Raw genomic sequence first — 144,179 nt, forward strand, 5'->3', positions numbered from 1 at the left:
TCTTTCGGTAAAGTCACGTAGGACTGTTGGGGCAAGTGCTGTTAGCGAGTAGCGCCAATGAAGGCCGGCACGGCACACGAGGGGGTGGGTGGCCATCCTTGATAGGTGCTCGCCAAAACAGAACTTTGGGCCCTCCAAACAAACTCTGTGAAGGTTTCTCGGTGGCGGTGAGTGGCGTTAGGGGGTTGAGGGGGGGGCAGTGAGGAACTCATCCAGTGGTGGATTGAGCAAGGCCGCCGAAAGGGGAGAATTAATCGACGATAAACCGTGGGCGATTGGGAACGAAACGGAGCCGATGGATGGGCGAGGCCCACTGGGTAGATCGCGTTTAGGGTGGCGGTGCGGAACGTCGGCTGGCCCCCACGTGGAGTTCTGCAGAGCTGCTGCCGGCAATTACAGCACAGTGCGTTTGTTGAACACCTTGAAACACTTTGGCAACCGGTCTAGCCCACAACAAAAGGGTTGTGTTTCATTGGGGTTAGATGGTTAATTGTAAACGTCGTGAGTTTACTCTCTCAACACACGTGTGCTGAAGTAGCCAATTTGCACGTTTTGTTTATGTGGCACATTAGGAATGGATCGCATTTACGTAGCAAACCTTTACTTATTGGCTGTGTCGGGTGGTGGCGGGTTTAACGACACATTTATATTTGCTCGATCGAACCCCCTCCCCCACCCCCAAAACAACCCTTTTTATGTACGTATGTGGAACTTTTTTCGCACCGTACGTAGCCAACCGTGCTAATCGAAGGTGTGGAGAGGGACATCGAACTCAACACACAAAAAGCAATTCCAAAGAAATCAAGTTTGTCAATCTCGGTGATGATTTTTTTTAAGTGCACGGCTCTCCGGTGGCTTCCTACGATCGGAAGGAAGAGCGTTCCAGACGGCCGCAGAAGCGCATCTGGATGGCGAAGCCCCCCCCCCCCCAAAGTCAGCGTGCAACGCAGCGGCTGACAAAGCCTCCACAGTCAGTAGTCAATTGGCACGCCTTGCCTTGCAGGGCTGTTGACCATACTTCAGCACGCTGGTCAGCAGTGATGATTGGGCGAGTGTGTGTGGGGGGATGGGTGGGTTTGGGGGGTGAGTGCAGAAGAACGTGGGATTTTCCTGCAACCTCTTACTGTACTCTTTGGTTCTTTCGGTAAAGTCACGTAGGTAGAAAAATAAAATAAAACAAAAACAATAGATCACGACGTTTTCGATCGCAACACAAGCGGTCGTCCTCAATGCTGGATTATTTTTTCCGCCTGCGGACGACCACTTGTGTTGCGATCGAAACGTCGTGATATGTTATTTTTTATTTTATTTTTCTACCTACGTGACTTTACCGAAATAACCAAAGAGTATGGATGCCTACAGTCACGTAAGCTTCAAATCGAGATTGAACCTCTTCCTGCCCACAGCGCCCAAGTCGAGCACCTCTGTCTTGTGTCCGCACGGTTGGTGATCATTCCATCCGAGCCTTATCCAGTCTCCCCCCAGAAAAATCCTGCTTAGCTTCCTTAGGTCTGATGAGTTCGGTCACATTCCGGTTGATTTGGTCATCGGCTGAGTGAGCTTCCATGCCCCTCTCTCCCGCACCTCCGACTAGCACGGTTGGCTACGTACGGTGCGAAAGAAGTTCAGCATGCGCTTGTACATAAGTCTCAAAAGCTGTTATGTTGCAGGTGAGGGTATCGAGATTTTGCCCGTCATATGTAGTGCAGAACAATTATATGTTGTAGCGCAGTGTTCTTCACTAATTTTGAGAGGGGGGGCGGGGGGCATTTTCGCCAATAAGACCTTATGAGTGTGAGGGCCGCCACACATTTGAAACCATTGGGGGTTGACAGGACGATGACATACCTGTCAACTCAAACGTTGTACCCGTGTTTCTTGTAAAGGGAAAATGAGCAAAACAATGTTTTTTTGTATGTTTGTTTGTGTTTCTCCCTTATGATGGGACTTTGTCGGATGAGCGTTGAGATTTCTAAGAGTACGTGGGTGACCAATAAGGTCCTGAATTGGTCTGTAATAAGGTAGGGCACTGAAAAGGGGTTGACAGGTATGTGGTGGTGGTGGGGGCAGGTATTTTCACATTTATGAACTAGGCAGGGCTGTCATGTATCGCATGTGTGATGCGCCCCTTCCAGCTAAATCAAACGTATCACGCTGGCTTAGACATCTGTGAAGAAGTGAGAGTACCCACACTTCACCCCACCACACACGACCCAATAAAGCTGCCCGTTTGCTTCAACAGCTGCTCTGTGGAAATTGAACCGGCAACCTCTGGATTTGCAAGTCCAGTGCATTAAATCTCAGAGCCAGCGTATATAGCCCAACAAAATACTGTTGTGCCGGGCATCGCCTTCACAAACGCGTGGATGGAATGTGAGATGCAGCACTTGGAGGTTGCGTGGGTAGCTGGGGCGGTCTCCTTTGTTGGGGTTTGTCCTGGCAGCTGAAAAGACGGGAGGTGGGGCAATGACTGATCACGTGGTGGCCGCGTGCGTCATCCAGCAGTTGATTAAAAATGGGTGTTGGGACGATTGATGGTGGTGCTTTGTTATACCCTGCCAGAGTGTACTGGTACGGTACTTAATTTTACGAGCAGTGCCCTTGAGTGGCTGGCATGGACCCACAGGTACAATGCATGGTCTCCACCCAATGCCTGGACCCCGTTGGGTCATGGTCCCCGATCGAGTTGCATCAACGGCACATTCGATAGAGAATATTCCTGTCATAAAATCCTTCTGTCATGACCTTAGACGTTTGCTTTTGTGGCCACCAGGTAGAATTCTAAATAAAGATTATGAGTATTGAACCAGAGATGGTATGAACTCGATCTAATAACTAGCCCTTCCACCAGTAATGCATCTGGTCCTATTCCAGTGCTCACTAAATACAGATTTTCATTGTGATGTTACCTCCAATGAGTGTTAATTCGCAGTAGCTTTTTTTTTTATCAGTATAAGTATTAAATTATTACCAGAGTGCAATCTTTTAACAGTGCATTAATCAACATGCAATCAAAATGGACCAATGCATTTTTTGTGTTTGTAGGGAAGGGAAACTGCAATTGGTTTAATTGTTTGAAAGAAACATGTTTAAAAGCATGGTTTTGTATTAAATGTTTTATTTTCATACTTCATTCTTTTTCATGATTTGTCCCAGGGAAAGATTTCTTATTTTTTTTTTTCACAAAGGTACATTGTACAGCAAGAAACTTTAAAGGAGCGGTCTCTTTTTGATAGAAAATATTCTACTTTATTTTTTTGTATTTGGAAGAGGAAAAGAGAAACAAGGTACAGCGTTAAGGGTTTAAGAAAGCTTATAGATTAATTTAGAGATAGCATAAAAAGGCCACTTCTTCACTGTACCTTGTCAAATTCAGGAACATAGAAGCTTGTTATAAGCAATGGTTCTATTTATACATTTACAAAACGGTCATATTTTCCTTTCTTCCACCCCCTGTGACAATTTACCTTGACTAACTTTTTTTTGGACAATGATCCCCTTTAGCTTAATTACAAGAAGCAATGTCGTACTGCGTAGGATGGGCCAGTTCTTTGTTAAGGGGAAGAAAAAAAAACAATACAATAAACATATCACAGAAGAAATGTATAATCCACATGCCTATTTTTTGGAAAGCATAGAAGGTATCGCAAACACGCGCTCTTTAGCCATATGTTGAAGTACCTGGCTCGCTTAATGCAGCATCCCATGGGGAATCATAAATAACACCGCCTGGTGATCATAGTTAGGCGTTAACCGAGTGTTAAGCAGTTCAAAAAGAGCACAGAAGAAATAACTTCATATAAAATAAAAACGAAATAACGACATTAAGCGCACAAAGCAAGAATTTTTGTTTGTTCAACAGCACCAGGAAATTTTAATAGTTTTTTTCTCGTTCAAGTTTGATTCGTAGTCGGCAAAATAGGATGGTTGTATACATCTCATAAACATAAAGCACCATTTGTTGTTGAAAAAAGGAACACATTTTGCAAGTGTGTGTGATTTTTTTTGGGGGGGGGGGGTGGTGGAAGGAATGCTGCAAATGCCCTGCTTGCACTTGGCCTCCAACGGCTTTGATTTTTGTTTTGCTGTCTGCTTGAGGTAGCTACAAAGGAAAGCATTAACCTCTCACTGTGTTCTAATTGCTTAAGCAGGTTCCATTCGTTTGTACCTTCATTCTTAATTCATGCAATATTTTTTTTAAACAAGCGTTAAAAAAAAAATCATCCCCCAAAAAGTTGAAATTCTAATCCCGTGTACTTTTTTTTTCTTTTATCGTGTGTTGTTGTACAGTTTACTCTTTGCTTTTTGAATGTCAGGCTCTTGTGCATTTCTTTCAGCAGGCTGTCCCCAGCCTCTGCTGCGGTAATTTTGCGTTTAAAAAAAAACAGCACCAATGTTGAAACGCGTTCTCCGCCTGCAAAATAATTCGCGTCGAGAACCAAACGGAATTACCCGGGTACCCACATCCAGGCAACGCAAACACCAAGCAAGTAGAAATAATACAAAACACTCTGCCATGAAATCCAAAAGATAAGCGTGTGGAAAGACCAGGGCCGGTGTTGGTGCCCAGTGAGTGCAAGGGGTCCTCGCAAAAAAAGACGTTGTCAGGACGCCACGGCGGTTTCTTGGCAGGTTTGTTTAAAAACATTTCTTCTTTCTCCGCGTTTACAGGAAACAGACGGGCCCGATGTCCAGGCCAAACTCCTGGTCAGGGCCGCCGACGTCCATTGGAGCAACGTCGACAAACGGCAGCCGCGAGGTCTTCTGCGTACGGTACTCGACGACCGTCCTGCCCCACTCCCCTGTGTGTTTCTGTAGGCATGACAAGGGGGCGGCAGCAGCAGCAGCGGTAGTTTGTTACGCGTGCTATGCAAATGCATCCTGGGAATTAAGGGCCAGAGCCAGCGTTCGGCAATCAGAGCTGTATCGGAGGCGGCAGAAGGTCAGCAGTCAGTGGCTCTGGATGAAGAGGAAAGACCCCAGCTGGGCCTGCAAAGTGAGAGGGCCAGGAGGTATGCAGTCAACAATGCTTGACTCAGGGAGGAGGACGCCCCTGCCATGCATAGTCCCATGGGATGTTGGCTATCAACAACAAGGCAACTCCTATGACTAATTGGGAATGGGACGCAAGCGTAGGATTGATCACCCTGTCGCTGGCCGCCTTTGGGGAGGGATGTATAGTATGAAAGGCCGAAACACCCTAGGACCCAAAGGTTCACTACTGACGATGCACTCCCCAAATTTCACCAGGCTCACTGTTCATGAACTCTTGGAAGTGCTTGCACAAAGGATAGTAACAGTCTCATCCTGTGTTCTTTGGAAAAAAAAAAAGCGGCAGAAGTGGAAGTAAAGGTGCAGGCCTTGCAATTGCATGCTCACAAACCCTGCTGATGGAAGGGGGCTCCCATCAACTTCCCGTCCAGCAGCACACGTGGCAAGAGGTGAAATCGCTTTTTGACCCAACTATTGTGTTACCTGATTAGTCGGGTGATAGAATTGATCATCTGTAGAGTATTTCATGAGCTAAATCATCTAATAGCCCAGCTCTGGTTGAGTCACTATTATAACATTACACACTTAGTACAGGAATACATTTTTTGTAAAAATATTTATAAAATTGTATTTTACCAGGTAAGGCCCACTGAGCTATAAATATCTTTTGTCAGAAATGACCTGGCCACAAATGATAGCTCAACAAAGTGGATTATCTCGTGAAAATTTATAACAGCCAAATACTCTTAAACGCATGTTTCTAAATGTGGAGGGAAAAAGCCGGAGGACCTGGAGAAAAGTCCAGTTGACTGGTCCCTCCAGCCTGGTCCCTCCGGTGTACCAGGCGAACTGATAATTGTTCGAGTATATAATCGATTGCATGCACAATCGGATAGCCCAGCTCTGGTTGCGTCGCATTACGCAGCTAGAGTTGGGTCTGTGTGCGGGGGGCGACACAACGAATGAGGCAAATAGACAAGAGAGAGCCCTACCGTGCAGCTGTCCTCCAGCACGTTGTAGGTGAAGCGTGAGTTGCCCTCCGCGCGGATCTCCATGTCGTTGGAGCCCTGCAACAGCAGCGCCTTCTTGAGGTTGCCCGTCTCCTCGTCCATGTAGGCGATGCTGTTCTTGCAGTGGTACGTGATGTTCTGCGATGCCTCCATGGACAGCAGCCGCAGGAAGGTCATCTGGATGGCGGCCGTGTTGGCTGGCAGGTTGTCATCGCCGTAGTTGAACTGCCACGGAATGAGAACGTACATTTTCTCCTGCACTTCAGCACGTGCACAACTCATCAATTTCCGTGTTATGTCCCAATCTGAGTAAATCGTGATATGCCATTCTTTGTTGCAGTGCTTCTCCCCTCTGGACAAACATTGCATGTCTTGTACATTTTTACATTTTTTTCACAGTGTGCTTATCGGTGGCATGTCATGAGGCGAACAATCTATTCGGTTATATCCATGTGCAAATTCCATGTGTCTATGAATGCCTGCACAAGGGGGCTATGATTTTATTGTAATTTATTCCGAAAAATTCCACAAGTTACCATATCACTCTTAAATTGAAAAGTCTTCCTTCCCAGTGATTTCCTATACAGCTAAAATACAGCTCATTGGACTGTAATTGTTTTAGAAACTATATCCTTTACAGCTAAAAATTCATCTTATCGGATTATTAAATATGGTTCAGAAATGTCCACTGTCGTTCAATGTTGGATGTTATGCCTCGTGGTGTCTTTTTCTCTGTCTTGTTTTGGCTCTTAATTTACTTGTGCGCTGGGCTGCTTTGACCTAGGTCTCCCTTGCAAGAGAGACTCTTGGTCCCAGCAAGCTCTGTCACCTGTTTTAAATGTAGTTGACAACTGAATGTGTGAGACATCTCTGTTATATTGACTACCCGTTTGCTCTGCAACTGTGACACGGCACATCCAGGGAGGGCCCTGTCAAAAGCCCCACAGAGATTCAATCACTTACGTGTAAGCCTCCGCTCATGGCCTCGCCAAACCAGACATGCTTGCGGTCGGCGCTCTTGCTCTGCCACCAGTTCTTGCGGGAGATGGTCTGTGGGTTGGCGTACACGCACGTCTCGCCGGTCTCCATGTTGCAGAACACCTTCAGGGCATCCAGAGTGCAGCCCTGGTTGGGGTCGATCCAGTAGTTTCCTAACAGAGGTTACAGAATGATGGATGACGTGTTAAAATGTGCTGTGTTGAAAATGGAAAAAAAAATGAAACCGTTCAAACACACCGTCAAGAGAACTCAAAATATTTGCAAATGTTCAACGCTTGTGCAAAAAACTCAATTCAAGTTATCTCTCTTCTGTTGTTTATCAAATGATGGCTGACAATTAGGCTGGAAAAAAATCTTCCACTCCTTTTCTTTTAGTCATGGCAATCGCTTCATGTAAACCTACATAATGCACAGTGTGTGCATGCAGCCTAGCCTGGCACAAGAGCTGTGATGACACCACACCACTACTCAGTGTTGAACGGCTGCTGCTGCTGCTTTTGTTACTGTTGTTGCCACCGTGAATGCGGCCACTCCTCACCGCTCTCCCATTCGGGGTGGCAGAGTTTTAGGTCACGGCAGGTGCGCGCCGGGTTCTTGCGGGTGCCCTCGGGACTCCGCAGCCCCTCGATCTGCCCGCTCAGAGACTTGATGGAGGCGTCCACCTCGGCGTCGTGCTGCCTCAGCTCGGGCAAGGCCTGGTCGCTGCGGTAGTAGCGCAGGGGATCTGGGGCCTTATCGGTCTGGCCGATGCCAGCAATGGCGGAGAGGTCGATGCCTGGGCCGGGTGGGCCGGGGGGACCTGGGAGACCGGCTGGACCAGAAGGACCCTGGAGCAAGAAGAGAGGAGTCATCGACGATTAGAAACCTTCGCGAGAGGTGTGGGGAAGCCGTTGCTTACTGAGGGGCCAAATAGGGCCTTCAGATACAGATTACGATTCCCAAGTGTGTTTTTCTGGGACTGGCCACGTGTCGAGCGTTTCTTCTCCCGTTTATCGCTGAGTGTCCAAAGATGAAGTGACATTCCTGAAGATGCCTGCAGTTGTGCGTGGTGAAATATTGAGAGTATAAATGATCAACTCGCTGTCCAACCCGGAAAGCCACATTTGGATTACGAGTGTCTGCGATAATGTAGGTGCTAAATTAACAGATTATGATTGTTAGTAGTGAGTCAGTGATATTACATGTTTATTTTTCTGTTGCCCAATACAGGGCCAAAACACCCAAAATGCAAAGTGACCAGCGACTAAGAGTACTAATTATAGTAGTACAGCAAAATAACAGCCAACGCATTTGTTGAATTGACTTAGGTTATATGAACTTAGGAAAAGAGATGCTGGGAGGGAGGTTCCAAAGCTGAGCAGTGTGAGGAAATAAACAGAAGAGAAATGTTTTGCCTTGTAGTATGTTTGTGCAGGTGAGCCAATTTTGGTCGAATAATTCCTTGACATCTGTAGGGTCATTAATGGGCGACGTTCATCGTAACAACGTGGTCACAGCAACAAATGAGTGAAAAGGAACTTAACTGAATGACTGAGAAACGTGCTTTGTGACTGCGTTGAGCGGCAGCATACAGAAAATGTAAAATGTGTGAATTTTTTGTATTTTTTTTATTACATATCAACGCGAGCTCGATATAATGCGCCGATTACAGAATGGGGAGGGTGGGGGGTGGAACAAAAGTTCTGTGAATAGCAGCCCGAGTTGGGCGCGACAGGACCAAATGAAGAGGGGGGAAACTGGGCTCACTGCCCCACCAAGTAAGAACCCACTATCTGGGACATGAAAGTTTATATGGGGAAAAACGCGTGAGCGTTAATTTCGCTTCTACTACTCACCGCAGGGCCAGTTTCGCCAGTGCGACCGCGAGGACCTGGAGGACCGATGGGGCCTGACTGGCCGTTGTTTCCATCCTTTCCTGGAGGGCCGGTTGGGCCAGAAAGACCCTGGACGTAAGGGAACACGACATCGCATCCCGTTAGTTAACACATCAAAGCTAAGTTAATTGCTGGTGCTGTTGCATGAACGAAACAAACATATCAGCATTGATGCGTTTTAGTTTTTTTGTTCGTTTGAGGTGAGTTGTATGGAACGTACTCTGGGACCAGATGGACCAACGCTGCCTGCGAGACCCTGGTCACCTGAAGAACCCTGAAAAACAAAGCAAGACAGTGGCTTGTAAGTTACACGCTAAGCATATACAAGCTAAGACACGAATGCCTACACTGTTAAACATTAATGCCTAGTTTTTTTAGTTCCCATCGTTTATTTACACGGGGATTAATCTCTTACTTCAGGGAACACATACACACATGATCACAAAGTGTAATGGTGCATCGATTTATCGACTAATATACATTTTTAAGCTCACAATGCATGCGTCGGAAAGCACGTGTGTAAGAAAATAAACATTTATTAATGGTGCATGTAATGGGCTCATGTGACAATGCCAGCCTCTAGAGGCTGCTAAAGTCTAGAATCGAATCACGACCCCAAGTCATGAAAATTCATTAAATTGCAATGTGGTGTGAATCGCTACACCTAATTTAGGGGGTAAGCTGCAATGGGTGGTTAAGGTAAAGGTGCAGCCGTGCAACTGCTCACGCCACTGCTGGCGGAAGGGCCTCCACTCGAGTGAGCTCTGGAGGATATCTTTTGCCCTACTTTTCCACTCTTGCCAGAACATACGTGGTGCACTGGCATTAATGTTAAGCGCGCAACATCTCTGTTCTCGTCTGCCACTTAAAAACTACAAAACTAAACTATTTCTTATTTTGCCAGGTAAAGTGCACTGAGCTATATAGCTCTATTTCAGACGCGACCTGGCCACAAGTGATAGCCCAACGAAGTGGCTTATCACGTGGAAATGTATAACAGCAAAATACTTTAAAACACATGTTGATTCTAAATGTGGAAGAAAAAACCGAGGAACCCGGAGAAAAATCCACGTGACCATGTGGAGACCATGCAAGCCCTAAATATACAGCGGGCGTCAGGGTCGGGATTGAACCCACGACCTCTTGTATACCAGGCGAGGTAGTTAACATCTCGCCACTGCAGCACCTTGGGTCGGCAGATGGCACCACAGCCTCTTCTCTGTGTTATTATACTCTGCCTGATACCGATGTGCAGGAACACTGAAAGTTGTGCATTGATGTTGGCTTTGCTCACCGGTGGGCCGGGGAGTCCCTGAAGGCCGGTGAATCCTCGGTGTCCCTTGAGGCCCCTCTCTCCAGCCTCTCCTGTCTCACCCTTGTCTCCCCGGGGACCTTGTGGGCCCTTAAGAGCAGAGCACGGCCAAAGTGAAATGTTGTCTGTTATTCAAACGCATTGTAGTACATACACACTGATGGGTTGATTCAGCCTAAGTTGTCAATGTACTCTGTAGTTGAACCTCTTTCGCGCCGTACGTAGCTAACCGTGCGCAGGTGCGGGGTGAAGGACAACAAACTAGACACATAAAGAAGTTCTAACTGAATGAGTTTTCAAACGAGATTTAAAAGTGCAATGCTCCAGTGGATTCCTAATATTGGAAGGAAGAGCATCCGAGACGGATGCAGAAGCCCATCTGAAAGTGCGCGATGCAGTAACCGCCTTTGTTCGATGGCTAGCCAAAAGCTACTGCGAGGATGACCAGAGTTGGTGTAATGGTTTATGCTCCTTGAAAAGATCAGAAAGGTATTTTGGCTCATTTCTGGCAATCACTTTGTGTGTAATGAGTGCGACGTTATAATGTATTCGCTCGGAAACCGGAAGCCAGTGGCAGCTCAGTTTGCAAGCGTGTATCCAGCTTATCAAGTAGCGCTGTTTGCGGGAAAAGTATTGATCACACTAATGTCCTCTATTTACCCCAGGAAAGCTTCACGCATGCCATTCGAGACCATTTCCATAAATACACATTGATGGATTGCATATCTCTGTATTCGGTATCCGAGTAAATTACATCTTCGTTTACATGTGTGCAGCCAGCCTATAATACACTGAGTGCTGTTATGGGGTCATAGTATTGACAACACTGGTGCCCTTTATATACTCAGAATAGCCTCGTGTGAGTAGACATGAGGTTGGATTCATATACACGTCAGTGTGTTTGGCATCCTTGTGAATGACGGCGTTACATGCGTGCGGTTAGGTTATTGGCAGCTGTTCGCTTGCTTAAGCAAACGCCGCTGGATGATGATGTTGGTCTGAAATGCCAGTGGGCCTATGGGCGAAATAATATGTTTATTTACACAGTATGTGTAAGCACTTAATGGAGTTCTGCTTATGTGTGCTGTTATACGTGCCACTGCTTTGCGGTAATAGTATTGGTAATACAGTTGTCCTTGATTTAACCAACAAAGGCCTCACTAACTGTTAGGACCTTTTTTTGGATGATTCAGCATTGGGATGTTTGGACAATTCCAATAACAAGGATTCATATTCTTAGGTTTTTTCGGTAAAGTCACATAGGTAAAAAATGTAAATTAATAAAAGTAAAATAAAAAATAAAATAAGTCACTTGATGCAGCAGTCGTGCTGTGACGATTCCACCTGAAGACGGAAGCTTGTGTTGCCTCCGAAACGTCGAGATTTTTATTTTATTTTACTTTTATTAATTTTAAATTTTTACCTACGTGACTTACCGAAAAAACCTAAGAATATGAATCCTTGCAGTCATGAAAGCTTCAAATCTAGAACCAATAACAAGGGTTTGTTCACATGGGAGGAAACTGAAGTCCCCAGAAGAAAAAAAACCCAAAGCTCCACAACGGATAGGACTGAATATGTTTATTTTTGCCATCTACTGGGCGCCTTGCAGGCCAACCTCATGAAACGTTGAACTCCCAGATAGTCTACCAACAAGTGCTAACCAGGCTCACAACCTGCTTAGCTTGGAGATCCCTTAAAATCGGAAGCATTCATGGTGATTTGGTCGCAGGAAATTGTGGTTGATGGCATTAACGTTGCGCTTCAAATTAGGACAACATTGCTACCCACCACTTTAAACCCAAATCCCCTTCTAACATTCTATTGCAAGCTCATCTTTATACGCTCTGGAAAGCTGCTAATTAAAAATGAACAAGGGGAAAAAAATCATGCAAATGCATGCATGCATTCTGTAAAGCTTTCCAACATGCATTTATCCTTGTAATATGTATTAACAGTACGGAAACTGGCAGATAGCTGTTCGGGCAAAGCCGGATTTTTTTTTTACATTTTCAAATAATATTTCTAGCGCTGGTTTGGTGCTGCAAGTCTTGGGTAACCCCTTGGATCAAGGTGGCTGATTTTATTTCTCGGTTGAGTCCAGAATAGGAACGCCGCATCAAATAAAAAAAATAAACTTCAATTGGATCATCTTTATGAGAGTTATCGTGACCCCCATGTTACAGACAGACAGGGATAATGCATTCACGGCCTTTGACGTTCGTGGACAACCGTTGAAAACTTACCGGCAGTCCGCGGGCACCAGAAGGACCAGGTGGACCCATGGGACCTTGAGGGCCCTGGAAATTGAAACGCAATTGGTCAATCTCACATGCATTCACAACAGATAATATAGTGGCACTCAAAGTTTATGATGCGGCAGAAGCCACCTAGCATTTAAAAATAGATCGTGAGCATGAGTGCAGTGGACATTTATTAAGTTATATCAACGTGATAACACGTGCAGATAATAGCGGACACATTTCCCGTTTAATAACAGCGCATTCTACAGTTTGCCAAATGGATTTTCTGATTAAATTTTGGCCATATGGTGCACTCACGCTTGATGCCTTGTTTTCATAATCACAGTCATTGTTTATTTTTTTGTAAAGCTTTCAAATAGGATAAATACAAGTCTCTGAGTGCTGCCTGACATTAATGCTGGGTGATTAACGTACCATTAAACATTGTGAGAAAACAAGTTAAACAAAAATCATACCATGTTATTTTGATAAACAAAAACAGCATGCATTGTTGACTATACGAAAAAACAAATGAGGTAAATTAAATTATCTTCCAATGTTCCACCCTGAGTTTTTGCATTAATCGTCAAGTAAAATTAAATACATAAAATCAGTCCTTTATGAATACATTTGTAGGAATAAAGGCCTCCCCCACGACAACACAGTAATGGGGGATGTTTGCCCGGTATCAATAACACCCAGATGATTAACCCGCTTAAATAAATTAATCCTTGTTTTTAAAGATGTCGAACGTTGCCGCATCAACCGTACGTTGAGGCAAGGGGCGGGAAACTCGTTGACAAATGATCATCACGGCGGTGGTGCCGCGAACACCCCTGTATGGGACAACGAGCAGGCGAGCCCGACCTGGAGAGCTTTGACGAAAAAGGTGCTCACCTGATCTCCTCGGCCGCCATTTTTGCCGGTGGGACCAACGGGGCCAGGTGATCCGGTTGACCCGGGTGCTCCAGGGCTGGCCGGCCGCTCCTGCCTCCCCTCGCTCGCCCTGGAGGGTGCACACACGGCCGCGGCGTAACACGCTTCACCACGGGGGGTCCACCGAGCGTTTGTCTGCGACCCCACTCCGCCCGTTGGCTGAATCGGTCGGGAGTGTAACCATCTGATTTGGTGCAATCTGGGGTCGACGCGTATTGCGGTCGACGCGTATTACCACGTGAAATGGTTTTACTGCTTTTTATACCGGCGCAGAGCACAGGCCCAAAACGCCAAGCAGCCAGTAACAAACAGCACTCTGGAAAGGTGTGATAGATAAGACTTTATATTTTTCTTGGTTTAAAAACTTGGGTTATGGGTGGGAATTCCGTCGTCAATCGGTGCGTGGAACGAAGCATCGGTATTATTTGACCTGTGGTATGCATGGTGATTTTACACAGTAGGAATTGTTTGGTTGGTTGGTTCAATCTGGAGTACTTATTTAATGGCATCACAGCAATGATTGGCCCTCATTTGCCTGCAATGAATTAGCTCGCGACTGCAAGCAAGTGGGGTCGACTAAACAACATACTAAACAATAACAACTGTACCATCACAATCGTATTCAGATAAACCAAGAAAGGGAGTGCGCAAACTAAATGTGAGACATCGACTGAAGCCCAAGTAAGAGCTGTAGCTGACCCACCCGTCTCATATTGAAGTGTCCTTTGCGTTAGTGTAAATGCACGGACAACGGTAAGGCTTTGTTAAGGGGAGGATCGTTACAAGGCCACCACCAGTGGCCTCTCTGCTCCGAGCGGCACTGCTCACCTTGGCTCCAGCGGCACCATCGCGACCTGGGGCTCCATCAGAACCAGCGTTTCCCTGTCGGGAGACAAAGAGGGACATGTCTTGATAAGCCGCCCATCTCTACATTGTGGTGCTCTCAAGCCCAGTGTGTACTGAATGAGAGGTGCAGTGATATTTATCCGATTGGACCTTGTTATCTCTGGAATTACAGGGAACCTCAATGTTCTATTCACTAACGAAGAAAATTATTAACTAAGATTTCCAAAAGGGGTGATGATAAGGCCTCAAGTTGTACTAAAATGAACAGGAAATGTAAAGACAAAACACAGCAGGAAAAGGTAGAGGGCTCGCCAGATACATATTCAGCATTGCCGTGTATTATTACAGGACAACCTCACTAGTCACCGAGACTCAGAATGGTGGCCCTACATTGAAACGTTTAGCCAAGTACATTCGAAGGCACTAATGGGTGCCTAAGCCCACTGGCCGTACTTCCATCTCCTGTCCACCTCACAGCCCAGCAGGTTTGAGAGTTTCACAAATCTCTTTGGGCCACCGAACCCATAAATGTGGATCACAGGAATGTCCCACCACACCCGGTGCAGTCCAGGCCTTTGAAAGGGTCACAGCAAGTTTTGTAAAGCACGGTGTTGGTGAGCGGGTGGCTCGTTCACCGGTTGATGTGGCACTCACTTCACGTCCTTGCTCTCCAGGTGGACCGCTCAGACCAGGTGGGCCGACTGGGCCAGGTGGGCCCCTCTCTCCAGATGCTCCCGTCGAACCCTGCTTGCCAGGCTCTCCCTGCAGTGAGGAGACATACAAACACACAACTCGTGTCTCATTGCAGCAGCCAACAAGATGCCCATGTGCAAGACGATGATACAATCAGGAGCGACTGTAATCATCGTCGTCACGACGGAAGGCTTTCCAGCACCATTGCCATCTCTCACGGTCCTGAGATGCCAGTCTCAACTCCTGAGCACGAACTAATTTCATCGCTCCATCTCCATGATGGGTCATTCCCTCGGGAGCTGTAATCTCTCCTTTCTGATGGCATAGTCCATCGATCAGCATGGTTGACTTCATGCGGTGCGAAAGAAATTCAACATACATCATCCCTTGCAGCGATGTGTCCTGTCCAAGCCCGCATGCTTGCTTTAACAATCAATACGATGTCTCTGATTTGTGTTGGTTCCCTGAAATATATGCTGCCCTTTCTGTCTCTCAGTATTATTCCATGCACGTATATCTCTCCATGCTTGTTCGCACGACTTTCAGCTTTTAATTCCAATTTTGATTTCACGTCCACGCCAATGATTTATAAGTCAGAGCCCAATATGGCGTAAATTAAAACATAATTACGATATACACTGACTTTCCATGGTGTCCTAATGCACGCTACTGGTGTTGAGGTGCTTCACGAATCCACTCTGCTTTGTTATCGTTGCATTAAAACTGTCAAACCGGGCACATTCGTCTTCCACTAGGTGGCGCTGAAGCTACGTAGATTTAATTTCTTTCTCCCAGTGTAAGTGATGCTCATGCATCACAAGTCACGCCATCACGATGAACGCATAAAAGCATCTCGATTACCACGACCATAAAAAAATATATATATAGCTACGACGGGAAAACTTACCGCAGGTCCGGGAAGACCAGGGAATCCCCTCTCACCGCGCTGACCGGGCAGACCCACAATACCTCGCTGGCCCGAAAGACCCTGGGCACCAGGGGGGCCGTCTGGACCCTGTGGAGAGAGGGGGACGCACGGGAACACGGCAGCAGTTGTATTAAGCTTTGCTTACTCGATGCTTACTGCTTCATCCTGCACTCGAACACCAGATGTCTCAGAAGTGGCCGGGTGACGTATTGGTCAGACCACTGGTCCGGCATCGCCGGGACCCTGGTTTTGAATCTGCGTTTTAACTGCCCATGGTTAAACCGGGTTCTTAAGTGAAGTGAGTTTGTTAGTCTCAGCCTAGTTACTGATGTCTGCACAAACAAATGCATGTCTTAAACAAATATTGTGACGAAATTACGTGTTTGGCAAGGGCCCAAGCTTTGCTTACCATAATAGCAATCAATGAGAAGGCTTTCTCTCTCATCCATCCACGAACCCACACACGCACTGACTTTAATCGGCCATTTCTCAAACGAACAGAGCGTGATATCATCCAGTCATTTGACCGTGAGTTATCCGACCTTGGAGGTCACCGTCCCAGTTGCCCACTCACGAGGGCTGCGATCAGATTCGTTCAGATCTCGGGCAACTACGTTTTTTCACGACGGGAAAATGGTCCGGCGGCTGTTTTCCCTAATTCTTCCTCCAGTTTATCATGGCCGTCCGTGCGTCGCAGCGGTACTTACAGATGGGCCGTCCTCTCCGGCATCTCCCTTCTCTCCAGGCGCGCCGATCGGCCCTTGAAGCCCTGGTTCGCCGGCGCGGCCCACGGGGCCTGAGTCACCACGAATGCCCTTGGGCCCGTCCTTTCCGTTGGGGCCAGCTGGGCCAGGGGATCCTGGGTTACCCTGAAAGGGAACGGGTGTGTCGCGACGTCAACAACCGGGCTGCACAACGCTCTCACACTTGCTCTCGCGAGGCCTCGTCACGTTTTGGCCACGCCCAGAACCGGCCCTCGACCTTTGGGGGCCCTAAGCAAAATTTGGTTGGAGGCCCCTTTGATGTATGATTTTTTTCACCCACTAGCTAGCAGTGACTCTAGGGGGCCCTCTGCTGGCCACGGGGCCCTTTGCAATTGCAAGGGTCGCTTAGTGGCTGGGCCGGCTCTGGCCACGCCAAATGTGACGAACGGTTGGTCAGAAGGTGGCGGCACTCGAGCAAACGGTTCGTGAATCTATCTTTGTGGAGCGTACAGAAGCAGGCACATACACACAACCGGGTTCGATGTCGCAGGTTGCGGATCCTCGCCTGAATGAAGGCTGGATCACTCTACACCTTTTGGCTATCCATCGAACATCGCGAGCTTTCAGATTCGCTTCTGCTGCCGTCTGGAACGCTGTTCCTTGCGATGTTAGGAAACCACTGAGAGCTAGACATTTTGAAATCTAGATTGACAACTCATTTCTTTAGAATTGCTTTTTGTGTTTAGTTTGTTGTCCTTCCCCCGCACCTCCGATTAGCACGGTTGGCTACGTACGGTGCGAAAGAAGTTCAACGTACATACATACATACATCCCCTACCTCTTAAGTTTTAACCTACGATCATTTTCAGTTCCATACGTTACATTTTGACTTTCATTTCAGGACAGTGATGTTATTTACTTATGTATCTATCTGTGTGTAGGTTTAATTGTTATCCCCTCGTATGCGCGGGTTTCCTCCAGGTTCTTCGGCATTCTCAAACGTGCGAAGAAGCACTAATTCGTGTAATCGGCCGAACATCCCAATGTAGGATCCGCCTGAAAAAAAGAGTCTTGAGGCTTAGTGAGGCTTTTTAAGCCAAATATAGGGCATCATCTGTGGTCTATGCACTGCTCGATTGGCCATAATCAGTTTTAGTAACATGTTCTATCTAAGCCAACTTATTTTCATAGAAGTCAAGATGATAACTTTAATTAGCATTTTTTCTCTGATCCATGTGTTCTTCTTCCCCTGTCAGTTAAATGTCCCAGCATGCACCTCTTCACGCTTTTCTTTGCACTATTTCGTTTTTTTTGTGTCAGTCTACATAGAAAGTAAGTACATTAAGAAATTCCCAACTTTTTAACTGTGATAGCAGCTAATATGCACTGACTGTAGACTTTCTTCTGGAGGCACATGGTTATCATTTTAATGAACAAAACCGTTGTTGGTGAAGGTGAACATGTTAAGTGGAATGCAACAACAACAACAACTACAGGGTGCGGCTCACATTGGGACCTGGGGGTCCGACTCTGCCAGCTGCTCCAGGGAAGCCAGTCGCTCCCTACGGAAACACAGAACAAAACATCAGTGCCATGACATGGGATAATCACGTTACATATTTAGCAACGACGGAGACCAGAAAAGCCCTTTCACGTAAAGTATATATATCGTAATTTTTAAGTGCAAATACGGGAATTGTACAGGTGCCCAACCATCAAGAACAATGCCGGAGCTTATAAGCAACGGTTTACATTGGACACCAAGCCCACAGTCAGTCAATCGACAAGTCGTGCTTACAAGGCCCACATCAATACATCTCAGAGGCTTTGTCATGTATTTCATTAAAATTATTTCAGTCGGTGCGTGGTGCAACAGCCAGACACTGAGAAACAACGTTTGGCTTTAGACTGCAAGTTTTTTTTTTTCCTGCCAAAGCTGCTGCTAGGATTAGGATGCCAGTGAAGATTGGGAAACACGACGAACAAATGCATTTGTAAATAGCTGTCGCGAAAAATGTGGAGCCTTTTTCTTGTTACGGGTTACGACGAAACAAAATGCGCCCATAGTTAAATCGTACGAAATAAAATCAAGTGAGATTGTTTGCAATTGCGTTTAAAAAGATCACTTACAGGGGGACCTTGAGCACCTCGGGCACCTTTTGGACCAGAAACGCCATTAGGACCCTGAAAAAAAGAACGTTTAAACATGTGAGCCAAGTCCATTAGTTCTGTGCGAGTCTTAAGAATGTGTCCATATTATCCGTGATAAGTGTTTTTTAACTCATGTCAACAGAATGGCTAACACATTTATATAACACATGTTCCTCGTCTAATCTTGTATTTCGTATTCATATACATAGGTAGATTCCGACGCATAGTAGTTGGTGATCCATTGCTCACTGATTCACTCCGTTTTACTATCTCAATGTCTTTCAGTCGCTTCCCTGCTACTCTCTTATCGCTACTACCTTGGCCATTGATCTCATCAACGTCACGCCTGGATACCTCCACCAATGTCAATAACTCATTCTACCTGACTGACTGTTTCATCACATTCTGATTCACTCCGTTTTACTCTCTCAATGTCTTTCAGTCACTTCCCTGCTACTCTCTTATCGCTACTACCTTGGCCATTGATCTCATCAACGTCACGCCTGGATACCTGCACCAATGTCATTAACTCATTCTACCTGACTGACTGTTTCATCACATTCTGATTCACTCCGTTGTACTCTCTCAATGTCTTTCAGTCGCTTCCCTGCTACTCTCTTATCGCTACTACCTTGGCCATTGATCTCATCAACGTCACGCCTGGATACCTCCACCAATGTCAATAACTCATTCTACCTGACTGACTGTTTCATCACATTCTGATTCACTCCGTTTTACTCTCTCAATGTCTTTCAGTCACTTCCCTGCTACTCTCTTATCGCTACTACCTTGGCCATTGATCTCATAAACGTCACGCCTGGATACCTCCACCAATGTCAATAACTCATTCTACCTGACTGACTGTTTCATCACATTCTGATTCACTCCGTTTTACTCTCTCAATGTCTTTCAGTCACTTCCCTGCTACTCTCTTATCGCTACTACTTTGGCCATTGATCTCATCAACGTCACGCCTGGATACCTCCACCAATGTCAATAACTCATTCTACCTGACTGACTGTTTCATCACATTCTGATTCACTCCGTTTTACTCTCTCAATGTCTTTCAGTCACTTCCCTGCTACTCTCTTATCGCTACTAGCTTGGCCATTGATCTCATCAACGTCACGCCTGGATACCTGCACCAATGTCATTAACTCATTCTACCTGACTGACTGTTTCATCACATTCATAATGTGTGCAATGTTGTAAGTTGCAGCACTGCTCGACTTTGGAACGCCATCCGCTATCATCTTTCCAAGCTTCTATGCTCTTGTTTGATTTATGAAATAGTTCATCATTATTATTATCTGCTGTCCTATCCTTATTCTTGCAAGTTGCTGGCTTTGAAACTCTCTTCCGTTTGTTTAACAAGTAGGCTTTCCTTCCCGTTTCATCTCCGTCCTTTCCTAAATCCTCGCTCGCTTCAAGAAATGTATTCATTATTAGCCCCTGTACTATCATGAGTGCTCTTTGTTACCGGCCACTCTGTATAATAGTATTTTTTTCAGCAGCAGCGATAAAAAAATATTTTCCATATCAAACGATGAAAGCACTTTTTTTTATCTGGTTTATTAACCCAAAAAAATTTAGCAATTTAAGATGTGCCTCAAAGCTGCTATGTTATGTCCACAGAGTAAACACTCGAATGCTTTCTACCATTAAGTCATTTACATGCATCTCTATGGGTCTCTGGATGTCTGTGTGAGTCAGTGAATATCCACGTGATTCAATATCTCACACCACGGATCACATGGTAACACCGCTGCCCGCTTCCATCATCGGTCGGCAGCCCTTCCGACATTCACCGGGCTACTCGTGCATGCTGGGAGGGCTATACGTCCCCTCTCTCACTCGCCAACCTCGACACGAACACGTACACTTTGCACATTAACTTCCCAAAAAGTTGTTGGTGGCTTGGGGCGCGGGGAGGGGAGTCACTGACCTGGGGGCCGGGAGCACCTGATGGCCCCTGGGGACCTGGGGCGCCAGCATCTCCCTTCTGTCCGGTCTCGCCCTGCTCTCCCTTGGCACCGGGCTGCCCGTCTGAGCCCTGATAACGGGCGGGTTTGTGTGTGCGAGCGAGCGTGCCGGTGGCGGAGGGAGGGACACAAAAGACGCGGTCACCCACTGCCCTCGAGGCAGCGCACACGGTGGCAGAGAGGGGTGAAGTTGTTAACCCGACACCCGATTACACGGCCAGAACTGGCGGGCGCTCTGTGCGCGTTAGCGCGCAAGAACACAAAGCCGTCGACTGTATTTGAGTGAAGGTCAAGCAAGTAAATGAATGGAACGTTTAATGCGGCTGTAATTTTTTTTACACCGAGCTTGGACAGAGTGGACACAAGGTTTACTGCAGTTGGTGGCAATGCAGCCAAAGCATGTTAACCTACGATTCGCATGGTTGGCTACATGCGGTATGAAAGAAGTGCAACATAGAAACCTGCATACTAAAACATGTTGGACTTCTTACGTAACAGGCCATGCGGGTTAAGTTCATAGACTAGGTGGTGCATATGCATGTACAGCCCTTTTCTGTCAATCCACTACTGGATGAGGGCCTTCACAAGACTTGTTGGGCCTTGAGAAATATTTTTAACCATACATCACCACGCTGGTGATGGTGTAGAGGGGGAGAAGAAAATCATTGGATTTCTTTGCACTGCCCTTTACTGCCCACAATGCCTATTGCACCCTTCTTTTACACAGAGTGGACACTCACCTGATGCACTATCCAAGCTCAGCTTTATTCGGTCAAATGAAATTTGCCGTATCGCGGGTGATTTGGTCACATGTCCAAATAACAATTCTCTGGCTTTGTCGTGGAATTAAATGTGTCATGCAAGGATGCAAACACACACGGCACGATTCGTATGTTTACGTATTGGTAAAAAAATATTTTAATTAAATTATAAATAATGAACCAAATTAACGCCGTGTCGTACGGCTTGCAGTAAGTGGGGTCGGAGTTGAAGGTGTGAGACGTGGGGGGGGGGGGGGGCTATACTCACAGGAGGCCCAGCAAAGCCGGCAGGTCCAGGTGGCCCAGTCTCTCCACGCTCTCCCTGCAGCAGAGGGGTTAGCATCGATCAATGGCATTGGTAAAGTGCCCTGCAGTGCCCAGGATACAATAGACTCCCCTGTTGCGCGACTGCGACAACGAACACCGAACCATGGGGCGCGGGACTTTGCACTGCCACCAAATATGCACATCTAAAAGCGCCGTGTATTCTAAATTCACCGACGCTCGGGCAAAGTAATTGAATGGCTAAATCACTTAGAACTGAATCTCCTAATCGTTGCTCTTCATTGGACATTGATCTTCGGCGCTGGTATGATAGCTACTGTAGCTGTTTCCTTGCGGCTATGCCTGAATCAAAACTGTGGGCCTTGGGCATGAACAATGAGGGAGTTCCGTCGTCTGGCTATCTGAGCCACGGGGCATTGAAAGTGAATCTTGAGAATCAAAAAGGTGCCTTAGTTTGGCTCTATTTAACCCTAAGAATTCTTAAGGGTGCATTGGTCTGTGAGGCTAAGGCTTTATCATTGAACCCTAACAAACCTAAAGGAGCGTTATTCATAACAAAAAGGAAATGTTCAAACATTACCAATGCAGAAGCATGTTGAAAAAGCGTCTTGAGACTCAGTGAGGCATTCCCACATTAACGTCATTGTTATTACGTCTGACTGTTACTATTGTGTCACTTTTAAATGTATTCACGTAGCTGCTGTGCATTCTGCTCACCATATATATACACAGAGCACAGTTAATACATATGGAGCTAAGCTAAAAAGAAAGTGTGGTAACTATAGCGATGGTATCTGCTGTGCGTTGTGATACCACATGCTGCTGAAATCTCCTATTGTGGCAGACGCAGCTTGTTGTTGTTATTATTGACGCTGCCATGTTTACGCAGTTATTGATGTTAAGCTTATGTCAACGCACTGTTTACACTTTCTCTGAGGACACTGGGAGGTTTGTTTTGTGCAGATTTGCATAAGCCGCAGCTGTCTGCATGTTGCTGCATGACAACTGCCAACGGAGAACACTAAAATGGAAAGCTGGAACAGCGTCCAGTGTGAACACCGATTCACTACCATACTCGTCCCGTGATGATAAAAGCAGTCTTTTTTTGCCCAGAGACTGAACATATTGCACGCTAAATCTCGGAGACATTACAAACGCTCGCCACTTGCCTGGAGATCTGTGTTTGGAAAGTCTTTTACATTTTAAGAGTTTCAGCCTGGTTTTGATATTCCTCAAAGCAGCTAACCCCCGAGGATCTATGATGAATTCAATACACCGTGAAGAATTGATTATCATTTCAGATTACCTGCATTATTAACCTAATCCCCAATAAACTGCCAAATGGGCACACAGAACAGCCCCTGAATTCTGATCATTGCAAAGGCTTGGACAATAAATTGGCACGATAGCACAATAATAATGCTCTTTATAGGGAGTATCCTTGATTGGACTGCTTAAGCAATTCCAGGAGGAGATAACACTCAAATTCTGCACAGATGGCTTCAAGAATCACTTGCCCGTACTGCCATCTTCCGGCCCACCTCACAGACCAAGTCTCCGAACTGATATTAACCAGGCTCCCAAGAGTCTGCTTGGCTTGCGAGATCTGACTTAATCGGGCACATTTGTAGGCTTGTCGTAGGCGTAATTCAATCTCTGCTTGCTTGTACGTTCGTCGTGAGCTCGTGTAGGTGATGACATCACTGGTATTTTATTTGAATGTGGGTATTGTTGTACTTTACGGGGGCAAGCCTATTGATACAGCTATCGTGCTGTGACAGCTCCACCTGAAGACGGAAGCTTGTGTTGCCTCCGAAACGTCGTGATTTTTATTTTATTTTTATTTTACTTTAATTAATTTTAATTTAATTTTTTACCTACGTGACTTTCCCGAAAACCTTAGAATATGGCAAGCCTATTGTTGGGACAAAGTCAAGGAAAAGTCGACCGCACTGGTTCGGGCACGTTAGGAACAGGGGTCGGTCGGCCACTCCAAATAACAAGAGAAATTTTTGTTCTAATTCGGTAAAATACTCGACATTTCAAGAGCCGCAGTGCATCTGAATACGAGACGGTCCCGAATAAATCACATCACGAAAACAGTCCTTAATGAGCCGCAAGTTCCCGGCCTCTGCCCGTGGACTTCCATGGTAAAGTGGACTCCCGTGGTCAGGGGTCGACAACCAATATAACAAGTGTCAGGAGTAGGGGAGGAGAGAAAACCAGGTGAGTAGGTTGCAGATGTAAAGGCCCTAGAGGAATAAGTATTGAGACCACAACAATGCGGTAATACTGATTAACGAAAGAGAACCGTGGCAGACATGTGTCAGTCCCCATCATCGCTAATGAGCTGTCTGAAGTGACAGATGATGACGATGATGATGACGATGATGATGACGCGATTTACTTACGGGTGCCCCACGGGCTCCAGATGGTCCAGTTGGTCCAGCAGGACCAGCATCACCCTAAAGACAGGACACAGCACCGCCGCACAGTGAACAGACTGCTCCGAAAAACAGGGACCGCTTGATCTGTGTTTAAGTTTGGAGTCTCCAATGTAGAGTTGTCTGAGTGGGCCGAGAGGTCAGAGAACTGCACTGGCATCACTCAGAACCCGGGTTCTAAACATGAATTTCAGTCACCCATGATTAACACTTAACTGAGCTCTCAAATCATTAGACCTCGTTTGCCAGTACAAAAATATAATAATAGGGGTTTTCCCCTTTTTTCGTCTTTGAGCTGTACGCCTTTTGGCGTCCTCTGGTCGAGCACCAATTGGGTCGAGGCTCAAAAGAAAGCCGTCCCTTGGTGTGGACCAATCAGTTTCAAGGACAATGCATATATTATCAAAGTGTGTTTTTTGTTTGCATTTTGACTGCAAGTATTGTGGTTAATGCAGACATGAATCCTTGTAAAAAGGTTTCAGTTTTGTTACCAGAAAAAAGGGGAAAAACCCTACTATTATGAGCTCTCAAAGCGTAGTGCGTTTATGGATTTATATTGGTCACCAATATCAGCAGAGTAAACCTGGTATATAATTTCATTTAACTTGTTCCAGAATTTTGCTTTTTAATGACAGGTCATGAGCTATCTCTGCTACTGAAGGGAAGTAGCTTGAGAAGTAATTCCGTGATGTCATCTTCTGGGGCCATTCTCTCACACAGGGTGATGCCCTTCTAGCTGCAGAGTTCCAAATGTTTTTGTCTCAAGATATGATGACATCAATAGGTATCCAAACGGCACTTTAAAAAAATAACATTTCTTTGATGAGATGTTTAACTATGGTTGCTGAGTACAGGCCCAGAGGGTCAATATGCCAAGCGTCCAGCAACAAACAGTACTATTTTCAATATCATCCACCCATTAACTTATTCAGCAACGCTTTTTCAAAAAATTACAATGTAACGCCATGCGAAGTACAGATGTGATTCCACTCATCACCAAAACCGTTGCGGTGTCACGTGCTCTCACCTTGTCACCGTGAGCACCGGCTGGCCCAGGTGGTCCAATAGGCCCGGTCACACCCTGCACAGCGACGGCACAAACAACAACAACAACACGTCAACACAGCTCGCCTGACGCTTGATTGTTCGCACGAGCTAAGTTCAAAAGATACGGAAAAGTCCATGTCCACGTAAGGCTCGTTTGTGAATGCACCGCTTGATGAGGGACGGCCTTCCCCACGCCGTACAGGCAGTGCGGGTTATTTGAACATACTTCACAACGCTGGTCAATGCGGGTTGAAGACAGAGTACAGAAAAATTATGGATTTTGCTGCACTCCCCTCTACTGCTCACAATTGCTACTCTACCTGTTTAGTGCACGGCATTCGTCCATCCAAGCACTGTCCAGGTTCAACCCGACTTAGCTTCCATGGTCTGATGGGGATCGGGCGCTTTACCACGTGATTTGGGCGTCGGTAAATCAACGTGTACTAGTTGTCATACAAGCGGTAGGCGAAATACTACATATTGCATGTAATGTTCAATAATGGAGTAATCGCTTATGGAATGCCCCATGTACAGTTTTTGCGACAAGACCAATTAAAAAAAGAAACCCCTCAACATTGACATTTGAGATTCATTGCCATGTAATGATAGAAGCTGGCAATAAGCATGCACAGTTCTCATGTGAGCGACACATCCTGACGACACACTGATTGGGGGGAAAGGCAAAGGGCAACTTGCGATACAAACACGCTGCTGTCCTTCGGATAGTATCACACGTGGCCTTGCTTCCAAAAGATCAATTGGCTCAAAACGTCTGAATATACATCGGTAGTATATAGACCTCCACGTTTTGCGAATTGTGCGACCTGTTGCGTAAATTCCGCCACGCAAAACTCATGATTATATACCCGGTGACTGTGCTTATAAAAGCAAAATACGGAGTAGGGGGAGAAAAAAAATGGACCGCGACACTCGAATAACGCGGCAATAATATAAAGCTCCGTTTTGAAACCGAAGCCGTTCGGATGTGGAGTGACAATTGGTGACAATCGCAAAGGAGCGAAGACTCGTGCGCGCGCTGCGCTGCGTGAACAACCCACCCTGCCTCCGTCCTTGCCGGGAGCGCCCTCCGGCCCCTTCTCGCCAGAATCTCCCTGTGGGAGGCAAGGCAGGTAAAGAAAACAGAGTGAGATCGAGTTTTATTGAGCGAAAAAACCCGGCTTCCACTTACCCGAAGCCGCGCCATCAAAGGGCCCCTTTGTGCTGCCTCAGCACCCGGCAGGGCAATTCACGAGTCGGCGACGAAGAAGATGAACTCTCGTTCATTCATCCTCACTCGGCGTGATTTTCTTTCGCCGGTGATGGTGTTAATTGTTTTGTTTGAGAGTAAGGGGCGGTGAGCGTCTTCTTCTAGGGTCTTCCTTAATGGCACATTTGTCATGCTCGCCACAGCAGGCACCCCGCGTGCCCTGTACGGACACGGACGGGCAGGCTCGCAATGAACTCTTATTCGCCTCTTTGTAAAGGCGTGTGCTTTCCTCTCAAAAGGTCAAACGTGACTGTCCTGCAATTGCTTGCGCACGCCTCTGCTAGAGGAGGCTCTGGAGAAGCACCTCGAGAGAGTATTTGGCCCACTCTGCCACAACTGGACAGGCATCTTGGAAGAGTTGGGAGTACCCACGCTTTTGACCCGCCACACTTTGGTGTGCCCTCTTTTTACCGCTGGGTGCACAGAGTTGAGGGAAGGAGGGGGATTTCATAAACATGCCCAATGATGACAACTGCCTTCCTGGGAACATCAACTGGTGGCCTCTGGGTTGCAAGTGCGGTGTATTAACAATTACATTGCAGCAACCCTCTCTATGACCATTCAAACTGAGTATATACACATTCCTGCGGAGGGATCTGGTAGGAACGTTGGGTTGCTGGGTCAATGGCCAGGGTCAACGGCGGCGTGGTGTATTCCGCAAATATGCCCGACTGTGAGGGCGGGCACAAGCCGGCGTGAGTAGGTTAAACGTTGAGTTTTATAAGGGCACCACGGAGTGAGCAGCCCCTCCCCACCCAGCCCCTCCCCCCCTGCCCCTCTCCACCCAGCCCCACCCCTCCCATTTTTGGATGCACGACGGACGGACGGACGGACACAATAATCCCCTGTGGGCTGGTGTAACCAGGAGGTTCCTACCAGTAATATGGAATACATATGGGGTGCAAGTTAGTGAGAGTGAGGACGTAAATGTGAGAGTACTGGTGAGGCGAGTGGTCGGCATCCAAGGTTATCCTCACCCTGTCTCCCTTGGCGCCGGAAATGCCCGTCGCTCCCCGCTCGCCCGGCATGCCCTGAAGGCCTGGTGGGCCCTGTGCTCCTGGGGGGCCGCCGGGACCTGTCGCACCCTGGTACAGACAAAGGGGGGCAGACAGTTGGCCACGGTCGGTTATTATCGTACGCGGCCACACCTGAAAAAACGCAACAGAAAAGTGAAACGTGAATGGGGGATGGGCTAATATAAACGAACGTTTTGGTCGTTGGCTCTCTTGCAGAGTTGACAAAGGACCATCGCCCGGAATTGTTATTCTTTCCTACCTGTAAGTTGGCAGCTTATCCTCAAGCTGACATTAGCCATATGCTAATGAGCTGTACGCACCATTCCCTGGCAGTGCAGAAATCATCATCACCATCAGCAGCAGCCACGATCTACCCACTACTGCTGCATGAAGGCCCCCCAAACATTGTCACCATCTCTCACAGTTTTTTTGCGGCGCCGCAATCAATCTTGCTCGTGCGCACGAGCTGATCTTATCGCTCCATCTCCCCGGTGATCGTGCCCTCGAGTGCGTTCGCTCCTTGGGCTGCCATTCTTTCACCAGTCTCCTCCTTTGGCCATCATCTCACCTATCGATGATGCGTCCTGCCCAAGCCCGCTCGCTTTCCTTAACTGTAAGTGTTTTGGGTGTCTCCAATTTCATCAGTTCTTTAATCCACGTGCAGAATGGTCATTATTATATTAGTAACGTGTGCTCTCATCGGTGATATCCACTGTCTGCTTTCACGGTGAACGTGAAGGATCCCTTCACGTTATTGGAAAAAAGGCAAGCCGTGTGTGCCGGCATCATGGACCAAATATCCTATATCGCACCCTACTGATAGACTAATGATGCGTACACCTGCTAACGTACAGGGGCAGCTGCCACCAGTAACGAGGTCCCCTGTTGCAGCGTGCATCGAGATTACTGCATGGGAAGTGTGGTGTGAATATTAAGCGACCAAGCTAATGATGACAGCAAAGATGTTGTTGGTGCTGCCACAGGTACGATGGGGCCTACCTTGGGACCGTCGGTGCCGGGAGTTCCGGGAAGGCCTCGTGCGCCCTGCAGACCCTGAGGTCCTGGAGCTCCTCGCTCACCGGGGAAGCCGCGCTCACCCTGTACGCGGCACGGTCACGAAGGTGCGGTGTGTTAAACGAGGTCAGGTGTGGAGAAGTGCGGTAAAGTGCTGTAAAAACATGATTGGTGTCATCTTCTTGGTTCTTTCGGTAAAGTCACGTAGAAGGGAAGTAATAAAATATTATGTTTTATTTTTATTATTTTATTACTTCCCTTCTACGTGACTTTACCGAAAGAACCAAGAAGATGAATCCCTGCAGTCACGAAACCTTTAAATCGAAAAATTATTGGGTGTGGTGGTGTGGGGCGAGGTGCCTGGTTGGGTATGGGGTGTCTTGAGGTGCAATGAAGTATGACGAAGATGGGAAGCGGTGCATTGTGGTGAGGTGCGGGCTTGAATGAAATATCAGACACGCGCACTCGGCTAGAGTGAATCTCAAACAATGAGGCCTGCGCTATGAGGAGATAATGCGACATCAGCAAAACTTGTTATTATGATTAATTTTAATTTACATTCACGCTGAACCGATTTTGCCGACTTATACTTCCAAACCATTATTGTGCGGTGTTTGCCACTTGTATTTTCTTTCTCTGTATAGTTTTCAGATTTTCTGTGTTATATGTATATGAAAATATACTCCATCATGGGACCTCCTTTGCCAGTACCAAAATATGAGAATAGGTTTTCCCCTTTTTTCTGGCAACAAAACCTATTCTCATAGTTTGGTAGTGGTAAAGGAGGTCCCATGATGTAGTTGCTCACCCCGAGCCCTCATTACTCTGATAGTGGCATTGTCTTTGTGCTATGTACGCCTTTTGGCGTCCTCTGGTCTAACACCGTTTTGAGACGAGGCTCAAAAGAAAGCTGTCTCTGGTGTGGACCAATCAGTTTCAAGGACAATGCATACATTATCAGAGTACTTTTTTGTTTGCATTCTGACCACAAGTATTGTGGTTAATGCAGACATGATTCCTTGTCAAAAGGTTTCAATTTGGCGTTTTAGCATCTTAACACCTGTTTTGTTGCCAGAAAAAAAGGGGAAAACCTATTCTTAAAAATATACCCGTTATCACAAAAGTATTACCCTGCAACGCCTTTACACACACATGGCGCAGGCTGTGAAAACGCTTGACCATACCACGGACGTGCCAGTCCCGATGGGCACATGATGAGCTTCAGTGCGTAACATTTCTAATGGAATCTTTTCCAGGGCACCCCCCCCCCCCCAAACCCTGCTCCACCCCTTCCCCCCATGTACGGAACTGAGCCCCGGACAGCTCCGGCTGAACTGGAGAAGCTCCGATTAAGGTGCAATGAAAAGGCTGTTTTTCGCTCGTTGAGGATGGTACTTGGGAAATGTGCCGCGACTTACCCTTGCACCTGAAACTCCAACCTTGCCCGCTTCACCTGGGACACCCTGTGAAGACAAAAACACTTAAATCCCCGCGTAAAACGCACCGCAAGGTGCACACTTAACGATGCCTTGGCAACGATCTGCTGCCAGAGCCGTTTGCTGGCTGAGTGTGCAACAAATGAGAAAAAAACATGGCACGGTGCATTTTGCCAAACATTTTTTTGCAAATGGTCACGCAGTAAAAGCCAACGCAGCTCGCATGTGAACGATAAAGAGATGGAATTGATTGCCCAGGGCAAAGCGATGTAGGATAATTATACCCATCGCCATAACTTATGCACATCAAGATATTTGCATCGTTTTTTTTTCTTTTGACCAGTTTGGCAGAGAATGCTCATTTTCAGCACGGCACAGTACAGTACAGAATGCCTTTGAGCTAGCAACTCTGGTGAAACAGATGCCACAGCAAGTTGAGATTTGCAGGCAAACATCTAACTTATAGCTGTAACAATTTTTCGTAATATAGTTTTCATCACAATTGCTGAGCACGGGTCAAAGACGCAGAACTCTTAGCAGTTAGCGGCTAAACAACACTCTTGAACGTGTACTCGATAAGAGCTAATGCGCTTTTGAATTGAGCAAGTTATGAGAACTTGGCAAAAGAGACGATGGCAGGGCACGCACGAGCATTATTTTCTGAACAATTAGGCATCTTTTGTATCGCCTCAAACTGCCAGATGGTGCGCGTGTTAGATAATGTTCCGACAGATGATGATCTTGGGACTGAGGTAAGATTAATTCAAACCCATGATGCGTATGCGTCTGTGCTCGCTCGTCACAATGCAATCAAGCATTTTGATTGCGTGCAATTAGCGGTAGCATCCTATTTGCATGCATTATTAATACCTTGATACTAAACAGTGACTCACCTGAGCACCTGGTTTGCCAGCCTCTCCTGGGGGACCGCTAGGTCCGGGAAGACCCTGGAATCATTCAGATACAAAGAGTCAACATCTTCGCAATGCACGGAGCAAATCACGAATGTTAAAATAACTCTTCATGGCATTTAAGTGCTATGTCACACTTTTGATGGTGTTTGCAGTTTCCTCTGAGAATAATCGTCTCTTGACGGTTTGATCATTTTTCCATTATAATTCTGGTATTTGTTTTGTTGTTGGAACATTGGCCTTTGATACAACATTTTGGATGATCCGAAAATATGAAGCCACAGGAAGTGATGGCACCGAAAGAAATGTCACGTGACTTCAGGCGAAGTTGCCTTCGTGAGCACCAAGAAACGTTCAATTATCACATGCAGTAGTGCAAATGATCCAAAATTGTCGTTGAAAAAAATGCAACTTTTTTCAAATGTGAAACTCATTCCTAATCCGTCGTGGCATCGAGTCTGGTGCTTGGGAGACTGAGGCCTTCTCACCTGGAAGCCAGGAGGTCCAGGTGGGCCACCTTCACCTCGCTCACCGGCTGGGCCCTGGACAGACAATCGATCAGGCACGGTTAACATAAATGCGGCACAGATATATTATGTTGCTGCGTGTCCTTTCATCATCATCATCGGCATCGTAAATGTATTATGTATATAACAAAAATTACGCAGTAAATAGAAATAATAAAGTCGACATTCTTGCGCAAATGTATTTATGTGTGTTCACAAGAGTTGAGTGAGTGACCGTTTTCTAAAATGCTCTTTTGTGATTTATGATTTTTTTTACAGTATATCCATGATTACTGCTGTTACTGACTGGATAAAATCCATTACATGTAGCTTGGGACAAGTATTTTGGAAATACTTTTTTTCTGTACCCATCCCATCAATTTTTTCCAAGCAACTTTAAAAATAAAATAAATGGCAATCATTCGAACAAAGAACAATTACTTGGGACACCCAGTAAAACGGGGTGCACTTCAGTGCAGGCGCTTTTCATTAAATATTCTTTACGTTCCGCTCATGATGTTCGAGTGTGTGCGCGCGATCGTGCGACGTCATTGGCGGGGGTGAGAACGTACAGCGGGGCCAGGAGGACCCTGAGCGCCAGTCTCGCCATCCTTTCCTGGCAGGCCCTGCAAAGGCAACATCGCAGCGACATCAGAGACAAGTAGCATCGTTTAAGCAAACTGAATATGTAATTGGCGTTCTGTTACTACCGCATTATTCAGATTATCAGAAGTATTGCCCCCTCCCCCCCTCCCATGTGGGGGATGCTCATTATCCTGAGAATACTTTGTCTTCTGAAAATCAACGTGTTAATCGAGTTGTTCAAAATCGTCTTGCCGAAGACAGTTCTCCGGGGCAATACGTGACCACCCAGGGGACAGAAGATTGCCACCAGCCGTTCAGAATCTTCCAGAAGACCTCTTTCCCAATGTTAAAGTGGCACGCTCGTGAACCTCTTCTCTCCATAGATATTACCCCAAAGAATACAACAGTGTCTCGTCTGTCCCATGACCCATTGCTTACACTTGTCACAGGATTTGTGTGATCATTCCGAGCACTTCCACGTAACACCAATGGATGTTCTGTCTTTCCGCACTGTTTGGTTTCAGCTTATTGGCGGTTGCCTTCGTTCGCGGCAACGGCATTTGTTCAAAAGGAACATTTTGGACTGTGTTTTGACATTTTGTCCCTCACCAGTAGAGTGAGGCTTGCTGAACAAATATAATTACATTGACAGACGTGCGCCAAAAGCCCTCCCTATAAATGGCAAGGCCCTGTCTCAATGCAAAAAAAGGCAACATTGTATTAGAAACTCACCTAGCGCTCATGTGGAGGAGCATCATGGGCAGCAATATAAATGTACTTCCGTTCACCTGCTATATTAAACGGTCGTCGATCCCATCGCTTGTTTCACGAAAAGCGAATTTGGTTGAGCGCGAGAGAGAGAGACCGCAGATGGTGATGAGGGTGAGAGTCGGGGACGCTTACCCTGAGCCCAGGGGCACCGGGGATTCCCTTCTCTCCAGGCTTGCCAGGCTCTCCCTGCACAGGAAAAAAAAACACAGCAGCGTGGTCAAAACAACCCTGTAGCGTCTCCACCTTGCTCAGAGAATAAGACAATTCAAACATCCGGGGGGGGGGGGGGGGGCGGTCACAACACGGTCGTTCACTTGGCTATAAGAAATTACAATGGGGGTTGAACCTTCAGCAGAGGTCGCGGTGGGGGTTTGGGTGGGGCGCTTCTTCAGGAAGCATTGATGTCGACAGAAGTATGGAGGGTGAGGTTTGAGAGAGGAATTATTGATTCATGTCCTGCTGATGTAGATGCCACCACCGCCATCATCTATTTCGCGGCAGTTGAACTTACGACTCTCGGTCCGAACAGGCAACCGGACATGCGGACCAGGTTTGTTCTTATCACTGAAAGTTCGTAAGTAGAATGTCCGTAAGTAGATGAGTCCCTGTATGCATGCAATTACAGCAAAGACTCAGTAAGCGGTTTGACGAAAATGTGCCAAGGCTGTAAGGGGGCACTCTAATGATGCACAGTCGGTCATGTTTCTGTGCCTCAGGGTGGCAACAAAGCTAAAAATGTAATAAAGTGTCTGAGGTTGATTTCCTGAGGAAACTAATACAGGCAGTAAACCCTGCAGGCAGAAAGTACATACGGTGGATGGGAGTTCCCGACAGAGAGAAGCACTTGACTGCCCTAGCCCAGAATATTAAATATATCGTATTTGCATAACAGGTAAGAATAACATGTCGCATAATAAACAGTGCTGTATTTCATTATGCAGCGTGATACATCTGTGGATACACCACTGGTTTCTAATGACACCAGCTTATGTATCGTTGAATGCTGTAGGTATGTATCGCACTGGTCACGTTGGACAAAATGTATCAGAAGAGTGTTGTAATAAGTGTATATTGATCTTGGTGGGAGACATGTAAAGCCTTTGAATTGACATGTAGTTGTCTCTTCAGATTTGTCCAATTATTTTAGCGGTGTGTATATATACACGTATTGCCCCGTGCATTGAGGCAACTGTGAGCAAGATGTTGTTCTACGCATTATACATATTCATTTTCCATACGAAAGTGAAGCATATCATCTTTCATATGTTAGAAATGTCTGTTTTTGCTCGACACATGCTCACGTCAATCAGAATCGCTGTCGTTCTCATTACGACCGGCTGACCCTCATGACAGAGCTGCATCAAGTGACTATCGGCGCGATACCGTGCTTTTCAAGTTCATCTGGAATTAATTTTAATTAAGAAAAAATGTTTGCTTTTAGCGGGCTCGCTAATTACCGGCATTGCTTCAGGAGCGTACTCGGATTTATATCCTTACCTGCGTTTCACGCGCCGTTCATGGATGAAATCTGCTTTCATCTGAATGCCTTCAGATCCAGTAATGTGTAATGTATGTTGTATGTATGTTGAACCTTCATTCGCACCGAACGAAGCCAACCGTGCTCATCGGAGGCACAGGGGAAGGACAACAAACTAAACAGAAGTTATAAAAAAAAATAGTTTTCAATCTAGATGATTTACAAGTGCAATGCACCAGTGGCTTCCTCATATCGGAAGGAAGAGCGTTCCAGACGGCCGCAGAAGCGCATCTTAACGCGCACGATGCGGTGACCGTCTTTGCTAAATGGCCAGCCAAAAGCCACTGCGAGGATGACCGCATTTCGTGTGATGGTTTATGCTCTTTGACGAGATCAGCAAAGGTATTAGTTGTGGCAAGAACTTTGTGTGAAACGTATTCGGTCGGCAAACGGAAGCCAAGGCAGCACAGCGAGCACTGGATGGACACGGTCGGATCTTGCAGTACCCGGCACAACGACACATGCCAGAGAATTTTGTAGATGCTGCAGTTTGGTAATGTCCTTTGCCAGATGTCCCTGGAGTAGTGAGTTGCAGTAAGAGCCGTGTCGATACTATGATATCGATTATAGCTCATCGGATTCCTCCGGCATAAATACATGTTTTGAAAAATTAAATAGGCAGTAAGCGGGACTGCAAACACCCATATCACTATTATTCACGGTGGCAACTGTTTGCATTTGTTCTGCAGGCATTCCATTCGTGCTCAATTATGAGGAGCGAGGTACTAAAGAATCCCATTCGAAATCTTTACCATCGGGAAAATAAAAGCCTGATTAACTCCAGGTATAATGCGAGAAAGCGATCAGTGTGTACGGCACTAGACCGTGAGCTAGATTTGGTACGGTGCTGGCATGTGGGTCGAATTGTTTGGCTGGTTTTCACGTAGGACCATAACCAATCAGCTACAAAGAACACTGCAAGACCATGACAGATGGTGATGGCTTGGGGAGGCCTTCATCCAGCAGTGGATTGATTATGGCTCATGATGGAATGATATAACCCTTTCAAAGACTGGCTTTGTTAGGAATTAAATTACTGGCCGATAAACTTGGTTTGATGATCGAAAATCCTGTGTTCTTACATCGGAGTGATACGACAGCAAAGAGTGGATATTGAATGTGAAATAGACCGCTTTTAAGAATGATTTACAAAATGTCATAAAGATGAACCCTCTGCCTATTATTTTGGGTGTTTTTAGATCACTTGTGTGATAACTGAAAAAAATTCCAGAATATTCCAGTACAATCTGCAGAAATCATTAAGCATTATTGGAAATCTAGAGAAAACCCATACTCCTCAGACCTGGATTCCAGCGCCTTCAACGTGAATCCACTCTTAAAGAGCGGCATTCGGAGAAGCGATTTTCCAGTAACGTTGAAATGGAATGTGCAATGATCGATTCTGTAATCAACTAATGAGCCTTCACGCCTTCAATCTTCTCAGCCTCACAATTCTGATGATTCTGTCGATTTCTACTCTTGGAGCCTCTGAGTCCCCGAAGAGCTCGACTAATAGCTCTTACAGGTGGTGGGATTACAACTGTTGCTCATCACTAAACTAAGTGCACTGCCCTTCTGAGGGTCTATCGAAAGACAAAGACAAAGAAAGGCAATGCTTTGCTAAGTTCATCCGACTGCTTTACGCGAGCGGGTACCCCGGGCGTTTCCATCACCCCACGTCAGAGGTCGCAAACGGGTTTTGATTCCTTACCCGTACCCGTACCCGGCCGCACCAGGGTCGCAAACGGCTATCCGTACCCGTACCCGGCCGGGTACAGGTACCCGTTCCCTACCCGTACCCATACCCTGCCCGAAAAAAGTGACAAACGGTTACTCACCAGTGACTCACGGCCTACCCGTACCCGGCCGCACCAGGGTCGCAAACGGCTACCCGTACCCGGCCGGGTACGGGTAGCCGGGTATCGGGTAGGGTACGAGTATCGGGTACCCGGTTGCGACCTATACCCCATGTGAATGCAACATAAGGAACCGGTGCGGGCGCTGCGGTGGTGTGTGTGTTGGCGCTTGAGTACGTACGCCAGCGCCCTTCGGTCCGGGGAAGCCCATGACTCCGGGCTGGCCGCGAGCACCCTGGGGGCCAGGTGGGCCAGGTCGTCCATCCTCACCTGGAGCACCCTGTCAGAGGAACACAAGATCACACTTGTGGATCCGCCGCAAAGACACGAGCATAACAATTATAATTTCATACGCAGAGGTGGCGAGATGTTAACTACCTCGCCCGGTATACAGGAGTTTGTGAGTTTAATTTCGACCCTGACAATGCCTGTATATGTGGAGTTTGCATTTCCTCCCCGTGTTCGCGTGGATTTTTCTCCGGATCCTCCGTTTTTTCCCCTCCACATTTACAAACATGCGTTTAGTATTTGGCTGCTGTACATTTCCACGTGATCAGCCATTTCATTGGGCTATCATTTGCGGCCAGGTTCGCTTCTGAAAAAGAGCTATATAGCTCAGTGGACCCTTTTCCCCGTAAGATAAAAATACAATATTTTCGTTTTATACAGCTAAAGGTGCAGCCCTGCAATTGCTTCGTCGTGCCACTGCTGGCAGAAGGGCCTTCACTGGATTGCCCTCTCTAGAGAAAGCCCCCGAGTGCTCCCTATCGTTCAGAGGGTATATATATATATATATTTTTTCGACTACTCTTCTACGATAAACAGGTGGGAGGTTCCCACGTTTTACCCCACCGCACGTGTGCTCTGCACATCAAACAAATGCGGTGCGCCTATTTATGCTGCTGGGTAGACAAGAGGCAGGAAATAAATGAATAAACATCTCCCATTTCAACTGCTGCACCGGGGAAATTGAACGTCAAATTGTGCTATACAGTGGACTGTAATTGTCTAATTACTATGCAGACATAGGCAGTCTAACTTACACGGTATTGACACGTATAACTTCATCACGTGCGTTACGTGGTATCTAAATTACACACCTCAAAGTAATCGATAATTATCTAAATTACACGAGGCAGGGTCGTCAAGTGGTCGTTTGTGTCTGTATTTCATTACTTGAGTAATTTGAATCTATTTCGCCCATCTCTCTGGACCCCCACTACTCTGCCGTGGGATTGGCCGTGTGTCACGTGACCACCACCAGAGGGTGCGTTTGGCATGACTTAAGATGTGGTTTGTTGTGGTTTATTTTGTCAGATGTTGGGGGGGGTGGGAGGGGGCAAGTGCCGTTAGCCAATACACGGGCCGGAACTTTGTCTTTGGATTTGTTTGTAAATGTGGACGGCAGAGGGCAGTGCAGCAAAATCTATTGTGTCGATGCTCCCCACCTATGCTCCCCACCTTCATCAACGCGCACTGACGAGCAGCGGTGGTGAAATATGATTAAATAACCCTCACAAGCCACACGGCAATGGCGGAGAGGCCCTCATTCAGCAGTGGGACTGGCGAAAGGGCTGTACGTGGACAATACGATGCGATGGAAAATAAATAAATGAAAATCTCAACTCATTAAAAACTGCCCAAAGAGTAACATAATGCTCTCGTGGACACGGTCACCGCTGTTCACGCTCGAGATGAGTCGGCGACAGAGATGTCGTGGCTCTATTGACCACCGGCATTGATTGGCACGTCATGGCCTAAATCTGTCAATGTGGTGGTGAGCGGCGGTGCAGCGGTTAGCGCGCTGCGCTACGAACCCTGGCGACCCGGGTTCGATTCCCGCTCACGGCGAACACCCAGTGACGATTATCTCAGCCTCAAATGAGTACCTGGTGCGGTGTGTAAACATCGTCACCGGGGAGACAAAGGCGGCCGGGCGTGGTGTTGGCCACCCACCCCCTTGCGTTCTGCGCTGCCCTTCATAGGTGCTCGCTAACAGCACTTGCCCCAACAGCCTGTTGAGGTTATACGGGGGATCTTTGTCTTTGTTGTGATCAGTAGCCCAGTGCATGTTGTTGTGTGCCGTGATAGTGAACAGGGATTCATTTCGCACCTGAGGGCCCAGCTTTCCTTCAGCCCCTGGGCTACCTGGACTGCCAGTCAGACCCTGCACACGCACACACACAAGACACATGTAAAATACACGTTTAAAAACTCGTGCAAAAATTGTGCACCTTTAAAAAAGAAAAGTGTGATTGCTAATATTTAATCGTGCATGAGAGAAGTTTGTCAAATAATTAAATCTCAGATGTATTCATTTTAAATTCAAATAAATGTATTATTGTTTTTAGCCTGTTGGCTTTCCAGGCTAATAATATCCAGCGACCAAGTAAAAAATGCTGCTCAATAACATTGCAACAAATGCTGGGTTATCAGATATTACTGGCAAGAATACTCCGTCATGAAGCTTATTCATACGTGGAGATAGAACGGAGTTCTGCTTACGTTTGCCTTTACCCACGACACAACATTGCGTAAATGATCTCGTGTTAAAATTAAATGAACGTCTGTGCTACTCACACGGGCACCGGGTAGGCCAGCCTCTCCAGGTCGGCCGGGGTCTCCGTTGGCCCCCTTTGGCCCAGCAGGACCCGATGGTCCTCTCTCGCCAGGTGCACCCTGGGAAGGACAACACCGTACTTTGCCAGGCCAACGTATCGGCAAGTGCAGCATTGCAATGGGGGACTCCGGCCTGATGTAGCCACTCGTTAAACCTGAGCCAACGGCTTCAGTGACAACTCAAATCGGCATCCTTGTGATGGAACGACAGCGGAGGATAATCATTCGCAGGGTGGCCCTGGCTGATTGCGTGGGGAACGGGGATGGAGGGTCCCTGCCCCGTTAGGTTTTCCTAAATTTTTGATCGCCCTGCTGTTTGTGTAGCTTGGGAATGGGGGTGTAGGAGGTGGGGGCTTCGCTTTGTGCCACCACGCCTAACGCTTCACATCTGGTGAGAGGGGCACACACAGAGATCCGAGAGCGGCGAAATCCACGCACAAACGCCCACATCTCCCAGTGACCAGCGTCGCTCTCTCGCGATGTGCGCGGCCGTTGGCCACGGCGTGACGTTGGTCAGAGGGGGTCACGCGGTGCCCGAGCGGACAATTTGTCTCCGCTCGTGGTTTATCGAATCTCGCTTGCTGGGAAAGAATATGGCAAGTAAGTGGGAGACTTCAATTATGGCCACAGTGGCCACATAATGGCCACAGTGGTGTAATACCACATGCTGGGTGGCTGGTGAGTAGAAACTAGAGAGGATGTGATGGATATTGTCATGCAAATCAGCTGGGTGGCTGGTTGTAGCGGATCACAATTATAAGGTTGCGAAGTGCAAATCCTGGTAGGGGGTTCACATTGGCCAATCATCATTCCAGGGCCGATAAAATTAGTACCACTTTGTGGGGAAGTCAACAGTGGTTGTCGTATCGAGATACTCACCCCCTGCCATTGGAATGTGGAATTTCCACCACTGGTTCAGGGTTCATTTGAGCAGGAAATCATGTTAACTTCTTTAGTATCAGCAGTACGGTACTAAAATTGGAAAGCAAATCAAGTGGCACAAATATGTTCGCACCTGATGGTATTAAACCGTAGAAGCTACATAAGATGTCATGGAAATTGTCATGGCCACATGTTTGTGTAAACACATGGGTATGTCACGATGGGGCGATTCATGGATTAACATAAGTTAATTCGCTCACAATACAGGGATGGAAACATGCCCATGAGAATCGATGATTTATACCGATTGTATGCAGAAGTACCAATTTCACATTGGTTAATGGAATGAACAAAATTGAGGTAAATGAGATGGAGGAAACAAGAAACAAAGCGAACAAGATCCCAAGATACTCGACAAGACAGCCGATTGTGACAATTCTGGTTATCGTTGGGTGCCGGGGACGTAATTCGTTCACGTCTCAAATTGTGAGATGCTCATCCGTAGATAAATATTAAAACAATCGTACCTTTGGTCCAGCAAGTCCATCTTGGCCTGGGAATCCACGGTTGCCAGGAGCTCCCTAGAAAACGACACATCAAAAGAAAATCGCGTTTATTTTGCGTACAAGCCAATGTCGATGTAGAAAAGAAAAAAACAAGAACCCACAACTCTTGGACGCCAGCCTGCAAGAAATGTAGCCTCAAATGTCAAAAGGACGCGCGGGGAGCCGAACCCGACGCCAACACAACGCTTGGAAAAGGTACAAAAGAGCGCGCCGATCGGCACGACAACATTTAGTTTGGCCGGTTCGGTCGTTACGCAACGAAAGCACTTCGAGTCAAAGCGGAGAGAGACGGGCTGCTTTGCTTGGCTCCATTAAAACAGCGCGAGAGAATTTCTGGCTGAGCACTGCAGGGAGACGAAGTATGTGCGAGGGGCACACGCGTGCCGCCGCCACCGGCGGAAGAGGAGTTGCAGGAGGTGCAGGAGGTGCAGGAGGTGTCACTCACTCTCTCGCCGGGAGGACCGTTAGGACCAGCTGCTCCGGGTTCTCCACGTGCTCCCCTCTTGCCTTCCTCTCCCGCCTGGCCAGGAGGTCCTTGGAGACCGGCTGGTCCCTGCACAAGTCATCGGAGGGAGACGGCGAGGAATCAATCCCATTGTTGACTCTCATAAAAAAAAATTTTATTCCAAACAGTGGCGATGAATTCGTTTCGTCCGCAATATCCATCTTGAAGGAACGTACGTGCAAAATGTTCCTAAGTGCTCATAGCAGTGAATTGTCAGGGTTACAGTTAAAATATTCAAGTAACTTCAGGAGATTGAAAGGAATCAAGCCGTTGTTCATCCCAATTATTACATTTTAAAAAAGGACAGGCGATGCATCAGCTCATCCACAATATCCCATACAAAACTTAAGATCAAAAGGTTCTAAATTGTCAAGTACTCGCACAAGTTGATTATCAATGGTGGTTGCGATTGCTTGTGCGTGGTGTATCACGCTACTGCTTGATTTGCCGAACACGCATCCTTGGCTTTGCGTATGGATTATTATAATTTCTTAATGTTCCCTGGATACGCTGTTCATGTTTATATGCTTGCCCCATAGAGCAGCATCCTGTGGTGGTTGGTGTAATGTTGATACTGTATATAAAACCAAGATGATAACTTATTATTATAATATTATTCAATGGTAATGTGGAGTTTAGCAGGACGTAGACACTTACAATCTCTCCCTTGGGTCCAGCCTCACCCTTGAAACCATGAGCACCTGGTTCACCCTACGAAATGAAGAATGAGACATAAAATGTTAGTATCACTTAAAAAAAACATCACATGCACTGAATGCAATGCACCATACAGTGGCACTCTATGCCTATCTTGGCACAATAAGCCAGACCGGATATATCATGTTCATAGAAACAAGATAAATGCATGGGATGAAGAACAAAAACCATGGAAATATATCCATGTAGATATTAAATTTGATATTTTAATTTCAGTCACCCGGAAACTATCTCAGCATTCAGCACATCACACCCGGTATACCCCTCGCTGTGGCTATCGCTATTTTCACATGCCTACTCTATACCCTTTGGTTCTTTCGGTAAAGTCACGTAGGTATAAAATAAAATAGATAAAATCACGACGTTTCGATTGCAACACAAGCAATCATCATCAGGTGGGAAAACCACAGTAATATTTTGTTTTGCTGAAGTGGGAGAGAGAGTTGCCATGGTAAGAGGTTATATAGGTAAGTGTGGACATATTTGACCAGCAAATATGTCCACACTTGGTGGCACACCACATCCAGTATACGTCTCATTGCTGGCTGTGGTTACTAATCACGTGCCGACTGTAGCCTATCTGCGAGCTGCAAAACGTTCGGTGAGAAATTCTAAGTCCTGGGAGCTACCCACCTGTTGACCTTTAGGCCCAGATGGTCCAGTCGCCCCCTGTGGGCCTGGAGCGCCACGTGGTCCTGGGAAACCTGGTGCACCAGCAATACCAGGAGCACCCTGCACACACGCACCAATGCACAAACACACACGCACGAAAGAGGTCAGGTCAGGTGCATGTGGGCGCTGTGCACGCATACCGAGATGTCGGCTCCAGCGCTCGGAGTGATGGTGAGCTTTTGGCTCGCACACAGTCCATGAATCAACCTCGTGCACATCTCTCCTGACGCACAGTTAGTATGATCACGTGGCTACACCGTCAGTGTTGGCACTGCGACCAAGTGATGCTGTAGGTGTCCTCGTGAATGCAATGTCATTAGAATTATATGAATGTTATCTTTGGGCATGTAGCAAATCCCCTCCCCAAGTGGACTGATCAGTTGCCATGAGTCCGGGGTCATGATTTGATTTCTAGAATGGATGATTGTTATTTTTTTTGTCGTCTCATTTCACGCCATATTGTGTTGCGTTGTATTGTTCTGCCTCGACCTTTAGAGTTTCGTCGAGATCACATTTGTCTGAATGAAACATTTTTCACTTATAATTTGCTTAAAATCGCCATAGATGGTAAATGATTGATTCTGACCTGTGCGATTTGATGCGTGATTCGTTAGTGAAAATATTTATTTTAATCAATCAACCGATGCGTTGTCAAATATGCCTAAATGTCATTACCGTTGCTACCGGTGCACTGATCTAATTTTTTGCCACCGTCATGATAACTGTCATCAGCTGTCTTTCACCCGGGTTGGTTGGCATCGCAGTGAGGAGGTAGCTTTCAGTAGCTCAAGGCCAAAAGTATACCTAACAGTAAAGTTCGCTGTGTCATGTTATGTTTGAATGCGCGCAATAAAGGTTAGGAATCTTCACGTAGATCAACGAAGCAGGATACTTACAGATGATCCTTTGGAGCCTGGGAGACCATCAGTACCAGGGTTTCCCTGTTCAAGACAAAGACACAAAGGGCATGTTAACAGTGCCGATTTGACCAATTCACCTGGAAATTCACCTGATCCCATCAGATCTGGGAAGCTAAGAAGGTTCGTGCCTGGATATCGCTTGGATGGCGTGCACATTATAGGCTGCTGCAGGGCTCTGTGGAAGGTAACGGAGGGCGGTGCAGCAAAACATGCCGTTGTACTGTACTTCTAAGCTCCCGCATCTATGTCGCCTGCTTTCACCAACCCGCACTGACCAGTGTGGTGAAGTATGGTCAAATAACCCCACAACGGGCATGAGAAGGCCATCATCTTCCAGCAGTGGATTGACATTGCTGGCAGAAGTGCGAACACAGTGGTTCATTGCACTGTGATATACGAATCCACGAACCTGAGTTAAATTCCCTGCCACGGCTAACATCATTGGATGGGCTGGATTCTACATTTGTTATGTCCCGAACCAAACAATGAGCACAGCACTGGGTCTAATAATATCGCTCCAATATGACAAGAACATTACACGTTAATCCCTTTTAACTTCCTTAAAAAGAGATCGTTTGTTTTATTCCATCTTTTTTGTTGCAGTTTTATCTAAATCCAACGCACATTTGGGAACTTTAAAAGGATTTTCATTAAGCCAGTGGGTGCTTTTGGTCTTTCCCCCACCCCCCTCTCCTAAGAAAGATGGACATTCCATCTCTTATGAAACGCACTCTCTTCTGATATTAGGAAATCTAGATTGAAAACTCATTCCTTCAGAACCTTTCTGTTTAATCCCCCCACCCCCACCGCACACTCCGATTAGCGCGGTCGGCTGCGTGCGGTGCGAAAGAAGCTCAACGTACATGCACGCACGGGCACATCCATACGTTCTGTGGGAGACTGTGATCACGGGCAGATGGATCGACTCACGGGAGCTCCGCTGGGTCCGGAAGAGCCGGGGGCGCCTCCTTCTCCTCGGGCACCTTGTGCTCCTTCGGGTCCTCTTGCTCCAGTGGGGCCTGCCTCTCCCTGTGCGACACGAACACACACGAGAGCGGTATTCCCCTCGTTGTTCGCCGCGAGAGATACGTTCCCGAGATGCTCGTGAATCGAGCATTTTCGCGGGGGTAATGGTGTTGGCCTACGAGTGTCGTACGCACAACGTCTGCAGATGCTTCTAGAAAGCTTGGAGAAGTTCTCTCTCTCTCTCGTCTCTCTTTATCTCATCACTTTGTCTCTCATCACTTTATCTCGTCGCTTTCTTTCTCTCTCTCTCTCTCTCTTTCGACGCAGTCATGTCGGGTTCCAGATGCCAAAATCGCGGATAGCAAGTTCGTGTACAACGAGGGAATACTGAACACACACACACAAACACACACACACGGAAGGGTGACCAGCATAAACAGGTTGCCAGATGTCCGGAGAGCCAAGAGGACCGAGTTGGCAACCGAGATCCTCGATTTTTTAAATCCACTTTTCAGAAATTATTCTTTTCAAGGTGGCTGGTCAGCTCAGACGTCAGAGTGCGGAGCCAACAGCACTGAAATTCTGAGATCGAATTGTGGGTTCTGAAGTTATCGAATTTCTGATCACTGATGACTACCAAAACAAAAAAGAATATCTAAGAAGTAAATTCCAATTTTTGCAAGTTATTTTGGATTCATTTTAGCCCGACTAAAATATAGGTTGACTTTCATGCGACAACCTTGTATCAGAATGTGTGGAGGGAGCATCTTTTTGGCAGCCACTATTTGACACACAGGGATCACTGCTCTGCCAGATTCCCAAGCAGATTGTTTCTCTCGTAGCATGCAGCCAGTAGCATAGTTTGAATAAATTAAGAATAATTAAAACATCATAAAAAAGGGATTAGCCAGAGGGCCCACAACAACAACACTGCCACCACCACCATCACCCCCCCCCTCCCCACTTAAACACAAAGTGAAGTAGGGTCACACACACTCATTCACATGCCTCATTCCACCCAAAAATCCTTCTTATCTGCTTGGCTGCATGCCTGTGTGACCAGCTGCAGGTTCCTGCATGTGCCCATCTGCTTTCTCTCCACAAGGCTTCCGCTCTGCTCACACGAGGTCTTTGCTCCACACTCTGCCCCCTAACGGTGGAATATTGGCAGACGTGGCCCGCGCTAACCATCCCACGTGAACCAAAAATTCAATTAACGTAGTCCCAAAAGCAGAGTGAGCTGCCAGTCTTCACTTCACACGATGGAAACGCAGCGATTTCTGAAACTACAATAAGTATTATTTAGCCATTAACACGCTAATGTGTCCAGGCAAAAGACCTCGAGACAGCAGTGCATGCCCGCAGATCTGAAGCATTGCACACTGCTTCTGTAACAACGTCTTGCTGCCATCCAAATTGCCTAAGGCCAGGGTGTCAGGGTTGCCATCTATCCTAGGTGTCCAGGAAGAGGTGGCAAATTTTTTATGAATTAAAAATATTTTACTTATTTTGGTCTTTTGCGGAACACAGACATTTCTGCGTCGACATGCTGAGTCACACTTCACGTATAAAAGGGTACTGATGCCACATTTTAATTCAACGTTTGGTGAAATCTCTATCGGTTACACGTATGTCTCCCTCCTGCCCATGACATGCCCTGGTTATTCTGGAGTGGCATCCCCAGAAGAGGGTGATATTCCAAAGTAGTTCCGAGCTGCTACGACCAGCACCCATGCTGCGCTCGAGAAATAAGGTAGGGCGCTTGGAGGTTTATTTAAGTAATGTCTTTCCCCCATCAAATGTCCCGTGAAAAGAGATATTTATTTTGCTAATAGTTTTTTTCGTTTTGAGGCTGAGTGGGACTGAACAAGCAAACCCTGTAAGGGGAATCTCTGCCTTCCAAGCACTCCCTTCTCTCTGTCTCTCTCTCTTTTCACACACACACACACAATCCAGTTCTTCTCATTAGCAGGGATTAACATTCCTGGCCAATCCAGGAAATATCAACCTCGTCCTCCTGAATGAACAGCTTGTGTGTACACGAGACAACAAGGATGGAGTGAAATTGGCAAGCAATGTTGTTTTTTTACTTTGTAACCAGTCTATTGGCTTTGCTTTTCACGTGAGGCAAGTAACTTGGCCCACCGATGGAACAGGCCTTGTATATTTGTAAGTGTTTTATTTATTTATTGTGAGTAAAACCAATTAACCTCTGGGATGTAATATTTAGTCTTGGACATATTTAAGCGATATTCCAGCAATGCAGCTCTCAAAGACCATCATAATTTACATTAGTCACTCAACCACGGTCACATAGATGTATTAGATGATGACGAACAAAACTATGGATTGCTATATATTGCGGTGAGTTCAAACTGCCATTAAATAAATGTTTATGGGCAAATAATGTGTTATGTGCCGAGCACAAAGAAACCAGATGATATTCGATCAATTGTGGGTTATCAGGCAATTACATGTCGAGTGAAAACTATCGGGAGAAAAAAAAGTTTCGTTTATAATTGTAACACACTGCCTGTTAATGGGTCTTTAAAAGAACGCTATGGCCGTAATGGCCAATACTAATTTAAACAAACGACAGATACATGCCACCTACACGCATTACATTGGAGAGTGGTCAATTCGTACCTCCGACTAGCACAGTTGGCTACGTACTGTGCGAAAGAAGTTCAACACACATGCACATTGGCCTGAAAGTGACACTATAACCCGGCAAAACCCAGCGAGAGCATATCGGGGAGGAACAGGTCGAATTCCTTTTCAACTACAGAAACTCTACAGCTGTGGTTCATCTCCCATGGCACCTGATATGAATACTTTACAGAAGGGGCTTTAATGTTGACAAATAGGTAGACGGACTACCGTCAACTGGAATATAGTCGGTTCCACTTGAAGTTCAAATATAAATCTTCCAGAACCTGAGCCCGATCTCATCAACTTCGAGAGCTAAGCAGGGTTGAGTCTGGTTAGTACTGGAATGGAAGACTGCTTGAGGTAACCTGGTGTTGTAGTCTTGTGCTGAGAGGGGGCAGCGCAGCCATGGGTTATTTAATCAATCTGTGTGTAACGTGTAGTGTCATCTCCTCGTATATAATGGTATTCTCTGAGAACTTTGGTTTCCAATCACATTCCAAGCACCCATTAATGGAATTGGCCAAACATCCCAATGCAGAACTCTCCTGACTAAAGAGTCTTGAGACTCTGAGACTTGAGTGGATAAATTAAATACATTATTATTTATTCTAGATTTGAAGCTTTCGTGACTGCAAGGATTCATATTCTTAGGTTTTTTCGGTAAAGTCACGTAGGTAAAAAAATTAAATTTATAAAAGTAAAATAAAAATAAAAATCACGACGTTTCGGAGGCAACACAAGCTTCCGTCTCCAGGTGGAACCGTCACAGCACGATATCTGTATCAAGTGATAATAAAAATAAAACATAATAAAATAATTATCACGACGTTTCGGCCACAACGCAAGCAGTTCTTCAACTGAGGACGGCTGCTTGCGTTGTGGCCGAAACGTCGTGAGAATTGTATTTTATTATGTTTTATTTTTATTATTGTATTATTTCCCTTCTACGTGACTTTACCGAAAGAACCAAGAAGAAGGTTCAATTGAGGTTTTTTTTTTTTATCGGCGTGCGATGCCTAAGTGTGGTTCACGGCGTGCTACTTGATTTGCTCCGAACCAGCTTGACTTTGGTGCCCTACTTAAGAGCCTTAGCATGCACTTCCTGTCGGCATAGGCATTCATTTCCCATAGATTAATTCAGCGGATGAAATCTCAGCATCTGAATAAGATGATTGATGGCTTGGTGAGGCCTTCATCTAGCGGTCGATTTCCCTTGGCTCCCGATAATTTTGAATTTAATATATTACATTCTATTACAATAGTATATATACGTGTGTTAATTGGTCATTCGCTTTGCAAAAATCTAAAGTTTATACTGAAATTGCAGTCCAGTAATAATGACCATCGCTGTACTCTGAATTCTTCTCAAATTAGTACAAATTTACGTAACATATTAATACATATACCATAACAGAGTATCAACTCGTTATATTTTGCTCATACTGTATACATTACTGCATCGCGTGATTGCTAACTGCTAGAACAGATATTAATCTACCATTGGATTGGCCATGGCTAATGATAACTGTATAGATGGTAATAATAATAATTATGTTTAGTCATATACTGCGAAAATGTCATTACTACCACGCTGCAAATCTTTGTTAAACATGAGCTTTATATTACCATCATTTACTCAACTGCCAATCAAACAAATGTGCGTTGGAATGCTCATGCATAGCTTGTCACATCACGAACTGCCAGGCTATGATTTGCATAATGAGATAACTGACTCCTGGGTTATGGTGCTTTAAGGGGTCAGGTTATTATCAAGCACAATGAATCATTTTTAATATATTAATAAATCACTTTAACACACACACACACGTACATATTATAAATACCCTAATTTTATCTGGCAGTCGAGATAACGACGCTGTAGTTCATCACCGTAATGCTGATTAGAGGAATGTGGCTTCCTCTGGATATGCCAAAGCATCAGAGGGGAATGTGCCTCCTGGACGAGGCTCTCGGAGAAAATATATTGGGGAAAAGGCCAAGAATTAAAAAGGTGCCATTCGTTGACCTAAAGAAACGGCGACCTTGTGAAGAAACAAAGAGGCTAGCACAAGATCGTACAGACTGGACAGAACCTTGAATCAAGAACCTGCACATAGGCAGAACATTCTAGAAGACGATGCGATGCTAGTCATTGTAGATTGTTTCCCAGTTTGTAAATGCAGACAATTCCACTATTAGGAGGCATCACAATTTCCCTGAAAGCCAATTGACTTGAAATTAGACAGGTCACATTGGCACGATAATCCGTCAGAGTCGGGTCACCCGCACTCAGGTGACAGCCTAAACGCTGCTCCAATACTGAAAATTCCACTCCAGTAAACCCTCGTTACTCAAGGCAATGGGAGGTAGGGCTATCCCAGATTATATAAAAATTCAGATAATGCAAAACATGTAGGTCTGTACAATGGTGGGGGGAACGTAGAAATGTTTAATCACTTTTTTATGTCTTCCGAAAGTAACGTGTACACTAAGTCACTGACCCGCGACGAGCTAAGAGCAGCCAGTAATTAAAAGAGGACACCGGTAATGATAATGGGGTCCCCCCCCCCACACCCACAAGCGTGAGTGATATCCGCAATCAGGAAAAATCCACCCACAGATAATCAAGAGTCAGCTGCATTAATGTGACAAGTGCAGGGTGCCCATCTGGTCCCACAAGGAGTGGGTCTTCGGGGGCTCGGATGACTCACCTTCGTTCCGGGAGCACCTGGGAAGCCAGGAGATCCAGCGGGTCCAGTTGGGCCCTGCAGACAGCAAGCAGAAATGTAGAATCGATGTGGCGAGATGCGCAGCAAACGACACACGTAACTTTCCATCGATACAAAGCTTACTGCGACATCGGCGCATGGTGTACGTGTCTCGATCTGTGAAGCTGACGAAATGTCAACTCGTTCATAAATTAATTATGCCCTATAAGAGGAAACAAAATCGGCTGGGTGACGTTTCAGGAAATAGACCTTCTCTCTGGAATACTAGGGAAGTGTTGTTATTTACCGACGTGTGCTGAGTTTTGGTTATTTTCACTGATGCACCACTTCCCAATGCACCACAACGCATATTTATTGTTTCAGGCTGAAGGTGACGATACATTTCCATGGTCACGGCGTGTGTGATAAACGCGTCGCCGCGAACCGGCCGTGAGCAGAAATTGTTTCGCGCGATTGTGCGCGACGTTTCGATTTGTTTGAGAATGTCATACTCACAGGGGGGCCAGCAGCTCCGGCTTGACCATCAGATCCACGAGCGCCCTGCAACAAGTCGTCACAAGGAAATGATCAACCACAAAGCCAGCGCGCCGAGCTCACTGCGGCCCCATCAATGCCGGTCGCATTTGTCGTAGGACCACGAGCGACGAGGACGGCATTGGGGAGGCCTGCATTTGTCGAGCAGTGGAGAGAAAACTGCCTTTTGGTGTCATCTGGTCTAACCCATGTGAGACTAGGCTCTAAGGAAAGCTGTCTCGGGTGTGGACCAATCAACTTCAAGGACAGTGCATACATTATCAGAGTTATGTCTTTTGTTTGTATTATGACTGCAGGTATTGTGGTCTATGCAAACATGACTCCTTGTAAAAAGGTGTCAGTTTTGTTGCCAGATAGAAGGGTAAAACACCAATTATCATATTTTTACTGGTAAATGAGGTTCCCATAGTGTAGATGCTTGCCCCGAGCTCTCATACTCTGATGGTGCATTGTCTTTGAGTTGTGCGCCTTTTGGCGTCATCTGGTCCAACCCATGTGAGACTAGGCTCTAAGGAAAGCTGTCTCGGGTGTGGACCAATCAACTTCAAGGACAGTGCATACATTATCAGAGTTATGTCTTTTGTTTGTATTATGACTGCAGGTATTGCGGTCTATGCAAACATGACTCCTTGTTAAAAGGTGTCAGTTTTGTTGCCAGATAGAAGTGTAAAAAAACAATTATGCTGACGATTTGTTAAGAGAACTAAACGCACGCGCGCCGATGGTGCTGCTGTAGTGGCTAGGGTGCTAACGGAGGTGACGTTGAACGCGAATTGACTGCATTGGCAACTGTGCCCATTCGTCTTGCAGGCCGGTGCCACACCGTACAGCTTGTGCCGCGTAGGGACAGTTGCCACTCGGGGTCCCCTTGTCTGGACTGCAGCAGGGCATTGGACTGGCTTGAGCTGAGTTTGACAAGGTATTTAAGTGCAACGTGTTCGTGTGACTGCGGTTCTGTACACGCGGTCTAAAGACTGTCGTGAAACGGATATGATTGTAATTCGCGTCTCCAAGGACTCTTTACTGATGCGGTTCTCTGGAAGACTTCTCAGGTTTTGATCGCCGCTTTCATCTGGCTCCGGTCGTGCCAGCGAGCCGGAAAATATTTCCGTACCACCTCCAGTATAGTCATTTCGCAATGACTGTGGCTGAGATGGCATCTCAGCTGCTTTAAGTCGCGAAGGCACTTGAGCTCCCTACGCATGCGAATCCCTATTCGTGTGGCTGTGCGCAGAGGTTATCCGAACAAGGTGACAGGAGTCCTGCAATGAGGACAACCGCTGCTGCTCGTGAGATGACGGTGGGTGGCGCGTGCGGGCGGTTGGGCTCAACTCACGGCAGGTCCAGCGGGTCCTGGGCGGCCCCTCTCGCCGGGCAGACCACGGGGACCCTGCAAGAGGAGACACGCAAAGCAGCACGTGGGTGAGTGTCCGTGAGCTTTACAGGTGAAGCTGTAACAACAACGCTGCGACTAGTGGCGGCCTGTTTCTAGGGGCTTGTGGGGCCGGACCCTACTCATGATACCCCCACTAACTATACTTACCTGCACATGAAATAAATATATTTCACCTAGAATTAGCACGGTTGGCTGCATACGGTGCGAAAAAAGTTCAGCGTACATATTATAAGCCTCACACACTCACCCCCTCCCCTTCTGTTGGACATCCGTGCTCCACGAATATATTGAGCCATTGGCTCCAACACGTGGGAAATCGGTGCCACTGTCATCTATTGTTGTCTTGAATGTATTCTGAATAGATTCAACATTCTAACGATTTGTTATGAAACAGTTTTTACAATACAATGTGAGTTTGCAAAGCATTTCAGTTCAACATGGAGCATCTTGTGTCTCCCCCCCCCCCTCATCATAAATTCGACGATTCTGCTCGATTGTGTCTCGTGATTTTATTCGACAACGTATTCTCTGCTGTTTCTCGATATACTGCGTATCGTTTACGCAATTTAGTTCATCCCGTTCGCCGAAATGTAACCTTGGCACAACACGTGCATGTAATTTGTATAAAGTGCAAATGACCGATAGAAACGAAAGTGTATTGACACAGCTGACTGTGATGGGAGCAACCTGGACAAAACGTATGATGTTTGGTGAAGTGGAAGGAAAATGGAACAGATGTGGTCTCGAGACTATATCGGACGTAGGTTTGTTTGTTTAAACGTGACCTGGGGGACCCTATGAAGCCATCGCTATAGCAGCGACGGCGAACATTGCAAGGAGTGCAGCGGTGTCCAGCACAGAGGTCGGGAACACTCGTTAACGAGTGAGAATGACGAGGAGAGAGAGAGAGAGGCAGAGACAGAGGGTGACATTGAATACCCACCATGGGCCCAGGTGCTCCATTCTCTCCCGCAGCTCCATTCTCGCCCTGCAACAGACGCGCTCAGATCAGCCCGGCGCTCAAACTGCTTTAGACAATCGAGCGATTGTTAAACACGCGCGAGCGGCATCGATCTTTTTAAAAAATATATACATAAAATCGCCATTGTTATTGTAAGCATCGTCCTGAAATGCGACTCGTTTGCACACCTTGGCTCCAGCAGCTCCATCCTCACCCCTGGCTCCGTTCAACCCAGGGTAACCCTGCAACGATAAGCAGGAGAATCGTCAGCGTTGCCGTCGTTAGTCAGTGCCAATCAAGGCAACTTGAACGGCGGCACCAAAGCGACGAATCGACTCGCAAAACCAAACGCTGCTGAATGGCTAGAGGATAACCTAGGCGTAGATTTTCGCACGTTTGTTGCTGTTCCAAAACGACCGGTTGCTTGTCTCTGCATGATGCCGCACGGCAGTAGAGGAAGATTTGTACGTGTGGTATTCGCAGCATTTATTACACCACAAAGGCTATACCAGGAGCGCGCTAAAACACGCGAAGAAATGCACACGATTTACTGCAAGGCATCGCACCGTTTAGGTAATGAAGCCACTTACTAACGAATTAGTTAATGAGTGCAATTTTGCGGAATGTATCGGATATTATTACGATGTGACTTATTTAGGTAAAATAAGATTAATTTCACATGTTATTCGCCTAAACTGAAATCACAGTTTAATGTCGAATTAAAGAGCAAGCCGATATCAGTTTTCACAGATATACATTACTTGGCGTTCATTGACTGTCAGTGGATTGCACAAATTTTCTTTTAATAGTGCAAACCATTAAACTGTAAGCTGCATACACATATGTGTGGGTATTATTGACGTTCACGTAGAACATTTCACTTGACACAATTATTAGATCTGTACGCAACAGGTTTGAATGCATTTCTAAATTTGCTGAGATTATCGCACGAACTGGGACAATGTGGACTGTCAGCCTTATCAGCTTTCTAAACACCTCCACAGACTTCATGGCTAGACCTGAACGTGCCATTTATTGGAACCCTTTCATATTTTGCAGGCTATGCACGTGCACATTGCGTGTGATATGTCAATTCACGTTGGTGTCCTAACTTACTCGGTGACCCTTGACACCTGGAAGACCGGGCGTCCCGGGGAAACCTCTTGCACCCTGGGTAAGCAAGAGAGACAGAGAGTGAGAACAAGAGACAGGGATGATGACACGGTCAGTTAACTAAACAATGGAGCAGGGAAGAACGTGATTCAGAACGAGTGCAGCCAAATGAAAAACACGAAGCTCTTTGCGACGCGGTGATGATGATGATGATAATGGGCGATGAGGTGTGGCCGCTGGGATTGCCACCTCCGCAGTGGAATAATAAAATCGGATCATATCCCGAAGTTTTAGCAAACCACTGGAGCTATGCACTTTTAAATCTAGATTGAAAACGAATTTCTTTAGAACTGCTTTTTGTGTTTAGTTTGTTATCCTTCCCCCACACCTGTGATTATCACGGTTTCCTACGTCCGGTGCGAAAGAAGTTCAACATACATACAGACGTCACGGAGAGAAAAATATCTTCTAGATTTGAAGCTTTCGTGACTGCAAGGATTCATACTCTTAGTTCTTTCGGTGAAGTCACGTTTTATTTTTATTAATTTTTATTTCATTTTTTACCTACGTGACTTTACCAAAAGAACTAGAAAAATATCTCGCAATACCGAAACGGGGGGAGAACTCCGCGCAAATGTCCTAAATGTACTTGTTTTTACGCATCTGACGAAAAACGAGGACATTAAACGTAGCTGCCTCACAACGAGGAGGCTCCCGGGAAATCCAGGATTGGTGGCGACCTGAGTGGCCGTGTTTAGCTGCAGAGGTCATCTTACTCACCTGTGGACCTGCGGGACCACGCTCGCCAGACTTTCCAGGTTTCCCAGCATCGCCCTGTAAGGGAGCAGCAGAAAGGCACGTGACATTAGCAGGTTTACATCACCCCCCACCACGACAACATGTCATTGTAAAAAAGAAATGTACACAAATTGTCAAAATATTCGCAAATGTATATACGGGATATATGTCTTTTTAAATACTGTATAAATACTCACATCGTCACCAGGTTTCCCAGCTGGGCCAGGTGGACCCCTTGGTCCCAGAGGGCCCTAAAAACAAGACAAAAAAAACAACTCATGTAAAGCTCACCTCTTCTCCATTCACCATCCCCTTCCTCTTCCATCCCCTCGCCCCTCCACTCTGTCCGTCCCTCCCCTGTAGCCCTTTCTTGATCTCCATGTGCCCTCTGTTGCTCTCCTTCATTCCTCAGCCCTTGCACTGTCCCTGCCATCTAGATCAGTATTTTGTTACTGCTTTTGAAACTACGTAAAACGCCTTAAGCTAAGGTGCTCTATGAATATAAAATTAGACGATATTTTCTGTAAACTAGGTATGATGCATTGTTGTTGTCAGCCTATGGCTGCCTACTGCTATACAAAGGCATCTCTTATTGTGTTCCATCCCTTTCCTGAGTTGTACAGCCATAGAGGGACTCTATGGTATGACAAAAAGAAAACCAGTCTTGTGAAATAATTAAGATAAATCCAACATTGTGGAGCATTAATTTCACTGAAAATAATTAGTGCGCAACGGTGAACTTCCTTGAGCTAATGACTGCAGCAATACGGATGCAGCTTGCTGATCGCCAGGTCTCGTGGTGGCGTAAAGCGTGGGTTTCTCCCACCTCTTCCAAGGCATCTAGCCAGCGTGGAGGAGTAGGCCAAATCACCCTCGAGAAGAGACCGTCTATAGCTTTCTCCGATCGAGGCCCTTCTCTGCTAGCAGTGGCATGAGCAAGCAATTGCAGGGTTCAACCTTTACCCGGCCAGCATCAGATACTAAATCTTCAAGGTCATATTTGTCAGGAGAACAAAAAGGCAGAGCAGAGGGTAGACCACAGTTTAAATAGAAATGAAAAATTGCATTGGTCTTTTAGTGACCTTTACAGCATTGAATACAAATTAATAGCCAATGATTAAATATTGACACTGGCTTTACTCAATTTAAGTGTTATAACGAACCTCCACCGATGTTGCTTGAAGTAACTGTGTCTTTGATTAAGGTAAGTGGTTTGTTACACCGAAGCTTTGCTCCAAAAATATCGACTCGCTGTGTTTGGCTATTTTTGAAGAAGTGTAATGTACAGATTATGTGGTGGCCTTGGTGCACAAGCACAGCAAAAAAAACTCAGCACATTTTCAACGACACTCAATATATAATGTATACAACAGATATAATCGGTGGCATTTTGACCATTTTCTTTGAAGAAGAGCCATTGCCCAGAATGTTGCCTATGTTATATATATATGTTCTTGTAAGGCAACAATGTTATTGGTGAATGTGTTGCGGTGTTTTTTTGTTTTATTTACAGACTGGGTGAAGCAATGTTGGGCAGTTATTATCGTGCTACTTAACCCAGTGACTCGAGTTCGATTCCTGGCCTTGTCTAACACCAGTGGCAAATGAAATCTGAACCGGTCCTGGGCTCGACCCTGACCAGTGAACTGAAGTAAAGGTCAAACACCCTGCCCCACACCCCCACCGCAATGACGGACATGGCTAGAGGAGGCCTAATTCAGAAGTGGATATTAATTTTTTTGTAATTTAAAATAGGTGCAGGAGAATGTCCAATAGGTTATGAATAATAGTACGGTAATAATAATTATGACATTTATATTGCGCCAGATTTTGCAGACAGGTCAACAACTCAGACGCATGGCGCTAAGCTCAGGGCTGCTCGAAAGCCTGACCAAACAGATAGGCCTTTAGATGTTTCTTATAAGTCGCAATGCATTTGATGTTGTGGACGTGCAAAGGGATAGAGTTCCACACCGAGGGGGTGACAGCAGGGAACCGAAGTGAAGCTGTAACAGTTCGAGACTTTGGTGTGATTGCCAAGACATCTCCACGTGGGGGCCTTCTCAATTTGGCCCAAGATGAACCCGCTTTGACAGCAGCACAAATGACGTCTGCCTTCCTTTTTTGTTTTTCTTTAAAAGTCACCGCTTTCTGTCTTTGGACCACTCGAGGCCAACAAGAGAGGGTCGACCTCGCGAGGCCATTTGTTGGAGATACTCACAGCGGCGCCAGTCTCTCCGGGTTCGCCAGGAGATCCTTGGAATCCTTGAGGGCCCTACAGAGCGACGATGAAAAACGTGTCATCCCGCTGGGCAGGTAACGTCCCGATCCGTTACATTGGCAACAAAACAAAGAGTGCACATTCTGTGATCGTTGGCTCGAGATCAAAACGTGAAAAGAGTAAAATATGCAAGGTTTGACTTACAGGGGATCCGGATGGTCCGGGAGGTCCTCTTGGTCCCATAGGTCCCTGTTAGAAAAATATAAAGAAATTGCAAAGGTGATTTATGTGTCTCTGTGTGTATGCGCGTGCATGTGATGGGGGAAGACATAAATTCAGGTGGACAGATGCAGTAGTCAAAGGTCAAAGGTGTAGAAGAGAAAGAGTTGAGAATCAACGAAGCAGTAAACCCGGCTATAGTAAGAAAACCACGGTAGAAATTAGTTCAGCCACCATTATCATCATCGCTAATGAGTTGACAGAAGCTATAGATGTTGACGAATATCAAATCAAGTAATTCTTGTGTGAGCAGAGCAATTTCATGAAACGTGCGAACGGCGCCCTATCAAGCCGATTCCGTTGCGTGCGATCGCCCAAGCGGGCCCTCTTTGGCCATCACAAAAGCGGCAATCGCGAGAACGTTCTTTACACTCGCAGCGCTCGCGAGAGCCCAGCGGGACCTCGCCCCGCGAGCCATCGCTCGAGGCGCCGCCGACGGTCGGAAGCGTCGCGCCAATTGCGAGATCCCGCTGCTACTTCTCTCCGCTTCGCTCGTCGGCGTCAACGTGGCGAACACCTCGCTCGCCGCGTTCGCAGGGCGTGAGCCGCACAGGTGATGGTGCACGAGACGGGGGTGCGGGAGAAAAAGGTGTGCGCATGAAGAGGTCTACGGGCTCACGGGTACTGCACTGGGCAAAATATACAGTGGCCGGGGGCCCCAATCATGCTGAGGCCGTTATGCGGGTGGCAAATGTAAAGGTCAAATAAAGTCCAGCTGAATTTGACTAGTCTGGAGGAAAAGTCGTTTGTACACTCCAGTAAAATATTCATAATTATCGCCAATTGTGAACAAATGATTCGCACGCGCGCGATTTGACGCTTGAATTGTGTAGCGTGAATTTGCTTTGAGTACATTTAACGAGGAGAATACAATGCCGGCACAAAAACATTTCCGGGATATAATAACTTCAAACTAGTTTCGCCCCTTCCCTCCTCTCACCAAGCCGCACCGAACAGCGTGGTAAAGTATGGTCAAACAACCCCCTACAAACGAGACGGCATGGAGGGCCCTTCCTCCGGTCGTGGATTTGCACGAAGGCCTGCTGAGTGATCGTTTAAGCGTGACCGGCTGTGCTGAAGCAGCATCTACACTGGTCAGGTGAACAGGCGTCTCACCATGGGGCCTTGCAGAGCTCCGAGCTGAGCGCCACCAGACTTCTCATCAAAGCCACCTGCCATCTGAGCGGCAAAGTTCTGGAGGGGAACAAGGCAGAAGAGAGACAGAGAATGAATACCCATGGCGCATCGCAGAGCGTGACTTGTCCAGCAGTTCCTTCAGTTTACAGATGAGATCAAGTACGCAAACTTACTTTTGTTATCACAGTTTGGTGAGCAGAGGCCAAAAGGCCCAACATTACCAAGCGACCAGCAACAAACGGCCCTCTTGAAGGTGTAATCGATAAGCATAGTGAGTTTTAATGAGATATCGCCTGGGTCATGGTGTGCCGCTAATTACAACACACGACACCGCGAAATTCGTGAAACTACTGGTCCACGAAGAAAAGAGGACCCTTGTACAGTGGCGGTAAATCTGTTGGCCATTGTTTTACTATGGGTGGCTGGATATGAGCTCTTGACCCGACTACCTGCCGTTACTTTTCAGCACTTGCTATATACTAAGGGGATAATCCGAGCTGACATAAACCTGAAGAGGCCCTCGGCCATTCACGAGGAGCGGTCGTAGAACGCATGTGACTTTGAAAGGGAAAAAAGCGAAGTTCAGAGCATTGGCATCCAAACACCTGCAGAGGGCCACATTGAACACATCCCACAACTTGTTTTGCAAGGCCGCGGACTCCTCATTGAACCCTGATTTCACACAGCGTCCCCCAACTAACATTGCACCCACCCATTTCTGGCTTCTCCAAACTGTCCTGCACATCTCAAAGGTCAATCAGGCACGATTTGGCAATACAATTGGCTCAGAAATCCCTTTGAAATTAAATCTTACAAAGGGATTTTGTTGTTGGTTATTGTTGTTGTTGTATTCAATAGATTTGATCTCAGAAACTGAGCAGATTTAAACCCGGTTCGTACTTAGGGTGGCAGCACTGCCTGAGGATGCGAGGTGTTTTGGGCTTGGACTGCCAGATGGCAGTGGTTGAATGGCGAGATGTTATCCGCCTCCCCCTGGCACACGGGAGGTGCGTGGGTTCGATCCCGGTCCTGACGCCTGTACACTTGGAGTTTCCATGTCTCTCTCCGTCTGGTCGCGCGGATTTTTCCCCAGCACCTACCAGTTGTTCCCCTCTACAATTCGAATCAACACGCGTTTATAGTATTTGGCCGCTATAAATTTCCACGTGGTGAGCCACTTTGTTGAGCTATCATTAGCGGCCCGGTCGCTTCTGAAACAGAGCCATATAGCTCAGTGGGCCTTACCTGGTAAAATAATAAAACATTGTTTTGTTTCGTGTCACCCCCTCGTGTGCACACGTGTTGGGGTGTACTCCAGGTGCTCCGGTTTCCACCGCCACATGAAGCCAAACACTCGCTAATGGTATTGGCCAAACATCACAATGTGACGGTATCCACATGAAAAGAGTTGTTGACTCCGTGAGGCTTTTCAGGATGAACAAAATGAAATATTGCAATAATATGATCATCACTAAATGTTCATCCATATACTCTTAATTTTAGAACTCGACGACAGAGAAAGACTCAGGGACTCACTGAGGCTTTCCTCGGTTAAAGGGCATTGCTGGTGTCATCGTGAAGTCGAGCAGCCTCTCCAAGTGTTGAAGAAATTAATATTAAGAAACTTACCCCTCCAAGTCCGGGTGGTCCTGGGGGACCGGGCGGGCCTGCTGCTCCTGGGTTTCCGGGTGTTCCGGGTTCGCCATCCCTGCCGCGAGGCCCCAGAGTTCCCTACAGGGCCAAGCGAAAGGCACACGTTAGCCGACAACACAGGGGCAGCTGCCACTGGGGGATCCCCTTGGCTAGACTGCAGCAGTTGCATCAGAGAGATTGAGACGAGATGTGATCTAAGGGGATTTAAGATGCTGAGGTCTTGATTGCAATCTCCGAGATAAACGCAAATTATTCCTCTTGAATGTGTTTGTGCAACTGCGGTTCTATACTTGTCGTCATGAGAATGTCACATGTTAATATGTCTGAGGTGTTTGGTCACACGGTTTTCAAGAGAGAATTGCCATGATGTACTCGGGGCTTAATTTAACCTGGGTCTGCACACGTCAGTGACCCGGGAAAAAATATTTGTCCACAGCCAACAAGCCACACATCCAGTGTACCTCGGCTACTACGTGCCACCCACTCAAGTCCACCAGCAGCCGGAAAAATATTTGGTGAGAAAATTCATCGCTAGGTTGCGATGGAAATTGCCTCAGGCTCCAACAAGGCACAAAAAAAAACTCAGGCACACCCGCTTCCAGAAAAAAAATAAACCACTTTCACAAGTTTTGTCTCGTGACATGGGCCACTGGATCCCCATCACTTTTGCCACCACGCTCTCTCCCAACCGCTTAGTTTTGCCTTGCCGCGTGTGGCACCGTCCGTGGCACCGGCGCTGTGCACCGAGGGGTAGGGGGGGCGGGTGGGGGTTGAGGATGAACACAGGAGTTTTCTTGCTCACCTTTTCTCCCTTGTCTCCTCGGTTTCCTCTCGGTCCCTGCTCACCAGGTGGTCCCTGTTTGAAGTGACAGGCAGCGGCATCCCAGAAGCCATTGAGGATATAAACATTTAAGGCGTTTCGTTTTTTACGTATTTATTCTTGTATTGTATGGGTTGTGATAATCTAGCACAAATGTACGGTCGCGTGTATTGGATTCCAACAATTAACCGTTAAAAATATTAACTGTATTTCCCTGCACTGTACTTGAATTGACAATGATTGAAAGTTCCATTACAATTCAGTTTGCCATTTTCATGTATTTATAATACAATTTTGCTGGCAGTATATATATATCCATACAGAGAGGTTCATTTTCATATCTCTAATTCTATATCACGGAGCCATGATACTTCATTGTGGGTCATTCCCCAACATCATATTTCATGATGAAGTATGAGGTATGACCCGGACGTGAAGTTATCCCACTACCTTTAAAATACACACTTCCTACCAAATAATCATTCTGAGGTTAAAATGACCAAAATGCAAGATCAAATACATTTATTTTATGGCATTAATCGTGTGAATTCTGAAACTGTTAGCTTGCTGTATTTTTAAAACTTGGTTTAGTCTCTGGTCGCTGTCCAGATTCAAGCCCAGGATATTAATCGTGCTGGAGCAGTGAAAACACACCACGTGTGCTTTGTGAGCTCTATTTACTGATCAGACATCTAAGATTACCTATAATTACAATTTAATTCTCAAAATGTCGCGAACAAAAAATCTCACCTGTGGTCCCGAGGGTCCTCTGAGACCTTGTATCTAAAAAAATATCAAAAGGAAATCACACGAGAATATTATTGTTGTTATTGCCTTTAAACCATATTCAACAAATAACAGACGTGATAAATTATACTGCAATTAATGTCAGAGCTGGCTGTGAATGAGATAGACGGTTATTGTGGGACAAATATTTTCACTCAAGAATGATGAATGTGTGTTATTGAAACATGCACACAGCGTAGAATAAAAATCACGTGGACCTACTTCAGGCACTTCTCCTGGCTCACCCTTTTGTCCCTATGATACAAGAAAAATAAGAAAAATCGGGTTAACAATTAAAAGTTTAGTACTAGGGTTTTACCCTTTAAACTGGTACAAAACTGACACCTTTATACAAGGCATCATGTTTGCAATAACCACAACACAAGTAGTCAAAATGCAAACAAAAAGAAACAACTCTGATAATGATAATAATATGCACTGTCATTGAAGTTGATTGGTCCACACCCGAGACAGCTTTCCTTAGAGCCTAGTCTCCATTGGTGTTGGACCAGATGACACCAAAAGGCGTACAGAAGTTTACCACATCATCAACAAAGGCAAGCCTCCGGACAAAAAACAATCGAATGCACGTCACCCATAATTGTAATAGATTTTGCATGCTACAATTTTACATTTTGTGTGCAAATGGAATTGAATTGTGCACAAATTGACTTACCCTTACTCTTGACGGCCCTGCGTATATAGGGGAGGGGGGCAGGGGAGAGTTTCGGAAAAGAAAAACATGAAAGGTAAAAATAAATCTTCTGTTTATATAAAATAATTGAACTCTTAAACGGCGGCTGACAGCTATGAGTAATTGTGCTGCATATGAGGGACGATTTTTTTTCCGTAACTTTGTTTGTGATTAGTTGGACCTGTGATCTGAACCCCTTTACAAATGCAAATCAGTTCACGGCGCTCAACCTTTGTTGCGGAAATTCTACGGCAGAGACATTGAGTCGCCTGCAGCGTTGACCCGACCCAATGTCAACGTTTCTCCGCTTCTCTACCGTACGACGAGCGGGTCTGAGAGAACGCGTGCGAGTGGAGAGGAATAGCATGCATGCAGGCCGGTGGCTTCTCTCTCTCCTGGAGTTCGGGCACGGTGTTTGCCCGGCTTGCAGAGCTTTTAGAACGGAGACTTCTGGTGTGACGCCCAACGGCCTCCCAGCGAGGATTCGTTTCCACCGGATATACTTCGGCCGTGTCGTTCTCTGTCTCTTAGCCTCTCTCGCGACGGCTCTGACGGGGTGCTTTTTGTGCTGAGGAAAGCATCGGACCGTGCAATTTGACGCATTGTGATGTTTTCCAGGAGGTGGTCGATGGTATCAATAGCAGAGGGGCAACGGTGCATCGATCCGTCGATTGATAGTGACCCACTAATCATGTCGCGTCTTTAGCAAACGAGTAGTTGACGTTTTTTTTCCAATTTGTAGATGTTGGGTGCAGTGTTAGAAATGATTCTTGAGTTGAATCGCCACGACCTCGAATCACAATTTCATTAAGTTTCTAGCGGGCGGGCGGGACTCCTTTGAACCTCTTTATTACATTTAACAGAATGTTACTTTTGGGAATGTTTCACTATACGGGTGTTTGCTCTGTTCGAGTCTGTGCATTTTGTGTGACCCACGTGACACACACCTGATCGGCGTGATATACCCTAACACAACCTTTTAGCACCGTACAATGTGTGAATGGAATTCACGTTTGGTGGAAAGATAACGTAATGTTAATGATTTTAATGGCACTCCCAACTTATCCGTTTTGTGTGCACGGTCTATTTCTATTGAGAGCAATGGTTCGTTGGTCAATTGTGAACTGCTTGATATTGCACTTCGTATAAATTATGTTAAAAGTGTCGCCGAGTTGTTTTTTTCTGTTGGGTTCGATTGAAAGGGTCAGAAAGCATCGATTCCTGTGAACTCAATTGAGTTCGGTGAGCCAGCTGTCAATTTTGCCACTCGTGGCCTTGGCTAGTCGAGGCGGAGATTTATAAAAATATATTTTTTTGGTATCCGCGGTGCGGATCTGAATTGCGAAGGTCAGAAAGCATCGATTGCTGAGAACCCCAGTCAGGTTTTGGGGAGTGAATGGGCACTGTCGCAATGACGTCTGAGCGTCCTGGCCTGTTCACGCGGACGGAGCTTTACGATTTTGTGGCGGCCCCTTCTGCTCCATCCGGACTCGACGAACGCGCAAAAAAGCCCCACACTGTGGCGCCGTCATCGACTAAAATATTCGGGTGTCCTTTTGTTTTCCCCCGTGAACCTGAAGTGGTATCGCATCGTTTTGCACGTACGGGCCATTGACGCCACACGTACATTCTCTAAAGCCAAAAAAAGGATTTGGAAGGTTTTTTTTTATACGTCAGCAAATGTCATATAACTGTGGTTCAATTGGGCTGCAGTTGAAATTTGCTGCGAGTTGGGCTGGAGATGGCATTTGGCAGGAGAGTAAAACCTCTTCTTGTTAGTGGGAGATTTTTTTTCCCAAGCTGTCCTGTTTCCTCCCTCATGAAGCCAAACGCTCACGAAATTAATTTCCCACCTCTCCAAATGCAAAATATTCCTGAGAAGAATCTTGAGACTCAACGAGGCTTTTTGTTGATGTTTAAAACGCATTTCCATTATCATTATTACAACTAAACGTGTATCTCTGAACATACACTATATATATTGGTTATATCTATCGTCGATTTCTAACGATGTCGGCCAAATAGTGAAGATATGAAAGTTCGTTGAGTTGTTCCAACAAGCTTACAAAGTCAAACGTTTCGTAATCAGACTTGCACGATGGTTGCGCTTTGATTTGACCATTTTCTTTCCAAACAAATGCAGCGGCTTCATCACAGCGGTGTCGTAATGGGAGGCTGCCGTCATTCTGCGGTGGATAACGGTTGAGGGTTGTCATTGGTTATGGTTATGAACGAATCTGAGGGAAAATAGAGCCCCCCCCCCCCTCCTGCCCCCCCCCCCCGCTCCTTTTGACTTGACTTAAAAATTCTTGTGACATCAGGGTGGCACAATGATCACCACACCGACGAAAGCAACACCGCGTTATTGAAAACGCTGTTGGACCGATTTGGAGGCAAACACTGCACTCCTAAATTCAGCCACTCTTTGGAAAGTCAATTTTGTTTAAGATGCAGCCACTGCTGCAGCCTGCCCCGTCATTTGCGACCTCTTTGATTTGTTTTGCAGCTCGCTGGCGGTTCTTCAAGGAGAGACAATTTACGTGATTTTTTGAAACTCGATAGCCAGCCAAGATTAGGAAAAGCGTCGACTCTATTCGCATTCAGGCACTGGCTGATTTGAAACACGTAAATAGGGGTTTTGTTCCTTCTTCTTCTCGTTTCCGAGTCCTATTTAACATCCTGACTGCTGCCTTGCTCGATGCAGGAATAAAAACAAACTTCAGGATTCACTTGCAACAACCACGCTGGGAGAGATTGCGACGGCTTGGGAAGGCCTTCATCCGACAGTGAATTGATCATGGCTGATGCTGATGATGTTGGCAAACCCTCGAGATTGGCTGCTTGTGGGAACATCAGAATCCTCACAATCCCTGACTCCCAATCCAATGTCAACTCTGCTGTGGCTGTGTCTTCTGCTTTTTGCTGCCTTTGTTGCTGCTGCTGCGGGACTAAAGGATAGCCATGGTACATCTTATAATTCTGGGAAACCTGAGAGGCATTGCATTTCGTGACAAATGCAGGAGCCACTGAACCACGGGACAAAACAGGTTGCTTCCGCACGGTACAGCGATTCTACGGCGCTGTTGGGCACCAGTTTGGCTCGCGCCATCGGTAACCTGCACACATTGACCGGATCGCTCGCGACGCTCCCGGCACGTGACGCGTTAGCTCGTGGCAAGCGGCGGGCTTGAGGAAAAGTCGTGTTGCGTGTGTGTGGAAGCGTGTGTGAATTCGGACCGCTGTTTCGCACAGAAGCCGCGCATGTTCATTTCCCAAAAAATTCGTGCGTAAGGAAACGGTCTTTTTCTTACCGCAAACCAAATATTTTGTCAAACGAAGGACAAACGCTTCTGCTCAGGGCTTAATTTTTTCGCTGAATATTATCCGGGTCGCTAGGTCGACACTACGGCAGTAGCCACAGCACTGGCAAGAGGTGCGCTCGATGTGGCTGTGCCAGTTGCGGAAATATATTCCGGGCCACAGACCCGGACAAACCCAGCTGAAATTAATCCCTGCTTCTGCTCAGTAAGTGGACGTGTGCGTAAAAAGAAGGCGAGCGGACTGATTAGAAGGCGGGGGACAGGGAGGGTTCACAACTGCGTAGGTTTTCGCAGTTGTGCCGCGTAGCCCGCTGATGCGTTTTCGAGTTGTACCGCGGCGCTGTTCCGCACGATGTCCGACGTTTCGCCTGCACGCGCTGGGAGCTCGTTCAAGAACTGACAACCGACTTGAGGTTCCTTAATAAGCCGATTTCCATTAAACGAAGCTGCGTTACAGCTCCCCAGCACGCGAGCGAAGCGGCGGACGCCGGGCCAAACGACAGCACGGCACGACCCGTAAACGCGCGGGGGGAGGGGGGAGGATCAGATCGGGAGGGTACACACTGCACAACATTGGACGCTGGTGATGGGTAAAGAGTGTGAGGGTGGGAAAGGAGAAGCATCGGACCGGATGAGGGCTGATTGGACGCGCAGACAGGACAGCACTCCCCAAAGGGAATCTCCGTTTTGGGGCAGTCATAGAGCGGCTCGCAGACTATGTCATCGCACAGGATGCTGCCACTGTCGCAGACACAGATGCTGCAGGGCTGCGGCTTCCACACGTCCTTGTCGCTGTAGCGTTGCCCGTCCTGCACACAGCTGCCATCCTCGCCTGCTCATACCGCGATGGGTCAGGAGGGGAAGGAGGGCATGGGTTCGGCGCGTTAGTTCCGAGGGGGGGGGGGAGGCAAAGCCCAGGATTGTTAAAGCTGTCGAGACGGTAGGTGTCGCTGGGCATTGGTGAGCCAAGCAAGAGCCTTGCACTCCGAGCAGCTAAAGTGAGCCATCGGATTCTTGGGGGGCGAGGGAAAGAAATGGAATATTGGCTGAAATTAAATCGTGATGAACGTCACGAAATAATTCACACGAACGAGTCGATTCATATCTCTCTCGTTCTAGATTTGAAGCTTTCGTGACTGCAAGGATTCATATTCTTAGGTTTTTTCGGTAAAGTCACGTAGGTAAAAAATTAAAATTTGTTTTATTTTTATTTTACTTTTATTAATTTAATTTTTTTACCTACGTGACTTTACCGAAAAAAACCTAAGAATATAATCTATCTCGTCTTTACCTTATAATTTTTTTTTATCTTGTCTCGCTCTTCTCATCTCACCGCATCGCAATTTTTGGCTGCTATGTTTCTCTTATCTCACTGTATGGGTATTTCTTTTCTGCCGTCTCACTATGATTTTATGAATTCAGGGATTTTATGAAAGGAAAGTTGCGGGGCGGGTGGGGGTGGTGGGCTCAATGTAAAATTCATGCTCAGGGCTCTCAATGCGTGAGCCGTCACCACCGTCTCCAGAGCTCAGACGGTAACCGTTGTCACTTTATGAGCACCCAACCAAGGTGCTTTGGATGCATTTTGCTGAGTAACATTGAGCGTACGATGCAACGTCAACACCGAACGGGCGCTGATTTACAGAGCTATCAGGGGGGAGGGGATACAATATTGAAATACATCTGTGCTACTGGGCACCATAAAAGTTTAATTGGCCCTGCTAGCTTATTTTGTTGTCCTTCCCCCGCACCTCCGATTATCACGGTTGGCTACGTACGGTGCGAAAGAAGTTCAACATAGATACAAACGTTGGCCCGCTCTTCACTAATTGCCCTGTTGTGTTTACGCGATGGTAAAGTGGTGAATCTTTAAGGGCAGTACATTATTACCAAGCTAAAAAAACGTGAAGTTTGAGCCTCCTCCGATTTTTTTAGATGGCCGTTAGATTAAAAAAAATAACTTAGTGCAGTCGATGGGATTGATACCACCTGTGCGTCGTGGTTAGTGCACTGCACGTGCCTGCCAGCGGCAGTTGAAACAATTGAATCGTTCTTTTAAGATTCCGACCGCGGTTTCAATGTGGACGCCGCAGATCAGCCGGTAAAGCGCGCGGTAGGGTAAAGTGTGGAAACTCCCACCTATTCCACACATTTCTGGGCAGTGTGGAAGAGTAGGCCAAAAATACCCTTCCAGTGAAGGCTCTTCCACCAGCAGTGGAGTGGTGAAGGCACGGCAAATGTAGGCGGCACTTTACCATCAATCAAACGCTTGGGAGGAAATTATGTTTTATTTTTTTACCTAGGAAATGTTTTTCTCGGTGTATCACTGGCACCTGCGTCTATTTATTGGTCTCTAATATATAATGAATTACAGCCATACACAACAACAAAAACTGTTTAAAGGGCCTTTAACTTGTATAGAAATGCAACGCCATCATTTATTAGTCCGGTAGAGGGCGTTGAGGGCGCATGAGTTTGTGGAATATCTTCAAGTGGTTCGACAAATAAATAAACGGTTGCAGGCATCACGCTGCGATGTTTACCATTGGGCAAAATGCATCCAAATATAAGTGAAGCTTCAATTGCAAAGCATTTTTAATTAAAGAATTGCACAGCTTATGTTTGAAAAGGCATTAGAAAAGCATTGTATGGACAGTTGTTTTCATACGACACAGATTTTCATTTGTTCTGAACAATTTTCCACCTGCAAGAAGAATGTATAACAACATTAAGGTACGTTTTTTTGTACTTGATTTACATTTCAGTTCTCTATATTCGTACACATTTAAATCGTACAGCATACCATCACCACCCTTTCTTGATATTTCACAGCTGAATGTGCAAGTGCTCGATTGCTCTGGTTATATTTCGCAAACGTTGAACTTGACATGAAATAACAGTTCGTTAGCATTTGTCTATTATCATAACAATTCATTTACCATTAATAACACGTGTCCGGTTTTCCAACCGTAGTCTGCAGACATTTCCCACACTCAGATGAACAATTTTTGCGATTTTGTTTGCAATGTTTCGCTCGAAAACTACACGCAATCACACATCAGGGTCACACAGAAAGTTTTCTGACGTTTCGCTGGAGCCCGAATGTCCGATTTGTTTTAAAGTGAACGAATACTCCCCCGTACTATCGCTTCGATTGCTCGACGAATTGGGACGTCGCGAAAATAGTTGGGGGGTAAAAAAAAAGAAGTCTCACCTCCGTTCCTCCGCGTTGCCACTAAACGGGAGGAGTTGGGCGGGGTTTAGTGCCCGCGATCGACGTTCAAAGCCACGTCTCGCTGGGCGTGGCTTTGTTGGGGGGGTTTCCCGCCTTCAGGAGGAAGGATGTGGGGGCGGCTACCATTTTTGGAAGTGTCCCGAGTATTCACCCGCGTAAAAAAAAAATTGGCGATGATTTTTTTTGTTATATATCTCCAAATTCAGGAGCTTAATCGACTAGTCATTCTAGGTCCACATTTTATTTATTAATTATTTCACCTCCACTCATCGGGCAATCACGCTAACATCACCACCTGCAGTTTGAGACAGTAGCAAAGTGAAATTAAAACATTCACTTATAGTGGAAAAAAAAATCTGTAAGTAACAGCATGAGCGGTGCTAAATTAGATTCCAACTTGTAATTTTGCCGTGGTAAAGCCCTGTGTATGCATGTTACCATCCAAAATTGTAACATTTTTATGCTGAATTGCTACCACGAGCCTGGCTATTTGTGGACAGTTTCATTTTGACACGGTGCTAAACTCACTGATGAGACACATTAGCACTCATCCCTCCAGGCAATGGTGTGTTCTTGTCAAGACCAGCCACCACAGAGTTTCGTTTAAAATACTTTTGGACCACGAGTCATTCGCATCCTCATCAGTTCCCACTGTTGTTTGCTGGCCAGGCCGCCCCTTGAAAGAAGAGTTTTTTAATGCAGTGAGTTTGCCTCGGTAGAAAAAAATATTAATTCAGAACCGAACTGCAGAGTATTTGCCCACCAGTGATGTAGCAATCAGGAATACCATTTTACGTTCATTTACCAATTTCAAATTTCACCTCTGTCAAGCCAGTGTCGGATGAAGCCTTTCCGCTCTCGTGTTTTTTTTTACCGTACTTGGCCTCGCTGGGTCAGCATGCGCTGGCGCAGAAGGGAAAGGGGGCCGGTGGCATCACGGGGTTCTGATATCACTCACCGCTGACGTCAGCCGTGGCCGGGGATCAAACTCAATCAACGGGGCTCGCAGCGGCAAGGCGCCACGCAAGCTGCTCATCGTCCACCCCTCCTATTTGGATATTGCACTTGAAGTCGTGCAGATTGAGTGTGCGCTTTAACGTGCTCTCTTTACCAAACGATGTTTTTTTTTTTGAAGCTCTTATTTACAGTTCAGATTGCTTTTTACCGACGATGTCCCCGAGCGTCACCGTTGACTACAATTAAAGATTTTACACTGCGATGCCTTCTTGCGATGAAGGTGGCTGCGTGTGTGTGTGTGTGTGGTTTCGGTAGATAAGACGACATAACATTGGTATATTTCTCGTCTGTGCACCGGCAGACCGTACAAATACCGTGTGGGCTGTCAAAGGTTAGCGATAAGGTGGGAAATAGAAACCCGCCCGAGGTCTCCGTCGATCTTCCCAGAGATCTTTAGACGTATTACTGTACATGCTTTACATCACGTGTCATTCACGCGGAGGGCAGCACCACACCTGCGAACACCGTCACATTCCACCCGGGAGGTGCAGCCGGGAAGGGGCTTTACACTGAAAGCATCGTGGATGAATGCAGACGTAGGCAGAATTCCACGGGACCCCACTGAAATGTGGGTGCCAATTTGTTTTTTACATGGAGCATTCTTGCCAATAAAATATAATGATGAATAAGCCAGACTCTGCTGATGAGACCCAAGAAGGTCGAAACCGGTCCAGAGTTTGCTCGCTGGAAAGCCAAACGGCTGACAGAATATGAACATTTGTGTTTATACGTGGAGACATATGCTTTAACACTGAGCTAATGTTTCCTCTTGCAGTTATTTCACATCTGTAAGAATCATTTGTATGTTTGAGTAACAAACCCTTTTGTTCCCATTCATAACTGTTCTCATTATAGGAGCGCCACGGTGGTGAGATGTTAACTGCCTCGCCTGGTATGCAGGAGGTCGTGGGTTTGATCCCGACTCTGACGTCTGTATGTTTGTCTATTTCCCCATGATCAAGTGGATTTTTCTCCGGGTCCTCCGATATTTCCCTGCACATTTAGAATCAACGTGCGTTTAGAGCATTTGGCTGCTATAAATTCCAAAGTCGCTTCTGAAAAAAGAGCTATGTAGCTCAGTGGGTCTTATCTGGTAAAATAAAAAAGTATATTTAAACAGTCTAATTGATTTTTAGATAGTATCGCTCGAGTCAAACTGTGTGTTGTAAAAAAAAACTTCTCCAACCGACACCGTCAATTAGCAAAGTTGTCACGTGAACAAATATTTTCCGCGGAATGGTATTTACAGGTTCCATTCTGCATTCAAATGGTTTCTATCACGGCTCGCAAGGAAATTCTATGATGCGGATTGTACATATGTTGATTAGTCGATGCTCATTGTTGGATTGCTGAACGGCCCCAAAGCCCCAGAGGTTGGAGTTTGGTAACGGCTGGAATGGTTAACTTTCAATTCGTGACTTGAGTGTACATTTTAATATTCATGAAGACAAGTTGGTCGGTCGCCCCATGTCTTTATAAATGAAGACTTAGATGAAATAATCTACTTGTGCTCTATATAGAAATGGAAAATCGAAATTACTATGGTATCCCTGTTGGGGTTGTATCTCCATGCAGATAAAAGATTCATCTTTATTGATTTGAACTCTTAAATATAACTTTACTTTATATAAAAAAAAACAATTTCTTATGATCCTTCAAAATTAATAAATTACCTTGGAAACTTTTTTTAAAATATTTCCTGCTCTTTGTAATAGATGTCAAACTTAAAGTTTGTTCATTATTTCGTGAAGTTTTGTTAAAAAAAGGAAGGCAAATGCTTATTGGATTGTATCAATCATATTAGCCTGTCCCCATGACAAAATAAAACCACCACTGCACAACACTCACAATATTCAAAATTAAATTTGGAGACTTCAGCAAATCAATGGGACAACATTTCTGCGCCCCTAAAAAAAAAAACCCCACAAACGGCAAATTGTCTCCGTAGCAGGGTAGGCTTAACGTGTCCATGGAGGCATCCTATAGATAATATTTCGGCGAGGTATCTCACGGACACATTATCAGCTTGGCATGTTAGTGGAGGGGCGAGAGGAGGTTGGGAGACGGTGTGGGGTGGAGGGAACGGAGGTCGGTGATTATATTCATCGCAACACGCACACACACACACCGCTCCTTGCCCTCCCTGGGCTCCCAGCAGCTCCGCGTGGAAACTGTTATGATTAGGCATTGCGCCGCGCCGCGGTAGGTCACGCCAAGTCCTGAACTCTGCTCAAATGCCAAAGAGGGAGGGGTGAGGGGGTTGGGCAATTGGGGGCTCTGGGGAGCCGTGGGCTGGAGGGAGGCAGTGGGGTAGAGGGTGAATGGGGATGGAGTTAGGATGAGGGCTTCCGAGCCAACAAAACTCGCTTTTGTTCAGCGCGGAGGTCTCATTGCAAGCTAATCTCTCTGCTTGACCACATTCTGGGACGGCAGCAGAAGAGGCTGTCTAATACCCGCGCTCTCTCGTTTTTTTTTTTGCGTGTTTGCTTTTTCTGCAGACTTATTAATATGGGCTTTGGTTTTGCTCGCGCATGCCGACTGCGTGCCACGGGTCTAGCCAAACTGTGAAATGCCCCTTATTTTTTTTTTGCCAGAGCCAAGCTGTTGCACAAACGTAGTGTGAATACATAATTAGAGTGGAGGCTTTTTTGTTGTTGTTAATGACTGCTTGCTGCAATTGCGACCGAAATGTGACAGACAATTAGCACACATTATAATAGGGGAGAACAATTCCCAAATATAAAAAACAACAAGACTTAGTCTTCCTTCAATTGAGAAGTTATCGACCGGTGGTGTGAATTTTGCGTGTGGCAAATAATTGGTTATTAAGCTTTAAAAAAGAGTATTCCAACTCAGCAACTTCACCGGCATAGGCTGAGAGCGTCACAGCAACGCAGCGTAATCTTTGTGGCATGGCGGACTTGTTTAAGATGAGCCGGGGGTGGAGGTGGTCATACAAAAGTTAATGGTGAGAATGACACAGCCAATGTTGATAAAGCTTTCAGCTCACGTTAAACGCTCAAAACGACGATGAGTACCGATGCAATCCGCTTTTGTCTCTCGTGCGTTATTGCTCTACGATCTCGACCCCTCGACGCATTCAAGAAAAGGCTGCAACATCCATCGCTTCAATGAGGCTATTTTGTGCCTATTTTTTTTTACTTGACCATAACAATTTAGAATTGGGGCTAAGACTTCAACCCCCCCCCGCACTCCAATGCTACAGAGCTGCTGAATGCAGACGCTTCTCCCCTTCCTCCTTTGCAGAGTGAAATCAGAGCCAACTGTTCAACGCCACAGTGTTTGCCCCGCAAGACCACATGGCAGGCATAACGCTGTAAGCTCTTCAGTAAAAACTTTACAGCAAAAAAAATATCTCACACACGATGCGCTCATGTGCAGCCCTTTTGCCAATCAACTGCTGGGTGAGTACAGGTCCGATGACCATACTTCACCTCGCTTGTCAGTGCGGGTGGGTGAATGTTTGGAGCATTGACGAGGAAGCATTAAAGTACAGTACAACAACGATGTTTTACTGCACTGCCCTCTGCTCCCCACAACGTAGCCCCGCAGAAGCCTATAGCACCTTACTTTTTGAATGTGTCGGTCATCCTTCCAAGCATTACCCAAGCTCAAACCTACTGAGCTTCCGAGATTTGACAAGGGCGGGTGCCTTACATGTGATTTGGTCAAAGGCAGCAACTATGCTCATTCTTAAAAAAAAACACACAAGCGCATAAAGCGCTTGTGTTAAGCTCGACCAAATGCTCTCTTTGATAATTGTCCCATAACCTGCTCACAGCATGGTTCCTAGCATGACTGCAATACAACAGCGTACCGACCGCACTCAATGGAAGGGAATAAATATGCAGCATCGTACACAGACTGTATATGCAAGTTCCAAAAAAAACCCGCTATTGGTCGTTTTTACCATTTCACACCACGTAACGCAGCACTGCACCATATGCTACATTTGTGACTACGCGTGCCGTTCTCCTGACCGTGAAATCACATGCAATATAGGATTACAGCTCTCACAAGGTGCTTCCCCAAAAATGTATAACCGTTCCAATGCAGCCTCTGTGGGCCAAATACCAAATTCAGTTTTAACTGACCTCCCTGGGCAGCGAAATTCACATTGTGGTGTGACCCTCGGATATGTCCGACACGCACGCAGGCTGTCTCTGTGAATGAGACTTTGATGTACGTCAATTCCCTGTCATGGACGGGTTTGCTTACAAGAGACCCACAATGACTTTTATATTTTCCCAAACCTATTCAAAGTCAAACTTGTCCGTTCCCATTACTGTCAGCGATGCACTCTATTGATTTGACATCGAGTTAAAGAAAATATGTATGCACCTGCCTCTCCTATCAAGAGCCATACCTCGCTAAAGCGTCACCCACATATCCCAATCGTATCTCGCCAATTAAACGCGATACTGATATTTTTGTTTCGTTTGTTGCCCTTTCCCCGCAACCCCCGATTAGCGCTGTTGGCCACGTACGGCGCGAAATAAGTTCAGCAGACATACATATACAAACAAATGCATTTATGGCGACCTAATTTTTCGTCAACGAAGTAACAACTTCACTTCTAACGCCGCGAAAACTCGTTGAAGCTTCACACTCGTTACCAGTAATCCCCCTGCTTGTTGTGGTACAATGCACGTAATACGCAATTAGAACAATGCGGTTAAAACAATTTAAGAGAGAGAGAGAGAGGGAGCGATCGTTGGCGTGACACCTTACGCAATCAGCAATACGGCCGCCGCTACTGCGTGTGTCGGCGAAGTACATATCTCGATACAATGTGCGTCATGCTCTCGGCATCACACGCCCCGGGTCTCTCGGGACCTCCACTCGAGTGGGATTCGAGTGGAGGTGGGCTGCACGCGGGGTGCCCACGGGTGAGAATTGACCCAATTACCGCAACTGAAATGGAGCAGCAATCCGGCTGCAATGCTGTTCAAGCCAAGTAGGATAATTGCCGCAGGTGCTAATAGATTTCCCGCTCGTCGCGATAAATGCATTATTTGCACGCCGCTTGATTTGAATGCTCGCACTTGCTTACTTTTTAGATCTGTTCAATAAAGTTTTTACTGCATCGCAACAAATGAATTTCTGTGTACAATATTGGCCTCCTTAATAATTTACTCGTAGAAAGCGATTTTTTTGTAAGCAATTAAGCTGTCAACGATACGCGTGTACCTTTTTTTTTACAACAAATAATTTCGTAACAAATTATTTTGTAATTTGTGCAAAAGTCACACTGGATAATTAAGTTTAAAAGGTCCTTCCCACACAGTTCAAGCAATCCCATTAAGAATTACACACCCCACCCCCACATCCCCTCCCCACCACTGAGGATTAAGATTCATCGTTCACTTACTGAGGTCATCTTGACATTTCACCACGGTCACCAGTAGCGCTTGTGCCGCGATCAGCAGCAGCAGCAGATTCCTTGCAGCCAACATGATGGACATTTATCTAAACGGTGGGCATGTATGTTGCCGTGTTATACGTGTCCTGGTTCGTATAACACGCACGCAGAACAAAAAAAATAAACGATTAAAGTACACAGGAGTGGTCAAAATACGATCTCATCCACCGGTTATTGTCCAAACATACACGGCGTGAACGTGGCCCCCAATGGAATTTTTTTGTTGTTGTTGAAAATTTGTTGGGATTTTTTTTTTAAACCCGACTTTACCCGGGCCCCAGAAGAAAACTTTGTGATTTTATAAATTCTGCCCTCGGCCGCCACCAGGCCGGGTTCTGCTGTATGCCCTTCTTCCGCAGGCCGGTTCAGACTATATGGGGCAGTCAGAACGATGCGTTAGGGACGGCCCTCCCGACCCCCAAGCGAGCCACTGAAACCTGACTCCCAATCGGACCACTGTGGGCCCTATCCTGCACCCCTCCCCACTCCCAGAGCAATCCCCACCCTCGCTGTTCTCTCCACCTTGCCTCCATATTTTTTTTGCTACCGTGGGTTCCAACGCCCCTTTTGAATTGGGTGCCTAAGACATTTCGGCTGAGCCTAGCGGTCCGCTGATGCCCTCTATGGAATCGTAGAAATCGCGAGCCACCATCGTGGCCCGCAGTGACCGTCAAGGCCACGCTTAATGGTTACGCGGCAGATCTGGTGGATAGCATTCGTAGCTTTGTCGCATCCTGCACGCGATGTGGTCAGACTGAGCGTAGCGGGGACAGGCAGACGCACCTTCCGTTGGCTTTAACTCACAGGCTGCCTTTGTTACGTGAGTTTTTGTTTTATTCATTCGGCATCGTCGACCAGCCGTGGTCAATCTACTGCTGGATGAAGGCCTCTCCAAGTTGCCGCCACTTCTCACACGATCCTGTGATGTAATAATCCACCTAACACCTGCCCATGCACGGATTTTATTGCTCCATCTCCTCATCGGACGTTTTAAGTTGTGCGCTTCGAATGCAAATGCTAATTACTTGTTTGAAAAATATGCATTTATATTGAATTTATTGAAAATATTTAACCAGGAACAAACATTGTCAGATGAAATATCGTGTTTTTATGGTTTCTTAACTCAGTTAATTCATGCTAGTTAAAATAAAAACCGTCTGCATGACTAAAAAAAGAGTACAAAAATACGAATAAACACTTTACAATCCTGTGCCAATCCACTGCTGGATGAAGGCCTCTCCGCGGAGAATTGTCAGCGCCGTCTCTTGAAGGAGGCGGAGTGGTGGTGGTGTGGTGAAAACCGCTTCGGATATCACCCCACGTCTCGTTTTAGCCGTGACTGGAAATTTTCATATATGGATAAATAAACAAACGGTACCTTAATATGGAATTGTAGCACCATCAGCAATGCATTTGGTCAGTCCTCTCATTTGTCCGAATGAGGTAATCATTTTCACCTTCATATGGTCAAAGTTACACATCTAAAATGTTTTTTTTATTTAGTCCAGGGCCTGAGGTTATGGCATAGATATTCAAATGTAAAATCTAACTTAGTATTCGTAGTCCCCGCTAGAGGAGCTCTCCTTTCGTTGAGGCCCTTTCACCAGCAGTGAGCAAGCACTTGCAGGGCTGTGCCTTTAACCCCTTTATTTGACACCAGGGGACAGCCCGTTGACATATAAAGCCTCATTTTAAAGGCAGACAAACACTTAAATATGAGAAAGTGTTGAAATACAAGAGATGAAATGTCGTCATCACACAGCCAACCGAAAAAACACGTTTGCAAATTGTGTTTATATTTTCTTTCTGTATGAGCAAAAGGCACCGCATTCTCATAAAAAACTAAATATACATGGTTTTCATAATGAGGTGACTACACCCACTGGCAGAGCAGTGCACAAATGAAGGTTAGACTATAGGTGACCGTCACTGTACTGACATATCTGAGGCCCAGTGGCAGAGATAGGGAAACCAAGCGAAAGTGTATGTCCCCACGTAGCTCAAGGGGTCACGGGTTTACGATAATTGAGGTGCATCATATATCATCTCAAAATCCCAACCAGCATAACGAGCTAATTAACATGAAGCCAACTAAACTCTGTCATCTCGACTTAGTGTGCATCACTCGTCTCTCATTTCACCACATCTCTATCGCCTTATCAATCCCCTTTTGACATCTCACGAGGATTTTATCAATCTAAAAGGGAGGCCCTGAAAAATAATTTCTGCTTAGGTCCCCCGATGGTTTAGAGCATGCACACACACACACACACCCACGCTACTGCGGAGGCCCACTCTTGATGGAAATACGTTGGCCTGTGGATAATGCCACTTGATTTCCATCTGCAAAGAACCCTCCCCTCCCTTATCCCACCCCCGCCTCACCACTCACCACCTCGCTCTTGGCCCTGCCCGCCCAAAATTCCTTCTTCTGCCACTTCCAAAAATGTAATCTAATTCTGAATCGCATTTTTTTTAAAGAGGACGTATTGTTTGCCTGCTGGGAAATCTCTGGTCCTCCTGTATTTCACGGCTAAACTAAGTGATTCTAAGCAGGAGACGTGACAGGTATGCAGGATGCACAATTCCATTCTGTTTCTCTTTTAAGCACGCACATATATATAATGCATGCATACACGTTAAAGTAATTTGAATGGCCTAGATGAGGATGAATGGCCTACCTCACGAGTGCTACACGAGGGCCGGGGTATTTTCGGTTACGTTGTTCAGCGATAGAATAAAACTAGCGGTGACCAATAAACCCACTTCACCCCTAGGAGGCAGTAACGAGAAGGTGTGATGATTCCTCGGGGAGTTTTAGTGCCCTGATTATTCCGTGCCACATTAAGCACACCTCTTAAATATTCCCGAGACGACGGGAATGCTCCATTGTTCTCGATCCAACCATATTTTTCAGCACAGGCAGCGTTGCAACTTTCAGGGGACCCCCGCGTGATCTATTGCTATGCCTTGCAAGAGGCCTCGAGTTCCTGTTGTATAGCTTGTCCCTCTTCTGCAACGGGTATATCTTCAAATGCGTACAAGTTACGGTCAGCTTTATACTTGCCACATTTGATAACGTGAGTGCTGCAAGGTCATGCAATTTGGGCACAGCTGATTACTGTGACGGCTGTCGACAGAAGTAATATGGGAAACGAACCCCTATTTTTGACGATCTGTACCAGAGGTTTTCCCTCTTGACTACTTTTTCCTTCACGGGGGGGAAAAAAATGAAGGTGCAGCTCTGCAATCGCTCGCTCACGCCACTGCCGGCGGAAGGGCCTTCGCTCGGGGGAGCTCAAGGGAGCTACTTTGGCCTACTTTTCCACGCTGGCCAGACGTAGTACCCAAACTTTTTATCCCACCACATGTGCCCTGCTGGGGTGACAGAGGTGGGGTGGATTAAGGAAACGTATCCGTCAATTGAACTGCCACGGTATGCTGCCTCGGTGTAATGGTTAGCACACTGCAACTTGCAATTCGGAAGTTGTCAGGTTTGACTGGCATTGGGATGGAGCAGTTTGCACAATGGTTAGCACACTGCCCTGTGGACCAGGAAACCTACGTTGTATCAGTATAAGTGGCGAGTGATAACCAAACCAATCCTGGGTACCCTCTGTAGGAGTTTAACAAACCCGATCTGACCAGTGTGTGGTGAAGTATGGTCAAACAATCCTTGCGATCGACACGGCATGGGAGGCCTTCATCCAGCATTGCTTTACCAACGTGCTGTAAATTATGATTTTAAACTGCCGCTAGGAGTATTTTGTTAAAGGTGACTGGGTAGTTCAGAGGTCAGAGCATCGAGCTGATTCCACTGAAATCCTGATTTCGTATTTGGGTTCTCAAGTGTAGTGAGTTGTTGGTCTCAGCTCAGTCACCAATCATTTCCACGTAACGCCTCCACCCTATATTTAGTCAAATTCGGTTGACACTTAATTCAGGCTACTATCCCGTATTGAGACTTCAAATATATTCATTTGACCGTCATGTGAGAGTGTGACCCCAACTGTGCCGAAGATAAAGAGGCCACTTGAATTATGTTTCAGAAGAAGTTCAGTGGAAAAAAAATCTTACTCTGACATGGGACGGGGTCACACTGCTCTCCGAGATTTCCGAATGGATTCGCGATCACGTGATGTGAATGCCGATAGCGCGACAGAATACAACCGGGTAAAAGAAAGATGAAGTAAATAAATCAACAAACCGGTGTTTATTACAGCAATTGAAGTTGAACAGATACAACAGAATATATCGACATAATCACTGTGTGGTGGCATCTTATCAAGGGCCACGATGGGGAAGAAAATGCTTTTTTATTTACAATAATTCGGGTGTATAAATCAAACGCAGAAGATTAGTTCATGAACTCTCACACACACCTGCATAGACAGGTTTATGTGGCTTCAATGACCCCCATCTCACTCGGCTCAAAGGACCCAAAGGAAAGTAGGAGGCATTCCTTCATTTCCACCTCTGCTGCCACAAACCCCGGTGCCAAAACCCAAATTGCCGGAAAATGAGCGATGCCTTTTTCCAAGATCTAACTCCACATATGCGATATGTACGACATTTTTCAATCTTCCTTTTGAATGCATAATTGTACAAAAATAAAAAGTACCAGTGACGTGTTTGTTTTTATTTACTGCTATATTTAATTTTACATTCAGTGTGAGAAGATTTTTTAGCACATTTCTTTAGCTTTGTGTAGAGAACTGTGGTGGCGAGATTTTAACCACCTCACCTGGTATACAGGATGTCAGTGGGTTCAATCCCGACTGTGATCCCTGGAGTTTGCACGTTATCCCCGTGGTTGCGTGGATTTTTCTCCGGGTCCTCCGTTTTTTCACCAAACATTTAGAATCCACGTCACGTGTTTACAGTATTTGGCTGTTATAAATTTCCACGTGATAAACCACTTCGTTGAGCCATCATTTGTGGCCAGGTCGCTTAACTGACAATTAACTATATAGTTCAGTGGGCCTTACCTGGTCAAATAAAAAAAATAGTTAATTTAGCTTTAACTTATTCCCATTTCCAGCCCCCCAAACTAAAAAATGCAGTCCAAATAAAAAACGGCAGTTACACTAGCGTACACCACGACAGTGTCATGCACAGTGAAAATGACACAGTCTCCTCTCTCCTTGTTCTGACAATCTCAGCTGAAAGGGTCAATTCTCGTCTTGATGATTTCGTCAAGAATTTCTGTGCTGGTGCAATGGACTTGCAATCCAGAGGTCACCGGTTCGGTTTGATCTCCCCGCGCATGGAAGTTGACACACCAGCAGTGCAAGTTTCTTAACCTCCCCCCCCCCTACACCCACTCCCCCCCCCAAACCGCCCCTGTTAGGCCAGTAATATAAATAGGTTCACCACGCTTCGTCAATGGGTGCAGGCCCCATGTGATGGGGTCAAATGTGGCTTCTCCCACCTCTTCGAAGACATTCTGCTCAGCATGAAGCAGCAAGGTCAAATACCCTCCAGAGGAGGTATCTCTTGCCCTAATGCCGGAAGTGGCGCGAGCAAAGCGATTGCGGGGCTGCTCCTTCGCCTATTGGCGGCGATGCAGTCTCGGCCAAGTTTTTTCCAAAATATTTTTTGATGAAAATCATGAATTGTCAAGATGAGAAACAATGCACGAAATTTTCTTGGTTCTTTCGGTAAAGTCACGTAGAATGGAAATAATAAAATAATTAAATAAAACATAATAAATAATATTATTTTATATGATATTATTTTATTGTTTTATTTTTATTATTTTTCGGTAAAGACATCAGTAGTAGCCTACAGTCCATCGACAACACCCAGCTACCTGGAAAGTTAAAGGCCTGGTGTCTGCAGTTTGGTCTCCTACCCCGGGTGTTGTGGCCCCTAGCAGTGTATGAGGTTCCAATCTCAACAGTGGAGAAGATGGAAAGAGGAGCCACGAGCTACTTAAAGAAGTGGCTCGGAGTTCCACGATGCCTTACCACCATAGGCCTCTATGGAGATGGTGTCCTCAAGCTGCCCCTCACCAGTCTAACCGAGGAATTCAAGTGTGCAAAAACCAGGCTCCAGATGACACTGAATGAATCTCGAGACCCAGTGGTGAGCAACAACGCGCCGACCTTGGCAACTGGGCGCAAATGGAGGCCAGGAAAAGCAGTCCAGGAGGCAACAGCAGCCCTCAGACATGCTGACATTGTGGGTCATGTTCAGCAAGGGAGAGGAGGCCTTGGGCTAACTAGCCGTGCTGCTTGGAGTAAGGCCACTGCACCAGAGCGGCGGAAGATGGTAGCGCAGGAAGTACGCCATCAGGAGGAGGCTGCAAGGTGGGCCAAGGCAGTCTCTCTTGCCAAACAAGGACAGTGGACTCGATGGGACAGTGTGGAGAAGAGGAAGATCAGCTGGAAGGATCTGTGGGCCATGGAAGCGAGGCGGTTGAGCTTTTCCATCAGAGCAACATATGACATCCTTCCAACACCAGTTAATCTTCACCAATGGTATGGTGAAGATCCGGACTGTGCCCTCTGTTCCATGCCAGCCAACCTCAGGCACATTCTCACAGGGTGTAAAACAAGCCTCACCCAAGGACGCTACACTTGGCGTCACAACCAAGTCCTTAAAAACCTTGCGTTCGCCCTGGAGGACAAGCGAGCTGCCACCAACTCCCTACCACCCCCAGCAGCATCACACCCCTTACGGACGACCTTTGTCCGCGAAGGGGCTAAACCACCGAAGAGCGGCTCTACACCAATAGAGCGAGACCAGCTGCGCTTGGCCCGCGACTGGAAAATGCTAGCTGACATTGGCCGGCAACTTGTGTTTCCTCCGGAGATCGCAACCACCACCCTAAGACCTGACATGGTGCTCTGGTCCCGTTCGCTCAAGAAGGTCTTCATCATTGAGCTCACAGTACCCTGGGAGGACTCAGTAGATGAGGCTTATGAGCGAAAACATCTGCGCTATGCCGATCTAGCTGCCGAAGCACGGCATCATGGCTGGAACACAGAAGTCCGACCAGTGGAGGTGGGCTGCAGAGGTTTTGTGGCAACATCTACAACCAGACTGCTTAGAGACCTGGGAATTAAGGGCCAGAGCCAGCGTTCGGCAATCAAAGCTGTATCGGAGGCGGCAGAAGGCAGCAGTCAGTGGCTCTAGATGAAGAGGAAAGACCCCAGCTGGGCCCCAAAGTGAGAGGGCCAGGAGGTATGCAGTCAACAATGCTTGACTCAGGGAGGAGGACGCCCCTGCCATGCATAGTCCCATGGGATGTTGGCTACCAACAACAAGGCAACTCCTATGACTAATTGGGAATGGGACGCAAGCGTAGGATTGATCACCCTGTCGCTGGCCGCCTTTGGGGAGGGTGTATAGTATGAAAGGCCGAAACACCCTAGGAACCAAAGGGTCACTACTGACGATGCGCTCCCCAAATTTCACCAGGCTCACTGTTCATGAACTCTTGGAAGTGCTTGCACAAAGGATAGTAACATCTCATCCTGTGTTCTTTGGAATCTGAATACGTAGAATGGAAATAATAAAATAATAAAAATAAAACATAATAAAATAATATTATTTTATATGATATTATTTTATTATGTTATTTTATATGATATTATTTTATTATGTTTTATTTTTATTATTTTATTATTTCCATTCTACGTGACTTTACCGAAAGAACCAAGAAGATGAATCCCTGCAGTCACGAAAGCTTTAAATCGAAATTTAATGCACGAAATGTCCAAATTCACAATATCACCATTTACTGAAATGGACAAAAACTGCTTTTGTATTTGCATCATCAACGACAGACTGGAACATTTAATTTGACCCCAATAGCAATTTGTGGGGAAAGAAAACTTTCCAGTGCCCGCACTGCCCACCTCTGCTGTGCAGGTGTATGTGTGGCGTGTGCAGGCGTTAGCGCGCATCTCCATTATTCCTTCCACACCTTCAAAAAATTGGCGATAAAATGCCAAAACTACCTTGAGTGGGAGTCCCATGCACCCTGTAGTCCTGCCCAATCTACATGCCTTGTCCTCTGTTTGCTTTGGAGTAGATGAGGGAGGCTCTGCATTCCTTCCAGAGCTCAGCAACTTTGCAAAAAAGAAGAAATCAATATTTTTCCATCTGAACTGCAGGCTGTGAGAAACACCCAGAAATTCTTATTTTTTTTTAAACCATCTCTATTTTAAATATATATAACATTATCAATCAAACAAATGTGCGTGCGGTTAATATATGTACTTGCAATATATAGCAACCTTTCAAATAATTGCTTTCGGGATTGGCACTTGGCAGGCTTTGCTTAAAAGGCAAAAAAAAATGGGCCAGGAGGCAGCAATGGGAGTTGTTTGTTTATTGTGAACGCTACGTTGGGTGGCTCGAGAAAGCTGAGGGCACAACAACTGAATGCCTGGTTTATGAAATGCTTAGTAGGGGCCGTCCCACGGCAGCCAGTAACAACCAAAGAGACTCGTAAGGTATTATTCGAGTTCAATAGGTCAACAAAGGGAAAATAGAGAGGGCTTTTTACTCTCTAGCCAATCTCACTGGAGGGCAGGGGTTGGTTGGAGGATTGTGGGTTATTTAGCTGCACGCTGCCGCTAGTTTACCTCTTCCATCAGTTCCCCAAGAAGTACTCGTGCCTCTGCTCGCAACGCTTAGAAGTGACGTGGCCACCATACCCCGAATAGATCTATTATTCTCACAACACCAACACCATTTTTTTGTATTTATTTTTTGCATTATTCAACGCGACATCGAATGGTGTAATTGTAAATGGCTATTTTAAGTGACCAATTTGAAGCTCTGGGGTCTCTGGATATGGAGGCAGGGTGGTATGGCTTTCTCCACGATGGAAAGATAAAGCACAGTTGACTTGCCAAATTCCTTTCCCAATTTTCTCAAGGTTTATTGTCTCAGGAGCGAGCTGCCGTGGAGTGGAGTAATAAGAGCCGGAGCCCAAATGGAGATCAGGTAAATGTGAACGGCTAATGCACAGCTTCGGAAAATGCAGAGGATGAAATGAATAGGCACACTCATCGCAATCCCTGTTGGAGGGCCCCTTTCTCTCGTTGTAGCCGACACTCCATTGTGGTCATATTGGCTGTGATCTTACAAATTATAATAATATTTTTTGCGACAGTGCTTTGGCAGTGTTGCACAAGCATCGATAACAAACAAGCTCAACACATCCATCAATTACATTGCCCTACATTTGGGAGAGAGAAAATATCAATATGACGTTTCAAGCAATGGCTCTTCATCAGTGCAAATATACGCTATTTATCGTGTGCTATGAAAAAGGCCTATTGCCCGAAACGTTGCCTGCTATATACTTTTTTTTATTTGAAGACCAGAGTGTTATGGATGAATGTGCTGATTTTGTTGTAGATTTTATTTGTGCACCAATACCAACCTAGCAGCAGCATCGTCAGATAATTCACATATTATAGAAAATCTCTCTGCTCTGAAGAATAAATCAGGACTATCTCCAGAAACGTTGCCTATTACACTATGTAACACACATTTTGTTCCTGGGTGGTAAGTGTTATTTCTTAATTGCTTACGCCTACAAGGTACAGAAAATGGCTATTATTCCCCACAAACTTTGCTTTTGTGACCAGGACAGTGATATTTTGAAATGTACCCATTTTAAATGAGAAAACGGGCGAATTTGTGTCTTTTCGTTCACATAAAGTCAGTAAAAAACAACATTAATCAAAATTAACATGTATGCATAGTAAAGTAATAAAAACATTACAACAAAAGATTTAAAGGTGAGTAGTTTTTCGAGATTTACGATTATTCTATAAATCACTTTCACGAATCAGCCCCCAAATGTAGTCTCCCATCATGTTCTCGTTATACTGTCCTTGGTAGCTGCGTTCAAAGTCCAGTATATCCTGGTGGAAGTGCTCGCCTTGCTCCTCCGAGTACGTTCCCATGTTCTTCTTTAATTTATCAAGATGATTATCAAGGATATGGACCTGGAGGGACATCCTACAGCCCATTGTGCCATAATTCTTCACCAGAGTCTGAACCAGCTCCACATAGTTTTCGAACTTGTGATTGCCCAGGAAGCCACGAACCACTGCGACAAAGCTGTTCAAACCGCTTTCTCCATTCTAGTGAGCTTCTTGGGGAATTCATTACACTCCAGGATCTTCTTTTATCTGTGGTCCAACGAAGACACCGGCTTTGACCTTTGCCTCAGACAGCTTAGGGAAGAAGTCTTGAAGGTACTTGAAGGCTGCCGACTCCTTATCTACAGCTCTGACAAACTGTTTCATAAGGCCCAATTTGATGTGCAGTGGTGGCATCAGCACCTTCCGGGGGTCCACCAGTGGCTTCCACTTGACGTTGTTCCTCCCCACAGAGAACTCGGTCCGCTGTGGCCAGTCCCGCCTGTGGTAGTGCGCCTTGGTGTCTAAATCTTTTGTAGTCATTTTTGTATTACTTCAGTATAAATACATGTACATTTTTTGACTTTATGTGAACGAATAGACACAAATTCGCCCGTTTTCTCATTGAAAATAGGTACATTTCAAAATATCACTGTCTTGGTCACAAAAGCATAGTTTCGTGGGGAATAATAGCAATTTTCTGTACTTTTGAGGCATAAGCAATTAGAAAAAAACACTTACTACCCAGGAACAAAAAACAATGTGTTACACAGTGTTATAGACCTCCGAATGTAGATGTTTTCGATCGTTGCCGACTACACCTCATCTTACCTGCACTGTATTTGTGTTCATAGTTTCAGTCATGCATAAAACTGTGTTAATTTAGTTTCAATTGCTTGGTGTTCTACACAAACTAAGAGTTGCTTTCTGTTTTTAGATAAATTGCCTTTGCTTGGTAATTTTCGGGGGTAGTAGTGGTTAGGGTACTGCCCCATAAACCCGGTCGCTTATGTTAAGAATCCCAGCCACGAGTGACATCAATGGCGATGAAATCTTTACCAGATCCTGGGCCCCCCGTTTCACCAACAGGTGTTGCCCGGCAAAGTTGAGTATGGTCAAAGAATGGTCGATCGCCCCTCCCATTGACCAACAAGGTGTGAATCATGGGATATTAAACCAGCGACTGATGCATTTCGTTAACCAACTCCATCCAGAATGCTTGTCATGCGGGAAGTGATGGCAGCATGAGTGAGGTAGGTGGGACCATGCTGCACAATTAAGATTCTGAAGGTAAAAAATGAAATTAAAATTAATAAAAATAAAATAAAAATCACGACGTATCGGAGGCAACACAAGTCTCCGTCATCAGGTGGGACCGTCACAGCCAGATTTTATTTTTTATTAATTTTTATTTCATTTTTTACCTACGTGACTTTACCGAAAGAACTAAGAGTATGAATCCTTGCAGTCACGAAAGCTTCAAATCTAGAATTAAGATTCCGAACATGATTATTTAAAATCGCTTTCTGGGACTGGAGAATCGAGGTGCGGTAATGTGACTCCTGTTTGTGAGCCTCACCGAGGAGCACAGCGAGAGCTGGAATTTAGTCAGTGCAGAGGCAGAGGGACACGTGGAGTAGACAACGTCCGCAGGTTAAAGAAGAACTTCAAACTGCTCATAAAAGTAACTGGGGGCTTGGACCAGGGATGCGCCGCAAGGAGTGGGAGTATTGGTTGGCACGGAATATAACGCAGGGGCGTTGAGAGAAATGTTTTTTTAAAGAGTTGAGAAATGTGAGGTGTGCAAGTGAACTCAGGGTCGGGAGATTCATCAACGTTTAACAAATCAGGCCAGTTTGGGGTTCGAGTTCAATACAAACTATCGGGTCCTAAACGATACGCAGGTGAATAAATATTTGTATTCTTGAGCAGATTCTTGAGCAGAGCGGTGGTGCAGCGGTTAGCGCACTGTACCACAAACAACCCCGGCGACCCGAGTTGTATTCCTGGCCAAACAACCGCCATGACTAACGAAGCGTGGGAAAGCCTTCGTACAGCAGTGGATTGAGAGACAGCTGCAATTATGACTTATCCTTGCGTATTTAGACACCTGGCCAGCCTGAAATAGTTGGTCCAAAATGCCCTCAAGTGTGAGGCCCCAGAGGTGTCTGGAGTGGAGGCCATTTGTCTCCAGTGGCGGTGTGAGCAGGCAATTGCAGGGCTGCGCCATTACCTCCCTTTAAATTCGTTTCATGAGCGTCTCCAGATGTGACGATGTCCAGTATAATTGCTCCGTTCTAACTTTGCCCTGGGAAATTCCACTTTTTTACTTTGCTCTCAGCAAACTCAGCTTCGGCAGCTCGGATGAACGGAAACCTCAGTGCCTCGACGCCACCGGCGTCTGATGAGTGAACCCAAAGGACTTCGCATTTTGTCCTTGTACAGTAAAGACCAAGACAACCCGGCCGCTCCATTCCTGGGGGCAGGCAGCCTCTCTCTCTCTCGTGTGTGCACAGCTGTGCCACTTGTGGAATGTCAACCGATTCACGTTGATGCCACTCGGCAAAGCAACCAGTTAATCAAAGAAGGGTGGGGTGGCTCATTTAGGGTTTTTTGGTTTGTTTTCTATTTCATAGGTGTTGTGGGAGTGGTGAGGAGGAGGGGGTAATTTTAGCAGCGTAAATTAGACGAGGGGAATGACCGTGATCCGTTTTAACTGCGGTGTTCCAAACAGGAACTTACAACGCGCTAATTTTTGTACTTTAATTGTTGTCAGCACCCTTCTCACCACCCCCCTTTTTTAACCCAATTGTCTTTGGCGCCCCTTTTTTGCCGGCACTACCTTCATAAACACATCCGCGGTGATCACGATGGCAATGTTGAGAGTGTCACGATCATAGCGTTCAATGGCCAGGTGTTGCGAGGTGTGATAAACCAGCCCACTGACCCTACAGGTGTGCAAATATCCTGCCTAGGAAGACCACTTCCGGATACGAATAGCATTGGTGGAGGAGCTCACACAAGCATGCATGGTTATATTCAATAAAACATTTTTTATATAATATTATTTTATTATTTCCCTTCTACGTGACTTTACCGAAAGAACCAAGAATATATCCATGCATGCTTGTGTGAGCTCCTCCACCAATGGTAATAAAAATAGTTTTATATTAATATTATTTTATTATTTCCCTTCTACGTGACTTTACCGAAATATTAAAATAATATTAATATAAATAGTTTTAATTGGTTTATATAAATATAATTTTATTATTTCCCTTCTACGTGACTTTACCGAAAGAACCAAGAATATGAATCCCTGCAGTCACGAAAGCTTTAAATCAAAAGCATGCATGGTTACTTTATATGAAATGCAAATACAAGAAGAGCTCCCTTCTGTACCTCCGCATATTAATAATCAATATGTTTTACTCCCTTGGACTATTGGGCTTTTTAAAACAGTATTCAAGCAGCATTTTGTCTAAGCATGCAAACTCTGGTCCGGTTTCGACATACTTGGTCTCATCAGCAGAGCCGTGCCTGTCAAAACAAATGCTGGGTTACCAAACGTTGCTGGCAAGTGAACTCCATCGAATTTATGAGAACTTGTTCAACGCAAAAGAACAATATCGTATACAAACTCAATTATGCGTGGCTGTGGATTTTTATTAGTAAAATAATATAGCTGCATAACTCCATCCGCATATACTTTCACGGTTTGTTTTGGCACGGATTGAGCGAAGCTGAAACCCAGTGGCCCCCTTTTATTCTGGACATTCCCAGGTCTGCATTTCATCTCTGTGCTGTAGGGTAATTTCACAAGTCCCTCTGGAATAATGCAGCAATTCAGATGTCGCTGCATTAACAAATTGTTTATATATATATTTCTACATTATATATTGCATAACTCAATATAATCATTAGCATCGGTTTCAACGTCCATTGTCTAATCAGCAAACCAGGCTTGCTTGAATCAAGCAGGACTTATATCGTAGAGAAAAGGCCCTTGATCTTCTTGGTTCTTTTGGTAAATAAAATAATAAAAATATTATTATGTTTTATTTTTATTATTTTATTACTTCCCTTCTACGTGACTTTACCGAAAAAACCAAGAAGATGAATCCCTGCAGTCACGAAAGCTTTAAATCGAAATAAAAGGCCCTTGCTTGTAAGATCGGCAGTTCACCAGCATTAATTCTTGACTTAAAGCTTTCGTGACTGCAGGAATTCATATTCTTTGGGTCTTTCAGTAAAGTCACGTAGATGGTTCAAGGAAAATAACAAAAAAACTAAAAAAAGACTCACAATTCCACCGCCGATCTCGCTGCACAGTCAATTTATTTTAACCATCTACGTGACTTTATCGAAAGACCTAAAGAGTAATATTCACCAGCATTGATTCGAGCAAGCCTGGCTGCCGATGAGATGCTGTGTATTGAAACTGGTCCAGAGTTTGCTTGTCTTGAATCAATACCGCTGAAAGTATGCACTCCCAGAAGGCCATGCAGCTGCTGGGTTACGTGAGGAATATTTAATATTTTTTTACGTGGAAACGGAGATATATGATAGAAACGAAGTGCCTACTTATTTATATTGTTGTCGTACATCGGTATTGTTGGGAAAATTCCATGCCATTGTAGCATGTAAAAAAAATGCCTACATATTGCATACTTAGCCTTCTAGAAATGTTTTACATTCTGTTCAATAAATATTTTGCTCACATAACAAGAGTATTTGGTTTAAAAAAGGCTAAGTGCGCCTTGGGCGAACTTGAAATTGGTCAAACTGATTTGCACTTAAAGGCCTGCACACAGGGGACTTATGTCATTAGGATGCAGCCCAAAACGGCAGTCTGCTTCTCGGACCAAAGAGTCTGGCTGCTTGCCAACTTCACATGCCCGTCCACGGCCCAGACAGCTTATTTAATCAAATATCGCGAACGGCAGGGCCTGGTGCTAGGGAATCGCCGATGCACGTCGGGGAACAGCACAAAATATATCGGCGCTCACTGCGAACAGTTAAAAAACCGAACCACGCATTCGCCCATTTAAATGAAACGTCTGCATTATAATACCGAGCGGGCAAAGGAAATTACGCTCAGAATAAAAATGCAATATTGTAATGACATACGAAGAGATTGTGCAGCCGTGCCCTGATATCGGTCACGTCGTTTCTTTCCGTAGTGGCTAAAAACGAATAGACGTTGGCCATATACAGCGTGGGTCCACTGAGAGTTTTGGGACAAATCCGGACTTTGTTGAAGCCCCTTTCCCCGAGACTCCCAATTCCACCGCCGATCTCGCTGCGCAGTCAATTGCACTCGCGTTGCCACAGTGGTCAATTTCACGAACAGCCCAACAACTCATACACCACTGCGTGTTGCCGTGTTCGGGGGGGGGGGGGGGTTCCCAGGGGTCAGGTTGACGTGCATTTGGTCGTGAAAGTGGCAATTCTCCTGCCCTCGCCCAGCACACCCAGCCAATGGAGGGAGCACATTCACGAACCACTATGAAGTGAATGTGCCATTGATATGTTTTTGTGTGTTATTACGTTGTACGCAGTGCTTGGTTTCAGCCGGAGCAGTCCGTTTGTATGTATGTATGAATGTTCAACTTTTTTTCCCACCGAACGCAGCCAACCGTGCTAATTGGAGGTATCGGGAGTTAGGTACGCTCCTGTAAAAGAGTGTTGAGATTCCCCGAGGCTTTCCTGGGTAAACAAGTGTAAAAATAATTTTGGCATGCTACATTAAGATCGCTCTATTTCCCCAACCCTATTGTACCTTCTACAGTATCCCTATATTGTGTACAATATTGTGGACAATAATATAGGATTATTGACCCGTCCCCTACTGGAAACCTGTGTAAAAATAGCTTCATAGCTCATCTGATTTTTCCAGATTAAATAACGATTCTAATTCTGGATTATTTTGGACAGGCATACCTTGCACGCGAGTGGTAGTGCCTTACGCCTCTAATGAATTCCTTTACCTAGCCAGCCTGGCAGTATTCTGGACAAATCGTGAGTAATTAAGCCCTGAGTGTCTATATAGGCTAGCTAACTGTCATGGTTTTCTCAGGCTTGTCCAGGGAAATCTGTAAGTTTTCACACATTATTCAATTGTCAGTAAACGTGTGGAATCTCCCATCTTCCAGAATTTAGATTTTTTTTTCCATGATATGTCTCGTTTTTTTGTAATTTCAGAGGTGGCGACCCTTATGTATGTGTCAAGTGTTCTTGGCCATAGCTTGTACACATCAACACCATCATAGTCATCGTAATATTCATCATCAAGTTTTTTTTTAAATTCAAAACCAGGCAGAAATCTCATGACATTACGGGCATACTTTACCAGTCCTATGCAAAGACAAAAAAAAAGACACACTCACCAAATTAATCACCAAATTAATCACGTAAACATAAATATATAGTTGGGTGACCTTTTGAGCAATGACCCTTCAGAGAAGAGAGGGCAGAAAGAAGTTGCAGATCACACTCTACCCCCCTGGGGCTCTGAGAAAACAATAATTTTACAAAAGTCACAAGATGGACTGTTTTGGATTGACACAAGGATCGTTTTCGACTGATGGAAATTGAATATCAAATCCTGGCATAAATCAAAGCGAATTTGGAAGGCTGTTGACGTTTTCCCACCAATAGAAAATCTAAATAATCAGACTAGAAATCGAGTACTTTACAAAGTGAGCCAGAGTAAAGGCACACACACTAGGGCACAATAGTAAAATAAAGTACATAGTACCTCGATAGCTCGGGGAAAGCGACGACAGTGGCTTCGAGTGATCGATTCGGTGATTGTTCACTGAATACATCAGACCTTGCGTCTCACACTTGATATCGTAACTAAATAAAGAGGGCCATAATTTCTACGAAAAAATACAAATATCGCAAATACAGCACTCTCTTCTTAAATTTGCTTAAAAGTTGAAGCTGTACCGCGGAGTAGCTTAGAATTCAGAATCAGAAGGCATCCATTCGTTCGTTGGCCAAACTGCCCTCCACGCTGCACAAGGTATGTCGATTTTTTTGCCGTCTTAAATTCTGTATTTTTATTGCGTTAGCATTGACTGAATCTGTGCCATTCCCGTGGGTATGGACTTAGCTGTGAAACCCATCAACCTGAAGTGAAATGATGGTTTATGCATGTAGCTTTTTTTCCGTGATTTTTCCCTTCCAAAAGAAACCTGTCCTAATTCTATCATAACCAAGTCAAGTGTGAATGCGTCTCCAAGCAAAGTTTAATCTTCACGGCTAAAGGGCAGTGTATGTGCACGTGTGTATGTGTGTCTTTAGTTTGATTCTGTGTGTGTGCGTGGGGAGCGGTAGTGTAGTGCTACGAACCCGGATACCTGAGTTCGATTCCCGCTCACAGCCAACAACGGTGACGATTATCTGAACCGGTCCTGGGCCTCTCAGTAGGTCGACTCAGCCTCAAATGAGTACCTGGTGCAGTGGCAAACCTCGCTACTGGGGAGACAAAGGCGACCGGGCGTGGTGCTGGCCACTCATCCTCTCGTATGCCGTATTGGCCTTCATAGGTGCTCGCTAACTGCACTTGCCCCAAAAGTCTGTTAAGGCTATAGGGGGGATCTTTGTCTTTGTGCCTCTGTGTAGAGTTGGGTACTTAATGAGGCTAGAATGTCTGCTACAATACAAAACCTTTCCTTATAAGTACAATACGATTGTGCAAATTAATATTCCAGTTCACGTGAGGTTCAAGGTACATATTTGCGAGTTATATAATTGGAAGGAAAACATACAGATTGGTCAGTCTGCTTATAGGGAATGAAAGCAATAACTTAACATTTTTGAGCTGCTTAAATATACTATGGGGTAGTCAAATATTTAGAGAATGGAACAATATAAATAGACATAGTATCACACACCTTTTACTGTACGCTTAACATTCTGTCGCAGTACCTAACTTCAGCACACCTATTGTAAACGAGGAATATGAAATATGACTTCCACGTAAGATGATAATTTCAGTCATTTTAACTTTGGCACTTTCTATATTAGATCAATAATATTAATATACAGCCCTTTGCGAATCCAGTGCCTGCTGAAGGCAGGGCTGTCCATAGCGGCGTGCGGGGCCCAGGACAAATCCCACCGTGCGGGCCTCCCGACGCCTTCAAAATAAACCGGATCCCCCAAAGCACGGGGCCCAGGGCAGTCGCCCCGATTCGCCGTGACCTCGGGACGACTCTGGATGAAGGCGTCTCCATGCTGTGTTGGTCATAGTGGTTGTAAAACCACGTCAGTCATCTCAGTCAGTTAACCCACAACACTTGGGTCTGTCCCGTGACCTCTTGTCAGTGAGCCTTCCATACTTCACGTGGCATCATACTTTGATGGGTTTTTACAATTTAGCTTCTGATAATTAACAATGAAATAAAACAAACCTTCTTACTCTTTTTTTAAACGTGGAATTATTTTCACGGGCATTCATATTTTTCATACAGCAAAAAAACGACCCTACTGTACATGTTTTACTACACTAGAACCCCCAAATGGACTGGTTTTAAAGGTGAGTGCATATGGTAAAAAAAAAAACTCTTATCTACATAAAAACCATCTCACAGAACAAAAATGAGCTATCTACAAAAAGCAGGAGAAAATATAGATGTTGTCTGAGACATTCCTGCATGGGTAATTAGAGGCCCAAGCCACGGAATCCAGAAGCAGTCGCGAAAGTTACACATCGTCACCCCGAGAGCCACGGGGGGGGGGGGGGGGGGATGGGACGATGGCCGAGGAGACTCGGTGGGACGATGAATAGGGGCATTGCAAACTTCGCAGGCTGAAGAAAAAAAAACCTGGATCCCTGAAGCGGAGCTGGCACGTGACGGACCGCCGGGACATTCGGAGAGCCACCGTCGAGATGGCAGGGCGGTGCAAGGTCACACTGCGGCGGCCCACGTACCCGTCATGTGAAGGGTCAGACGTCGGAAGTTAAGAGGACCTGCGGTGAGTTGGCCCAGTGATACATTGAATACCAGGTCGTAGCATTTTTATTTTTTGTTCACATTTACCCAAAAAAATATTTTGTATTCACATCGGAGTTACTGCCACAGTGGTGTAACGGTCAGCGCGCTGAATTTGCAACCCGGAGGTCGCCGGTTCCATTCGATCTCGCGACACTGAATTTGAAGATTTGGGCAAGTTTATTAAATCCCACCCACAGCGCCTGTGTCCAGCCAACGGTATAAATTGGTCCACCACAGTGAGTCGATCGGCAGTTCGAGTGTGGTGAGGTGTAGTGTGGTGGGGTGTAGTGGGGTGGGGTGTAGTGTGAGTACTCCCACCTCTTGTAAGACGTCTGGCAAGTATAGAAAAGTAGGCCAAATATTCCTCTTCTTGGTTCTTTCGGTAAAGTCACGTAGAAGGGAAGTAATAAAATAATAAAAATAAAACATAATAAAACAATTCTCACGACGTTTCGGCCACAACGCAAGCAGCCGTCCTCAGGTGAAAACCAGGTCCGTCGAGGCGACAGAGTCTGAATGAAACAGCACACGAGCTTGGAGCATATATATAAGCTGGGCGCATTGACAAAGGAATTTGCATATCAAAAGGAATTTAGCATATTTATGGGAAATGCAGGAATGTGATTAGTACTGCATATGCATGTGCATTATGCAGGATTAACAGCATCAAAGGGAGCTGCAGTTACTGCTGCTGCTGCAGTTGCTGCTGCTGCAGTTTCTGCTGCTGCTGCTGCAGTTGCTGCTGCTGCTGCTGCTGTTGCTGCTGCTGCTGCACTTGCTGCTGCTGCAGTTGCTGCCTTATCCATTTTAATATAACACTATGTATTATTCTACCCACCCTAATGTGTATCACACTGCTATATGTTTACTATACAATTACGACACCATACATTACTCTGCACACTGCACCATGCCAGTGAGTGGAACGCGGTCTGAAAGTCACCGTAAACGTGAACACAATCAGTTAAGATCCGAAATGGTTTATTACGTCCTTCCAATGATTGCTAAGCCAGAATCCATCAACCGAGAAGATGGATTCTGGCTTAGCAATCATTGGAAGGACGTAATAAACCATTTCGGATCTTAACTGATTGTGTTCACGTTTACGGTGACTTTCAGACCGCGTTCCACTCACTGGCATGGTGCAGTGTGCAGAGTAATGTATGGTGTCGTAATTGTATAGTAAACATATAGCAGTGTGATACACATTAGGGTGGGTAGAATAATACATAGTGTTATATTAAAATGGATAAGGCAGCAACTGCAGCAGCAGCAGCAAGTGCAGCAGCAGCAGCAACAGCAGCAGCAGCAGCAACTGCAGCAGCAGCAGCAGAAACTGCAGCAGCAGCAACTGCAGCAGCAGCAGTAACTGCAGCTCCCTTTGATGCTGTTAATCCTGCATAATGCACATGCATATGCAGTACTAATCACATTCCTGCATTTCCCATAAATATGCTAAATTCCTTTTGATATGCAAATTCCTTTGTCAATGCGCCCAGCTTATATATATGCTCCAAGCTCGTGTGCTGTTTCATTCAGACTCTGTCGCCTCGACGGACCTGGTTTTCACCTGAGGACGGCTGCTTGCGTTGTGGCCGAAACGTCGTGAGAATTGTTTTATTATGTTTTATTTTTATTATTTTATTACTTCCCTTCTACGTGACTTTACCGAAAGAACCAAGAAGATGAATCCCTGCAGTCACGAAAGCTTTAAATCGAAAGGCCAAATATTCTCTAGTGGAGGCCTTCCTGCAAGTAGTGTGAACAAGCAATTGCAAGGTTTGCACCATTCCCTTTAGAAAGACATGAGGGATGTTACCCAACATCAAATGAATCCGAAAATTCCCCAAAATCTGACCAAGCCACAAAATATAAGATAATCAGAAATGTTTCTCGTATTGTATTGATCCAAAAGTATGACCTCAGAACATGACCGGTAATATTACGTATTTTCCATGCCATTCCTGCCAAAGGTGGCTTCACATTGCAACGGATTACCTCACTTTCGTGAGCTCGAAGACACGTTAATTTATTACTTAATGCTTAATGATCTAATAATCCGAAACAAAATTGTAATCGCCTTCAAAATATATTTTTTTAAATCCTAAACGCCTTTGACTAAATTAACTGTCAAGTGCACCCGTGCTCGCCCATATCTCAAAAGATAAGCAAGACTGAGCCTGGATAGCGTTTGGATGGCTGACCACCGTGCATTGAACAGGTGTCGGAGGCCGCTGTAGGGCTGTGTTGCGTGCAGCAGGATGGCAGGGAAGCAAAATCCATTATTGTATTGTACAATTCTACAACGTCTATGGTCCCCAGCTTCACCAACCCGCACCAACCTGCGTGGTGAAGTATGGTTCAAATAGTCCCCACGACAAGTACAGCGTGGGCAGATCTTCATCGAGTAGTACATCAACGAAAGGGATGCACACTAAGTAGGCCATGTGGCAAAAATTAGCTTTTTTGCAAATACCTGTATTCACAAGACACTGAATTTGTTAATCTGTGAGCCAGTCTAACACAGTACTTGCTTGATTATTTTTCTGTTGGTTCAAATAAAGTAAAGACTCATTCAAATAGGAAGAAGCCAAGGACCTATATGGTGTCGATAATTAACGATGTAGGCTATATGACCTTTGACCCAGGACAAAACAACCGTGACTTAACATTTTCACCAGGCTAACGCTATGGAGTTTTTTTTTTTAATGTCTCTTCCCATTCCTCTCTAAGAGTTGTAACCAATTTTGTAAAATGAAGAAGAAATTATTATTATCATAAAATGAATAAAAATGTGGGTCACATAATAATCCCCGTGGCCTCGGTCCAAATGCAATATAGTTAATGTTTTTAAGGATTACAGAGTTAGAATTCACCCCATCCACAGAATGGACTCAAACTGGCTTGTTCTGCATAAAACAAATATACACACACACGTGTCCATAAGTTTAGTAGAATGGACATGGTGATCGAATATATTCACTCAAAGTTCATATCTTTTTTTCTTAGGGACTATGCAAAATACTCCCGAATGGCTTGAAATGACATGTCAAATAATGTAACTTCTGGCCATGCTCTAAACTGCAGAGCGTTGCAGTGCATCCCTGGGCAGCTTGCAAATCTTGCACCGCTCCGTGTTTGCTGACGGCAAGCCACGGTATTCAGCCGAGCGTCACGTGGCCACGTTTAAAGCCCGACCAGTAAGGCCACACTTTCTCCAAAGAAAAAAAGAAAATGCACTTTGCGTTACAGTACTCCGGAGTTCCCACTCTTCCTAATTGAGACCATCAAAGCCGTCGGTCTCGCTCATGCGTAACACTGGCGGAAAGCTTCGGTCAACCTCCGGGACACCCCTGTGACCGTTCGAAAGTCACATTTTCGGTTCGTTTGGCACGAGAAATCGCACTTGGGAGAAAATTGCTTTGGGCCACGATCAACAACCGTCCGCAGTGTATTCTCCCACCGGCATGGTTTGAATTAGGTCAAAAATGCATCCCTGAAGGCTGGGATGAGGGCGGGCAGAAAGTGAATGAAAGGGAGTCCTGTGCTACTGTGTGAGCGATGCACAGCACACACCGGTGGAGCACTGGATCTGAACCAAGCCACTTCGGAAAAAAGCATTTGTGCTCAGAATTTTTTTTTTAATCGCAGCGTGACTCGAGCAACCGGGCGGGCTGCTTTCAATGGCAAGGCGAACCTGCCATGGAAGGGAAGTGAAAGGTGTGTGCTCAATGACTTTCACACATTGTGCAACTGTGTGAACGCTCCTCTTATGTAAACGATTGCACGGGGCGCTATAGGGAGCGGGATTTTTTTTTTGAGTGGGGGTGTTTTTATTTTTCGATTTAAAGCTTTCGTGACCGCAGGGATTCATCTTCTTGGTTCTTTCGGTAAAGTCACGTAGAAGGGAAATAATAAAATAATAAAAATAAAACATAATAAAATAATTCTCACGACGTTTCGGCCACAATGCAAGCAGCCGTCCTCAGGTGAAAAACAGGTCTGTCGGGAAGACAGTGTCTGAATGAAACACCCCAGGCTTGGAGCGTATATTTAAGCTGGGTTGGAGGGGGAAGAGCGCCTTGACAAAAGAATTTGCATATCAAGAGGAATTTAGCATATTTTTTTTGTGTTTTTGTTGTTTTGCTTGCTGCCTCAAATTATTCATGGAATCCATTAGGTGCCCTCCGGTTGAGATTTTTTGTTTGTTCTGCCGTTGATTGCGTAATTCAAGGGCTACGCAACATGCAGTGGAGCACAGTGCGGCAAAATCATTTTGCTGGAACTGTACTGCCATATTCCCACCGGAAGGTGTGGGGAGGTCGTCATCCAGCAGTACCTTGACAAAGGGCTGTACATTTGTGTTATTGTTATGATCATTTATCACGCATAAATGCAACCGCATCACAAGTTATATACATCGCGGAGACCAACAAAAATAATAATACACGCGTTACAAAAAATGGAGTCTTTTTCCAAAGTTGTATCCCAATTCTGTTATCAGTGTCATATCATGACATCTGTCACAGAGCAGTGCAACTCTTCGTGACAAAATAATGGCCCATCGAAGTGGATATCACAATGCTGCTTCTGAGATACCTTCCGATGACCTTTGGTCCACAGTTGAGGGCCGCACTTTTACACTCACGCTGCCAATGAGAGTAACGTCCATACATTACAGTCAGGCCAATATTTTAAAGTCTCAGTCTTGGTATTTAGCCAAATTAAGTGAAAGAAATCACATTTATTGTGAATGTTGTTGTTGTGCAGTCATTGGTAACCAGGCTAAGACCACCAACTCACAACACTTGAGACCCCAATTTGATTACAGATGGCTGCCTGACAGGAGGCTGCCTTGAAACCAGGATCAAAGCAGTGCTAGCTCAGTGTTCTAAACTCTGAGCCACCCTACCACCTCTGGTAGATCTATATTTTTTTTTTTTATCAAAGGTTGGGTACAGCTGACAACATTTTATAGCTAGGAATCAGTCAATCATGGACAGAGAAGAGTCTTGACTTGAACAGGAGTCTGCAGCACAAATGGCCCTGGTATTCCGGTTCACAGTGGCAGCAGCATGAAAGGACCGACCTTCCGTTGAGCAGTATTTTATGGATTGCCTCGTTGTATGTAATAGAGAGCACGTGGCAGGGAGCAGGCAGGGGCGTGTAGACTGAGGATCTTGACAATTGTGAGGGTGGACTTGCAGTTGATAGTACAACCATCTACTCTAGTTTCAACCAGTGGTATGGTATCTTGAACTTCTTTGTCAAGATCTTTGTATGTAGCCGACCGTGCTAATCGGAGGTGCAGAGGGAAGGACAACACACGAAACACAAAAAGCAGTTCTAAACAAATGAGTTTTCATCCTAGATTATACTACACGCCACAAATACAAATGAAGGCGAGAGATGGAAGCAAGTCTGGACTGCGGCCGACGTCAAAAGAAAACGTCTCATTCAGCGACCCTGCCATCGAACCTCCCGGCGGTTATCGACCTTCCACGCCGCCAATGGTCGACCATCAACCGAATCAGGACCGGTCGTGTGGTGGATGCGGCCCCCTGATGCACAAATGACGCATCGAATGTGTATTGCGGCCACAAATCCCAAATCATCGACCGCATCGAAAACACCCCACCGCTGTCTTCACTCCGTTCAAGGAGAAATGGACGAGATCCACTCTGCTTCTGAACAGACGATTGAGTGGGTGACACGTGTAACATTGCATCTTTAATCTGTTGCTATTAATACATACGAAAGAAGAAGCCTAGATTTAAAAGTGCATAGCTCCATTGGCTTCCTAATATCGGAAGGAAGGGCGTTCCAGACGGCCGCAGAAGCGCGCCTGAAAGCACGCGATGCAGTGACCGTCTTTGTTAGATGACTTGCCAAAAGCCGCTGGGAGGAAGACATGAGTTTGTGTGAAATGACCGGAGTCACAAGTACATCGTGTTACCTCCGCATTGATGATGGTAAAAACACTTCATGATAGCGAGGTGTCATGACCTTTGGCTATCCGCTTTCACAGGTCCTCAGCGCAAGAAAATGCCTAGTCTTGTTGTGCTTAGACGTCACACACTAAATATTAGGCATGATTATTCACTTCGAGCGATTTGATGAAAGGTAAATGTTTCGGGTGATGATTCGATCGAAAAAAAAATCTATTTTAATTTTTAAAAAAATGTAAACCGGTCCAATGTTTTCTTGCTTAAACAAAGGCTGCTTGATATTATTTGTTTGAAAATCCAAAAGGCGCATATAATAAATAATATATATTTATGTATATGTGGAGAGAGAGAATTGAGTCCTAGTTATATTTGGTTTTACTGTAGAAAAGTGTGCAGATGCCAGGGTCAGCTCTTAGCAGGGATGGCTTAATCATTAATAGGCCACGGCCCCTAGATTCACTCCCGAGGTGCTATTCGTTTCACATTTTATCACTCGGAACAAAACACGCCGAAAAGCATTTAGCGCACATTCTGAAAGTTTGGCAGCATTGGAAGCCAGAAATATGGCAAAGTGGAGCCCACCAAGAACTCATTATGAAGCCAAATGAAAGTCCAATATCATTAGATTTGCGTTTGCTGCCATGTGCCTGAATTCATGTGGAAAAACAAATCCCATCTCAACAACTCCTTCAGATAATTAGATTTTATTGGCCAAAGTTTTCCAACAAAATCTTCCTCAAGAAAATTGGGTTTTTTTCTTACGTATTTCAATTCCATTTCAGCTTCAAATCGCTTACTCCACAAAGACTGACTAAAATATAATTGGCACGCAAAAAAAAGCGCTTCAATTTTTGTCCACCTTTAAAGTGTTGCTGCAGTCCACTTCCAAAGTTGCTCATGATAATATTTCCAGTTTGCATGAGATAATAAGGTACGATAAGTGGGAGTTGATTTGTGTTTGAGTCATGTTTTGTTGGTACTTTAAAATGAAATAAAGATCTCCAGTAACCCGCAGGAATGATTCACCCGAATATTTAACGGAATATTAAAAGTAATCAAATAACAATAAGTGCACGCTCTACCATATTATGAACGTAAATTATATACCTGGTGGCATTTAAAACTTTGCGAGGAAATACATTCTGCAGGATCACATGCCTGACAGTCGTGACAAAGACTTGAAATGTGGGGGAGGGGGAGGACTGATTTTGTGTAGAGCAATGTGTTTACTATTCAATTACTTATTTAAACAACATATAATGTGACAAGCTCACAAGCTTGACCGGTACTTTCTGTGACCTGATGCTATGTATACTTTCCAACCATAGTCATCAGAATATTGTAATCAGGATATCAATTAAATATGATGATCGTGATTTCTTGTCTCTATGCCAGCTCTGGCCACGTTGAGAGCTGAAGGCCTCTCGTTTCGCCTCTGCCTATGGCTGACCTTACCTTGTTAAAACAAAATCAATCATCAGCGTAGTTGTGCAAAATATAAAGAACAAAATACACATTGGAACCTCATTTGCCAGTAAAAAATATGATAATTGTTTTTTTACTCTTCCATCTGGCAACAAAACTGACACCTTTTTTACAAGGAGTCATGTTTGCATAGACCACAATACCTGCAGTCATAATGAAAACAAAAAACATAACTCTGATAATGTGCACTGTCCTTGAAGTTGATTGTTCCACACCCGAGAGACTAGGCTCTAAGGAAAGCTGTCTCGGGTGTGGACCAATCAACTTCAAGGACAGTGCATACATTATCAGAGTTATGTTTTTTGTTTGCATTATGACTGCAAGTATTGTGGTCTATGCAAACATGACTCCTTGTAAAAAAAGGTGTCAGTTTTGTTGCCAGATGGAAGGGTAAAAAAACAATTATCAAGAACAAAATAGTCGAGCAGACAACGTGTCTCTTTCGTACGCCTTAAAGGGAGGGCCCTTCAAGCAAGCCTGACCGTGCTGGTGAGACCCTGCATGTCAAAGCTGGTCCAGAGATTGCTTGAACTGAATCAATATGGCTGAAAGGATGGGCTCCCAAGAGGCAGTGGGGCTGATGGATTGTGAAGGAAATACTCGTACACGTGTTTATGTGGAAAGATATATGGAGGAGGCATCGTCTGCTTGTCTATCTATTGTACAATGTCTTCCTTTGCTCTTCTACCGCAATGCCCTTTTCCGCGTTGCGGCATCCTCCCAAATGACCCCAGTGCTCGAAAAAGTCTATTGCATTGGACACTGCAGAGCCGTCGTTGAATCCGATTGCATTCGAGGAGTTTAATGAGTAGAATCTGTGATGACACCTGAGGCATTGGTCAGGAGATCTTTCTGAAGTCCTGCCTCATGGCGCTCGATGGAAGTCATTTGCATTCAACGATTCACGCAAAGCATTCCGCGAAGGAGGTCGCTCTTTGTAGCGAAAGAAGGCAGGACGTTGTAATGTAGCAATGAGGTCTAACCCTCATCTGTCAATCTGTCACCTCAAATATACTCCGTCTAGGAGAGAGAGAGAGAGAAAACCCCAATGTTACGTGGTAACTATTGCTTGGTAACTGTTCTTGTCTGTGGTGATGACTGACGCTGTCAGCACAGCCAGGTGATGTGTGACGGCATACACACACACACACACAAAGGCCCTCTGACAAATGTCTTATTTGTCTTCTTGGTTCTTTCGGTAAAGTCACGTAGAAGGGAAATAATAAAATAATAAAAATAAAACATAATAAAATAATTCTCACGACGTTTCGGCCACAAAGCAAGCAGCCGTCCTCAGGTGAAGAACAGGTCTGTCGGGAAGACAGCGTCTGAATGAAACACCCCAGGCTTGGAGCGTAAATTTAAGCTGGGTTGGAGGGGGAAGAGCGCCTTGACAAAATAATTTGCATATCAAGAGGAATTTAGCATATTTATGGGAAATGCAGATATGGGATTAGTACTACTTGTGAAATGCGTAGGAGGTGGGCGGGGGGTTTCAAAGTCATATTATGCCCGTGCATTATGCAGGATTAGCAGCATCAAAGGGAGGGGATAGGGGTAGCATTAATAAAGGGAAGGAATGTTAATAGTATGGAGCTGCAGTAACTGTGTTTCAGTTACGTTCAGCACTGGCAGCATAGGCAAGAACAGGCAACAACCGTACAGACGCGAGGTGGCGGACGGAAGAGTGACAAGGCGAGGGGAGGGGTGAGGTAGTAATTGGGAAACAGAGAATGTTGGGGGTAATGCTATGCATTGTTCAGATTACAAATAGAGAGCTGATTGATTGGGACTTTAATTCAAGTTGTGTGCAGTACATTGCTATGGACCTTGGCCAGCCTTAATGATTATATAAATGGTGCTGAAACCGTTGAGCTTCCAAGGGAGAAGTCAATTGCATTGACATTCATGATGTTACACGTGGGCCTGTGAAGACAGGTGAGCTAAAAGAAGCAGCTGCCTCCTGCCGTCCCCTCAAATGTATACTTTTAAAATCATAGTTTTGGAGAGGGGCGCAAAGGGATGTGCCGTAGCCTCTCAATGTCCTTCGTGGGGCCCCCATGGCTACTCGCAGTGACCGTCACGGCTGCGTTTCGCTCAAACTTCAAAATCGTTCCCATCAACTGGACATTGTGGCCAGTATGAATAGAGGACAGAACCTGTTTGAGTTGGTCGTGAAATAGAGTGCCTTTATTTTTGTAAAATTAACCAGGAGATATATTGATGGAATTGTCAATGCCACGTGTCTTTTTTTTATGGAGTTTGTCTCGGTCTTCCGCCATTCTGCACGGGTTTCCTCTGGGACCCCCAGTTTCCTCCCGTCGCTAAAAAGACAGGATTACTGGTGTTGACCAGACATCCCAATGCTGACAAATTACCTGAAGATTACTCGATTGGGAATACAGGTCGCAACATTCCCCCTCCGCCCCCTACTGTGATAACTGGGCAGGACCCTCTTGAAAGAGAGTCTTGAGAATCAGTGAGGCTTTTTTTAAAAGGGGGGCGGTGGGGTTAATAAAAGCCCAACTATGAAAAGTTTCTGTAATATCAACTCAGCGTCGACATATGCTGCATCCAACACACGTCAGCCGATGCGACAGACTACGGACACGTGCTTGATTCCTGCTGTGTTAATGTTTAACAGCACGTGTTCTCCAACATATTCATGATGTGAAGAATTTCTAGAAAACGGGAGGGAGCATGAGAAAATTCACAGAAAGACACTACCAGAGGTAATTGATTCCACGATGGGCTCTTTTGTGATGTTGACGATGATGATTACACTGTTGTCCAATGGAGGAATAGCAGCATTCGATAGTTCGAGGTTTTTAACTCCATAATTAAAGGTTTTTTTGGGGTTAGATCGCGTAAATATATAAACGTGTTGTTAAAACCCGCCACAGCCAACTAGTAAGGGTTGTCACGTAAACAGAACGTGGCCAATTCGTCACTAGTACAGCACACCAGTTGTGTGTTGGAGAGCCAAGCCACAACATTTACGATCTGAGTACGACGTTTCACCAGTAATTACAACTAGCTTCATCAGGCGACAGACAGATTTGTGGCGGGTTTTAACGACACTTTTATATATTTACGCGATCTAACCCAAACCCCAAAAAACCTCTGTTATGGATGATATTGGTCGCGAAAGCCTACATGTTAAACTATTCAACATTTTTATTTTACCAAGTAAGGCCCACTGAGCTATATCCTTATTTTTGTGATGCGACCCGGCCACAAATGATAGCTCAACGAAGTGGCTTATCATTTTTACATTTATAGCAGCCAATTAATAAAAAAAACGCACGTTTCTAAATGTGGAGGGAAAACATGGAGGACCCAAATAAAAATCCACGCGACCATGCCAACTCCAAATATACAGGTTCAGGGTGGGGATTGAGCCCACGACCTTCTGTATACCAGGTGAGGTAGTTAACATCTCGCCATCGTGGTGAGCAGGTTCAGGTTGTAATAGCTAGTCAAGAGCTTCAGGAGATGCGGAATCAATCTCAATAGATGTTTCTGTAGAATAATCAACAGTGGACAGTTGTTCTTCGTATGAAGTCGTTCAACCCCATCCGCACTGCGGAGTAATACGAATTGTATTCATTATGCTCCTTTATTCAACGATTGCAAAGCCAGTTTCCATTTGTGCAAAAAGCTACCCGCAGCGTCCGCGTGGGTCCGATGCTGTATTGCAAAATTATTAGGAATTAAATTGTACCTCCATTGCATATTTCACTTTCCTAAAACTGTCCTATTTGGTTTAAACTGCTGGTATGAAAGTGACAATTACGTTAAACGGACAATCATTCGTACGTGCTCGTTTAAGGCTCGGGTCCGTTTCCTGCAGTTCCTCACTCACACGACTGCTGGAGGAATAATAATGATAGATTGTTTTCAATTCGTCCTTAAACAGGAAGAACCTCCACTAGAGGGAGCTCTAGAAAACCCTACTCGAGGGGACTTTGGCCTACTCTTTCACGCTGACCAGACGCCCTAGAGCAGGCGGGAGGATCCACACTTTACCCCATCGCCCCCGACTTGCCGATCAATTAACTGTGGTGTACCCATGTGCACCGCCTGATGGACAATTGCCCATCGTTTCAAGTGCCGCGCCGGTAGATCGAATTGAATTGCCGTACTCTGGATTGCAAGCTCTAATTTTTTTCATGATTATACCGCGACAGCAAACCCCATGTTCATGAATTGCACAGAATCTTGTATTGGCTATTTTAAAAGCATTGTGCTGTGGCTTTTGGCTAACCACCGAACAAAAACGGTCACTGCAAAGCGTGCTTTCACATGCGCTTCTGTGGCCGTCTGGAACGCTCTTCCCATACTAGGAAGCCACTGTACTTCTATATTTAGATTGAAAACTAATTCCTTTAGAACTGATTTTTGTATTTAGTTTATTGTCCTTCCACCACACCTCCTGTTAGCACGGTTGGCTACGTACGGTGCGATGTTCAATGTGCATCCATTTGTGCATACATACGCACGTACATATGTACGTAGAACTTCTTTCGTACCGTACGTAGCCGACCGTGATTGTCAGAATATCATAATCAGGATATCATCCTTATCTCAATCGATGCCAGCCCAAGTGATTGTAGCTCACCTGCTGAAACTTGCTTTAGTCTCCACATCAAATCGAAATTCAAATTAACAGAAATTCGTGTTAATCTCAGAGTAAATTGTGAGCGCCCCCTTTTGGTAAATTATATTCGCAGTTAACTAAAGTGTGCACCTGCCAAGAATACAAACTATATTAACAGCTACAAAGAAGATGTCTGATTAAACAAGAAAATAATAATTACAGAAAAAAAAAATGCAGGATCGAACGTCGTATTTTAATGTTATAAATGTTAGGCATCATTTATAGCCCTAGATTTGAAGCTTTCGTGACTGCAAGGATTCATATTCTTAGGTTTTTTCGGTAAAGTCACGTAGGTAAAACTTTAAAATTAATAAAAGTAAAATAAAATAAAAAATCACGACGTTTCGGAGGCAACACAAGCTTCCGTCTTCAGGTGGAACCGTCACAGCCACGACAGCTGTATCAAGTGATTGAGATATCTAGTAATTGAGATACAGCTGTTGTGGCTGTGCATTGTGGCTGTGACGGTTCCACCTGAAGACGGAAGCTTGTGTTGCCTCCGAAACGTCGTGATTTTTATTTTATTTTACTTTTATTCATTGTAATGTTTTACCTACGTGACTTTACCGAAAAAACCTAAGAATACATTTATAGCCCCTTATTTCTATCCACTGCTGCACGAGGCCTCTTCCCTCCGTATCCTGGAGGTTATTTGACTATACCTCACCACGCTGGTCAAGCAGTTGCTGGTCTGTGAAGGTGGGGGTGACGTGGGAGCATAGCACAGTACGGTACAACAACAGATGTCGCTGCACTGCCACCTGCAGCCCCGCAGCAGAAGCCTATAACACCTCTTCTTGGTTCTTTCGGTAAAGTCACGTAGAAGGGAAATAATAAAGCAATAAAAATAAAACATAAAAATGTATTCTATTAAAAAAACATAATAAGTTATTTTATTATGTTTATTTTTATTATTTTATTATGTCCCTTCTACGTGCTACCGAAAGAACCAAGACGATGAATCCCTGCAGTCACGAAAGCTTTAAATCGAAGCCTATAACACCTGTTGGAGGTTTCTTTAATTCTTGTCGATCGGTCACCCATTCAAGCAACTATTCAGGCTCGACTCTGCTTCGCTTCCGATTTTGTCAGAGGAGCAAACAGGTACATACGGAAGAAACGTGTCAAACTTAAACAAGTTATCGACCAGCCAAGAAATATCAGCCGTGTCATCACAAATTGTTGTTTAATCCCGGGACCCCATCAATACATCCTATTTCCTCACAAAGCTTTGTTGGGAGAGAAATGAAAAAAGTAGATTATCGGGGGTCGCTTTGTGTCTCCCTCTCTCAAATGCACACGGGGTGAACGTGAGAAATATGTACCCTCAAACCTTTGTAGTTTACTCGACAAGAACGTGCCCTGGAGTGGTGGTGGTGGAGGCGGGCGGGCAAGGCGATACTCGCAATGTAAAGAATGTAGCACCTACTGTGTGTGAGCTTTTTTTCCCGCCTTTCGATTGTTTGCTTGTGGCAAACGTCGGCACATCGCCAGCCTACATTCCCCGCTTCCTCTCTCTTGAAAGAGCAGCCGGCAACCCGACGGCGCTGTCGTCTTTTTGGGGCAAATCCCTGCTAGATTTGTATAAATACTGTGCATCACAGCAATTGCTTGTGCTTTGGATGACCAGGTTGTCTCGGTGGTTATGCTTGCTGTGTGTGTGTGAATACAACAGTCGCGTGCATCCTTCCATCGCGCGGCTTTTTGGATGTCGTCCCGCACCCTTCCAATGAGCACGCTTGGCTACGTACGGTGCGAAGGAAGTTCAACATGCACACATCCATATGCGTGCGTCAAATGCGTCTGACGTATTGCGCCAAGTCCCTTGACGAATACGGCTGGGAGCTTGCATGCAAGGGTTAAAGGTCAAGGTGCAGCCCTGCAATTGCTTGCTTAAGCCACTGCTGGTGGAATGCCCTCCGCCGGGGAGATCTCTCAGGGAAGAGCCCTCGATCGTCGCTCTCGTGAGCCTCTCTCTCTCTCGAGCCCCTTGAGGAGGGTATTGTCTGGTCTGCTCTTGCACACTGGCTTGGAAGAGGGTGGGGGGGGGTAACCCGCATGATTACCCCACCGCACACGACTTGCCGATCGACTGTGTGGATAAAAGCGGTGGGGGGGGGGGGGGAGATGGGGAGTTAATACAAAAAATTGGTCGTTCAAACTGCCTAGCCGGGAAATCGGATGGGACTGGTGACTTGTGGATGGTGAGCCCCCTACTGCAGTGCGCTGACCATTAAACTAAGGGCCTTGTTTCGATTTAAAGCTTTCGTGACTGCAGTTATATGATGCCATACCTGCATACGTGTTTCGGGTCGAGATTTTATCGCCACTGAGACGTACCATGTCATACAAGAACGGAAACGGCTGCTTGCGTTGTGGCCGAAACGTCGTGAGAATTATTTTCTTATGTTTTATTTTTATTATTTTATTATTTCCATTCTACGTGACTTTACCGAAAGAACCAAGAAGATAAGGGCCTTGTATGACATGGTACGTCTCAGTGGCGATAAAATCTCGACCCGAAACACGTATGCAGGTATGGCATCATATAACTGTGCAGTCGTTTATTTGGATATGTTTGGTACGTATATTTTAAACCGAGCCGTCTTCGGCAAGACAAAGTAAAACTATACATTACCTTAATTCTGAGACTCTTTTAGAAATTATCTGTATTCAACGCGCTCGGCTACAATTAAGGGTACTCAAATGAAGTATGTATTTAATCTATCGCGTTAATACACGGGTCTGTGTTTATTACAATACTGTTTCTGCTGAACTGTAGCGAATGGCGTGTTTCCATTAGTTTAGTAATCACGCTGAAAGTAGGGCTAATTGAAAAAAAACCGAGTGATTCGTGAATTAATTGGAGCATAGCATAGTTACGTCAAACATTGCAATCGTGTGTCATTTCCAGAACACAGCGCAAAAGGTCCGAGGTAATTAACGTCGTAAGAGGCAGGACACCCGCCGCAAAATTGCCCATGAATTAACGTGACCCAGTTTTACACCATTCAGGAGTGAAGACATTGTCATACCGCCTCTAAAGCGTACGCTGTGAACGCTATGCCAAGTGCCGAGTTCTGTATCACCATGTGTGCCGGAGCATCCCACAGAAGCATTGCTCGCTCTCTCTCTCTCACTCACACACTCCTCTCTCTCTCTCTGCGTTCACTCACTCGCTCTACCACACCACCCGCGATGACGTGTCCCGGGTGGTTTTTTTTTTTCACCATTCAGCAAGTGGCACTACCCAACATTTTTGTTAATCTAGAAGTAAAATCATTCATAATAAATCCTGTAAAATACAGTATTATTAAATATTTGGGGTGCTGGTGCGATGCAATAATTTGCAGAAATTGACTTGGATAATCCAAGAGACGCCAGTTCAATTCGATCTCCAGATATGTGGTGGTTAAATTCTAGATTTTAAGTTTTCGTGACTGCAAGGATTCATACTCTTTGGTTTTATCGGTAAAGTCACGTAGGTAAAAATTTGAGCTCTCTTCACTTGATACAATAATTTTGCTGTGACGGTTCCTACGAAAGACGGAAGCTTGTGTTGCCTCCGAAACGTCATGATTTAATACATTTTAAACATTTTAAAACCAAAGAGTGCGGTGGTTAAAATAACGTTTTATTTAAATTAATCACCCATCTGTTTCTCGCGCTATGTCCACCCATCAGTGTAAATCGGTACAACAGTCAAACGGCAGACATAGTGTGGGCACTTCCACCTCTTCTGATGCAGTCTGACCGGCGTAGAAGAGTAGGCCAAAATCCCCTCTCGAGAGCTCTCTAGTGGAGGACCCTTCCGCCAGCAGTGGTGTGAGAAGGCAATTGCAGGGCTGCGCCTTTAATATTCGCTTAGAGTACAGTACGGTATTGTACTATTGGAGTTATTGCTGCATGAGTATTCCAGTTCAAGTTGGCTTGCTTGTTGAAGTGTAGCTGCAATTCTTGTCGATTTCACGTCATTACTGTTATGAATGAATTCTGTGATTCGTGAAATTCACAATATCCTTGGGGAATTTGCAAAACGCAGTCGTGGCGAGTTAATCGGAACTCTTCATTGTTGAATGTGGAAGTAAGCTGTCGAAATAGGTTATTTTCCTGTCTGCCCAAAATTCATCGGACGAAATAGAGCACATTTGCCAAGACTATATAAAACAAACTGCAGGATGCGTTATGAAATGGAACTGCTCGTTGATAGCCAATGAACAGTTAGTAAGCACAATTATGCTTCCTCGGCAATGTGACGAAATGCAACAAAGTACAGCATTTATTTTTATTTTGACGACACATCATTGGCCAAGCAGTTGTCTAAATGGGAGTTGTTTTTTTTTATCGACAAGACGCGCTTTGTGATATGCTGCCCTGGTGCAATCCTGAGTTCGTGTCCGTTCGATTCGATCACCCGGTGCTGCAGTTGTAACAACGGGCGCGTTTCTTCAGTCACCTCGCCTCTCGTCAATGTAGCGGGAGGTTACTTGCAGGGCTGCAGCTTTGTCTTGTTCAGAGTGTGCACGGTGCTGTACTGCAATACACCGCCGTATAAATGGGTGCACGGCAGTGAGACGATCGGCAGGATGCGTGCGGTGGATTAGATTGCGAAGACATACGTTTCTTGAACTTCTTTCGCATCCGACAGAGCCAACCGTGCTAATCGGATGTCCGAGTACTCCTGCCTTTTTAAAAACGTCTGGCCAGGATAGACGAGTAGGCCAAATGGGACATGCAGATACTCTCCAAACCTCCCTCGAGTGAAGGCCGCCCCTCTGACTGCTGTGGCGTGGGAAAGCAAAAAATTTGCAAGGCTGCGCCTTAATGAACACATGCTGATAGAATCGCTGTTTGAGAGGTGGGTAGATTGTATTTCTTCAAGTTCCATGTGTATTTCGTTTAACCACATGAGAACTCGTGAGACCAGGATAGCTTAATTTCCAAAGTGGCCTGGGGCACCGTTATGATTCTAATAATGCATCTCATTATGACAGTATTTCATTTTCCTCACGTTGCCATTTACTCGTATGAAAGATTTTCAATGGAGAAAAAATTACGCAAAATCAAGGCTTATTTGAACATCAACAGTTTATTGACTGAACACACAATGATTTATGGTGCATGCTACAATGCAATATTTGAATTAAGATCCCCAACACATTATCAATATTTTTAAAGCATGGACCACGAGATTATATTCTGCATGTAGAATTTTAATACCGTACTCAGATTTCAAAATTATACCGATGTTTAATAACCCATGATAAAGTGTGTATAAGATAACTCAAGTACAGATATATTAAATGGCCTTTACATGTCTATCTGGGTGCTCAGAAACTGTGTTTCATGTTATTAAACGCTGCGTGAGATAGTATTGTATTTATCTGCACTGAAACAATATGGTAAGTTAATCCAGTTCAAATAACATAAAATTATCATATTGTGGGATATCTCATTTAGCTAGTATAGTGCTATATTACACAACATTTCAACATGAGGAACTGTTTTGTTTGTTTACAGAGTATTACATACGTCTAAATAATAGGTGTTTAACGATGAATGCATCTATGCATTAGCGTGGAGTTTGAAGTTCACCATACATCCATTTAATCGTGTTCAAAATAATCGAGGTATATTGATTTGTGTGTATGTTGTATCTAATGAGCTTACGTGACCCATACAGCCACTAGGGGCCGCTACACTCACCGCAATTTTATTGAAAAAAATCCATTTCCAATGGGACAATTCATCAAGTTCGCAGGGCTTAGTGTGCAGTGTCCCAACTGTTACACTACCACACCCCACAATTCTAGAGAAGCTCCTGAATAAAAGTATAAATTAACTTACAAGATTGTAGGCAGCAAGTTCGATCACACAAGTGTTGCGCTTAGTGAAAGTGTATTAAATTAGACGAGTCAGAGTAGTGTGAAAACTAACAGAAAATGCTCAAACACTACGATGGTTAATAGCGCAAGTTTACACTCTGACTGATAGTTCATTGCCAATCCTGTGAGCGACTTGCAGCATTTTGATCACACGCAAAGGCACAGGATTAGCATTGGCTGTCCAGCAGGTCACAGAGCAGAGCTTGATCCACTCCTTGTTTAATGTGCGTGACTCCCTACAAAAATAACATCGACATGAGGAACAATTTCACGAGCGTCGCATGCATGTGTGTTGCACTTCTTTCACACCGTGCGTAGCCAACTAAACACAACAAATATGCTAAATTCTTCTTCATAACAACAAATATGCTAAATTCCTCTTGATATGAAAATTCTTTTGTCAAGGCGCACTTCCCCCCTTCCAACGCAGCTTAAATATACGCTCCAAGCGTGGTGGTGTTTCATTCAGACGCTGTCTCCACGACAGACCTGGTCTTCACCTGAGGACGGCTGCTTGCGTTGTGGCCGAAACGTCGTGATAATTATTTTATTATTTTTATTATTTTATTACTTCCCTTCTACGTGACTTTACCGAAAGAACCAAGAAGATGAATCCCTGCAGTCACGAAAGCTTTAAATCGAAAATTAAACACAACAAATCAATTCGAAAGAAATCAGTTTTTAATCCAGATGATTTAAAAGTGCATAGCTCCAGTGGCTTCCTAATAGCGGAAGGAGGGGCGTTCCAGACGGCCACAGAAGGGCATATAAAAGCACACGATACAGTGACCGTCTTTGTTCGATGGCGAGCTAGATTTGAAGCTTTCGTGACTGCAAGGATTCATATTCTTAGGTTTTTTCGGTAAAGTCACGTAGGTAAAAAATTAAAATTAATAAAAGTAAAATAAAATAAAAAAATCACGACGTTTCGGAGGCAACACAAGCTTCCGTCTTCAGGTGGAACCGTCACAACACGTGCTTCCACCTGAAGACGGAAGCTTGTGTTGCCTCCGAAACGTCGTGATTTTTATGTTATTTTTATTTTACTTGTATTAATTTAAAATTTTTACCTACGTGACTTTACCGAAAAAAACCTAAGAATACGATGGCGAGCTGTTGCGAGGATGGCCGGAGTTCGCGTGACGCTTCATGCTCCTTGACGAGATAATCAAAGTATCGTGGTTCATTTGTAGCAAGCACTTCGTGTGCAAATGAGTTGCGACCTGACTGTAATCTGGCGCAGCGAAATGGTGAGTGCAGCACACTGAATCCGCCAACCTCAGCGCGATTCTCAGCCATAGCCGTGCAACTGTCATGGGTTGATGTCTGAAGCAGTTCTGTCCCCCCTTGCCCCACTCGCCGCTTCACCAAGCCACACCAGCATGGGGAAGTACGGTCACAAATCCCCATGTCTAACACAGCGTGGGGAGACCTTAATCTAGCAGTGCATTGACAAAGGGCTGTAAATTAGTGTAGATACAATGTTGTAGATGTTGTTTTATAGGCTTGGATTCATGCCTCCAAGTGAATATCCTCGTAAACTGAAGATGCTAATTTAATTTCTCCATAACACAGAATTTAATCAATGTAAGACATTAAATAAACTGGAACATCGATTTGCATTGTTTAAAACATCTCCAAACTTGTTTTTAATTTACCTCTTTATTCTCGTTCATAATCAGCGTATATTACCTGCTATGACATCTGCATAAGAAATATGGAAATTGGCAAAGAGAGAGCTGCAGTGTGCACAAAGAATTATGCAGAGCTGCTTGCTTGGCATTGGTACCTGAGAGACCGAGATGGCCCCACTGGGATCAGAAGTCGATGGAAGCGAGGATCGAGGATAACCGGCGGGCGAGACTCACGACAAAGTGGTGGCGAAAGGTGGGAATTCACCAGAGGGGCCCATTCACCGTGGAGATGGAGCAATGAAATCAGCTCGTGCACAGAAGCTAGATGTATTTTTTGATAACGAGACCATGAGAAATGACGATAGCAGTGGGAGGCCTTCACCCATTGGATTGTGGCTCATTGTGATGATGATGATGATGAAATCAATTCAATTTTATGGGGAAGCTATAAATTGCATTTTCTGCCAAAAGTATGGAATTGAAAATAAACATGGGAAAGCTTGGCAAGCCGAATGATGTGAAATGTGCGTAAAATGCACAGTGATGGAATGGTCAAGGTCTGCACAGGTCTGTGGTTGCCGTTAAATTTGCACGGTTAATCTTGGCCGAAAGGTTCCTATTTAATGATTATTAAATGTGTCATGTGGAGTCTAGATGTGTGCTGAATTATGCATTGTGCTGTGGTATCAGATACACAGTGGTTGTCACTTGCCTGCATTTCCAAAAAGCTTGCATCTGTATTGGTGGGTAACCCTTCTGCTTGATCACTCATCGCCCCAGCTGAATCTGATCCGAAAAGATCATTGCGTTTAAAAGAAATACAATAAAATTGATTACATTGTTCTCCATAATTGAAAGTCGTCTATTTTAGTTCCAAACCACACACCCTCAAATATTTAATTAACCTATGTGATCATCTTCAATGACACAGGTGATGTAGCATTATATTTCTTTGCAAAGGCTGCAATGGTTGACGACTACATTTTAATACAGGTCACGTGGTGGAGTGATGCCACAGTGGTTAGGACACTGCATTGTGAAACCCGTATCTCTGATTCCGATTACCGACCAGGGATTACATCAGTGACGAGTAATATCTGAACCAGTCTTGGGCACCTCCCATCAACAACACGCACTGACCCACTTGGTGAAGTATGACCAAACTATCCCCAAGACCACATAGTATGGGCAAACCATCCTTCAGTAATGGAATTACCAAAAGGTTCAAATTATTTTGTCTTATTATCCACAAGTAAAGAGGCTAAATAACTATGTTTGCTTCTTTGAGTTTTCAACAACAGTACTGAATATGCTTTAATGTAGATAACTACTGAACACATAAATAATTACGACTCTTTGGTTTCGATTTAAAGCTTTCGTGACTGCAGGGATTCATCTTCTTGGTTCTTTAGGTAAAGTCATGTAGAAGGGAAATAATAAAATAATAAAAATAAAACATAATTAAATAATTCTCACGACGTTTCGGCCACAACGCAAGCAGCCGTCCTCAGGTGAAGACCAGGTCAGACGCTGTCTCCCCGACAGACCTGGTTCTTTCGGTAAAGTCATGTAGAAATAAAATAAATAAAATCATAAAAATAATATTTTCTTTCTACGTGACTTTACCGAAAGAACCAAAGAGTAATTCCTGCAGTCACGGAAGCTTCAAATCAAATAATTATGACTTATGGACGTACATTTTAATGATGACTTGCAAGGGATAGAAATCTGAAAGTCGGCACAAATTATGTATGACAAAATGTTATGCTTTCACCTTGGAAACGTGGGCCCTAGATAATACAGGGGTCGATTGTTTTTACTCATAAGGCAGTGTCAGCCGAACGTTCTATATTGCAGTCTCATGCTAAAGACTTAAATTATATGACTCCATTCGCCAGTGAATCAAACATAATCTCCCTGCAGTGGAGCGCAATAAACAATAATCTCAGAGCCGGGAGAGAAAGACTCAACAGACCAGATAGAGAACGAGAGAGAGGTGGGGGGGGGTAACAGCTGGTGGGATCTTCAGCCGGGATTTAAAAAGTTTCCTGTCAATTGCGAGTTCCCTGACCTCCATTGGCACCGTGGGGACAAAAGTCACGTGGTCACCCCAGGGTTCGAAGCCTGGAGCGCGGCTACGCTGAGTAGGGGTGGAGGCACGATCGGTGGATCTCAGAGATCTCAATCGAGTGTGTGGCTAAATCAACTCCTGGCTGCATCGTTGAGAAAGACCTTTCAACCATTTGGAATCAGATTAAATCCTATGGCATGTGTTTTTGCGATCGTGCTGCAAACTCTCTGATGGAGTTTCAGATTGTGTGCCGCTGCGTTGCTCGACGTGATGTCCCGCCGCTCATGAAAATCGAGCGAAACGTCGGACATCGTGTCGAATTATATGCGGGACAACTCGAAAACGTATTTGAGGGCTGTATCGTGCATAGTGGCTATTCAAAGGCTCGTGGGCTATTTCTCTGACACTCACCTCCGATCCACATCCAAGCCAATGGTGGTGTGTGGCTCGCGTTTTGATGAATGCTGGCAGGACCCTAAACAACACAATCAAAGGCGAAGTTAAAAAGTAAGCAATGAGATTACTTACTGGCAATTTAAAATATGCCAAGCTGCCCAGTGAGGTACAAGCAACATACCCAGAGTTCACTCCTCGTGGTATCTCTTACAAAACACAGTTTCCTTATGGCCTTCTTTACTTGTATGTATGTTGAACTTCTTTCACACCGTACGTAACCAACCGTGCTCTATAAGTTAAACTTTTGTGGCTCTAACCTTGGGATACGTTTTCTTTCATATAATTTTTTTTAAATATATTAATTAGATATTTTTTTTAACTATTAAAATAGGAATCCACATGGCCAATGATTATTCAAATTTGCATCCAGGCCACAAGGTGTCACTAGCAGTTTGAGTTCACAGTCTACGTGAACACTGTCTTGATTCGAACTTTACCTCTGAAAAATTTCGCCCTTCAGACATTTTTTTATCGTAACGAAACGTTTTGAAATTGTACAAAAACATTTTCGATGGAATTTCTAAACTCAACGTTTATTAAAATTGCGGTCCTGGCCATGGATAAAATGTCATTAGCGAGTTATATCCATTTATCTTGTCCTGACCAGTGTCGTGAAGTATGGACCAAGCAACTCCTATGACCGATCTGTCATGGGGAATGTCTCGTACAAAAGTTGATTGGCGAAAGACCACAACACACAAATACACACTAGTAGTAGTAGTAGTGCTTGTATTGTACAATACATGAAGACTTTATGCACGTGTATATATCATGCTTATGACCAGTTGGCCTGGAATGCAACGGACCTCATCAGCTTTTAGAAGCTCAGCAGGACCCGAGCCTGGACATGGCAATTGGAAGGGTTGGCCAACACGCACGCCAGGTTGTTTTAGGCTGCTGCGCGCCTACGTGGGAGCACGGCAGAGGGCGGTGCGACCACAGTCTTCGTTGTACTGCACTGTGCGTTGACGTCTATGCTCTCCACCCCTCCACCGATCCACGCTGGCCGTAAGTGGTGAAGTATGGTCAAATAAAACCCCACGATCCACACGACACGTGGAGGCCCTAGTAGATCGAGCGTGCGCATATAGTACGCATCCCGCGACAGAAAGATGGGTTTACATCATAATTTGAACCATAAAAACGTAAAAAAAAATTGTATTCTATCTCCCAGCACTTGTGCACGGTAGCAAGTCAGCAAATGCCAAAACTGTTCAGAATACCCCGGTGTGATACAGTGCATTACTAAAGGGGAGCTATTAGGAGGACTAGAAAGGTCACACATATTTGAGGAAATAACAATCGTTAAGGAAACCATACTCTCTTTCCTCTGGAAACCCAATCCCCAGCAGCCTCACGTGCGGAGGTATGCACATATGCATTCATAATCGCCTGTATTTATACCGAGTTGGGACCCAGCAATGGCTGACCGTCATCGGTGATTGATATCTCAACCGGACCAGAGCCAAGCACTTCAACGACCCACACGAATCAGCGTGGCGAAGTAATACAAACGATCCCCGTGACTGATACAGCAGTGTGAGAGGTTCCTTCATCCAGCAGTGGATTAACAAAGGGTTGTAAAAATCTTATATCGTGCATACTTAAAAAAATGTTTTGTCCGTGTAAATGTTTAATATATTGTAAAATGTATGGCTTCTTTGTTTGGTATCAATGGCCATGTGTTTTGGGGTTCGGAGCAATGAACCAGCACGGCTGAGAACCTGAGTCCGAGTCCAAGATTTAGGCATTTGTTATTAAACCGGATTCTCAAGTTTAATGGGTCGTGGATCCTCAGCCTGGCCTTGCAATTACAATAAATAGTTGAAGTGAAGAAGAGTGAAATGTACGCGTGTATGTGTGAACTTTTTTCGCACCGTACGTAACTAATCGGAAGTGACATTGTTGATCTTCCCGACATAATAGGGCATATTCCAAATGTGTACCAGTGTTCGTCGTGAAGACACGTTACTTTATACCCAGGCAAGGACTTTATAATCAGCCTATATATGTGTATATATATTTTTTATAATGGCGGCATGAATAGTCCTTCATTACTTGAAATTGGAAGCTCTGCGTCGTGACGATGATGCAAACTACCACAATCGCTTAGTGCAACTTAAAGGGCGAACTGTGAGCACCCCACGGAACGCGACTCATAAAGAGAGAGAGAGAGCGAGAAAGATACTTAATGTCAATTAAAGAATCAAACTTTGCATAATTAAGGCGACTAAAGGGAAGTCAGCTGTGCTATTCAAATGCTGTCACTTACACTCATTGAGAAGTCATTGTTTGGACCATTCACTCTCTCCATTATCTCTTCCAACTTAGTTCTCAGATCCGTATTTTCCATTTCCAGCCCAGAAATCTGAAGAGGCACATAACGAATAAATGTCAATTGCATTGGAAAACTACAAACTAATCACCTTGAATGTGCCAAATCTTGTTAGATCTCGGTAGCTAAGCCTGGTTAGGGATGCGGATGTGAAACTGGCTGAAAATTACAGACGCTCTTCCTTGCAATATTAGACCACTGGAGCTATGAAACTTTTAAATCGACTAGATTGAAAACTAATTTGATTAAAACTGCTTTTTGGGTTTGGCTGCTTGTCTTTCCCCCACACCTCGGAATAGCCATGGTTGGCTACGTACAATGACGCTGTACAAAATTAAAGTAGAATTATTGCTCTGGACGCTGCAAGTTTCCTCACTTGTGCCAGACACTGATTAATAGAATTGGCCAAACCGCCCTTTTCACGACATCCCTGAAAACGTCTTGAGACTCAACAAGGCCTTTCTGAATTAGTGAAGGGCATCATTAATTTACCAGAACGAGTTTATAATTAAACATATAAAAATATGTCCTCTGCTAATGTAATGAATCCAAATAGCTAATCACAGTCAATGGGTTTATATGTGTTGCCTTTAAATTATTAGAATGGTGAAAAGTGAAATGCAACAAAACATTTACAACAACTTTCATTATGATACAGTTGAAGCTGGATATCAGCTGGATATTGTGCTTATATCTGTAGTGTGCTTGTATTAGAGGTTGTTCTTCGCCTTCCCTCGCACCAGTATAACATAAGGATGTGTTTCTTATACCAAAATTGGCTTTTATATATATACAAGGTGTGCGTATATGTTTATATCCAGCTTGTACTCTACAACACGTGTCCTCATCCGATTTGTTTTGAAGCAATTTCCAAAGTTTACCGTGAAGGCCCGGTGCTGCGTAGACTATAGCGGCGTCTCTAAAACAAAACTCGCTTCCCAATTGTCCAATAAAATCGATCCCCCCCGGCTTAACATTTCGACGCTTGATAATTGGTTTTTTACCCTTCTATCTGGCAACAAAACTGACGCCTTTTTTTGTTGTCAGTTTTGTTGCCAGATAGAAAGGTAAAAAACCAATTATCATATTTTTTACTGGCAGATGAGGTTCCAATGGTGTAAATTTCGACCGCTTGTTTTGTCTTTCGTATTTGCCACGCAGGCTGTCTGCGAGCGAGCGAATGAGCGCTGACCCCGTTGCATTGGTTGTGCTTTCGCAATGCCATCAAGCAGCAGCAGCAGCAGCAAATGGGATCTCACCCGTTTCACCAAAGTCGCCACGTGCTGCCGAGCCTCGACGTCACGCCCTTGGGACTTCAGGATGCTCAGATAAGCCAGGTCGAAAGCCTGCCCGATCGTCAGAGTCACCTTCTCTGCCTGTGGCCCCCCAATTATAAAAAGACATGAGCGCGATCAGAGCCAGTGTCCTTTTATTTGAACGGGCAGATGAAACGTGGGCCCCTGTTTGGACGCACGAAACTTATTTGACACGAGCGTGACCTCGAGTGGTGATGATGGCAGTAATGATGACGGCACTATTGCAAGTCAGTGGAGCCGTAGCATGGTAAACAATTTTGATTTAAAGCTTTCGTAACTGCAGGGATTCATATTATTGGTTCTTTCGGTAAAGTCACGTAGAAGGAAAAAAAAAATCGTGAGAATTTTATAGTTTTATTTTTATTATTATTTTATTATTTCCCTTTTACGTGACTTTACCGAAAGAACCATTAATACTATGGTAAACAATGGTAAACAATAATTGATCTGCCGGTAGACTGTGGACATGGGAACGAGGATTTAAGAAACTTGCATTGTTATTTCAACTGCGAGTCTGACGCCTGGATTCAGTGCGCTTTACAATTACACCGCGTACACCAGTATCGCACATATATCAAGACAAAGATCACCCTACACTTGTTGGGGCAAGTGCTGTTAGCGTGCATCTATTAAGGCCGGCACGGCACACGAGGGGGTGAGTGGTCAGCCACACGCCCGGCCGCTTTTGTCTCCCTATTGGCGATGTTTGCACACTGCACCAGGTACTCATTTGAGGCTGAGTCGACTTAGAAAAGTCCCAGGACCGGTTCAGATAATCGTCACTGATGTTGGCCATGAGCAGGAATAAAACTCGGGTCGCCGGGTTCGTAGAATAGCGCGATAACTGCTACACTTGCGCTCCACACTATATACATACACACACACAGTTCAGTACACATGCGTGAATATACTATTAGTTGTGGGTAATGGCTGCTCAAGCAGAAGTGGCGTATTTATGGAGCCTAAGTGGACCAGTACGTACACATTTTTCACCCTCCAGTGCAAAGCACATGTGCTTTTTCCATTGTACATTCTTGCAAATGAAAGTGCACACGTGACGGTCGGCCTCATGGTGTGCGCAGAAGGAAATTCGTTCAAGTGGGCAGCTATGTAGAATTTCCTAAAAAGACAAACACACACGTAACAACCACATGGCCGCACTCAGCATAGTGTACACCGAGCGTAGGTATATATAGAGCGTGGATTTTTTTTACTGTTGATTTTTTTTTATGAAAGAGAGCAAACATATCTGAAGACGTTTAAAGCAATTTAGTCTTTGTTCAATTATGATCATCAGCCAGAGCCAATCTACTGCTGGATGAAAGCATTGCCAAGCCCGCTGCCACCTCTCGGAACCCTGTATTGCAAACATCCACCCAGCACTTGCATATCAGCTGATTTCATCGCTCCGTCCCCTTGGTTGACATAGTCTCGGAAAACTCCAATTCTTGTTTACCACTCCGTTATTATTCTTGACCATCGTCCATCATCCCTTTAAGCCACGATGCGCCGTGTGCAGGCCCAACTTTTTTGTCTCTCAAAATAATTACGATATAATAATGTTTCGTTTCATGGAGCGCCGTTCATGCAAATTGCATCTCACTATCACTGATGAATCCACAGACAATATGGAAGGAAGCCATGTGGTGAGCCAGCACCAATAATTGCCCAATCTCTGCTGTCCTATATATATTGATGTTTTCAGCCAATTAATGAGTATTAATAATAATAATGCAATTTGTAACGCGCGCAAATTTGCGGACGTAACGGCCCGCAACTCAGAGGCGCGGAGCCAAGCTCAGAGTCGCTCGAAAGCGTGGTTATAGAGGTGAGTGTTTAAGTCTCTCTTGAAGGAGGCGATTGAGGTGATGCTGCGAATGTGCAGAGGGATATCGTTCCAGACTGTTGGGGCTGCCACCGAGAAGCGGCGCATAGCCGTGACCATCCTGGATCTTGGTATCAAGAGGTCGTGAGTCGCCCTGCGCAGGCATCTGCCGTGTGCTGAGCTGCAAGTTGTCTATAATGAAGAAAGGTACGGTGGGCAGGCAGATGTGACGGCATGTAATTCCAAGCATGCACCTATTCACGCTTCTTAATGCAGAGTAAAGTGTAGCATCACTGTAAATTACGAGACATTTTACATTTGTATTCTTGCTACTCACTTTTGAAAGACAGAAACATATATTTTCCCAACTAATCTAGAAAAGTCGCATTTGACTTTTGGCACAATTTCCGCAAATCGTTTTTTCCCTCTTTTCCCCCAAAACATAAATTTGCCTCAAGTCTAGATTGCCTCCGCTGTGGAAGCAAATGCTGAAGCTGAAGAAAATCTATTCATCACCGCAATCATTTGTTTTTATTCTGCGGCTGACGAAACTTTCAGGGCCAATTTATCAGTGCCAGAGCGACTCCATCTCTGGTAAAGCTGACTCACGACCCTATGCCATGCCTTCGTTTTGCAGTCCAGAAGTCGCACTCCTGCCACCGAGATCTGCAGCAGCGCCTTCCGTAATTTGTGGCCCTCGGACCTTTTGATGAGATTCGCGAACTGAATGGAGAGGCAATTGGACACACACGAATGCGCAAGCAATAATATCGTGAATATTCACACGTTTTGGGGGTAAAAACAACAACAACAACCACCTCTGTGTTAAGAAAAGCCGGCATGTGCGCAAGTGTGATACTTATGTGTAAACATCGCCACTGGGGAGACAAAGCGTGGCTGGGCGTGGTGCTGGCCACCCACCTCCTCGCGTGCCATGTCAGCCTTCATATGTGCTTGCTAACAGCACTTGCCTCAACAGCCTGTTAAGGCTATGAGGGGGATCTTTGTATTTGTACTTGTGTTTAATAATGACTTGTCATGTACAGCCCATTGTCAAACCACTGCCGTGTGTATGCATGTCATGTATAAACTTTGATTTAAAGCTTTCGTGACTGCAGGGATTCATATTATTGGTTCTTTCGGTAAAGTCACGTAGAAGGGAAATAATAAAATAATAAAAATATAAAACAATAAAAATTCTCACGCCGTTTCGACTGCAACACAAGCAATCAGCATCAGGTGTGAAATCCACAGCAAGAAAATTTCACACCTGCTGATGATTGCTTGTGTTGCAGTCGAAACGTCGTGAGAATTTGTATTGTTTTATTAAATCCTTTATATTAAGTTCGCATGCTTGCTTGCTTGCGTGCTTGCTTGCTTGCTTACGACCGTGCAAATCTTTCGGTCGTTTTTTAACCCACTTCCCGTGATCCAATCGAGCTGACATTTTCCACACAGACTCGTTGTGCCAGACAATTAATGTTCGTGAAAAACAATTCCCAAAATTTTACACTTGTTAGGCAAAAAAAAATTATTTTACATATATTCAAATAGAACTCATTCATCGCTTTGGCTGAACGTCACAGTATAGGAGCCCAGAGCGTAACCCCTCCACAGGCCGTGGCGGAGTAGCGTAGTTGGTAGCGCCCTCGCTTCCCATGCCAAAGGTCGCGGGATCGATCCCCGCGTCCTCCACAGGCGAATATATTTTTTAATCCTTTATATTAAGTTCGCTGCCACGCATATAAAGGATTTATAGTGAAAAACTTTGTTTTTACGGGTTATACTTATATTGATTATATTTTATTATTTCTCTTCTACGTGACTTTACCGAAAGAACAAAGAGCATGTCATGTATGTCGAACTTTCGCACTGTACGTAGCCAACTAATAGGAGGTGTGGGGGCAGGACAACAAACTAAACACAAATAGCAGCTCTAAAGAAATGAGTTTTCAATCTAGAGCAGTGATTCTTAACTTTTACTGCAGCCTTGCACTCCTTTGGTTCTCAATCGTTAAACATGTATAATGTTAATAAATACATAGTGTTTGATTAAACAATTTAGATGGATCTTCTTGGTTCTTTCGGTAAAGTCACGTTGAAGGGAAGTAATAAAATAATAAAAATAAAACATAATAAATAATTCTCACGACGTTTCGGCCACAACGCAAGCAGCCGTCTTTCCGACGGACCTGTTCTTCACCTGAGGACGGCTGCTTGCGTTGTGGCCGAAACGTCGTGAGAATTATTTAGTTATGTTTAATTTTTATTATTTTATTACTTCCCTTCTATGTGACTTTACCGAAAGAACCAAGAAGATGAATCCCTGCAGTCACAAAAACTTTAAATCGAAATTTAGATGGACTTACGCGCCTGTTACTTAATATGTGTTTCTGAAAAAATGCGGCATGTCCTGCATCCCCAGAAATTGCATCTCGCACCCCTAGGGGGTGCGTTCACCCCGAGATTAAAAACCACCAATCAAGTTCAAGTTCACTTATTAGGTATAGCCCTGTGAGCCATTCGGCTCTTGAATCGGGTGCAACCGCAACAAACAAAAAACAAAAACATGAACAAGAAAACATCTTAAAGTGACTATGTGACTAATTGCAAACAGAAAATCCAAGAAAAGGCAGCAAAATATTGCAGAAAAAGCACCGTACACCAACACTGTGTGCAAAAATCCCAGTGGGCATGCAAGTCAAACAACAACCACAAGACAACTTAGATTAAGGCCATCAGTCTAACTCCGTGCTACAACAAACAAACATGGCCAAACCAAAAACTTTTTGAAAATCACCAAAATAAAGCCATAAAAGCAATTAAACAGTGATCATAGGAACTGTGACCGAATTTTCACAATAAACGACGTAAACAACATGTACTACCAAACTCTGCAGCCATAGCTGGCTGCATGAGTCACTCCACAACAGCAGGAGCATTAGTCGGAGTATACATTTTTTTTGGTTTCCTGATAACTCCGTGGAGCATGGAGGTTGCTTGACTGTACTTTATACTGGTAGGAACCTCCTGGTTACATCTGCCCACAGGGGATTATTGTGTCCGTCCGTCGTGCATCCAAAAATGGGAGGGGTGGGGCTGGGTGGAGAGGGGAGGGTGGGGAGGGGCTGGGTGGGAAGGGTGGGGAGGGGAGGGTGGGGAGGGGCTGGGTGGGGAGGGTGGGGCTGGGTGGGGGGTGGGAGGGGCTGGGTGGGGTGGGGAGCGGCTGGGTGGGGAGGGGAGGGTGGGGAGGGGCTGGTCACCCCGTGGTGCCCTTATAACACTCAACGTTTAACCTACTCACGCCGGCTTGTGCCCGCCCTCACAGTCGGCCATATTTGCGGAATACACCACGCCGCCGTTGACCCTGGCCATTGACCGAGCAACCCAACGTTCCTACCAGCTCCCTCCGCAGGAATGTGTTCATGCTGCTCAGTGTGGGTTGATGGCGTTGGGGATTGGGGGAGAGTTGGGACCTGTTCAGTGACTGGCTTCATGGTGCACTGCTACCCCCCACCACCCCCTCTTGTTTTTAACAGCTACAGAAATGCTTACAGGCCACTTAAGGGTACCTTCAGTTTCCTTACTGCACCCTCAACAGCTGGCAGACCTTTGGGCTCTTCAACTTCATAACAGCCAAGGAACTATGGAAGAACAAATGGAAGACAGTTAATATGAGTGAGGTGCGTGTCATACTTTCTTGTTGTGAATTTTGCGATGACGGGGTTTCGCTAACGGTGATGATTTTGCAATGGGTTTTGTTATAATGAAGTCGTGAAGTTGCTTTGTGTTGACCAAAGCTATGAAATTGGTGAAGAACACAAAGCTATCAACAAAGCGTAATATTCAAACTACTGCTAGATCGTAGCAATGAATTGTGGCATTCGATAAACATTGACAAGCGGGTATCTACTTGAAGATGTAAGAATAGAAGTGTGTTCGATTTATGAAAGGATGCCTCACTCTGTCTTGAGACTATGTTTCAGGAGCATTCTGCATTGCGATGTTTGACCAAATCCTTTCGTGAGTGTTTGGCTTGTGGGGAAAAAAGAACTAGAGTTGACAGGTGGAAAAGCAAAAATATGCATAGGAGAAGATAACATTCGAAATTCCGCACAGATGGACTCAACCCAATTGCTATGTTGGTATGTTTTGGCCACGCCACAACCCAGGTTTACTACAATACCTGGTATTCCCAAACAATCACCCATCCGTGTAGCTTAGCAGCTCAACCCTGCTTAGCGTCTTGACATCTGGCAGTAGGAAATATAAATTGACGATTAAATAAACTGTCAAATTCAGTCAGATTGGGATTACTGGCTGTAACGTCGCCCCTCCCCTACTGCAAAAATTTTTTTCGTAAGACCCTCGTGAAAAGTTTCTTGAGAATCGGATTTTCCGGCGAAACAAAGTGTGACAATACACATGAAGAGCCCTCCGTCAAATTAGTGGCATCAACATGGGGCCTTTCTTGCCAGTATAAAAGAATAAGAATGGATATTACGCTTTCTGTAAATAAAACAGGTGTTAAGATTTACACCATTGGAACCTCATTTGCCAGTAAAAATATGATAATTGTTTTTTTACCCTTTTACCTGGCAACAAAACTGACACCTTTTTTACAAGGAGTCATGTTTCATAGACCACAATACCTGCAGTCATAATGCAAACAAATAACATAACATTATCAGAGTTATGTTTTTTGTTTGCATTATGACTGCAGGTATTGTGGTCTATGCAAACATGACTCCTTGTAAAAAAGGTGTCAGTTTTGTTGCCAGATAAAAGGGTAAAAAAACAATTATCAGGTGTTAAGATTTTCAAAACCAAACAGAAACTTTTTTGCAAGGAATCTTGTCTGCATTAACCACGCGTACTTGTGGTGAACATGCAAACAAAAACATGCCCTAATTGGTCTACACCAGAGACAGCCTTCTTTAGGGCCTAGTCTCAACCAGTGTTAGACCAGAGAATGCCAAAAGGCCAACATCAGTTGCACCATTGGTGATCAGCATGTATAACAAAACAAATACACGAAACCCAATGTATTATACTTGTGTTTCGATAATGGAATTCCTGACATTAATTCACCAAGGTAATATGTCACTGGAAATGTTTAACTACCTTGACATTGTACGAAACGAATCCATCAGTGAGTAACTCAGGTCTGTGGATCCATGGTTTATCTGCGACACAAAGTGGCAACCATTAACACAAAACCCATTGCCAGGCATGCAAACTCGATATCTAATGAGAGCTATACAATGCTACTGCGTGCCTGATCTTTCACTGGCTCATGCTGTAAAGCCGTCTGGATTCGTCATGAATTTAGTGAGTGCCCTTCAAAGGTATAGAATTGCTGAACAAATTGCAATGTTACAGCTCTCCAATGTATTTTCGGGTTGTACCGCACGATGTTTGCAATGATCTCCGACGTTTTCGCTCCACGTTCTGGGAGCTTTTTCAGGACCTGAATTCAGGAATTGAAGAAGCTCCCAACAAGTGGAGCGAAATGTTGGACATCGTGCTGAACAACACGCAGTAAAACTTGCAAATGCATCGGAGAGGGGCTTGAGAGGTTGATACTTTATATTTTTATTTCACTGTTTTGCTGACTGGGCAAAAAAAAAACATTGCACAGCAAACTTAAAAAAAAACACAAAATTACACGCTCTTTTTAAAATCTTAGAATTACATAAAATGACTGTCCAAAACATTTGCAGAATTTTCTTTTAAAAGTATGAAATTGACAGAAACTTTGGGTAGTTATTTGCTTGTGCATTAGGCTGTAAATAAAGTTAAATTGCCCATTTATCCAAAGAGTTGTTGCAATAATTACACTTAAACAATTTCTTAACATAAGAGTTTGTTGGTGGGTAATTTTTGCGCGTAAAAATGTAGAGTATTTGACAAATGTTGGCAACGTTGTAAAATGCATTTACTAACTTGTTATACCTTGATGAGCACAAACCACCCATAGACACATTTCTACATTGGCCACTTTCCTCAAATTAAAGACGTTAGGTCGATTTTTATTCGTGTGCTAAAACTTTTTCTGTGACTAAATAACCATTTAAATTTTAAGTGCAAAAACATAGCCAGAGGATTTACAATACAGCGGTACAATGCTGCATGCATCGAATCATCAAATCATATCGATTCTTAAGCTCACAATCGTCAGGAGTAACGGACTGTATCACTGTGATGTCTCCTTCTTATTTGTGGATCGGACATTGTATATGTTGTATGGTCTGTTCTGGATGACCAGCTCGCAATACTTGTGTAACGACTCTGACGACGAAATAGTAAGAGACACTTTTTATTTGGACACGGCCACAATACGGGACCCGAGGCTTCGTGCTTTGTCTTTGAGTTTGTAACTTCCTCCAAACGTCCACAATCCTCGTGCTCTCTCCTCTTTTGTATTCCTTAGCCCCCTTTCTCGAACCTTCTTTTCCTTGTTTTTTCCCTTAGCCAATCCATGTCCTTCCCCTCTAACGGATACTCTGTTGTCCGATTGATCTCATTAGAACCTTATTGTTTCAATCCCATTTTTTCATTCAGACGCTGTCTTTCCGACAGACCTGTTCTTCACCTGAGGACGGCTGCTTGCGTTGTAGCCGAAACGTCGTGAGAATTGTTATTTATTATGTTTTATTTTTATTATTTTATTATTTCCCTTCTACGTGACTTTACCGAAAGAACCAAGAAGATATTTCAATCCTTTAAAAGTCTGCCTCCCAAGCAATCACCGTGGAGACATCGTTCTACCAATCGGAGACCTTTGTTTATTTTCAGATAGCTGCTAGGCTGCAAATTGGCTTGGGGTCATTTATCGGTCATTACACATGCATAGAATCAATGTTTTATTCCGATTCGCACATGTTGCATACAGTATTCTGCATGATATGCAGCAAATAGGATCAGTCGGAGGTAGTTCATAATGGCCACAATGAAAGCTATGCGTATAGTCATGTGATAAGGAGAAGAAAGGAAAACTATTTCACAAACACAGCAATCCATAATAATGCAGGTTTTCTGGGGGGTTAGATCGCGTAAATATATAAATGTGTCGTTAAACCCGCCACCACCCGACACAGCCAATTAGTAAGGGTTGTCACGTAAACGGTTATTGGAAATTTTCAAACAAGCCATCGTGCGATTGTGGCAATGCAACCCAAACTATGCACAATATAGTAAAACCATTGTAGTCTGTACTCCTTAAACGAAGCAGAAAAAGCAAAAGCACACAACATTCTCTCCTGAAGCCCTCTCGTCGCGAGCAGTCTTCAATGTTGGCATTTAGCTCCTGAAAATACTGCCATGCTCAAGAGTAGACTAGAATCATCAGCCACGGTCAATGTACTGTTGGATTAAGGCCTTCCCCTGTCACCACCTCGTATGACCTGTGATGCAACAATCCACCTAACACCTATACCCGTGCTGATTTAAGCCACTACATCTCCCCAGTGGACGTTTCAACCCTGGGCTGCCACTCGTCATTATTATTGACAATCAGCCATCATCCCTGACAGCGGCGTGCCCTGCCCAATTCCACTTACCCTTCTTTACGCTTGGAATTGCATAATTTCGTCTCTGTATGTTCTGTAATGAACGTGTTCCTTTTTTTGTATCTCTCTATCACAACATTACAATCCTCACATCTATAAAACTGCGCAAGCACTCTAAGGCTACACACCTCAGAATGAATGACATGAGCACACACGAAACCAGTTACTGCATCTGCATTCCAAAATTGTCCAATGACCTGTTGGCATTGGCAAATATTTATAATATTTATTAACTTATTATGGAGGTATTCAGGTGCATTAAGAGGTCAGAGCACTTAGCTGGGTTTGAATCCAGGCTGATTTTTGGTTTGAATCCAGGCTGATTCTGGGTTTTAATCCAGGCTGATTCTGGGTTTGAATCCAGGCTGATTTTTGGTTTGAATCCAGGCAGATTTTTTGTTTGAATCTAGGCTGATTCTGGGTTTGAATCCATGCTTATTCTAGGTTTAAATCCAGGCTTATTCTGGGTTTGAACCCAGGCTGCTTTTTTGTTTGAATCCAGGCTGATTCTGGGTTTTAATCCAGGCAGATTTTTGGTTTGAATCCAGTCAGATTTTTGGTTTTAATCCAGGCAGATTCTGGGTTTGAATCCAGGCTGATTCTGGGTTTGAATCCAGGCTAATTCTCGGTTTGAATCATGGCTTTGATAAAGCTGACTTCTCAAATTGAGTGAGTTTATGGTATCAGCTTGGTCCCCAACGACTGCACGAAAAACCCACAACAATAAATCTGACTGCACTTAATTTGACTGCCCATTCCATCTCTTTGAATAAAAAAAAAAATCTAATTTTACTGTCACGTGATTAACAGCCATCTTAGTTGCAGAGCAGGTGGGAAGGTGCTGCTCTGTACTGCGTAGAGGAAAGGTCAATTGAAGGCTTTCAGAGGTGGCTCTCTGCTATCTGCTGCCATGGACAATTCTCTACCATGACAGGTTGCACTGCTTTATGAGATTTCCTAAATTGATTCCGTATCCAATAACGTGGCACGAATAGCGCACTTGGGATAAAATGTGAGAAAATGCATACTTTTAATTGTTATAAATGGAAATGACCGTCCTGGGTTCTTCCTATAATCAGCCACTGTTGCTCCTTGTTGCTTGCTGAGTGACAGTGTCTGCAGGGTGATGGCCATACATGTCAAGAGCAAATGCCACCGACTTCCTCTTCCAGACTGCCTGACATTCAAAGCATTACCCTTGAGGCACCCTTAGAATAAACATGACATTGTGTTATTAGCAGAAATAACATAAAAAGTGGGGCGAAAGCCAAAAAATTGAAGGACTAAAATTAGATTGTGCTGCTGAAATTTTGTTTTCTTTTGAATTTCTCAGAAAAGCCATCTCAGTCTGCATTGGGATAGCGCCTCATGGAAGGTTGGTGAGCCTTACCAATAATGCCATTTCTGTGAGTTTGAGATACGCATTTAAAGAAAAAAAATGCCATTAATGTCTTCCGTTGGGATGCTTTTAAAGCATTATTTGATAACATCGAGTTCTCATAAAATAATTTCACATTGCATAATCAGCTGGTCCGGTTTCGTGCAGTTAACAGTCATTATCCATTTTAAAATAATTTCAACAGAGACGAGGATATTGTTAATTTCATAAACGAGGACCCGTGTTATGCTATGACGTTTGCTGTTGTGATGTTTAAATCTGCATTTTGACCAATCCGTTTGATTTTCATGACATTTGATGTGTACAATGATGAACTTCTGTAATTATTATTTTTTTGCACAGAAGCTGTCTGCTGTTATCGTGTATTATTTTGACTCGGGTCTCCCTTGACAAAAGAGACTTTTTAACAGGGTTGATGCACTGTGTTGAGAGTTCCATACGGAACTCTTTTCATGCCTTGATATGGAAAGCACAATCGGAATGCAATTGAGAAGAATTAGTTTTTTAATGCCCATGTTAAATGCGTTTGTCAAACTCACCCGTGCCGTGGATCATCTTTCAATAAATGACAATGAAATTGAACTCACCACATTCATCATAAACACTGCCTTGCGACACACATATATTGTAGTGTATAGGAGACTGACAATCTGACCCTTCAGAGCAGAGAGAAATAACAGATGCATCGATTGAGTGTCCAGATATCCAAACTCATGCATCAGCTGTGGCTCATTATGGGTAAATGCACAAATGTATACATCGTTTAGGTAGCTCCACATACAAATACACCATATCGTGTTTTAGTATATCAGCCTACTGTTGGCTCTTCAGTTCAATATTATCAAGCAACATTTGTTTTAAGCAAGTAAACACTTTGGTTGGATCCGGGATCTGTTAATGCCTGGGACATTTGATCAACGTTTACATGTGAACCTTTTGGAATTGGCGTACAAAAGTATCTCTATTAGTAGATAATGAGAAGCAAACAACTCTTTGAGAAGAAAAAAAAACGTGCATAACCGAATTCATTTTGTTTAGGGAAATGAAAGTAAATGGAAGAATTGGTTTGATATAGCATTGTTCGTACGTCGCTTCACGTGTAAATAATACATGAACACGTAATACAAATAGATAACATCAAATATGGCACCTTTATTCACTTGGTAAATGTGACTCATTGTGGAATATTTTTTCTTCAAAGCATCCTCTTCTTTCGTCTGCTTTGATAATGTAGCCTTCCCCACCTGCAGAACAAAAGGCTATTATTTCACCATTATGTCCAGCAAAGGTGGGAGTGGGGGGGGCACAGTTTTTATTTTAAGTGAGTCATTTCATAAAAAGGACTGAATGTCAATCAGCTGACCACACACCACACACCCAATGCCTCATCAAGCCCACGCACTCTTTTAATTGTAATTTGTGGGATGCTACTCGCATCGCAAGGAAGCCTGTTTATGTCAGTGTGCCGTGCGTGCTCTCAGCATGGGATTATTCCGTGTAAATAAGGCAGAAATACAGCAGGAGGGCCACTTAACAAAGTGTCAAGGCAAGTGAACTTAAAACACAACATATTTTGTACGAGTGTGGGTGGACTGCCAAAAAAGCAGGGTTGTTGAATAGGAGGTAATTATCCAGAATGAGCGGTGATTACTGACTAATTGCCTCCCTTACTGTAATGTGTTTCATTTGATTTGGCCCTTTATTCAGTAGCTGATAATATTTTTAAAAGAAGGAAACAAAACCAGACCTTAATTTCGTGTCTCCAAGACGTCCGTATTTTGTATGCGATACCGTATTACCTAGATGGGAGGGAAATGCTAGAAAAAACAGAGGGCACATTCTTGAAGTGAAGCTTTCGTGACTGCAGGAATCCATACTCTTTGGTTCTTTCGGTAAAGTCACGTAGGTTGAAAAATAATAGATCACGACGTTTCGATCGCAACACAAGCAATCATCAAGCGATGAGGATTGCTTGTGTTGCGATCGAAACGTCATCACCTGATGACGTTTGCTTGTGTTGCGATCGAAACGTCGTGATCTATTATTTTTCTACCTACGTGACTTTACCGAAAAAAACAGAGTAGAGGGCACATTGTCTGAAGCCACAACAGACATGAAAATAAAAATAAATTTTAAAGAAATGTAGATGCGAAATTGAAGAATGAATTCATTGAAGTCCGTTTACAGATAAAGAAAATTATTAGAAAATAAAGCAGAAAACATAACGCAAATAAATGCGTGCACACAAACATGACACATTGTGTATGTGTGTGTACATTTAATTTCTCTTCAGAAGAGCCACAGAAGCTGATTAATTCTAACATTCCTAAAGAAATGCAATGTAGAAAGTCCTGCAATGTTAGAATTATACTGCAGGGGACAGTCATACAATACAGAATGCAGATTCCGTCTTCAAAATAAAAATACATATTACAGGAGAGTGTAATACTTCTTCACGAGCTAAACTGAATTCTGAGCAGCCACAATAAATTATTCACTCAAAATACCAATTGAACAGCTCACAGTATGGCCCAACATGGTACTCTATTGAAGATGCATGGGCATGTGAAGCCCCTTTTGCCAATCCACTGCTGGATGCAGGCCTCCCGACCCCATGCCACACTTATCAGCGCTTATCAGCGTGGCTTGATGAAGGGCAGGAGGCATGAACGTGGGAGCACATGAAGTAAACTACACAGCAATTGACTGCTGCCCGGCTGGTCACCCCGCAGCAGCCTATGTCGCCTGTCCCATGCACTGAAAACAATTAAGAGATTGTCCATTAAAGCACGGTACAACGAAGGCTCAGCCCTCCAAGATCCCGCGAGGTCGAGCACATTCGAGGTGATATGGTTATGGGTGAAAGGCTAGTCACGTGTATTCATTGACTGTTGCGAGTTCCCCATTAATTATCTTCGACGTACGGTTAAATTAAAGCACAGACCCTCGAGTAGATAATTAGTCAGCATCACTTCTGAACTTTGCTCAGAAAAACTGTGCTTTGGTTTGATAACGTTATGACCAACTTGCACAGTGTATGGTATTGGCGGTTGTTTCATAAAGCGGCGTTATATGCTGTCATAGAAATGGTGGAAACGACTTACGAGATAAACATCACACAGTCAGGGTGGCCAGGTGGCTCAATGTTCAGAACATATATAAACAGAATATTGATGTATTCTGGAAGAATCCGATGCGCTTTAACGCTCTTTTTCACAGATGTCCACTGAGATCCTGGGCTTGATTCAGATTTTTAGCTGCCCGTGGTTAAACGAGATTTTCAAATCACAAGTGAGTGCAAATAAATAAATAAACTACATTAAATGAATGTATTTATGTTGAACTTGTTCGGCACCGTACGTAGCCAACCGTGCTAATTGGAGGTGCGGGGGAAGGACAACAAACTAAACACAAAACGCAGTTCTTGAGAAATTAGTTTTCAATCGAAAATAAATTAGATTTCAATGCATGTATCCACACACACTGGAGGGGAACTCTTTTCCACACACATTTCTACGTGCCAAGCACGCCCCGATTTTTAGTACAGCATCTTGAAATGGCGTTGCATATAGACAATGCAGAAATGATTTATTTTAATTTTAAAAAGATCACTTGAAGGGGTCTCAGACGTTATTTGACATCTGCTTCTAAAGGCCATTCTCAAACAACGTGGATGTCCAGCTCTGGGAGAATTTAAAATTGTTACTTCAGTAAGTCTCGTAATATGACATGGTTGGTAAAATTTGAATCACATTATGCGAACAAAAACATGCAAATATATCTATTTTTTATTCACTCTATCCACATTCAGATGTTACGTATAGTTTATTCGATAAACTTGCCAATTCTGCATATAATTTACTGTTTATTATTTAAATTCTGAGTTTCGCTTACAAAAAAATTTCAAGTAATTATCAGCCGCACTTTCATTTAGAATGGTATTGTGGTGGTGGTTGTGGTCCATGAAATAATACATTTAATATATTTTTCCAGTAATTGCCACCAACACTTATAATCCTAAGAGGAATGCATATTCTTCTTGTTTCTTTCGGTAAAGTCACGTAGAAGGGAAGTAATAAAATAATAAAAATAAAACATAATAAAACAATTCTCACGACGTTTCGGCTACAACGCAAGCAGCCGTCTTCAGGTGAAGAATGAGACACTACCAAACTAGGAGCTTATATATAAGCTGCATTGGGGGTTGAAGAGCGCCTTAACAAAAAGAATGTGCATGTGAAGAGGGATTTAGCATATTCATGGAAAATGCGTAGGCGTTGGGCGGGGGGGTGTCAAAGTCATATTATGCCCATGCATTATGCAGGATCAGCAGCAACCAAGGGGGGTGCAGGGATTAGCAGTAACAAAGGAAAGGAATGTTAATGATATGTAGCTGCAGTTACTCAACAACACGTAGAAAACTAAAGTATAAACTACATAAAAAACTAAAGTATAAACTGCATCGCACCATCAGTATACTTACTATACTCTATAATAAGCTGAGTTACTAACAGCAAGTAATACATTACAATTTTTCTCGTAAAAATTCTATAATATGCTTCCATCTAAACCTTATTCTCTTACATCACACGAGCATATACCGTACTATATACTGCCATAGATAAACCCAACATTAAATTATATACTGTATTGCTGTAAACCAACCTATATCTTATACATTTAATATCACACTATGTATTATTCTACACACCCTAATGTGTATCGAAATGGTTTATTACGTCCTTCCAATGATTGCTGAGCCAGAATCCATCTTCTCGGTTAAAGTTGTCTCTGTGTTTGTATATGTGGATCGCCTCATGAACGAATCTCTCATGATAGCCAGATGGCTTGCAGAGAACCTCTGTCTTGGAGAAGTCAATATCATGTGAGCCCACTGAGTTGTAACAGTGATCTGCCACGGCTGAGGTGTTAGTCCTACCGTGTTTCAGGTCAGCTTTATGTTCACGGATGCGGTCCGAGACATGTCGTTTGGTTTCCCCAATGTAACTGCTACCACAGAGGCAACTTAGTTTGTAGACGCCAGGGTACTGTATGTCTGGAACCACATCTTTTACAGACGGTACCAGATCACGGATTTTATGTACTGTGTTGAATCGGACCTGGATCTTGTGTTTAATCAGGATTTTGGAGATCTTTTTTGTGACCCCAGCAATGTAGGGTAAGGTGATGGTCTTGAAAGGCTCCTCAACAGGATCCTTCTTGATGGTTGGAGTGATGGCTTTGCGGATTGTATAGTCGGAGTAACCATTTGCCTTAAGAGCTTGGCGTACGTGTTTGAGTTCACTGGAAATGTGTTCATGGTCGGAGATGCATTGGGCTCTATGATATAGAGTCTTGATGAGGGAATTCTTCTGAGATGGATGGTGGTGGGAATCCGGTTTTAGATAAGCATCCGTGTGGGTGGCTTTCCTGTAGACAGAGTGGCTCATTGAACCATCAGGTCTCCTTTTGATTAGGACATCCAAAAAGGGTAGCTTGCCATCATTTTCGACTTCCATGGTGAATCTGATGGCTGGGTGTATGGAATTGATGTGGTCGAGAAATTGGTCTAGAGCAGGCCGGCCATGTGGCCAGATGACAAAAGTGTCGTCTACGTACCTCTTCCATAAGGTCGGGCGTAGAGTGGCAGTCTGGATGGCGTCCGTCTCAAATTTCTCCATGAAGATGTTGGCTACAACCGGAGATAGGGGGGAGCCCATTGGGGTGCCCTCAATTTGCTTGTAGAAGGTTCCATTCCAGGTGAAGTATGTATTGGTTAAGCAGTGTCTCACCAGGGGGGGTACCCCAGCATTCAGTCCTTGATGAACCAAGTCTTCAATGATTGCGATGGTGTCAGGCACAGGTACCTTGGTGAACAAGGAAACCACATCAAAACTGACAAGCAGGTCGTCTGGGGACAGGGCAATCCCCTTGATTGTCGATACCAGGTCAGTAGAGTTTAGTACTGCAGAGGTGGTTTTTCCAGTGAAAGGCCGTAGGATTTCGGACAAAAAACGAGCCAGTTTGTAAGTGGGGGAGTTGATAGTAGAGACAATGGGACGAAGAGGTGTATCTTCTTTATGTATCTTTGGCAAGCCGTACAATCTTGGTGGTCTGGCTGCAGAAGGTTTCAACGAGAACTGTTTGGTCTGATCAATTAATGCGGTTGAAGCAGAAATGATGTTGTTGGTTTTGGAGACGAGGCTGTTGGTGGGGTCTCTTTTTATTTTTGTATAGCTGCCATCGTTTAGTAGTTCTTGAATTTTGTTGTTGTATTCTATTTTGTCCATGATGACAGTGGCATTGCCTTTGTCGGCTGAGAGGATGACAATGTCATCCCTCTTTTTTAATTGAGCTAATTGTCATCTGGCCACATGGCCGGCCTGCTCTAGACCAATTTCTCGACCACATCAATTCCATACACCCAGCCATCAGATTCACCATGGAAGTCGAAAATGATGGCAAGCTACCCTTTTTGGATGTCCTAATCAAAAGGAGACCTGATGGTTCAATGAGCCACTCTGTCTACAGGAAAGCCACCCACACGGATGCTTATCTAAAACCGGATTCCCACCACCATCCATCTCAGAAGAATTCCCTCATCAAGACTCTATATCATAGAGCCCAATGCATCTCCGACCATGAACACATTTCCAGTGAACTCAAACACGTACGCCAAGCTCTTAAGGCAAATGGTTACTCCGACTATACAATCCGCAAAGCCATCACTCCAACCATCAAGAAGGATCCTGTTGAGGAGCCTTTCAAGACCATCACCTTACCCTACATTGCTGGGGTCACAAAAAAGATCTCCAAAATCCTGATTAAACACAAGATCCAGGTCCGATTCAACACAGTACATAAAATCCGTGATCTGGTACCGTCTGTAAAAGATGTGGTTCCAGACATACAGTACCCTGGCGTCTACAAACTAAGTTGCCTCTGTGGTAGCAGTTACATTGGGGAAACCAAACGACATGTCTCGGACCGCATCCGGGAACATAAAGCTGACCTGAAACACGGTAGGACTAACACCTCAGCCGTGGCAGATCACTGTTACAACTCAGTGGGCTCACATGATATTGACTTCTCCAAGACAGAGGTTCTCTGCAAGCCATCTGGCTATCATGAGAGATTCGTTCATGAGGCGATCCACATATACAAACACAGAGACAACTTTAACCGAGAAGATGGATTCTGGCTCAGCAATCATTGGAAGGACGTAATAAACCATTTCGATACACATTAGGGTGTGTAGAATAATACATAGTGTGATATTAAATGTATAAGATATAGGTTGGTTTACAGCAATACAGTATATAATTTAATGTTGGGTTTATCTATGGCAGTATATAGTACGGTATATGCTCGTGTGATGTAAGAGAATAAGGTTTAGATGGAAGCATATTATAGAATTTTTACGAGGTAAAATTGTAATGTATTACTTGCTGTTAGTAACTCAGCTTATTATAGAGTATAGTAAGTATACTGATGGTGCGATGCAGTTTATACTTTAGTTTTTTATGTAGTTTATACTTTAGTTTTCTACGTGTTGTTGAGTAACTGCAGCTACATATCATTAACATTCCTTTCCTTTGTTACTGCTAATCCCTGCACCCCCCTTGGTTGCTGCTGATCCTGCATAATGCATGGGCATAATATGACTTTGACACCCCCCCGCCCAACGCCTACGCATTTTCCATGAATATGCTAAATCCCTCTTCACATGCACATTCTTTTTGTTAAGGCGCTCTTCAACCCCCAATGCAGCTTATATATAAGCTCCTAGTTTGGTAGTGTCTCATTCTTCACCTGAAGACGGCTGCTTGCGTTGTAGCCGAAACGTCGTGAGAATTGTTTTATTATGTTTTATTTTTATTATTTTATTACTTCCCTTCTACGTGACTTTACCGAAAGAAACAAGAAGATGAATCCCTGCAGTCACGAAAGCTTTAAATCGAAATGGAATGCATATTATTAATATTAATTGTGCCTAAGATGTATATTCAGTGATAATGGGTTGCTAAATATATGCAAAAGATAGTGTATGTGTTTGATTGATGAATTATGTATGTATTTTATGAATAATGCCTTGTTTTTTCTCTAATAGTTAACACATTTTAAGTACAAAGTGTTAATTATTGCAAATATATATTCTCTTGGAAAACGTATTCCACCCACGAAAACATTGGAAATAATTTATTTTAAATGAAGGCATTGCGATTTTTAAAAAGTTTTGTATAATTGTTGCATATTGAAATTGTATTATCATTTTACAGAACTTATTCCCAAAATGCGCTCCCTTTGCATAACATTAAAAAAAATTCTACATGGTTTAGAATGCTGGATGGTGGTGGCTACAGATGACTATATTCCGAGACTATGGAGGAAGCAAGGGTTGGTGGATAATACAAATATTTCACAACTACCTTTCCGAGGCCGTCGAGGTATGTATGAATGTTGAACTTCTTTTGCACCGTACGTAGCCAACCGTGTCAATCGGAGGTGCGATACCCTAGCTCGCCAGGAGAAGGCAGTACAGTAAGTGGCCTAATCGCTGTTACCATTTGCATGGGGATAGAGTGTTGCCCCCTCACACGTGTGGGTTTTCTCCAGGTGCTCCGTTTTCCTCCAATATGTATAAAAACATTAATCATTAATTGTCTGAAAACATATTAAAATGCAAACCAAATATAGCAGGACCATCCAGAAAGAGAGTCAAACGACTCAGTTTATCTTTCCTGGTTAAATAAGTACATTATTATAAACCTAATATTATAGTATGAAAAGATGAAGAACAGATGTTGCACAAAAAATGTATATAAGGTCTTTACTGCAACATGTAATTTCAGTTAATTCTATGAAATAATAGTTCATGTGTTTCTAGGGTAATAGAAACATTTGCAAACACGACAGAAAACAGACATGGCATATGCTACATTTCACGGAGAAAAAAACTATTTACTTTACCTTTTGCAATGCTGCCAGAATTCTAAAGACGTTTGCACCCACAGTAGAGCTGTTATTCTCATGGAAGCTCAGAGAAAATGTGTGTTTAATACCCACCCCAAATTGTTTATTAACCAGTGTCTAACAGGATGAATCAGTTACAAATGGTTTGCATCTATGATTTCTGTGCCGAGACTTTACCAAAGAGATCACAGACACCACTAAAAGTTTTCTTAAAGTGAATGTGATGTTGGGCACCAAGCCAAGATGATATCTGACTCCCCTTCCCAGGATTTGGGAATTGAAATAGACAATTAAGAGGTTGCTCTTGCTGATGAACAGCTGGGCCTTAAAGGCCCCACCATCATGGACAGCCATGAATTTATTGGTTTTGATGTTGTGCAGGAGAGTCTCAACCCATGAAACCCTTAGAGTGACAGCCTTGAAACAAGGTAGTTATGCAACATGGCTGTGGACATCTTCTTGGTTCTTTCGGTAAAGTCACGTGACTTTACCGAAAAAAACAAGAAGATGAATCCCTGCAGTCACGAAAGCTTTAAATCGAAAAATGGCTGTTGACATTTTATTTTGCTACTCTTAAGATTTTTCAATAAGTTGCCTTGGGCATCTTGCAACTTTACAGTGACCCACACGTCTAAAGCACGTGGATTATGAACTGGTTATGAAGTTAAGTGATATGTGGGAGCATACACTGATCAGCACATAGCAGCATCTACCATACAGAGTCGTTAGTCATCGCACAGTATTCATGATGATGGTGGTTAGTTTTTATTTTAGAAATTAGAACTTTAATTTACACTTCTAGATTTGAAGCTTTCGTGACTGCAAGCATTCATATTCTTGGGTTTTTTCGGTAAAGTCATGTAGGTAAAAAATTAAAATTTAAATTAATAAAAGTAAAATAAAAATAAAATAAACAAATAAATTTACGACGTTTCGGAGGCAACATTCAATAACACATACATCCTGTAAATTACATTTTCTACCTTACATACAATTTGATGTATTATGTGCTTTGATTTAATTTCATTAAATGAATGACTCAAATAAAATAAAAACACAGTGTAATAAACAGTTAAGCCAGAACGTTGTCATGCTGTGTCATTGTCACCAGAAGCAATGTGACGCAAGTTTGCGTGCACAGGGCAACAATCTCTACAGCTGCATTACATACTTTGTACTTTGGAAACTAAGTACAGGCATGTGAAATAAAAGCAGTTACGAGCAATTGTAATCATCATATCAGGCGGAAAAGCGACAAACATAAACTTATATGGAGCCACTTTATAGGTGATGGTGAGAACGGAGGTCATCAGGATCTGAGTGCATGAGCCACGGAACATTCTGCACCAATTTGTTTTATGTTGCTTGCTGTTACAAGATAACATTCTCTCCAGGTGATGAGTCTATTGAGGTGGTTTATAGGTAAAACCCCTGAGGTCCCGGTTTTGAATATGGCTTGAAGCTCCTGGTGATTAAAATCAGGTTTCTCAAGTATTGCGATTTGACGGTTTCAATTACCAGCGACTGCACACAAAACAACGTATTACATTTGCGTTTTCACTTCGTGTATAAAACTTTGGCTGTCATGTCAGGCGTGGCTGGAGTAAAAATGTGCCAAAGTACAACGTCCAGGGTGTGCAGATAAAAAAAAAAACATGTGTTTAAAAAAAGCATCTCAGAAGTTGTTCATTGATATATACATCCACGGGGCCGGGCCCTCTTACGCACTCATTTTAACACATAAGGCGACCAATATAAACTCGCCACCAGACATCATTGGGTCTTGTGGCATTGGGATATATTTTCAGTAAAAAATTAACCCGTAAAAACAAAGTTTTTCACTATAAATCTTTTATATGCGTGGCATCGGTTTCATTTTATTATTCATTTCTGTTTTTCTTGAGTAAGCAAACAAGCAAGTGAAGTTAATGTAAAGGATTTAAAAATGAAAGATCACCTCTTGACATGCCCCGTATATTCCCGAGGGCACTAGCGTTGACCCGTTTGACCACTTTCAAGAACCTGGCGGCTTCAATTTAACTGCTCTATAAATAGTCTCCATTGTATAGCGTGGGGGCAGGGATTTCATGCCATGTGATTAGTCAACATTTGCGTCATCATGAAACGGGCGGCTACAGTCCTCTCGTCCTCTGGCTTGAGATGGCTGCCACCTATGGGTCAGAAGATTGTCTGCCACAATTAAGCAATTGGTAATTAAATATTTTAAAAAAATTCCCTAAACAGTGTCAAATTTTGGGGAAAAAAATTCACGAAAATTAATTGTCAAGCACAACGAGTCTGTGTGCAAAATGTCAGCTCGATTGGATCACGGGAAGTGGGTTAAAAAACGACCGAAAGATTTGCACGGTCCTAAGCAAGCAAGCGAACTTAATATAAAGGATTTAAAAATATATTCGCCTGTGGAGGACGCGGGGATCGATCCCGCGACCTTTGGCATGGGAAGCGAGGGCGCTACCAACTGCGCTACTCCGCCACGGCTTGTGGAGGGGTTACGCTCTGGGCTCTTGCACTGTGATGTTCAGCCAAAGCCATGCATGCGTTCTATTTGAATATATGTAAAATATTTTTTTTTGCCTAAAAAGTGTAAAATTTTGGGAATTTTTTTTCACGAACAATAATTGTCTGGCACAACGAGTCTGTGTGGAAAATGTCAGCTCGATTGGATCACGGGAAGTGGGTTAAAAAACGACCGAAAGATTTGCACGGTCGTAAGCAAGCAAGCAAGCACGCGAACTTAATATAAACTTTATAAAGGATTTAAAAATAAGTGACGACTTGGAGGCGATGATGAACCCTCTCTTGCGTAGTACATCGAATTTTTACACAATAAATGCAATTTAAGCCGACAACACCCAAAAGCGAACCGTCGCTCAGTCTACGAATGTCATTGCGCCTAATTAAAACCACTACTTTAATAACTACCATCCGTCGTTTTCATACGAATAAATGTGAATTAAAAAAATTAACCACCGATATAATAATACAAAAATTATTATATAAAAGTCAATCTTCGGTGACGCATCCCACCGTGTCGCTTGCGTCACCGACTCGCAGCTGACGTGGCCCTGAAGTTGAACGCGTCCGGAGCGATCTCCGAGTCCGCTTTGAAACACTTAAAATCGAGCGACGAATCAAAGTACACAAAAACACGTCTCGAGAAAACCGCAGCATGAGGCGCGCCAACATAGGTGAAGAGTTTTCGCTGTTTTGTTACACTTTTGTTGCTGTTTATATAATGTGCCGGTGAGGCCTAGGTGATTCTCGGGGGTTTGCCGTGAGTCCCCCGCTGTGGCCTAATTCTCTCTGCCGGAGAAGAGGCCTCGAGCGCGGCCGGAGCTTCGAGTACAGACCCCGATGGCTCGACCGCGGTTCGACATCGGTTTATTATAACATTTTTATCGTGTTTTTTTAGCTGTGTGTGTTTTTTAACGATAATTGTGTTAAATATGTCTCAAGCCGTGTGGATACGTTAGATAAAAAAATGTGTCTTGAATTTATCGTGAGGCTTATCGCGTGTTAGGCCGCCTCTATGGTAATCGTAGAGCACATAAGTATTACGCGAGCGACGGCGCTTATGTGATGTGGGAAATATAAAGTGCAGTCTTCATGTGTATTGATACGCTTACGGCGTTAAGGCAATGACATAAAACCTATTGGCAAAGTGTATGTGTCGCATTGCCATCTGAAAATGGACAACAGTCGTGAAATTGCTGGACTGGGTCGAAATCAAATTACAGCCGTACACGAATTTAAGAGGCCTTGAATCCAATTTTTAAGAGGACCACCACCGGGGAGATGGAGCGATGGAATTAGTTAATGTGCAGGGAACGTGGGGACGCCTTTATTCAGCAGTTGCACAGACATTGGCGAACGAATAAATCCACTGCTGGATGAAAACCTCCCCAGGCCGTTTGTTTGACCATACTTCACCGCACTGGTAAATGCGGGGTTGATGGAACAGGTTCAGATGTCATCCGCCACTGGTGCTGGTCCTGGCTAGAAATCGTTTACTTTTTGGCGTTGTCCTCTGGTCTAACACTGTTTGAGACTAGGCTCTAAAGAAAGCTGTTTCTGGTGTGGACCAATTCAGTTTCAAAGACCCATGCATCACATACTACCAGAGCATGTTTTTTCTTTGCATGTTAACAAGTATATGTGGTTAATGCAGACACGATTCTTTGCAAATGGTTTCAGTTTGGTGTTTTAACATCTGAACACCTGTTTTAGTGCCAGAAAGGGTAAAGCATTCTTATAGAAATCGGTATTCGGTTTTCTGGGTTTAATGTTACGTGTACCAACCACTATGCCACCACTCCACCGACGTTGAGGTATAATGCAAATATTGATTACATATTGCCTGAACACGCTCACTCAGCTGAAACGTCAATTTTTTTCTTAGTGACAACATCAACATAGCCTGTTATTTTTAATTAATCTGCCATTTTAGTGGATAGATAACACATTGACTATTTTTCTAAACAGCAAAAAGGCTGAACAAATGAGTCAATATTTTTGCCATGAAAGGAAAAACGATATACTATACTGTAATAGGTAACGTTTTGGACAATAACTCTTTTCAAATGCAGAGATCAACACTTGAATGTACAATTTACAGCATACGCTTTCACGTTTGTTGCTGTATAGTTCTCCAATGTGTTATTGGGTTGCATGGCGCTGTGTCTTGCATTACGTCTGATGTTTCGCTCCACGTGCCTGGGAACTTCTTCAGGAACTGATATTCTTCACGTCCTGGAATTCAATTGCTGGAAAAGTTCCTAGCTCACAGTTCAAAACGTAGGGCATCATACCGAACAACACGTGGTGAAACTCAAAAACGTCACATACACGACAGTATACAGTAATGTTGTTTAGCTTGATAATATGTATTTTTTGGTGCAGATGGGACCTCATATGTGGGCGGTGGGCAGCGCATGTATGAAGAGGAGAACGAGGCACTCCAG

At 44.6% G+C, this 144,179-nt stretch overlaps 3 protein-coding genes across 3 annotated transcripts in view; 1 reads left to right on the forward strand and 2 right to left on the reverse strand.

Moving 5' to 3' along the window:
- Positions 1-4,013: 4,013 nt before the first annotated feature.
- On the reverse strand, positions 4,014-75,106 carry LOC133357479 (collagen alpha-1(II) chain-like). Its single transcript, XM_061575431.1, is given in 55 exon segments — positions 4,014-4,812; positions 5,985-6,227; positions 6,966-7,153; positions 7,540-7,828; positions 8,837-8,944; positions 9,096-9,149; positions 10,170-10,277; positions 12,434-12,487; positions 13,328-13,405; positions 13,407-13,436; positions 14,195-14,248; positions 14,867-14,974; positions 15,813-15,920; positions 16,541-16,702; positions 18,046-18,099; positions 18,668-18,721; positions 20,634-20,741; positions 21,700-21,753; positions 24,128-24,181; positions 25,188-25,241; positions 26,266-26,319; positions 27,452-27,559; positions 28,490-28,588; positions 29,923-29,967; positions 30,834-30,887; positions 31,340-31,393; positions 31,930-31,983; positions 32,846-32,899; positions 36,288-36,386; positions 38,220-38,273; positions 38,687-38,785; positions 40,135-40,188; positions 40,619-40,726; positions 41,336-41,389; positions 42,029-42,127; positions 42,964-43,008; positions 43,918-44,016; positions 49,317-49,370; positions 49,830-49,874; positions 51,205-51,258; positions 52,208-52,252; positions 52,414-52,467; positions 53,342-53,395; positions 54,119-54,172; positions 54,334-54,387; positions 56,358-56,411; positions 56,562-56,606; positions 57,753-57,830; positions 59,403-59,504; positions 60,229-60,282; positions 60,997-61,029; positions 61,255-61,287; positions 61,709-61,725; positions 65,675-65,878; positions 74,691-75,106. Coding segments are annotated over 55 exon segments (4,470 nt in total). The 5' UTR covers positions 74,785-75,106; the 3' UTR covers positions 4,014-4,665.
- Positions 75,107-110,862: 35,756 nt separating this feature from the next.
- On the reverse strand, positions 110,863-139,255 carry LOC133358669 (PTB domain-containing engulfment adapter protein 1-like). The gene is made up of 12 exons (XM_061577087.1): positions 139,195-139,255; positions 131,972-132,041; positions 131,375-131,468; positions 126,379-126,440; positions 124,827-124,898; positions 121,879-121,977; positions 120,412-120,549; positions 119,373-119,489; positions 118,051-118,146; positions 115,734-115,797; positions 113,964-114,037; positions 110,863-111,853 (listed from the first exon to the last, which is right to left on the reverse strand). The coding sequence occupies exons 3-12, from the start codon at positions 131,400-131,402 to the stop codon at positions 111,785-111,787; spliced, it is 819 nt and encodes a 272-aa protein (XP_061433071.1). The 5' UTR covers positions 131,403-131,468; positions 131,972-132,041; positions 139,195-139,255; the 3' UTR covers positions 110,863-111,784.
- Positions 139,256-142,248: 2,993 nt separating this feature from the next.
- BET1 (Bet1 golgi vesicular membrane trafficking protein) overlaps positions 142,249-144,179 on the forward strand; it is a 3,945-nt gene continuing 2,014 nt past the window's right edge. The window contains exons 1-2 of the mRNA XM_061575443.1: positions 142,249-142,406; positions 144,118-144,179. The exon at positions 144,118-144,179 is cut by the window's right edge and continues 36 nt beyond it. Of these exons, the coding sequence (XP_061431427.1) occupies positions 142,388-142,406; positions 144,118-144,179 (81 nt within the window). The 5' untranslated portion in view covers positions 142,249-142,387. The remainder of the gene's footprint in view (positions 142,407-144,117) is intronic.

The sequence above is a fragment of the Lethenteron reissneri genome, chromosome 7, assembly GCF_015708825.2.
Source record: "Lethenteron reissneri isolate LAM-NWPU_2019-01 chromosome 7, ASM1570882v1, whole genome shotgun sequence".
Taxonomy (NCBI): domain Eukaryota; kingdom Metazoa; phylum Chordata; class Hyperoartia; order Petromyzontiformes; family Petromyzontidae; genus Lethenteron; species Lethenteron reissneri.

What these genes read in the sequence shown, in the direction of transcription:
- LOC133358669 (XM_061577087.1), bottom strand. Translation starts at nt 131,402, where the DNA reads ATGAGTCACATTTACCAAGTGAATAAAG. An exon ending in GTGCAGTAAGGAAACTGAAG is followed by an intron (nt 121,978 to 124,826) that starts GTACCCTTAAGT and finishes CTCTCCATTCAG; the next exon opens with TTCGCGAATCTCATCAAAAG. An exon ending in TGGCGACTTTGGTGAAACGG is followed by an intron (nt 118,147 to 119,372) that starts GTGAGATCCCAT and finishes GTGCCTCTTCAG; the next exon opens with ATTTCTGGGCTGGAAATGGA.